This window comes from Neophocaena asiaeorientalis, unplaced genomic scaffold, assembly GCF_003031525.2.
Source record: "Neophocaena asiaeorientalis asiaeorientalis breed wild unplaced genomic scaffold, Neophocaena_asiaeorientalis_V1.1 scaffold134, whole genome shotgun sequence".
Taxonomy (NCBI): domain Eukaryota; kingdom Metazoa; phylum Chordata; class Mammalia; order Artiodactyla; family Phocoenidae; genus Neophocaena; species Neophocaena asiaeorientalis.
The window spans coordinates 23,634,590-23,767,445 of record NW_020185339.1 but is presented as its reverse complement, the minus strand read 5'-3'; the positions used below and the strand labels follow the sequence as shown (position 1 = coordinate 23,767,445).

General features: G+C 41.4%; 4 protein-coding genes, 1 non-coding gene and 1 pseudogene across 10 annotated transcripts; 2 read left to right on the top strand and 4 right to left on the bottom strand.

Annotated features, from left to right (window-relative positions):
- Positions 1–2,821: 2,821 nt before the first annotated feature.
- Positions 2,822–27,322, bottom strand: PTGES3 (prostaglandin E synthase 3). Of its 2 annotated transcripts, XM_024736592.1 has the most exons (8): positions 26,977–27,287; positions 10,293–10,406; positions 10,071–10,140; positions 9,430–9,528; positions 7,181–7,270; positions 5,206–5,268; positions 4,289–4,313; positions 2,829–3,987 (listed from the first exon to the last, which is right to left on the bottom strand). In XM_024736592.1, coding segments are annotated over exons 1-8 (483 nt in total). In that variant the 5' UTR covers positions 26,979–27,287; the 3' UTR covers positions 2,829–3,967. The 2 variants fall into 2 exon arrangements, with proteins under 2 accessions (XP_024592361.1, XP_024592360.1); XM_024736593.1 differs by lacking the exon at positions 5,206–5,268 and having other exon boundaries at positions 2,822–3,987; positions 26,977–27,322.
- LOC112394074 (heterogeneous nuclear ribonucleoprotein A1-like) lies at positions 14,702–16,776 on the top strand (annotated as a pseudogene).
- A 25,280-nt stretch (positions 27,323–52,602) lies between the features above and the next one.
- On the bottom strand, positions 52,603–64,288 carry NACA (nascent polypeptide associated complex subunit alpha). Of its 2 annotated transcripts, XM_024736581.1 has the most exons (8): positions 64,201–64,288; positions 63,264–63,335; positions 54,802–54,887; positions 54,178–54,255; positions 53,744–53,890; positions 53,255–53,383; positions 52,920–53,042; positions 52,603–52,729 (listed from the first exon to the last, which is right to left on the bottom strand). In XM_024736581.1, exons 2-8 carry the CDS (start codon positions 63,331–63,333, stop codon positions 52,715–52,717), a joined length of 648 nt encoding a protein of 215 aa, XP_024592349.1. In that variant the 5' UTR covers positions 63,334–63,335; positions 64,201–64,288; the 3' UTR covers positions 52,603–52,714. The 2 variants fall into 2 exon arrangements, with proteins under 2 accessions (XP_024592349.1, XP_024592348.1); XM_024736580.1 differs by lacking the exon at positions 52,603–52,729 and having other exon boundaries at positions 52,878–53,042.
- Positions 64,289–67,164: 2,876 nt separating this feature from the next.
- PRIM1 (DNA primase subunit 1) lies at positions 67,165–90,419 on the bottom strand. Its single transcript, XM_024736578.1, has 13 exons — positions 90,225–90,419; positions 88,580–88,737; positions 80,123–80,229; positions 79,979–80,052; positions 78,724–78,860; positions 78,251–78,309; positions 77,143–77,252; positions 76,531–76,622; positions 76,220–76,361; positions 74,860–74,929; positions 74,335–74,423; positions 68,849–68,947; positions 67,165–67,289 (listed from the first exon to the last, which is right to left on the bottom strand). Exons 1-13 carry the CDS (start codon positions 90,325–90,327, stop codon positions 67,270–67,272), a joined length of 1,260 nt encoding a protein of 419 aa, XP_024592346.1. The 5' UTR covers positions 90,328–90,419; the 3' UTR covers positions 67,165–67,269.
- On the bottom strand, positions 89,495–89,624 carry LOC112394452 (small nucleolar RNA SNORA11). The gene has a single exon (XR_003002143.1). It is a non-coding gene; the product is annotated as a small nucleolar RNA SNORA11 (small nucleolar RNA).
- Positions 90,420–90,490: 71 nt separating the features above from the next.
- Positions 90,491–122,382, top strand: HSD17B6 (hydroxysteroid 17-beta dehydrogenase 6). 4 transcript variants are annotated; one of them, XM_024736382.1, is made up of 5 exons: positions 90,491–90,581; positions 112,303–112,629; positions 114,935–115,193; positions 119,086–119,249; positions 121,714–122,382. In XM_024736382.1, the coding sequence occupies exons 2-5, from the start codon at positions 112,317–112,319 to the stop codon at positions 121,929–121,931; spliced, it is 954 nt and encodes a 317-aa protein (XP_024592150.1). In that variant the 5' UTR covers positions 90,491–90,581; positions 112,303–112,316; the 3' UTR covers positions 121,932–122,382. The 4 variants fall into 4 exon arrangements, with proteins under 4 accessions (XP_024592150.1, XP_024592148.1, XP_024592151.1 ...); XM_024736380.1 differs by lacking the exon at positions 90,491–90,581 and adding an exon at positions 99,263–99,291; XM_024736383.1 differs by lacking the exons at positions 90,491–90,581; positions 121,714–122,382 and adding exons at positions 99,263–99,291; positions 120,130–120,557.
- Positions 122,383–132,856: the final 10,474 nt, after the last annotated feature.

Here is a 132,856-nt window from a genome sequence, read left to right as displayed (position 1 = left end):
GAACTCCTGACCCATGTTACTTTTAATATTAGATTTTCTTTTTAAACTTTCCTTTGTAGCTTTTACATTCTGTATCATTCTTGGAGGATTTCCCCCTATCATTAATAAGAATTTGAATTTTTTTTTCAGTGAGTGGGCCAGGAACCACCAGCATCAGAATCACCTAGCTCTGCTTTATCTATGGTAATCACTAGCTATACGGGATTAAATTTAGTATAAAATTAAATATTCAGTTTTCAGTCACACTAGCCACATTCCAGATCCCTAACAGCTCTATGCGGCTGGCAGCTACTTTATCAGACAATGGAGAGATACAGAACATTGCATCACAGAAAGTCACATTGGATGGAGCTGATACCTCAGCAGGACTAATTCAGAATCTGCCTTTTAGATCTAAAAGAGTTGTCAAACTTCAGCACACATCAGAATCACCTAGAGGGCTTAAGGCAGATCACTGGACTCTACTGTCTCATTTCTCATTTAGTAGGTCTGTGTGGGTGCCCGAAATTTATGTATCTAACAAGTTCCTAGGGGAGACTCATGCTGGTAGCCGGGATCACACTTCAATCGTTGTCAAGTATCAGTTAAATTGCAAATTCCTGGGCCCCACATCACCTACCATACGAAAGCCTATCTGAGGGCTGGGACTGATGAATCCACACAGTCCCATGATTTTGATTGTCCGAGAATCACCAAGGTCTAGTTCTATGGAAAAAACTAGAGCTATGAGGCTAATTAGTTGTGAGAACAAAAAAAAAACCAATGGTTGAGGGAGGGAGGTATACTCCTCATGGAGGGTGTTAACTGTATTGGAAGCAGCTTTACAGCTGTCACCCCTAAACTTGTGATGAGATACAGCCACAGGAATGTGGTGCTAAGGAGAGTATGGAAGTCAAGGTCACTTGGATTTGAGGCTAAGAAATTTAAGATAGAGTTCTGGATAGGTTCTTCACGTAAACAATGAAGTTATCCAGGCTGACACTATAACTTGTAAGCAAATGTTTGGTTTCCAGTTTAGAAAACATTTAAGTGTTCAGAGCAAAGCATGACAGGCAGTATATATACAAGTTATCACCAAATCCCATTTGACATATCTCTGGAATCTCTCTCCAGTTCTCAATGCCAGAGCCTAAATTTACCCTTTTTTTTTCACCGTTTTTACATTTCTCCGTTTCAATTACTGCACTAACTTGTTTCCTTACGTCCAGGCCCACCTGCAATACATTACCCATGCAAAATGTAGTAATAAGTATGTACTGAGTGTTCAACATACCAGGTGCTGTCATCAGGCTGGAGATTTAGTTATACATCTTTCACTCTCCTAGTAGAGGAAACTACCAACTAATAATCAAGTGTGGTTAATGTTTCAGTTAAGTCCACAGGCCTTACAAGCCTACCAGGATAAAATAATTTAGGAGTTAAGAGTAGGCCTTAGACAAGGTACCTGCCTCCCCCCTCCTTCCAAGCCTTTATGTTCTCAAGGTTGGTATAATGCTGGGTGAGCCATGCAGAACAGCATTTGATGTTAGAATACGAGTGAAGTTCATTATCACTCATTTCTTGTCAAAAGAATTCTTGCTAAATAGAAAAAACGAAAACTTGCACAAAACTGAATGGGTAAATAAAACCTTCATGCTACTTGTAACAACTAATCACCTTGCCTTCTTCCTTGGAGGTAATTTAACAGTTCAGGAAGTTGAATATAGCATCTTTATCACATGTCAAAATAGACAAACTCTAAGAATAGATGCTGTCTCTCACTCAAACTTAAAAACTCACCAAATGATCCTCTCCCCAGTGACTCTCTTTAAAGCAAAAGTAATTACAGTTTAGATTTTCGATAACAAGGCCAAATAAATAGTTCTCCTTCAGTTTTGGCCTGTCAATTCACCTTTTGGCATGAAGTACTTTAACTTAGAGGGATCAGACACCATTCACAAGACTTTGTACCTGACAGCAATAAGGGTTAGTGAAATCCCATTCAAGTGTCTGAGCACAAAATAGGTTTTAAAAATTGTAAGAATCTTAAGAAATAGGATGAAATCAGAAACCCATCATGCTATACTTTCTTAATGCTATAGCCTAATGGCTGGCATTAAGCCAATCCTTAATGAATCTTTTAACTTCCAGAACTGACATACAAAAATAGTTCGAGAGAATAAAACTAAAAATAGAAGGGTTTTTTAAATTTTGAAGTTTTTCCCTGAAGCTAAGCAGTACACTATCAGGCATACTGATACCTTTGGTATGCTCCAGAGAAAGGAGACCAAGCTTAAAGTAATTTTTGAGAAGTACGTAAGTCCAAACATACCTCCGAATGTGGAAAAACCTAAGGCTCTGAGGAAACTGCATTTCCTTAACAGGACCAGAACCCAAGTTATACTTCTGTAACATAACAAAACAGAGTTGACTGCCAAGTGTTGTTATGCCCACAGTCCCCAAAAAGTTAAGATTTTCTAGTTGTGGCATTTCAAGAAAATGGTCTTGAATATTATTTGGAACACTCATATACTTGACAAGGGAAGAAAAAAGGTTGTGTTTTCCCTTCTAAATCTAAATACTCTATCCATATCTATTACTATACTTCCCATCTCCCAAGTTTTTGTTCACTATTTGTCCTGAGGCCTAGCCTATGATGTGAGCTCCCTGAGTTCACAATTACCTGAAGGGTTAATCTTTGTATCCCCCCCAGCACTTTAACACTGCCTGTAACACAGGTCCAGAATGACTGACATAAGGAAGTACTGAAATATGAAGCAGTTCTATGCTATGACAAATACGCAGTAGTTGGAAGGAATAAAAAGTGCCAAAATGCGGAAGCTCAAAGATTTAGAGGAGGACAACACATTTAGTTTTATTTCAATCAAATCACAACACTTTCTTTTCCAACTGTTGCAAAGTGCATCTACAATTTTCTGTTACAGATCCACTTTTAAAAGGTTTTCTGTGACATTACAGCAAGCCTCTTTTTTTTCCCCCAAACAGAGGAATATTCCCAAATTCTTCCTCAAGCAAAAATAAAAACTCCATTCCAGTAAATGGCAATACATGAAATTACAGTAAACCAGACACTTGAAAGGATAGCCAAGAAGTCTTCCAACAGTTTATTAGAAAGAATGTAGACATTAAAAAAACTCCCCACTGTCATGAACATAAATTGAGGTTTTCAGCCCAGGTACAAGCTGAATCAAAAAAAATAATAAAATAAAAAATCCAATAGTGTATTAACATTTTTTTCACTCATTTGCCATACTGACAGTGCAAATACAAATTTGGTCTAAATGTACAGACTCAAGCAACAATGTACAGCCTTTCTTCGTCCTCCATGCTAAGAGATGTAAAAGTTTAAGGGTCAAACAATACCAAATGTACAGGCTTCAATACCATCTAAGTTAGGGCATTCACTAGTTTTAGCTAAGATACATCTGGAACACTGACAAGTGATCACTTACGAACAATAATGTGAAGTAAATTTTTTGAAAAATAAAACTTTAGTGGCACAATCCTGAAGGATATACCAGAGGAACAACATGTTACCAGTTTAACGTATCAACCAATTTGTTTCAGCCACTTTGAGTCCATGTTCTAAAATCTAAAATTTACTTTCCCTAAGCCGAAAGCTTCCGATCGTGTCAGTATCTATGTTATGAAGTAAAGGAGACTTAGGTGAAATGTTTTTTTATTTATCACAACTGCTTTATCAATTGCCTAGGACCTCAACAGCATCATGGGAATCTGGGAAATGTTCATGCATAAGGTTATTGCCTTAGCTGACTTAAAATTGCCCCATACAATGGTACATATCAACCCTTAGTGAAGCCTTTAAAAAAACAAACAGGTTGAAAAATGGGTTAAAGGAGGCAAATACAGAATCTGCCTTTAGAGCTAACAACTTAGGAATTCTCTCAATTATGAAATCTTGCAGAAGTTATTTTTCTTTCTCAAAATCCAGCGATGACAACATTCCTTACTCCAGATCTGGCATTTCTGAAAGGATTTTTAAAAGATTAGTATAAATTACAAGGGAATAACCTAACAACTTCAAAGTTTTACAATAGGAAAAAGCAGCCACCAAGAGTTGTTTCCTAGAGAACTGTCTTTTTTAAAAAATTTGAATCTCAAATCATTCAAATTTCTGCTTTAGCTATTTTTTAGAGGCCATAAAGAAACAATCATGTATCTTCCAAGAATTTTAAACAGGTTAATTAACTTTACTTCTCTATTTTGAGAGTTTGGTCTCTGATGTGAAATATCACTGCGTAAACATACTTTTTACAAAGATACTTACTTTCATCATCACTGTCTTGTGAATCCTGCAGAAAGGAAAATTTAAAAAGTTACCAAGTTGATCAAACATTCCTCTGCTAACTGAACAGTTTGCACCTTAAAAAGCTGAAGCACTGCACTTTTGCCTAAGGTAGCAGATATATCAATCTTTGGTTAGATACAATCTTTGGTTTGGTGGTTATATCCATCTTTGAACTTAGCAATGGACTTAAGAACAGGTTTACTTAAGACAAACAGACATACAGCTGAGGATCTATCTTCCTATAAGATATGTGCCTTTTCGTGGGAATTGAGCCCACCCTTTAAATCCCTTCCTATCAACCAGACTGAATCCTGGTATAAAATAGTTTCTCTTCTCTCTTGGCATTCAATGGAAGAGGAGAATGGCTCAATATGAAGGCCCCTGGAATGACAGAAGACAATGAACTCTAATCCTAGCTGGTGAATTGTCTAAGTATCTTCCAAACTACACTGAACAACTTTCTTAAAGATGTTAACAGAATGCCAGGTGGGGAAATGTTGAGAAGAGTGGTCTAGTATATCCTTATAGATTCACAACATCCATCTGTTTACTATACGTCTCTCTGACCAATCCTGATGTTAAAACCTGTTCAACTTTCTTTGTCAAAATAATCCCTAAACTAACTGTTAACTGAGTAAGGCATATGTCTCTATAAAATAGTAATTTTGAATTATAAATCTAGTGCCTTGAAGAATGATTCAGGGGACACCTGTTTCCTAGTAGGCATCCATCCCTCAAAAATGGGCACATTTAAAAAACTGGTTTTCCCTGTAATATTTTTTAAGACCATTAAGTGGCAAAAAGAAAAGGAGCAATTTTGAATCTACATAAAACAACCTGAAAATACATTGTTTCTTAGTATTTAAGTAAACATAGAAAAGAACTTATAGACTTACATCATCTGCTCCATCTACTTCTGGTAAATCTACATCCTCATCACCACCCATGTTGTTCATCATCTATTTGAAGTGTAAAAATTAGTTTTTAAAATGATGTTAAATTAAGCCCTAATTATTAGGTTGCACGCTCCAGAATAAACCTTAAGTCTGTCATAGGTTTCCACCAATTTAAAAAAAGAAAAAGAAAAAATAAATCAAACTATATATTAGGTACCCTCCTTTCTGGAAAAGGTAGATTATAGGTAATTACATAAAATCCTGAAACCTTGTAGGAAGTTAAGAGTAAGTTCTCATTGAAGAAAAATTATTAAAATTCATCCAACAAGATATATATGTATAATGTAGAAATTAACCACCACAATCCTGAATAGCAGTCACCTCTGGTGGCTAAGAAGGAGATTATTTGTCCTGAATAGTTGTAAAGTTTTGTATCTTCAACTAAGTGGCATGTGTATTATGGTATTCTCATTGTAGTTTTAAAATATTGTGAAGAACCAATAAATAATTTAAAATAAAGTCCTCTCGGCTGATTAGCTTGCATAAAAGGCCTCAATACTGAATCAAAGGTTAAACACCAGTAACTAAGTTACAAACAGAAAATAAACATAAACCTTGAAAGAAAAGATACACACTGTGAAAAACACCCTTGTATACTTACAATAAACTGGGACCAAAAGAGCATACTTATAAAGTACTAATTTCCCAAATTTAGTTCTTTCTGATCATAAAGCAAGCAGTATATTATTTAAAGAGGAACAAATAAGCAGACTAAATAATTAATATGAGATGGGGACTTCAAAAATACATGCTTACCTGGACTTCAGAGTTAGAAGGGGCCTTAAAATGATACCTACTCAAATCTCTCAGTATAAAAATTCTGGGCATCAACTCTCGAATAACATGAGCAAGTAGTAAAGAGTTTTCCTACATCTGAAAGCACTAAATACTGGTTAAGTTTCTTTGAGCAGGAAAAATGCTCAAAAGGTGCCAAGCTCAATGCTAGGTACTGAGATGCAATGGCAATAGACACAGAACTGAATACATTTGAGAGCTACTTAGGAAATATAAACAAAATACAGACAGCAAAGACAGCAGTTAATGTTATACTGGATAGAGAGAATCAGTGAAAGAGAACATTGTTAAGAAGTTATGACTTGCACAGCTGGGTAAATGGTGGCATCAATTACTACAGTAAGGAGTAGCATGGTTTAGGAGAATCACATGAATACCATTATCTCCCTTCTCTGTTTTGAAATCAAGGTGCCAGAGCCATATGAGGAGAGATGTTAAATAAGCAGTTGCATACATGAAGCTGGGCACTTACTCCTTTTAATTCTTTGTTGTCAAAGAAGAAACACAAAAGCATAGTCAAGATTTCAAATCACAATGAGAGTATCTTCAACTTACAATCTAACGTTTTCTTTTCTGATCAGCTTTACTGCAACACATTTAATAAGGTCTAGTCTACCTAAGAGAATCTCAATGATTTTTTCCCTTTGGCCACGGCAATATGTATTTCAGTGACGTCCTGGAAAAATAGGCTTACTTAAAATCCTTTCCCTGATTTTGCAACTAAAATATCCCCACACACCACTCACTGTACATATCTCATCGTGATTCTTGTGTTTAAAGGTTTATATTCATATTACATGGCTCCAGAATGCAAGCCAATTACTACATTCATGCTCCTTAAAAAAAAAATCTGTTCCAATGCTGGAATAAAAACTAACTGTGCTGCACTGATTGTATGGTTTATTTTTTTGTCATTATACATCAACTTTAGAACACTAATTTTTAAAAATTCATAAAAGAAGGTTAAATGACCATTGTTAAAATCTTATTTGGTTTTCTGCAGAACAGTCTTGAAAGTAAAATAATGCATGTCCTAAATATCACTATGTCTTTAAAACCAAATTGATTACACAGAAATACACTGGGAGGGAGGTGGAAGAATGCATTTAAAAGAACTTACCTCAGAGAAACGATCAAAATTAGACATGTCTTCATCTGAATCATCTTCCCAGTCTTTCCAATTATTGAAGTCCACACTAAGCCAATTAAGCTACAGATCAATACAAATATCACCCTATGATTAGGTTACCTTGTACTCTTTTAGTGTGTACCTAAAGACTATATTTTTTGAGCTGTGGGTTCATACTAGTGAGGCATGGCATCAGCACACAAACACAAAAAAAAAAACTAGAAAAATGTAATAATGGTAAGTATAGTTTCATGAAGCTGCTTTCACAGTTGTCAGAAACAAACCTACTTTTGGCACTTCCCTGGTGGTGCAGTGGTTAAGATTAAGAATCCGCCTGCCATTGCAGGGGACACAGGTTCGAGCCCTGGCCCGGGAAGATCCCACATGCCACAGAGCAACTAAGCCCATGCACCACAACTACTGAAGCCCGCAAGCTCCAGGGCCCGTAAGCCACAACTACTGAGCCCACGTGCCACAACTACTGAAGCTGGCGGGCCTAGAGCCCATGCTCCCCAACAAGAGAAGCCACCGGAACGAGATGCCCGCACACTGCAATGAAGACCCAACGCAGCCAAAAAAACAAAAAGAACAGAAGAACCTACACTTTAAAACAAAACTTCACTGGTAGGAACTATTCAAATTCAGATACTTGATTAATTTATTATTTTTTAAATGTCACCATGATATGCTCCAATGCAGCATCTGAGTAATTTATACTTCTAAGCAAAGTCTGCCTCTTGAATGCAGAAGAGTCTGCATCTGTTAGTGACTATCTTATTCTGACCACACTTGGTATTAAGTTAAAGCTAATAAACCTCAAAGTAGAGGAAAATATATAGAACACAAGGCCTTAATATTAATAGTACCTAGCTATGAAACAAAAACACTATATTCCTTGTACCAATTTTTTTTTAAAATGTAAGTTTCAGGTGTATAACGCTGTAACTCAACATCTGTATACAACTACAGAGTGATCACCCTCCAAGTCCACTTATCGTCTATCACTACACAATTGACTCCTTGTACCCCTTTCACCCACCCCTCCAACCCTTTCCCTACTGGTAACCATCAATCTGTTCTCTGTATCTGTGAGTTTTCATTTCCTTATGCTTTTTAAAATTAGGTTTGTCTTTTTCCTTCTGACTCATTTCACTTAGCTTATTACCCTCAAGGTCCAACCATGTTGCTGCAAATGGCAAGATTTCATTCTTTTTTAATGGCTGAGTAGTAATCCACTGAATACACACACACCACAGTTTATCCAATCATCCATCAATGGATACTTTGGTTGCTTCCATGTTTTGGTTACTGTAAATAATGCTGCAACACAGGGGTGGCATACATCCTTTCCAATTAGTGTTTTCATATTCTTCAAATAAATACCCAGAAGTGAAATAGCTGGATCATATGGTAGTTATACCCTTAATTTTTTGAGAAATCTCCATACTGATTCCATAGTGGCTACACCAATTTGTAATCCCAACAAGTGTACAAGAGCTCCCTTTTCTCTGTATCTTCTTCAGCATTTGTTATTTCTATTTTTCATATTAGCCATTCTAACAGTTAGGACATGATTATCTCACTGTGTGTTTTTTTTTTTTTTTAATAAATTTATTTATTTTTGGCTGCGTGGGTCTTCATTGCTGCGTGCGGGCTTTCTCTAGTTGCAGCGAGCGGGGGCTATTCTTTGTTGTGGTGCACAGGCTTCTCATTGCAGTGGCTTCTCTTGTTGCGGAGTACAGGCTCTAGGCGTGTGGGCTTCAGTAGCTGTGGCATGTGGGCTCAGTAGTTGTGGTGCATGGGCTTAGTTGCTCCAAGGCATGTGGGATATTCCTGGACCAGGGCTCGAACCCATGTCTCCTGAATTGGCAGGCAGATTCTTAACCTCTGTGCCACTACGGAAGTCTCTCACTGTGGTTTTGATTGGCATTTCTCTGATAATCAGTGATGAACTTGGGCCGTGGCAGTGAAAGCTTAGAATCCTAACCACTAGGCCACCAAGCAACTGCTCTGCCCTTTTTTAAATCAGGTTTTTGTTGTTGAGTTGTGTGAGTTCTTCATGTATTTTGCATATTAACCTATCAGTTACGTGACTTACAAATATACTTTCCCATTAAGTAGGCTGTCTTTTCATTTTGTTGATGGTTTCCTTTGCTGGACAGATACTTTTCAGTCTGATGTCAATGTATCTTTAATTACTTAAAAATACCAAACTTTCAAAAAAAGAAAAAGGAACCTACCTTTGCCCTTTCTTTTGTTAACCTTGGCCATGACTGGCCAGATTCTCCTTTTCGTAAACAACATAAAATAGATCTGTCCGTTCTTTTATGCTTCGAATCCTAAAAACAAAAATAAGCGCTATCACACCGTTTATCTCTCTGGTATTACTACAGGACACAAAGTAGCTGGTTATTTGTCATTTCTCCTAATTTCTTTCCCTACACTTTCTCTAAACCCTGAAACAATCCCTAGACTACTGAAGATTTCATAAGCTATCCAATTGCAGAAAACATTTTTCCTCCCCTGAACAAGGTGAATAAAATAAAACCTTAAAAAAATTAACTAAATATGGTACAATCATAGAACATACCTAGATGTATCTATGCTTAAATAAGACGAGCCTTAAGAGTACAGCCCTTATATCAACTACACAATTTAATTTTTAAAAGATAAAAAAAATTTAAAAAGTATTGCCCTCAGTCCAAACAATAACAAGAACAAAAAGAGTATCCAGGAAAGTAGTTACAAGAGGGAAAATAATGCAAAATATATACTTATTAACCTCTAAACTGTTAAGAATTAGTGCCTATCTCTATGAGTACTTAAAGTATGTCCATTTCCTTACAATTTAAATTGGGATTAAAGCATCAAGACTACTTACATTTGGATCAATACAGTGAAAAAGATCAATTTCATTTAAATGTTTAAAATTATCACTTCCTCCAAGACAACTGTACCAAAAAAGAAAAAGGGAAAAAAATGAGCCTCTTCAAAGAGGTAAAGATTAGTAGTATCTTCAATGAAAACACAAAACAATCAAGCCAAAGTTATTCAAGCTGCCTGAAACAAGTCTTTTACCCAATGATGTAAAATGGTAATTTACCTGAATGTAAGTTTGGATTTTTCAAAATTTACATTAACATCTTTACTGTCTTCAACACAAAATTCAATGAAGACATAGTCCCTTCGATCGTACCACTTTGCAGAAGCAGGCTGCCTACAAAAAGATAAAATTAGACAAAGTTAAGCTGAAATTCACTAACTATTTACATAACCTCCAAAGCTTAGCATGTAAGTAACATACTTCTGTTCTCCATCAGAGCATTGATTATTTTGAGGCAGTTTACTGCAATTTCAAACGTAAACTACATCTTTTTCCCTAACAGCTGCAGTACAAGTTAAAACGCAATCATACGGACTCCTCCTGCCAATGCAGGGGACACCAGTTCGATCCCTAGTCCGGGAAGATCCCACATGCCGTGGAGCAACTAAGCCCGTTTGCCACAACTACTGAGCCTGCGCTCTAGATCCCGCGAGCCACAGCTACTGAAGCCCGCGCACCTAGAGCTCATGCTCTGCAACAAGAGAAGGTACTGCAATGAGGAGCCTGCGCACCGACAAAGACCCAGCACAGCCAAAAATAAACTAAACAAACAAACAAAATGCAATGATACAAATTTCATCATAGAAAGGATTTAAAAAATGAAACAAAATGCTCACTGGAGTTAAGCATTTAGGTAGCCCTGTCAAAATTTGTGCTACTCCTTTATAGCCCTGCTCTTAAGAATTCAACTTCACAGAATTTTAAAAACCAGAACTAGGGGACTTCCCTGGTGGCGCAGTAGTTAAGACTCTGTGCTCCCAGTGCAGGGGCCCCGGGTTCCATCCCTGGTCAGGGAACTAGATCCCACATGCATGCCACAACCAAGGAGCCCGCTTGCCGCAACTAAGACTCAGTGCAACTAAAATAAATAAACACATACATATTTTTAAAAAATAAAAATAAAAATCTGAACTAATCAATTGTCAAATCAAATACAGTATTCAACATTTCTACTTACCATGTTAGGAACTGTGGGGGGAATTTTTTTTAAGTATGAGAAATGACAGTTATTTGTCCTCAAAAAAGTTCTCATTTGGACTGTTCTGGCAGTCCAGTGGTTAAGACTCCAAGCTTCCACTGCAAGGGGCAGGGGTTCAATCCCTAACTGGGGAACTAAGATCCCACATGCTGTGCAGCACAGCCAAAAAAAAAAAAAAAAAGTTCTCATTTGCAGCTGACTATATAAAACAAAGCAACCATTTTTTTTTTCCTGGGCAAAAATATCTTCCTTATGATTCTAAATGACGACACTAGATAAAAAATTAAACTTTATAGTCCCAACTGTTAATCTGTATCTGTATCCAATATATACTTATACTAGAAACAACTTGGAATATTTGCTTTTTCCTTATTATTCACCAACTCCTATCCCTTGCAATAGACTCCTGTCTTCTTCAATGTTAGCTGCCTAAAGCTCTCTTCATCCATTAAAATTGTTTTAGAATATAGCTAAAAATCTAGTAGAAGCAAATACAGTCAAATGTGGTTAATTAACAGGCAATAAAGATTATACGTGGTAAATACTTTGAAAAATTTCCTTTGTCATCTTTAAAACAAGTTACTTAGATAAGTATTTACATATGCATAAAAATTCCAAGAAGAATTCACACGCACACAAATGAACAGCATTTGCCTCTAAAGAATGAACCAGAAAGATGAGACAAAGTAGAGCCACCTCATTCTCAACTATTTCAATTATTTTTTTTAAAAATAAATGTGAGGGGCTTCCGTGGTGGCACAGTGGTTGAGAGTCTGCCTGCCGATGCAGGGGACACGGGTTTGTGCCCCAGTCCGGGAGGATCCCACATGCCGCGGAGCGGCTGGGCCCGTGAGTCATGGCTGCTGGCCTGGGCCCCGCCGGGGGGGGGGGCCCTTTTTCCCAAAAAAAAAAAAAAAAAAAAACAGGAGGAAACAATTAGAGTCTCTCCTTGGCCAACGACAATTTGAAAGGATGACTGCAAACTGATCCAAATACACAAAATATAAATACTCCAGTTTATATTGATTAAAGAAATATAAAACAAACTACCCACAATTCTAGATCACCAGAAGATGCTACAGCTCCAATTCTTTACAAAAAGAAAATTAAAGAGAAAGAATAGGCATTTATCCTTCTTTCCCTTTATGAATCTTTATTCATGATACCTGAATAGGGCCAGTTCATGAAGATCAGCTTTGTGTGGAATAAAACGTGAGGAGGAAAAAAAAAAAAATCACCATTTTGCAACCTTTAAGCTGATTTGGCAGTGTTCATCAATGAATGGGACCATTAACAATGATTACATGAACAGCAGATAAAGAACTTATGATCTTAGCATCACTAAAAGTGGGACGAGACATTCACTTCCTGATTTGATCAACATGATATATTCCACAGTAAACGTAATTCCAGTCTATAGGAAATATGAGGAAAAGAAACAAGTTAAATCATATCACAAGAAGTGAAAAATTCAGAATACTGTTTCTTAAATCAATGGCAGAAAAGAGAGGGGTACTACTCTAGATTAAAAGAAACCTAAGAGTTATCAAAGAAGCGCAATTTGTAAATCTGGTATGCATCTTGATTCAAACAAACTAAACATAAAAAAGATTACTGAAACGGTGGAGACCTAGATATGGACAGAGTATTAGATAATGTGAAAACCGTTAGTTTTGTTAGGTGTGAAAGGCACTGTTTTATGGAAAACAAATGTCCATTCAAGATTAAAAGGGAAGTACATGGAGTCTGCTTTAAAATAACTAAGGAAAAAGGGCGAGATAAAGCAGTGTGGCAAAGGCCTGTTGAATCTGGTAGATGGGTAGATGGGGATTTATTACATTCATAATACTTTTCAAAAAATGATATTAAATGGTTTCGGCATAGAATGCTTTCTTTAGAGCAACCCAGTCTAACTGTGAAATTGTGTTATTTAAAAATTTAAAAAGAGGGACTTCCCCTGGTGGTCCAGGGGTTAAGACTCCGTGCTCCCAATGCAGGGAGACTGGGTCCAATCCCTGGTCAGGGAACTAGATCCCACATGCCGCAACTAAAGATCTGGTGCAGCCAAATAAATAAATATATATTTTTAAAATCCATTGGGCAGAAGAGGAGGGGAGTAGATAAAATAAGAATGACCCTGTACTGATAATGGTTGTGACTGAATAATGGGTACATGAGGAATTCATTGTAGTATTCTACCTTTCCTGTTTGAACAAAAAAGGTAATAAAGCTGAGAACAATTACCCTGATTTTTTTCAAATTAATTTTTATTGGAGTACAGTTGACTTACAATGTTGAATTAACCTGATTATAGTGAGCAGATTCTTCTCTCAATATGTTTACAAATGGCTATTTCAATAAACTCTGGTAAAAATGCTTTTCTAGCCGAATTTAACAACGTAATCTGAAAATACTTGATAGTACTGTTTACCTTGTTAAAATCAAGTTACACATTAAGAACCTATAGTAGGCCTTCCCTGGTGGTGCAGTGGTTAAGAATCCACCTGCCAATGCAGCGGACAAGGTTCGAGCCCTGGTCCGGGAGGATCCCACACACTGCGGAGCAACTAAACCCGTGCGCCACAACTACTGAGCCTGCGCTCTAGAGCCCGCAAGCCACAACTACTGAGCCCACATGCCACAACTACTGAAGCCCATGTGCCTAGAGTCCACACTCCGCAACCAGAGAAGCCACCGCGATGAGAAGCCCACGCACCACAACAAAGAGTAGCCTCTGCTCACCGCAACCAGAGAAAAGCTCGCACGCAGCAACGAAGACCCAATGCAGCCAAAAGTAAAATAAATAAACTAAAAAAAAAAAAAAAACCTATAGTAATGGAGAAGGAGCACATTAATGGCGATCTGGTATGTAAGCTCTTTAGTTTCTGTTCGTATCAAGGACATTGGAACCAGGGAAGAATCTTTCCTTTCCTTGAATTCACATTAAGTAATCTAGATTTATACCACTGTCATGGCCTGAAATCACATCATAAATTCATATATTGAAATCCTAAACCGCCAGTACCTTAGGGTGTGACTGTATTTGTAGAGAGGATCTTTAAAAAAGTAAGGTAGGGCTTCCCTGGTGGCGCAGTGGTTGAGAGTCCGCCTGCCGATGCAGGGGACACGGGTTTGTGCCCCGGTCTGGGAAGATCCCACATGCCGCGGAGCGGCTGCGCCCGTGAGCCATGGCCGCTGAGCCTGCGCGTCCAGAGCCTGTGCTCCACAACGGGAGAGGCCACAACACTGAGAGGCCCGCGTACAGCAAAAATAAAAATAAAAAAGTAAGGTAAACTTAGATCTTAGGGTGGGCTATAATCCAATATGACTGGTGTCCTCATAAGAGATTAGGACAGTTACACGGACCCGGAAGCAACCTAAATGTCCACTGACTTTCTGCCCGTGGACGCCGCCAAGTAAGCACCATTGACATCTCCTCCCTCCACTGCAGTCAAGTCTAAGTCAGTTACCCAAAGAGCCTCAACATCTGCGGAAGCTCTTCACTGGAGGTTTGAGCTTTGAAACAACCAATGAGAGTCTAAGGAGCCATTTTGAGCAGTGGGGAACGCTCACAGATTGTGTGGTAATGAGGGATCCAAACACCAAGCGCTCCAGAGGCTTCAGGTTTGTCACATATGCCACTGTGGAGGAGGTCGATGCAGCCATGAATGCAAGGCCACACAAGGTGGATGGAAGAATGGTGGAACCAAAGAGGGCCGTCTCAAGAGAAGATTCTCAAAGACCTGGTGCCCACTTAACTGTGAAAAAGATTTTTGTTGCTGGCATTAAAGAAGACACTGAAGAACATCACCTAAGAGATTATTTTGAACAGTATGGGAAAATTGAAGTGACTTAAATCATGACTGACCGAGGCAGTGGTAAAAAGAGAGGCTTTGCTTTCGTAACCTTTGATGACCATGACTCCGTTGACAAGACTGTCATTCAGAAATACCATACTGTGAATGGCCACAACCATGAAGTAAGAAAAGCCCCACCTAAGCAAGAGATGGCTGGTGCTTCATCCAGCCAAAGAGGTTGAAGTCGTTCTAGAAACTTTGGCGGTGGTCGTGGAGGTGGTTTTGATGGGAATGACAACTTTGGTCGTGGAGGAAACTTCAGTGGTCAAGGTGGCTTTGGTGGCAGCCATGGTAGTAGTGGATATGGTGGCAGTGGGGATGGCTGCAATGGATTTGGTAATGATGGAAGCAATTTTGGAGGTGGTGGAAGCTACAATGATTTTGGAAATTACAACAATCTTCAGATTTTGGGCCCATGAAAGGAGGAAACTTTGGACGCAGAAGTTCTGGCCCCTATGGTGGTGGAGGCTAATACTTTGCCAAACCACGAAAGCAAGGTGGATATGGTGGTTCCAGCAGCAGCAGTAGCTATGGCAGTGGCAGAAGGTTTTAATTACTGCCAGGAAACAAAGCTCAGGAGAGGAGAGCCAGAGAAGTGACAGGGAAGCTACAGGTTACAACAGACCTGTGAACTCAGACAAGCACAGTGGTGGCAGGGCCTAGCTGCTACAAAGAAGACATGTTTTAGACAATACTCATGTGTATGGGCAAAAAAACTCGAGGACTGTATTTGTGACGACCTGTATAACAAGTTATTTCAGTTTCTGTTCTGTGGAAAGTGTAAAGCATTCCAACAAAGGGTTTTAATGTAGATTTCTTTTTTTTTTTGGCACCCATGCTGTTGATTGCTAAATTTAATAGTCTGATCACGATGCTGAATAAATGTGTCTTTTTAAAAAATGAGCTGTGTAAAGTTAGTCTACTCTGAAACCACTTTGGTAAACCACCCCAACAGTGTGAAGTTAGAGCTCCTTCAGGGTGACGCCACGTTCCATTCAAAATTTATTTACAACCTGCTTTGGTGGAAACGCTATTGCCTTCAGAAACCCTGGTGTAGTTGAACTGACAGTTACTGCCTTGTGACCTGGAGTTCACCGTGAAGAGGGTCACCCAAGCCAAGTCATGGAGTTATTTGGTTATTAATATGATTGTTGGCACATCCTATGCAATATATCTAAATTGAATTACAGCACCAGATAAAGTTATAGATGGGAATGAAGCTTGTGTATCATCCATTATCATGTGTATTCAATAAACGATTTAATACCCTCTTGGGGGAAAAAAAAAGGTCCATCGACAGGAATGGATAAAGATATGGTACATATATACAATGAAATATTACTCAGCCATAAAAAGGAACGAAATGCTATTTGCAGAGATGTGGATGGGCCTACAGACTGTCATGCAAAGTGAAATCAGAATAAAATCATACAGTATCACTTATATGTGGAATCTCGAAAAACGGTACAGATGAACTTACATGCAAAGCAGAAACAGACTCACAGATGTAGTGAACAAACTTATGGTTACCAAGAGGGGAAGAGGAGATGGGACGAACTGGGAAACTAGGATCGACATATATACACTACTATGTATAAAATAGATAACAAATGAAAACCTACTGTACAGCACATAGAACTCTACTCAATGTTCTGTGGTGACCTAAATAAGAAATCTAAAAGAGTGGATATACCGTATACGTATAACTGATTCAATCTGCTGTAGAGCAGAAACTAACGCGTTGTACAGCAACTATAATCCAATAAAAATTAATTTAAAAATAAATTAATTAAAAAGAGAGAGAGGGCTTCCCTGGTGGCGCAGTGGGAGTCCGCCTCCCAAAAAAAAAAAAAAAAAAGAGAGAGAGATTAGTACAGTTGCAGAGGGAAGACCCTGTGAAGAAGACAGAAGCCGGCCATCTGCAAGCCAAGCAGAGAGGCCTCAGGAGAAACCAACCCTTCTGACACCTCGATCTTGGACTAACACCCTCCAGAATTGTGAGGAAATAAATTTCTACTGTTTAAATCACCCAGTCTCTGGTACTTTGCTATGGTAGCCCTAGCCAACTAATAAAATCATTTACCAGACAATAAAAACAAAATTAAATGATCCTAACCTGGAGCCAAAAATGGTTTTTATATTTTTAAAGTTGTGAAAACAAAAATGTGAGACAGGTATTTGTGGCCTGTAAAGCCTAATATTTACCAAGTGCCCCTGATCTAAACCGTCTGAAAATACAAGGGGGGGGGAAATCCTACACTTAACCTAAACAGTAATAAACACATATATTCACTCATTTGAAAGGAAAACCAAGTGTTTATGAAATCACAACTCTTTTCTCCTATTAACCCAGAGAAAGGGTGATTTTAAACTCTAGCTCCTAAACTATGTTGGATTCGCGTCTATAGTCTTATACAAACACTGGCAAAATCCCAAACTACTGTTCAAGTCTGTTAATTCATTTTAATAGTAACATACCTATAAACGCAAAAACTTTTTCACCTCTGCATACATTATGTGAATAAGCCACTACCTATAACAAAATAATACCCAAAATCTCTGAAGTGGGACATTCCAACTTCTTCTGACAAGTTCTTCCAAGCTCAATGTTAGGGCTATGTCAATTCGAGCAACTAAACTTTGCATAACCTAAAATTCTCCTCTCTAGTTTTGACTAAAATTTCTTAGTTTGTCTTAAAATGACAGAGTGGAAACTACATTTGTTCCCAAATACCATTTTTAATATACTAGAATCTCGTGCATTTTAATTCTAATTTGTAGAAAATTACAAGCACCTCTCCCTTAAAAAAAATGAATGCACCATGGACTTCCCTGTTGGTCCAGCAGTTAAGACTCCGTACTTCCACTGCAGGTGGCATAGGTTTGATCCCTGGTCGAGGGAAGTTCCACATGCTGTGAGGTGTGCACCGCCCCCCAGAAAGGATGCACCAGTGCCATGACCTTAATGCATGCCCTCCAAATTCATATATTGAAATCCTAATGCTCTACGGGATGATATTCGAAGGTGGGACCTGAGAGGTGTTTACTACTAGATCATGAGGGTAGAACTCTCATAAATTAAAGTCATGCCTTAGGGGCTTCCGTGGTGGTGCAATGGTTAAGAATCCGCCTGCCAATGCAGGAGACACGGGCTCGAGCCCTGGTCCAGAAAGATCCCATATGCCGTGGAACAACTAAGCCCGTGCGCCACAACTACTGAGCCCACGTGCCACAACTACTAAAGCCCGCGTGCCTAGAGCCCGTGCTCTGCAAAAAGAGAAGCCACCACACCGCAACAAAGAGTAGCCCCCGCTCGCTGCAACTAGAAAAAGCCCGCGCGCAGCAACGAAGACCCAACGCAGCCAAAATAAATAAATAAATTTATTTAAAAAATAAATAAAGTCATGCCTTATATATAAAGAGGCTCCAGAGAGGCCCCTAGCCCTCTCATTGCTCCAGAGGGGCCCCTCGCCCCTTCCACTACTATGAGGACACAGCAAGAAGCTATGAACCAGAAAGTGGGCCCCTTCACCAGAAGGTGACCATATTGGTGCCTAAATCTTGAACTTCCAGACTGCAGAATAGTAGACAATAAGTTTCTACTGTTGGTGAACTACCCAGTCTGTGGTATTCTGTTACAGCAGCCCAGACTAAACCAACCAGCAAAGCTACATGGAAAAAATTTGCTAAAGAACATTTCCAGGTTATTGCAGTTCTTCTGATAGTTTACTATGTGCAGGACAGATTAAATTATTAAAAGACAATTAGGACACATCAAGTCTTTTATGAACTGGTAGGACAAACATATCATACATAATTCCAGGTAAGTTCATAAAGCTTAAGGTTAAAAACCAAGGTCACAGACGTCCCTGGAAAAGAGTTTATTCTGTATCTGGGCAGTTTAAAAAAAAAATTAATTATAGCTATCATCGCTTTAGAAGTTTGAATATCTTGAGAGAGAAAAATTCTGTATCTAATAGAATTCTACAGCATATGTCTTGTCTCTATAACGAACACTACCGCCAAAGCTCCAACATCTTTATTTTCTTTGTCTCTCAGAATTTCCAATGTTCAGAAGTTTTTGTAAGGGGAATTCCCCTGGTGGTCCAGTGGTTAAGACTCTGCACTTCCACTGCAAGGGGGCGAGAGTTGGATCCCTGGTCAGGGAACTAAGATCCCCACATGCTGCAGAGCGCAGCCAATCAATCAATCAATCAATAGAAGTTTTTGTAAGCAGGTACTCTGGACCATTATACAGCAAACATGGAAAATTATGAGGTCTGCGTGCCACAACTACTGAAGCCTGCATGCCACAACTACTGAAGGCCGCGCGCCTAGAGCCCGTGCTCTGCAACAAGAGAAGCCACCGCAATGAGAAGCCCCCTCACTGCAGTGAAGAGTAGCCCCTGCTCGCAGCAACTAGAGAAAGCCCATGGGCAGCAACAAAGACCCAATGCAGCCAAAAATGAATTAATTTATATTAAAAGTTAAAAAAATTTTGTGAGCTCTGTATGTGAGAATTTAGTGAAAGAAAAAACTTTTACTATTCAAGTGAGAGGCCTACAAATCTTAGTTACTACCATAATAATTCAAATTTGGCTTCCTGAAATGCACAGTTTAGCTCAACCTCATGGGATACGTATATATTACATGGTCGTCCCATAGAATCACACAGGATTCCACATCATTTTGGTGTTTTCCCCCCAGAAATCATTAAGAACTGTCATGGGACTGTTCGATCAAATTAATTTTTTTATGAAAAAGTTTTAACATACACAAATGAGACATATGATCAATATCTCAATTCTTACTCTTAATCATTGAGAAAAAATTAGAATACTATTATTTGGTCACTAAACATTAGGCTCTTCAACATATACAGACAGGGAATTCCCTGGTGGCTCAGTGGTTAATAATCTGCCTGCCAATGTAGCGGACGGGTTCGATCCCTGGTCCTGGAAGATCCCACATGCCGTGGAGAAACTAAGCCCATGTGCCGCAACTACTGAGCCTGCGAGCCACAACTACTGAAGCCCGCATGCCTAGAGCCCGTGCTCCGCAACAAGAGAAGCCACTGCAATGAGAAGCCCGCACACTGCAACGAAGAGTAACCCCCACTTGCCGCAATTAGAGAAAGCCCGCGCACAGCACCGAAGACCCAACGCAGCCAAAAATAAATAAATTTTTTTTAAAAAAACCCTAAAACAGACAAATATACTGGGGAAAACAGCAATAACGACCTTTTAATAAAAATGCTCTACTTTTGGGACTTCCCTGGTGGTCCAGTGGTTAAGACTCCACACTCCCAATGCAGGGGACACGGGTTCGATCCCTGGTCAGGGAACTAAGGTCCTGCATGCCGCACAGCGCAGCCAAAAACCAAACACAAAAAATGCTCTACTTTTGTAAAAATATCTAAGACTGCAAAATGTGATACAAGGATGCACTAAATGACAATCTTTATGATAAAGCAAATATTCTTAAATCTATTAGGTTTTATCTTCAACTAATGGCCTCATACAGAAATTAATCAAGCAGAAAAAGTGTAAGTATTAGTTTTTGATTGGAAGGCCAATTTCTTTAGATTTTAAAAAAATGGAGGGGGAAGAGAAAGAAGGGTAGAATCTCTTAAAGGAGAATTTATGGTAATCATCCAGTTAATTAAGAGAAAAAATCAGTCTGACCAAATCGTAACTAATAAGCTAAATATTCCCAAAATAAACATTCTCAAAATAAAGGGCTCACAAGCAAGTCAAATGTATTTTGAGGGTATTTACTGATTTGGTGGTCCTTCTTTTCCAGATTTCCCAAAATATAGCACAGCCTCAATTAATAGAATCTAAAGTTATAAACGACTCTCACCAACTTTACCTTTCACCTACTGACCACCAAACTACTCGTCCAATTTGCATGATAGGGACTTCCCTTGTGGCCCAGTGGTTAAGACTCCGCACTTCCAATGCAGGGGACATGGGTTCGATTGGTGGTTGGGGAACTAAGATCCCACATGGTGTGGAGTGAAGCCAATCTATATTGAGATATAGCTGAATTTGACTGAAGATGAGATACAGCAAAATAAAGGACGAACTGTAAAAGATCCCAGTTAGTTCCAAACATCACTGTCAAGCACCTCATATAGCCAAGTCTTATAGCTGAAAGAGATTTAGAGTCTAAATATTATTCAATAAACAAATTATTTATTAAACATGATACCAGGAATTGTTCCGGAGATACAGCTGTCAGCAAAGCAGATAAAAATCTCTGCCCTTAAGAAGCTCACATTCAAGCTGGATGAAATTTAGCCTAAAATTCTTCTTCTAAGAAACATGGGGGTAGAGGGATCCATTACTAGCTATGGTTTACCTTTCTTAAAGTAAGTGATACACTATAAGACAATGTTTTTTGTTTGTACTCTGAAAAGTAACTCATCTGTATATTTAATTGTATTTGTAAGATACATTACATCACAATCTATAACCTCACATACTTTATTCAGAAGTGATGATAATCCCCATATAAATTTATTTTTAATGGAACATGATGTTTGTCTGAATTAAAACTCTTCTTGGACCGGGGCCCGAACCCGTGTCCCCTGCATCGGCAGGCGGACTCGCAACCACTGCGCCACCAGGGAAGCCCCCCCTTTGAATTCTAAAATAAAACAATAATAATCAGAAGACTAGCTTTTTACTAGAACTTGATAATGGAGAAAGTATCCTCTATGTTTATCCTCTATAAACTAAACATCTCCAGTAAATGAAGAGCTTCTTAAAAACTAGAGTCACTCCCCTTCTATGTATCCCAGAGTATTTTTAAACATCAAGAAGGGTTACAGGGACTTCCCTGGTGGCACAGTGGTTGGGAGTCCACCTGCCAGGGCAGGGGACAGGGGTTCGATCCCCAGTCCAGGAGGATCCCACATGCCGCGGAGCAGATGGGCCCAGGCACCACAACTACTGAGCCTGTGCACTGCAACTACTGAAGCCCAAGCATTCCAGGGCCCACGTGCCACAACTAGTGAGCCCACGTGCTGTAACTACTGAAGCCCGCGTGCCTAGAGCCCGTACTCCATGAGAAACCCACACACTGCAACGAAGAGTAGCCCCTGCTCACTGCAACTAGAGAAAGCCTGCGCACAGCGATGAAGACCCAATGCAGCAAAGGGAAAAAAAAGGGGGTTACGGAAGAAAACAAACTCATTATAACCAAGGGAGAAAAAAAAAAGTTTAAAAGATGCTACAAAGTTCAGAATAACTGATATTTTAAAACCAAGTCTATCAACTGGTCTATTATTTGCAAAAGAGAATCGAGAAACTGGTAAATCTATTTCAGTTTGTACTAAGAGAGGAATGATATGGAAACATGAAAATTCTGCTAAAAAAAAAAGGCAGTTCCAGTTTCAGACTGAGCAGTTTTTCCTTGTTAAGTATTATCAAAAGCCCTGCCTGTAAACATCTAAAACCAAACTCTCTCACACATATTCTTTGCTCAGAGAAACCCCGATACACTTCTCATATTTTCAGATCTTCTGTATGCCAGTTGTACTACTATGTAAAACTTCCTGGAAAGTTAATCTGAATATACATGCAAGTCCAATGATCCCCAAATTACATGCCAAGGTGCATCAAGGCACTACGGAAGAATTTACAGGGCTGCCACTGGATATTTCAAATTTAAGAGAAATTCAGTGATACTCAACTTCAGTCAAGACACTAAGTGGTTCAGTTTCAACAGCAGACTGCACTGTAACCCTCTCCACTAAGTTCCATCTTTGCAAAGCTGGATTTTTGGCGGTTACGATTAAAAAAAAAAAAAAAGACCTACAAAAAAATCAACAGGCAACAGGAATTGAGATGGAAGTATCCAATCCAATTTCAAGGTATAACAAGTTATACGGTTCCCAAAAGGCATACACTTTTCATCAGTAACTGTGGTTCTACAAGAAACTACGTTTTTCTTTCAATTTATGTGTGTTAGCTTTCTGAAAAGCTAACAGGCTATAAGGACGAAATACTTAAGCTCTTTGGACCCAACTATATAATAAACAGAACTTCTAGGTTACTCCTCTTGGCCTAGCAGCACCATTAAAAAACCAACAAATAAAAAAAATACAAAATAGTAACAACAAAAATACTACTAAGACACCAAGGGGTGAACCAAGAAAGTTTGTGAACCTTTTTGCTACTTCCTTTCTTTGGTAATTCCCACTCTAAAATATAAATGTGTGGGACTTCCCTGGTGGTCCAGTAAAGACTCCACACTCCCAATGCACGGGGCCTGGGTTCCATTCCTGGTCCAAGAACTAGATCCCACGTGGATGCCGCAACTAAGTTTGCATGCCACAACTAAGGAGCCCGCCTGCCACAACTAAGACCGAACACAACCAATTAAATAAATATTTCAGGGGAAAAAAGAAAAACTGAACTACAGGCAATTTTTTTTGTGTGTGTGGTACGCGGGCCTCTCACTGTTGTGGCCTCTCCCGTTGCGGAGCACAGGCTCCGGACGCGCAGGCTCAGCGGCCATGATCTTCCCGGACCGTGGCACGAACCCGTGTCCCCTGCATCGGCAGGCGGACTCTCAACCACTGTGCCACCAGGGAAGCCCCAGGCATGGTTATGTACTGGAAATAAAAGGACAACCTGGAAAATTATTCTCCCTTTTTTTAAAGTGAAAATAATGTCTTTGTGAGAAATTCTGGGTTCCAAGCCTATTTGGGACAGTTGTTTATACTAATCAGCAGTGCTGTGAATTGATATTTGAAGAACTAAATCCTGTAATGTAATAAAATTAAAAGTTAAAAAAAAACACCTCTGTGGCTTAGATCCTTTCAGTACACAAAGATAATTAAGCATGCTGAGTTGGAAAGAGCCCTGATAAAAACACTCTTCAGCAATGAAGTACGGCTACATGAGAAGATCAACTACGGCATAGAAAATCCACAACAGCACATTTTATTTGGTTTTGGAGTACAACACGGGTGAGGGCATATTACTCAAGGTAAGATTTAAAGTAATTGGCATCTTCCTGGAAAACCAGAAGTTCTAAGGTGTTCTGTGGAAGTCATCAGCCTCAATTTAAAATCTATCCCTAACCTATACAGTAAATAATAAAGTTTACTAAAACACACTTTGTATTTCTGTAGTAAAATACACTAGATGCAGCAATTCTTAATAACTCAAATAAAATATGATTATTAATGTTTCAGAGCTAGATTGATTCTAAACAGTTTATTACGAAGGTGTTTTTTCCTGAAAAGCAATCATCACTAACCACCTATGACTCTAAAATGATAAAGCTTCTAGAAGATCTTAAAACTGAGAAAACACAATTAAACAGGAGAATCTTAACAATACATACTGGTCTGCCTCAAGTGATTTGTCACTTCGTTTCTACTGCCTTCCAGTTAAAGTCTAACTAAGCACAGAAAAAAAGAAAATCCAGTTGCTAGGTTACAGTGGTTAGGAAATCAACACTGAACAAAAGCCATCATCAGTTACTCTTCCTTAACTTACAGAAATTAACCATATGCTGTATGGTCACTATTACCATTTGTTTTGGAGGTTAAAGACTGATGACTTTATTTTGGGGACTCAATCGTACAAAGCTGAACAATGGCAAAGTTAAGACTTTAACCAACGCTAGCAATGGTCACAGTATGTTTCTGGACAATTTACTAATTTAACTACAAGACACTGGAAAGAATGATTTCAAACTGCTCAAAACTCAATAAAATGTTTTACTTCATACCTATTGTTAATACGTCCAACTTAAAACCTAGAACCAACTACAACAGCTTAAAAAAAAAAAAAGTAAAGTAGCACCCCCTGCAGGGGATTTGTGCAGGTCTTAAATGGAGAAGAGAGAGGTCCTAAAACTCCCAGCCTCCCCCAAGGTAGGTGAGAGATTGAGAGCTTTTATGCAAACTACTAGACAAAACTTGATTAGAAAAAATTTATCTAGGAAATGACGACTGAAGAGCAATCAAATGATAAAAAAACAGACCTTAAAACCCTTGAGATGTCCAGCGTAAATGTCTCTCTCTACAGCTAAAAAAAAAGTCCACAGCACACATCAACAAAATGAACGCTCATCAGCCAGATTCTTCCTAGGACTCATTAAAAGTCTTTTCCAACTTAAATAACTGACTCATAATATTCATCTTACAAATTCAGTCATTAATAAGATCCCCTAAAGAATTTGCAAGATGGCATATACTGAATACCTTAAACACAATGAAATTTACCTGGTCCCTTCAAAACACTCATTTTGAAAACAGCATTCTTCTGACAGACTGCTTTTTGGAATACTGCTACACTTTTCATCCAAGTTTTTAACCTATTTATGTAACTTAATATTTCTTACCTATTTAACTATTTCATGTGACCTCTGAAAGTGTTTCTATCTCAAACATACTATTTCTTCATGAAAAAATTTGCTTGGCTACATTAATCTATTAAAAGTTGGTAATGCCTTATCTGAGGATTAATTTTCTCCTCACATTTAAGACTGACAATCCTGCTACATTATTTGGAATAAATGTCAAAGAGAAAAAGCCCAAGCTATTTTTCACAGATTAAAATCTTCTATTACATACCACTTTTGGGGGTGGGAGAATCCTTCCAAAATTCTAATATGTCACTTTACAATAATACATGCATTCTTCTCAAGGCTTCTTTTCCATCAAGTGACTGTAGTGTTTTCTTTACTTATCTAAATAAAACGTCTAGACGTTTTATTAAGTAAACCCTTGCAAGTGCATTACTTTTTACAGGAATAAAAATTGTTCCCCTCAATTGCTCTCCATACATAACTTTTAGGGAGCGATTAGAACCAAAAAACTACTAAATCGGCAGTTCTCGTATCTGAAAAGGTAAAGCTTTCCCTGAGAAAAATTTAAAGGCTGAAAGTGGCGATGCCAAGAATTCTCATTCGGTTAAAATCACCAAGGTTTTCCTGTATCATAAAGCTTCTAAACAATCTGTAGTCACTTCAGTAAAGAAAATTAAACTAAGGCAACAAAAAGGTGACGACATACCTGTTTCATCCTTAAACTAAGATAGGATGATGAAATCTCGCCTAAAGTTTAATATGAACACTGAAAATGTCCACAAATATCTTTCGACTCCAACACGTGCAGAACGCCCTGCTCAATGGTAATTCCTCGCTGCCAGGGACACAGCTGAGTTTTGGCAACTTTCACTCCGTCAGCGAGACTGGAGTTAGGAGGAAGCCTGGAAAGACCATACTCAAGCAATCACGACAACCGAGAGCGAAGTTAAGTTGCGGCGACGGTACGGCCTCCCTCCAGTCGCCTAGCAGTACCTGTCGCTCGCGGCGCACGGCCGCGTGGTGCTCTACGAGCACCAGCAGCCTTGTGGTAGCACCCACCGCAGGTGCACTTGGCCCCGGGCCTGGTCACAGCATCACAGAGCGACAGGAGCAGACCACCCCAGGAGCGGAGCGGTAGCCCATGAGGATCCACGCCTCCAGGGCGCCCGGACGGCGAAAAGCTCACGGGAGACTAAGGCCTACGGCTAAGTTACGGAGAGTTAGGAGCAGCCGGCACTGCCTAAGGGGGAAGGTGGGATTTCCGGCACGGGGAAGTCGAGGGCCGGTTTAGAGGTGGGGGAAGCGGACATCGGAGAAAATATGTCCTCCACCCGCCAATGGTAATCATAACATGGATACTGAACCTCCCACCCCCAGGCAAGAACGATTTCCACCGAGGGGGAAAAGCCGAGGGGGCCTAAAGCGGGGGAGGGGAAAGGACGGCTTCCCGGCAGCCCCCCGCGCGGCCTCGGCCTCCCTCACGGGCGACCTTCCCTCGGCGGGGTGTCGCACTCACATCGTGAACGGGGCAGGGGGACGGGTGGACGGGTGGCGGGCGTCTCCGGCGGCAGCTCCTGGGCAGGTGACTCCTCTCCGGTGGCGACTCCGGCGTCTTCTCCCCGGTAGCGGCCTCTTTTCGTTTCCCTCAAGCGACGGCGGCGGCGGGCTCGACCTGGGTCCCCAGAATGCACCGCGCGGGGAGAGCGACTCCTCCGGTCGGAGAGAAGAGGAAAGTGTAGGAAAAGGGGCGCGAGGACGGAGAACGAACGTGCGTGCGTGCGAGCGAGGGGTGGTGAGGCCGGGCGGCGGCTGGTGACGCAGCAAAATGCCCGGGCCTAGCCGCCGCGCGTGCGCACTCTTTGTTTTCGGGCTCCTGCGCGGCTTTCTAGAGATATCTACGGAAAGGGCGGGGCCTCACAGCTCCTTCGCGATCCTTCCTAGCGCTGGCCCCGCCCTACGTCCGCTTCCTCTGGCCCGTCTGGTTCCCGCCGGTCCTCCCGCGCTCTCCCCTTGTGGTGGAAAACCGTTGGCCGCCTAACCTCCCGGCCACCCGACTCGGGCGATCTCCCCGAGAAACGGCCGCGTTGATCCCGGGAGGAAGGCCGAGGCGGAGGGACGCAGAGTCCTGAGGCTTGAAAAGTGAAATGAGGGTTTAGTTACTTTTAAGAGCGTAAAGCGGCCCACTGAGGAAACATTCCACCGCAGAAGGAGGGGAAAAGCCTCTGCTGGTGATATAATATTTGCGGAGAAGGGCTGACTTCCGAATGCAGGGCCTTGGTCCACCTCGCCATTTTTTATGAGAATTGGAGACCCTGTACAGGGGCAGCGGAAATTTGAGGTCTTTGGCTGAGGAGGAACGTTTACCCTTGGGGGCCGGCGTTTGCACCTGCTTTGAGATATTAATGCTGTAGGTGAAACAGGAATGCTGTTAGGGTCTAAGTTTGTGGGAAGGAGAGACTAGGACTTTCATGTCTCCAGGTACATCAATTGGTGGAGGTACCCCATCTTTTTTCTGCGGTCGAACTGCCGCTTTGTGCAAGGCACTGGGTTAGGTTCTTGGGGGATGGTAACCAAGAGAGTCAAAACAGTACCTGTCTACTGTAGAAGGTCACTTAACGGTGCAGTAAGGGAGAAATACAATGCGCCGCTCGTTAGAAGACAAGGTTTAAGGAAGTGCGGTAAGACATTTTGGGAAGTGTTTGAGGGCTTCATATTAAGCATTGAGGACTTGGTAGCTATACTGTGCAAGGCAAATGTTGGGAACTACGGACATTGGACCCAATGCTCAAATCCCTTTGAAAGGGGAGATTAAACCCCAGCTCTCAATACCGTGATTCTAAGGAGCTTAGTGCTTGTTGGGGGAAAACAAAATAAAGCACACAAATCCAGATATTTGAGTCCTATAATGGAAGTACAAAAAATAACGGGAGCATAAAAGGAGAGGTCGATATTGACTGGAAGGATTAAGAGAGGCCTTGTTAAGAAAAACTACCCAAAACATGGAAATAAGGCAAGGAGTGGAGGGATGACCTTTCAGTTCACGCTGAGACATGGTTTAACTTGTCTGCCCAAAGATGATTCTCTAGGAGAAGGTACCTGTGTTTGACTTGCTATTTGTTATATGATTAGAGCTCAGACATTGTGAAGTTACTTGAGTTGCAGATTGCTGTCTGATAGAAAAGCTAACTCGAAAGTTTATGGTTTTATTGCTCTGTAGGAGCTAACCAGTTTTGTTTAACCTGCAACCTTATTCTAATTCTTATTTTTATGCCTGTAAATATCTAGTTCCTTAAATACTCCTGGAACCAGCTTTACCGTCTTACTGGTTCCCTCGGTGAGTTAAATAAATGAATGCTTGGCTCACGTTAATTTTATATTGGCGGGAGAATCATGTTTTGAAATTTTTTGAAAATTTTACTTTGATAGCCTCAGAGGTGACAGCAGGAATGAGTGGGAACAGTACATTCCAGGCAAGGATCTTGATAGGTGAAGAGATAGGAACAAGTATATCTAGGTGGAGTTGGCAAACTTTCTGTAAAGGGTCAGATAAGGCCACAAGGTCTCTACTGCAGCTTTTGAACTCTGCTATTGTAGCATGAAATCAACCATAGATAATGTGTAAGCAAATGAGAGTATGTTGGAAAAAAAAACTAAGAATGCTGAAATTGGAATTTTTTAATGTCCGCATGTCATATGATTTTCTTTTCCAACCTTTAAAAATGTAAAAATCATTCTTACCTTGAAGGCCATACAAAAAATTAGCAGCCTGCAGGCTGTAGTTTGCCAATCCCCGGCCTAGGAAGTCCAGAGTGTAGGGAGAAGGTAGGTCACACTGAGTATCAGGCTAATTGTTTTCAACTTATTTCTCTGACAGTGGGAAGCTATTGAAGTTTTTTTGAAGGAGAGTAACACTCTTATGTTCTAGAAAGATTAATTTGGCAACAACATATAAGATGAACTGAAAATGGAGGAACTGAATTGAAGATAGCATTTAGAAGTCTGCAACCCGAAATAACTGGCATTTTCCCTTATCAAAAGAAGTGCTGTGGGAAAAACCATCACACAAGAAATTTTTGAAAATTCAAATCCATTGCATTGTAATTTATAGTTTATTTACTACCCCCATTGGGCATATTTCAAGGGATTTCATGTTAGTGTAGCTCTGGAAATGGCGTCTCACCCAGATGTTTCACAAATAGCTTATAATCAGGTTTATCCATGTCTTTACGTTTTATCTCATCCATTAGCTGATGGGGACCCAAGTTGTACCAGATCTCTTTTTCAAATTCACTGAAAAGTTCTGTATCTAGTAGGGGGCAAAATCTAGATTCAAAGATGTATAGTTAGTAGTGTCAGGGCTTTGGGGAGAGAAATATGCAACCCGAATTGGCAAAAACTAGAAAATACTTGGTATTAGATGCCATTTCACAAGTTTGATCCTAACAGTCTCCTAAGAGAAAAGAAGTACCCAGGCCAATTTAAAACACTAGTAAAAAGGAACACAGAATTTGTCAGTTTTAATTGCAGCATCCACCTTCTCCCTGATATTTTACTGAGGACTGAATTTCAATGTGTCCACAGTCACTAATAGCAAAAGAGAACTTTATAGGCTGATATGAGAAATTTTTTAAATTAAAAAAAAATTATAACAGGTGAGAAAAGTCCAGTTTTATGAGGGGGTTTTCTAAAACGATAAGAACTTAGAGGTTGTTACTTTTGTATTTGTAAGGTAAATAAAAGGAAAGGGGGCAAAGTAGTAACCTGTTCTAGGTATAGGAAATAAGAAATTGGTCATAAAGTTTAAAGGAGACATCATGACCTAGCTAAATGTAAACATCACATATACCAACTTAAATTACTTTATGTTCTCTGATATCATTATCTTCCTACAATTTAGAAGCATACCTTACCAGTCTGGTTTGGCAGTAATAGAAGGTTAAGAAATGACTGTGTCTTGTGTTGAGCTTTTTCATATTTTGAGTTTTGCTGCTAGTCTCTCACTGTAGGATGACAAAAGCATGAACAGCTCTCAGTGTAGGAAGCAGCTTTAAAAAGCTAATTCATTTTTAAATAAAATACATTGAAATGTTCTAAAAATGGTCTTCTACCCCAAACATCACCTTACAGCAGTTCATGTTGTAGAAAATAAGACAATAAATAGAGTGATATATGCTTATTTCTATGTAAATTAGCAGTACTCTCTGGGATCAGAAAAAATCAAATAGTTTTTAATTTCATGGTTTTCATGAGAGAGAATGTATTACAGTTCTCGGGTAACTCTGTTTGCCATAAGCAAATACTTCATTGTGCTCTTTCCATTGTGTAAGGTAGGAAGTGACCAGAAAAAGGTTATATATACATTCAGACATTAGATTTTGGTGGAATATTAACATCATTTTGTTCAGCACCTTGCAGGATAACTGAGTATATAATGGGATGATGGAGAAATAGGATTACTTTCAAAGTTAAGGGAGGCTTCTTTTTTTCTGATTTTTTAGTTGTTCACCTGAAATTTTTTTAATGCTCCCTTTTCTAGGAAATAAGGGCTAGGTAATTCCATTTGGAGGAAAATGAGAGAAGACCAAGTGCTAAGAGATTTCATTTAAAAAATATTTGGAGGGAATTCCCTGGGAGTCCAGTGGTTAGGACTCCATGCTTTCACTGCTGTGGGCCAGGGTTCAATCCCTGGTTGGGGAACTAAGATCCCACAAGCCACCCAGTGTGGCAAAAAAAATTTTTTTTTAATTTTTTAAAAATTTGGAATTTAGGGCTTCCCTGGTGGCGCAGTGGTTGAGAGTCCGCCTGCCGATGCAGGGGATGCGGGTTCGTGCCCCGGTCCGGGAAGATCCCACATGCCGCAGAGCGGCTGGGCCCGTGAGCCATGGCTGCTGAGCCTGCGCTCTGCAGTGGGAAAGGCCACAACAGTGAGAGGCCCGCGTACCTCAAAAAAAAAAAATAATAATTGGAATTTAGAGCCTACCATATGCCTGATACAGCAAAGCAATATTGTTCCTGACCTCCAGGAATTCTAGAAAAGGTAAATAAGTAAATAGATAAATTATAATGCATGTGACAAGTACTATACTAGAGCTGTAAACAGAGTACTGTGGGAACAGCAACCCAAAGAACTAAGTAGGGGCATCTGGGAAAGCATCAAAGAGGGGTAATGATCAAAGCTGAGTTTCAAAGGCTGAATGAATTTCTCCCAGGCCAATGGTGAGAGGCAGAAGAGGGTATTCCAGGCGGAGAATATGGAGAATATAGCATATGTAAAGCAGAGGCAATGGAATTTTCAGGGGTCTGTGCAAGGTTCAGTGTGGCCAGAGCCTAAGAGAGACTATAGGTAAAGGAGAGTGATGAGAGATAATGCAGGAAGTTCAGTGGGTTCAGGCCAGATGGTAAAGGGCCCTATATGTCTGCTTAAAAGTTTGTACTTAATTCTATCGGCAACAGGTTTTTAATAGGAATGATGCTATAGCGTGAGTGGACAAGCTTCTTGCGTATAGGTACTGGTGTCATATTTGTTTGTTTCCAGTGCCAGACACATAATAGATGCTCAAAAGTTTGTGGAATATAATTTGCTGTAAAAAGACTGCAGACAGGCCAGCTATGGTAGTTTAGGCAAGAGAGTAGAGCCAGAACTAAAGCAGTTGCTGAAGGGCTGAAGAGAAATGCTCACCCAGAATTTTGATAAATTTCTGCCCTTGAAGACCAGTTAGAGAAGCGGGGAAGAGATAAAGAGGCTTCTAGTTTGGGAGAGGGGGTGAAATGTGACACCATTAGCTGAGACTGAAAGGGACAGATGGAGGAGTAAAAAGAGATAGTTTAATATTGTATATATTTAGTACTTGAGGTAAGGATTTTTATTTTTGTGGCTTGTTTAGAAATGAGGAGTAGTTTTTGTTTGTTTTTATCATGTTTGAAGAGTAAGAGAAGCAGCTAGTAGAAAGGGAGGGGTTGAAGACAGGATAACTGAGAGAACAAGGTCTGGTATGAGGCAGGAGAGGATAAAACACAGAGGAAAGAGGGAAGGAGATGAAAGTCTAAGGGCTTTTAAACTAGTATGTAAACAGGTTCTAAACTCCTTCACATACAAAAACTCAAGGCTTGGCTTGTAAGGAGGATCTCTTATGTAGTGTATATAGATAGAACTATTTTGGTACTCTAATCCTGGAATGTTAAAGTTTTGGCTTTGTGTGATAGACTGTATGCTTGTGTCCCCTGCAAAATTCATTGGTTGAAATCCTAACCTCCAGTGTGATGGTATTAGGAGGTGGGGACTTTGAGAGGTAATTAGGTCATGAGGGTGAACCATCATAAATGGGATTAGTGCCCTTTTAGAAGGGACCCCAGAGACCTCTCTCTTCCCATCATTCCACCATGTGAGGATACAATGAAAAGTCACAGTCTGCAACTGGGAAGAGAGCTTCCAGCAGAACCCAACCATGCTAGTACCCTGATCTCAAACTTCTAGCCTCCAAAACTGTGAGAAATAAAGTTCAATTGTTTATAAGCTACCTAGTATATGGTACTTTGTTAGAGCAGCTTAACCTAAGACAATTTGCCAAAGACGATCAAGCATATATCAAAGTGATGATTTCATACAGATCTGATCACCTCTGTATAAACATTAATGATAACCAATAAGAGGAATGGGGTATTATTGATAGAGTCCAGACACAGACACAAGAATATTTTGTACTGGACTTCCCTGGTGGTCCAGTGGTTGAGAATCTGCCTTCCAATGCAGGGGACGTAGGTTCGATTCCTGGTCGGGGAACTAAGATCCCACATGCCACCGAGCAACTAAGCCTACATGCTGCAGCTACTGAGCACACATGCTCTGGAGCCCACACGCCACCACTAGAGAGCCCACTTGCCACAACTAAGACCCGACACAGCTGAATAAATATTAAAAAAAAAAAAATAGTGTGGTACTGGCTTAAAGGCAGACATGTAGACCAATGGAACAGAACAGAGAGCCCAGAAACAAACCTTTGCATAATGGCCGAATAATTTTTAAAAAAGATTTTGTACTGAAACTAATATAATGTTATGTGTCAATTATATCTCAATAAAAAATAATTTTAAAAGGTACTTTGTTATCTAAATAGTGAAGTTTTACCACTTTAATATTTTTATTTTCACTATAAAATTGTAGTTTTCTTGGGACTTCCCTGGTGGTGCAGTGGATAAGACTCCATACTCCCAATGGAGGGGGCCCGGGTTTGATCCCTGGTCAGGGAGCTAGATCCCACATGCATGCCGCAACTAAGAGTTCACATGCCACAACTAAGGAGCTTGTGAGCCGCAACTAAGACCCAGCGCAACCAAATAAATATTTTTAAAAATTGTAGTTTCCATAAAGTCAGAGATTTTGTTTTGTTTGTTGTACTCCTAGGGCCTGATATGTAATAGGCATTTCCTCCATTTATTCAACACATTTATTGAGCACCTGCTATGGCCCAGGTGTTGTTGTAGATGCTGAAGACAGTGAACAAAACAAAAGTCCTTACCCTCATACATCTTACATTTTAATGAGGGAGACAATAAAGAAGCAAGAAATATGCTGAGATGCATTATTCAATGTCTTTACAAAAAGATTTAAGAAATTACAATCACCTCCAAATTATCTAATATATATTAAAATTACACATTCTCAAGTATGTGGCCAAAGAAGGTTGCAAGGAAATGAATTGGTGATGAGAAGGTTGCAGTTATTGGTGATGCAGTTATTTGGTGATGACAAGGTCATATGATCATTGAAATGGTGGCTCAGGTATGGTGAAGGAGAATATCATTGGAGGAGAAGAGGTCAAGGAACTTGAAACGCCAAAGTATTGAAGGGTTATTGATATCACCAAGAATTCTGATGGCTGTCCCTGGAGAGGGTGATAGAGAGCCAGGATCTAAAGGCTTAAAGGAATGAGTAGAAGTAACCTAGGGAAAGAGGCAATAAATTACAAGAAGAGCTAGTGTGTAGTATACAGATCTTCCTCAATTTACGATGGGGTTATGTCAAACCCATGGTAAGTTGAAAATACTGTAAGTCAGGACTTCCCTGATGGCACAGTGGTTGAGAAGCCATCTGCCAATGCAGGGGACACATGGTTTTGAGCCCTCGTCCGGGAAGATCCCATATGCCGCAGAGCAACTAAGCCCGTGCACCACAACTGCTGAGCCTGCGCTCTGGAGCCCGCAAGCCACAACTACTGCAGCCCGCAGGCCTAGAGCCTGTGCTCCGCAACAAGAGAAGCCACCGCAATGAAAGGCCAGCACACCGCAACGAAGAGTAGCCACCACTTGCCACAACTAGAGGAAGCCTGCATGCAGCAACAAAGACCCAATGCAGCCAAAAATACAAAACAAACAAACAAAAAAAACAGTATGGAGATTCCTCAGAAAACTAAAAATAGAACTACCATATGATCTAGCAATCCCACTCCTGGGCATATACCCAGACAAAACTATAATTCAAAAAGTTACATGCACCCCTATGTTCATAGCAGTACTATATTCATAGCAGTACTATTCACAATAGCCAAGTCATGGAAACAACCTAAATGTCCATCGACAGATAAATGGATAAAGAAGATGTGGGACATAATATACAATGGAATACTACTCAGCCATAAAAAAAGAACACAATAATGCCATTTGCAGCAACATGGATGTAACTAGAGATTATCATACTAAGTGAAATCAGAAAAAAAGGCAAAATACCATATGATATCATTTATATGTGGAATCTAAAATATGGCACAAATGAACCTATCCACAAAACAGAAACAGACTCACAGATGTAGAGAACAGACTTGTGGTTGCCAAGGGGGAGGGAGGAGGGAGAGGGATGGACTGTGAGTTTAGGATTAGTAGATGTAAACTATTACATTTAGAATGGATAAATAACAAGGTCTTACTGTATAGCACAGGGAACTATATCCAATCTCCTGGGATAAACCATAATGGAAAAAATATTTTTAAAAGAATGTAAAAATAAACGAATAAATAAGGGAGTTCCCTGGCAGTCCAGTGATTAGGACTCAGTGCTTTCACTGCCATAGCCCCGGGTTCAATCTCTGGATCTCTGGTCGGGGAATTAAGATCCCAGAAGCCACATGGCATGGCCAAAAAACAAACAAAGCAAAACTTTAAATAAATAAATATAGTAAAGTGTTGAACATCTCATGTAACTTACTGAATACAGGCATGCCTTGGAGATATTACAGGTTTGGTTCCAGACAACCACAATAAAGCAAATGTCAAAATGAGTCAGGCTTCCCTGGTGGTGCAGTGATTGAGAGTCCGCCTGCCGATGCAGGGGACATGGGTTCGTGCCCCGGTCCGGGAGGATCCCACGTGCCACGGAGCGGCTGGGCCCGTGAGCCATGGCCGCTGAGCCTGCGCCTCCGGAGCCTGTGCTCCGCAGCGGGAGAGGCCACAGCGGTGAGGCCCACGTACCGCAAAAAAAAATAAATAAATAAAGTGAGTCACACAAAATGTTTGGTTTCCCAGTGCATATAAAAGTTATGGTTACACTATACTATAGCCTAAGTGTGCAACAGCATTATGTCTAAAAAAACAATGTACATACCTTAATTAAAAAATACTTTATTGGTAATTCCCTGGCGGTCCAGTGGTTAGGACTCTGTGTTTCCACTGCAGGGGGTACAGGTTCGATCCCTGGTTGGGGATCTAAGATCCTGCATGCTGCGTGGCATGGCCAAAAAAACCCAAACCAAACCAAAACAACAACAAAACTTTATTGCTAAAAAATGCTAACCATTATCTGAGCCTTCAGTGAATCATAATCTTTTTGCAGTAGTAGCATTAAAAATCAGTGATCACAGATCACTATAACAAATATGATAATAATGCAAAAGTTTGGAATATTGCAAGAATTACCAATATGTGACATGGAAACAAAGTGCTGTTGGAAATAATAGCACCAATAGATATGCTAGATGCAGGGTTGCTACAAACCTTTAATTTGTAAAAAATGTAAAGTGAAGCACGATAACACAAGGTATGCCTGTACTGTACTAAAAGCGAAAAACAGAATGGTTGTATGGGTACAGAATTGTTGTCAGTGTATGGCTTGTTTACCCTTGTGATCGAGTGGCTGACTGGGAGCTGTGGGTCACTGCACTGCCTCGCAACACAAGAGAGTACTGTACCACATATTGCTAGCCCAGGAAAAGATCAAAATTCAAAATTTGATAGTATGGTTTCTTCTATATGCATATCACTTTTGCACCATTGTAAAGTTGAAAAATCACCACGTCAAACAGTTCTAAGTTGGGGGCTGTCTGTAGTCTGATAACTTATGATTTAAAGAGGACACTTACCCCACTTCTAGGCCCAATAGTAACAGTGTAGGAGAATAGCTACATTCAAGAGGGCTGCAGGGGAAACATTGCCATCAAAGGAGAGCCAGGTTACACTTAGAGCAAGAAGGTGAAGAAGGGCTTCCCTGGTGGCGCAGTGGTTGAGAGTCTGCCTTAAGGGGGGGGGCCCCGAACCCAAAAAAAAAAAAAAAAAAAAAAAAAAAAAGAAGGTGAAGAAAATGTTCAGAGAAGAGATTGAGGATATAAGGGATTTTGCAGATATTTGATCTTGAGTTCAGTTGTGAAAGGATTTCAAAATGTGGGAAGGCATGTAAAATGGAGTTAGAAGCAATGATATACAGAATGTAGGAATTTTAGAGTCCAGGGCATAAGGCATGGCTGGGGACTCCTGGATTCTAATGATAACTGACTACACAGGGATAAAGGGCATAATGATCTCAAGGGAGATGGTGGTAGAGAGGCTGTGAATATTGAGTACAGTGGGGAATCTTTTTTAAAAAATTAATTAAGGCCGTGCCGGGTCTTAGTTGCAGCATGCAGGATCTTTTAGTTGCAGCATGCAGGATCTTTTATTTGCAGCATGCAGGATCTTTGATTTGTGGCATGCAGGGTCTTTTAGTTGTGGCATTTGGGCTCATAGTTGTGGCATGAATGCAGGATCTAGTTCCCCGACCAGGGATAGAACCCAGGCTCCCTCCATTGAGAGCATGGAGTCTTACCCACTGGACCACCAGGGAAGTCCCACAGTGGGGAATCTTGCCAGGACATGAAGAGTTCTGGGGTACCCACTTGACCTCTGCTGATAGAGGTCAGTAGGGAGACATGCAGAAGGGCTGTTCTCACCCTGAGGATACTGACTCCCTCACTTTTTTAAAAATAAGAATTTGGGAATTCCCTGGTGACCTAGTGGTTAGGCTTCCGGGCTTTCACTGCTGTGGCCCTGGTTCAGTCCCTGGTCGGGGAACTGACATCCTGCAAGCCACACCGCACGGCAAAGAAAAAAAAAAATTGTATTAAAGTGTACAAATCTGAGTCCCCCTTGACTTCTCAGGAACCTCCACTCCAGGCTTATAGAGGGACATTCTTAATTCCTAGCCCATGGGTCACTCTCTTTTATTTTATTTTTAATTTTTAAGAATTTATTTAAAATTTTAAGATCCTGGCATGAGCTATCTTAGATCCCTGACGAGGGATCGAACCCGTGCCCCCTGCATGGAAGCAGGGAGTCTTAACCACTGCACCGCCAGGGAAGTCCCCATGGGTTACTCTCTTGGCCCCTGCAGATGCCAACAGCAGTCTTTACAGGGCTGGTTTCATTTCTAGTAGCTTTTTTTTTTCTTCTTTTTTTTTTTAACCACACCGAGCAGCAAGCGGGATCTTAGTTCCCCAATCAGGGATCGAATCCACGCTGCCTGCAGTGGAAGCGCAGAGTCCTAACCACTGGACCACCAGGGAAGTCTCTATTTCTAGCAGCTTTCTCTTGATTCCTGCTCAATAAATAATTTGTTGAAGGAGTGCATCAGGTGCCAGATCTGTGATAGAAATCACTTTTTACCTCAGAGGACCTCAGATCACTTGAGTTCTGTGTTTCCAGATTTGCAACATGGAAATAAAACTAATATCTAACTCCCACACAATATCTAAGATATATTTCTAGATGGGTAACTTTAAGGGCTTTGAAATCCTCAGGAAAATGCCAAAGAAGCCCTTATGTTTTTTGATCCTCTGTTCAGCATGTATGGCTTATTGCCTGATGCTCATGAATAGAACACTGATTAAGTACTAACAGATATTTATAGCATTCATCAATATGAGTAAAGGGATAGATATGATAATTGCTAAATTATTTCTATATCTAGATTGATTTTCTATCATAACTTCTTATCAGCTATATTCCCATCCAAGCTTCATATGTTTAATTCCCCACATTAGAGAAATGATCCTGAAGTGATATTTAATTTCAACCATTTCAGTTTTTAAACACCATATCTTAAGAAGAGCATACTAATATTGTGCCAATCTTTACTTTTCTAGGGCAACCCAAGGTTTATGAAATGTGAGGGTGAAGAAAGAAATATTTGAATGCAAGAATAGTGCAGGGCTATCTTCATCTTCACTGAAACTGAGAACAACCCTAAGTGCCATTTAAAAATTGTGAAGTACACACACACAGGATTCTGGAAATGGTATGGAGGGTCTGAGATATCATCAGGGATCCAGATTCTTTAAGTTTTCCACTCCTTGATCCCTAGGGCCCTTGTCCTTATGGTCTAAGATATCTGTTGGATTTCCAGCCATCACATTCATGTTCCAGGCAGTAGGATGGAGGATTGGAGAAAAAGAGAGAGAAAGAAGACATCCCAGCAGTCTTTTATTTTTATTTATTTTTTTATTGGCTGCGTTGGGTCTTCATTGCTGCGTAGTTGCGGCAAGCGGGGGCTGCTCTTTGTTGAAGTGCTCGGGCGTCTTATCGCGGTGGCTTCTTTTGTTGCGAAGCACGGCTTCTAGGCATGCGGGCTTCAGTAGTTGCAGCACATGGGCTCAGTAATTGTGGCACAGGGGCTTAGATGCTCCGTGGCGTGTGGGATCTTCTCTGACCAGGGATCGAGCCCGTTCTTCGTTGCTGTGTGCAGGCTTTCTCTAGTTGCGGCGAGCAGGGGCTACTCTTCGTTGCGGTGTTCGGGCTTCTCATTGCCCAGCAATCTTTTAAATCAATCTGCCAATAGCTGGCACAGAACCTTTCTATTTGCAAGTCACTGGCAAGAACTTACGTGGCTACATCTAGTTGCAAGGGAGACTGGGATTGTTTACCCAGGTGATTATGTGCCAAGCTAATATCAGAGATTGTATGATTTAGGAAGATAAAGAGATGTTGGAATAGGTGTTTAACAGTTTCTGTTTCAGATATTTCACATATTATATTCTTATTTATTTATTTTTATTATTTAAAAAAAATTTTTTTTTTGGCCACGCCGCTCAGCTGGTGGTTTCTTAGTTCCCCGACCAGGGATTGAACCCGGGCCCTCAGCAGTGAGAGCACAGAGTCCTAACCACTGGACCGCCAGGGAAGTCCCTAAATGCACAATATTCTTGAAAGAATGAATCTTGATTTCCTTTCTTACCCTAATGATCTGGGTTGACTATATAGAAAACTTCATCTACCCTTACCTCAGCTTCTTAAATCCTAGACATAGTCCTAAGTAGTCAGGTCCCTATTCCTCTTCTCTGGGCCCCACCCAGAGTTCTCCATTGAGCACAGAAGCTTCCAAGAAACTTGGAGATCAAAAGCTTCAATGTTCCCTCCTATTCTAGCAGCGTTTCCCTTCTGAGTTTCTTAAAGGTGAAATTATTCTCCCCTGCTTGCCTAAGCAAGAGAATATTGGAGGGGCAGGGCACAGGAGGATGGGCAGTATTGTTTTACTTTCCATTGTAAGTTACCTCCTAGCAATAATTTCCTGCATTTCTGTGGTAGCTTTAATACAGACTATACTGTAATTCCTGGGTGGTTCCCATGGCCCTTCCCTAAGGTGGAGGCTGAGAGAACTACTTTACAACTTCAACATTTGATTATATATATATTTTTTTTCTTAAATTAATTAATTAATTTTTGGCTGCGTTGGGTTTTCATGGCTGTGCGCGGGCTTTCCCTAGTTGCGGCAAGCGGGGGCTACTCGTCATTGTGGTGAATGGGCTTCTCATTGCGGTGGCTTCTCTTGTTACGGAGCACGGGCTCTAGGCGTGCAGGCTTCAGTAGTTGTGGCCCACAGGCTTAGTTGCTCTGCGGCATGTGAGATCTTCCCGGACTAGGGCTCGAACCCATGTCCTCTACATTGGTAGGCAGATTCTAAACCACTGTGCTACCAAGGAAGTCCTTGATTATATTTTTTTGCAGGGATTTCCAGGAATTGGGTCACCACCCACTTTTTGGGCTTTTTTGGTCATCCTCAGAACTGTCATGGCACCTGGTGGGTGTGTCATGTAGCATATGCTAAAGTATTACAATGAGCATATAATGAGGCTCAAGGTCCACTGCAAGTTGAATCTTCCGCCATCTTGGGCCTGTTACGTTCTAACCAGTTTTTGTCATGTCCTCTGGCTATGTCATTCTTTTAAAGGTTGTGCCCTGCTCTCTTCCCTCCTGTTTCATAATTTTCTTTAAAATTGCTCAGCAAATAAATAAATATGGCAAAATATTAATTGTTAAAAAACAAAACAAAACAAATATTAATTGTTGAATTTGGAAGGGAATATAGCTATTCACTATACTAATCTTTTTACTTTTCTCTATGTGTGAAAGTTTTCATATTAAGAACCCCCACCTTGGACTTCCCTGGTGGCACAGTGGTTAAGAATCTGCCTGCCAACGCAGGGGACATGGGTTCGATCCCTGGTCCGGGAAGATCCCACATACTGCAGAGCAACTAAGCCCGTGTGCCACAACTACTGAGCCTGCACTCTAGAGCCTGTGAGCCACAACTACTGAGCCTGTGCGCCACAACTACTGAAGCCCACGTGCCTAGAACCTGTGCTCTGCAGCAAGAGTAGCCACCACAATGAGAAGCTGGCGCACCACAACAAAGAGTAGCCCCAGCTCACCACAACTAGAGAAAGCCCACATGCAGCAATGAAGACCCAACGCAGCCAAATAAATAAATAATATACACAACATAAAAATTTTTTTTAAAAAAAGCACTGAAAAATAAAAAGAACCTCCACCAAAATAATATATATATATGGAAAAATGCTTATACATAAAGAAATCAAGAAAGTAATCTCATCTATTTTCCTATGCTTACTTTAACTCCCTCAGAGAATTGATAATCCATTCCTCAAAAAGAACCCTACCTAATTCAATTGCCATTTCTCCCCTTCACATTCTGTATTTGGAAGCAAAACTGATGACTCTCCTTTGTATTTGAAGATCACCTTTAGGTTTTTCCTTCAGCCTCCTGTCCTCTACTTCATGAGAAACAACTCTCAATTCCTTACATCCCTTCTCTCTGCATAATTGGAGGCAGGGAAGAGGAAGAGAGATATTTTGTGCCTTGATTTTGCCACATTCCAAATTATGAGATAACTGGTAATGTTGGAGCTGTCTACTAAATGCTTAAAATTTATTGTTGAAACAAAGTTTAACTTTAAAATGGTTTCTTCTAGGGAACTCCCTGGTGGTCCTGTGGTTAGGACTCAGCGCTTTCACTATGCAGTGCGGCCAAAAATAAATAAAATAAAATAAAATAAAATGCTTTCTTCTGATACTTTAGGGCTTCCTTTCCCTGTTGGGCTTGGGGGTGGAATGAGATGTCATATATTTTTTGGCTGCTCCTCTCAGATTGTGGGATTTTAGTTCCCTCACCAAGGATTGAACCTGGGCCCTCGGCAGTGGGAGTGCAGGGTCCTAACCACCGGACTGCCAGGAAATTCCTGAGATGTCATTTTAATAACATGTCATGGGTAAAATATAATGAGAAAAGTGAAACTCAGTATATTCCAAAAAAGAAAAACAAAACAAAAATAAAAATATTTTTCCTCAGGTAAGTTTTAAATTATATTTTACTGGCTTTAACTTCCATTACATGGACAATTGGAAATTGACTTCAATTTCAAGTGCAACTCCTAAGAAGCTTGATATTTTGATATATTCTCCATCCAGTAAGTGTAGGTTTCTTACTCTAGGAGAGGGAAGAAGCCTCCTTGCACCTTAAAGCCAAATTCAAGGAGTAAGATGTTTAAGTCTGAGAACCTGTTCTCTTGTTTGGCTCAGGTCCAACAGATGGAGTATTGGACAAAATGAGATACATTCATGTTTTCTTATATGTGGTCAGAAAAAAAGATCTTTGTATCTGGTTTTCTTTATGCTAGTTTTTGGTGGAAAATCTATAATTGGATCAGCCACATATTTTACTTTATTGCCTCAAGCTTTTTTTTTTTTTTTTCCCCGTGCTGCGCAACTTGTGGGATCTTAGTTCCCCAACCAGGGATTGAACCTGGGCAGTGAAAGCACAGAGTCCTAACCACTGGACCGCCAGGGAATTCCCTCAAGCTCTTTTGTAGACATCTCAAGAATAGTCATCTCTTTATCTGAGGACAACTCCCAAGGATGTGCCCATTCTATCTAAATGTATCTGGCCCATCACAATTCAGTCAGCCATTTCTGCATAACAACCACCACAAAATCTAGTAGCTTAAAGCAAAAACTTATTTCTTACTATTTTGTGGGTTGGATGGGCACAGCTGGTTTTTCTGCTCCATGTCATATCAGCTGGGGTCAGTCATGTGACAGTCTTCTGGAGGCTTGGCTGAGTCTGGGTGATCCAAGATGGCCTAATACATCGGTTAGTTGGTGCCTGCTGTTGGCCAGAGCTTTTCTCTTCACATAAACTCTCAAGCAGGATAGCTAGACTCCAAGGCTCCAAGAGTGAAAAGTGGAAGTTGCCAAGTCTCTTGCATCCTAAGCCTCCAATTGTCACAGCTTTATTTCCAACACATTCTTATGGTTAAAGCAAGTAGCAAGGCCAGTCCAGATTCAAGGTGTGGGGAAATAGATGCCACCTCTTGAAGAGAAGAGCAGAATGTATATATAGAAATGAGAGGAACTATTGGTAGCCATCTTTGCAGACGGTCTACCACACATGGGGAAGGAGAAAACTAAAAAGAGGGAAAAAGCTTTTAGTTCAGCAAAGAGGAGAAACATGAGACGAGACAGGGAGTAAAACAATAGAGGTACACTTCTACAATGCTTTTGTGAGTTACTATTCTAGAACTCCCCCAGGAAAACTAGCTGAAGGTTTATGTATGTTTTTGTTTTTGTTTTTTTTTTTTTTTTTTTTTTGCGGTAGGCGGGCCTCTCACTGTTGTGGCCTCTCCCGTTGCGGAGCACAGGCTCTGGACGCGCAGGCTCAGCGGCCATGGCTCACGGGCCCAGCCGCTCCGCGGCATGTGGGATCTTCCCGGGCCGGGGCACGAACCCGTGTCCTCCGCATTGGCAGGCGGGCTCTCAACCACTGCGCCACCAGGGAAGCCCTGTATGTTTGTTTTAATAAGGGAAGGCAACGTCATTCGTTTCATCTGCCCTCTCATTATTATTATTATTTTTTTGCGGTATGCGGGCCTCTCACTGTTGTGGCCTCTCCCGTTGTGGAGCACAGGCTCTGGACGCGCAGGCTCAGCGGCCATGGCTCACGGGCCCAGCCGCTCTGCGGCATGTGGGATCTTCCCGGACCGGGGCACGAACCTGTGTCCCCTACATCGGCAGGCGGACTCTCAACCACTGCGCCACCAGGGGAGCCCACCCCTATGTTTTCTTATGAGAGTTTTATGATTTTAGGTCTTACATTTAGGTCTTTGATCCATTTGTAGTTTTTTATTTATTTATTTTTTGGCTGCACTGCGAGGCTTGTGGGAACTTAATTCCCCAACCAGGGATCGAACCTAGGCCCACAGCAGTGAAAGCACCGAGTCTTAACCACTGGACTGCCAGGGAATTCCCTGTAGTTAATTTTTGTACAGTAAGTCCCCTACATATGAATTAGTTCTGTTCTGAAAGTGCGTTCATAAGTCCAACAAAGTTAGTCTAGGTACCCAACTAACACAGTCTGCTATATAGTACTATACTGTAATAGATTTATAATACTTTTCACACACATAATACATAAAAAACAAACAAACACAAAAACTAAAGAAAACATTTTTAATCTTACAGTACATTACCTTGGACAACAGCTGGCATACAGGGGCTGGCATCAAGTGAACAGGAAAGAAGGGTTACTGACTGGAGGAGGGAGAGGAGGTGGGAAATGGTAGAGCTGAAGGATTGTCAGCAATAGGAGACGGAGGGCAAGCTACAATTTCACTCACGCCTGACGCTGATGGAACGCACGTTTGCCTCTTTGAAAGTTTGTACGTAGGGGACTTACTGTATATGGTGTAAGATAAGGGTCTAACTTCATTCTTTTGCATGTGGATATTTAGTTTTCCCAACACAATTTGTTGCAAAGACCAAGTTCCTTTTTTAAAAAAAAAAGTAAAAAAATTTATTTATATTTATTTATAATTTTAAAAAATATTTATTTATTTGGCTGTGCTGGGTCTTAGTTGCGGCCTTAGTTCGATCCTGACCAGGGATCGAACCCGGGGCCCCAGCATTGGGAGTGTGGACTCTTAACCACTGGACCACCAGGGATATCCCTATTTATTTATTTTTGGCTGTACCACATGGCTTGCAGGATGTTAGTTCCCCAGCCAGGGATTGAACCCGGGCTCTCGGCAGTGAGGGTGCAGAGTCCTAAGCACTGGACCCAGGGAATTCCCTTTTTTTTTTTTTTTAATGTGACTGAATGGATAGCTGTGTCGTTCATTAGCTGTGTTAGCAGGAAATACATATGGGAAAATTTTGACAGGATAGATAATAGAACTAATTTTGGGTATCTTGAAACAGAAGATGAACTTGCTAAGTCAGAAAACTAATTTGAAGAAAGACAAATGCGGCCATGCATGAAGAGTATCCACGGGAATTAGCAACTAGGTGAACTGGACAAGAAACATTTGCTGGAGAGGTAGAGTTAAACAGCAGACTACAGGGACTTCTCGGGTGGCACAGTGGTTAAAAATCCACCTGCCAATGCAGGGGAAATGGGTTCGAGCCCTGGTTGGGGAAGATCCCACATGCTGCGGAGCAACTAAGCCCATGCGCCACAACTACTGAGCCTGTGATCTAGAGCCTGCGAGCCACAACAACTGAGACCATATGCCACAACTATTGAAGCCCGTGTGCCTAGAGCCTGTGCTCCACAGCAACAGAAGCCACTGCAATGAGAAGCCTGCACACCGCAAAGAAGAGTAGCCCCTGCTCACTGCAACTAAAAAAAGCCCATGTGCAGCAACGAAGACCCAACGCGGCCAAATAAATAAATAAATAAAATCCTTTTTAAAAAAAAAGAAAAATAGGGAATATTTAAAAAAATTAAAAAAAGCCCATGTGCAGCAACGAAGACCCAACGCAGCCAAATAAATAAATAAATAAAATCCTTTTTAAAAAAAAGAAAAATAGGGAATATTTAAAAAAAAAAGGCAGACTACAATGGAACAGGAAGAGCATGAATAGAACTACATCTATCATCATAGATAAATCTTGGAAAGTAAGTTGAAATGAAAGGCAATTTGCATGAAGATATGTAATGCACAATATAATTTTATTTAAAGTTTTAAAACTTGCAGAACACGAACTTTTTTGGGTATATTATAAATATGTATTAAGAGTAGGAACTCATGTACAGGAATTATAAAACATCAGTTTTTAAAAAATTAATTTATTTATTGGCTGTGTTGGGTGATCGTTGCTGCGCGCGGGCTTTTCTCTAGTTGTGGCGAGTGGGGGCTTCTCTTCATTGTGGTGCGTGGGCTTCTCATTGTGGTGGCTTCTCTTGTTGTGGAGCACGGGCTCTAGGCGCGTGGGCTTCAGTAGTTGTGGCATTGAGGCTCAGTAGTTGTGGTGCACGGGCTTAGTTGCTCCATAGCATGTGAGATCTTCCTGGACCAGGAGCTCAAACCCGTGTCCCCTGCATTGGCAGGCGGATTCCCAACCACTGCACCACCAGGGAAGCCCAAAACATCAGTTCTTGATAGTGTTTACCTTTAAGGGAGGGAAATAGGACTGAGGAAGAATATACAGGGTTCCCCAACTGTATCTGTAATGTTTCTTAAAAAGGAAACAGCTGTGTAGTAGGTACACATAACCTTTCATCTACATGTTTTAAGTATTTCTCAATTTAAAAAAATCAATTTTGGGGACTTCCCTGGCAGTCCAGTGGTTAAGACTCTGAGCTCCCAATGCAGGGGGCATGGGTTCGGTCCTTGTTTGGGGAACTAAGATCCCACGTGCCTAAAAAAATCCAAACCAAAAAACCCCAAAAACCAAAACCAAAACAAACCAAGAAAACTCCCAATAATCAATAATCACTTTTTAAGCGAATGGTACAAACATGTGAAAGTTTAGCTAAGTAACTAAACTGGCCCATTAGGAGGCTTATTTTTTTTTTTTTAAATCAGAAGGGTCATTTAGCAAATAACCTATGCCCATTTCAAATTCTTATCAAATGCTTCTAACCATCCTATATGTGTTTGGGGAGTATTAGGTCTATTGTTACAGATGGAGACAGAGATTACTTGAGATATTTTTACGTGGCCTATTGAGTATTTGAACACATATTTAATCAGTTTGAGAACTAGGAAGGAGTAATTCCTCTTTAAAAGGTTTATTCAAACTATACATTCCCTAATTTGAGAACTAAAAATTTAATCTTTCTGTGGCAGAGGAAGTTAGTTGTACATTTTAAGTATGGTGGATAAAAAATGGTTGAAAGAAAGGAATTATAGGCATACTTCGTTTTATTGCTCTTTGCAGACACTGTTTTTTTTTACAAATTGAAGGTTTGTGGCAACCCTGTGTCGAGTAAGTCTATTGGTGCCATTTTTTCCAACAGCATTTGCTCCCTTCATGTCTGTGTCACATTTTGGTAATTCTCACAGTATTTCAAACTTTTAAATTATTATTGTTATCTGTTATGATGGTCTGTGATCTCTGATGTTACTATTGTAGTTGTTTCGGGGCACCATGAACCATGGCCATATAAGACGGTGAACTTAATTGATATATGTGTGTTGACTGCTTTACCAACCAGCCATCTCTCTTTTTCTTTCTCTCTCTCCCCTCAGGGCTCCCTATTTCCTGAGGCACAACAATACTGAAATTAGGGTTAATAAATAACCAAACAATGGCCTCTAAATGTTCAAGTGAAAGGAAGAGTCCCACATCTCTCATTTTATTTATTTTTTAAAATTTAATTTTTGGCTGCGTTGGGTTTTGGTTGCTGTGTGCGGGCTTTCTTTAGTTGCAGTAAGCAGGGGCTACTTTCGTTGTGGTGTGCGGGCTTCTTATTGCGGTGGCTTCTCTTGTTGTGGAGAATGGGCTCCAGGCACGTGGGCTTCAGTAGTTGTGGCTCACGGACTCTAGAGCACAGGCTCAGTAGTTGTGGCGCACGGGCTTAGTTGCTCCGCGGCATGTGGGATCTTCCCGGACCAGGGCTCGAACCCGTGTCCCCTGCACTGGCAGGCGGATTCTTAACCACTGCGCCACCAGGGAAGCCCACATCTCTCTTTTTAAATCAAGAGCTAGAAATGATTAAACTTAGTGAGGAAGCCATGTCAAAAGCAGAGATAGGTCAAAAGCTAGGCCTAAATTACACCAAACAGTTGGCCAAGTTGTGAATGCAATGAAAAAGTTCTTAAAGTAAATTAGTGCTGCTCCAGTAACACACAAAAGAAAGCAAAACTGTCTTATTGCTGATATGGAGAATTTTTAGTGGTTTGGACAGAAGATCAAACCAGCCACAACAGTCCGTTAAACCAAAGACTAATCCAGAGCAAGGCCCCAACTCTCTTAGATTTGATGAAGGTGCAGAGGTGAGGAAGCTGCAGAAGAAAAATGTGACGTTGGTGGAGGTTGGTTCATGAGGTTTAAGGAAGTAAGCCATCTCCATGACATAAAAGGGCAAGGTGAAGAAGCATGTGCTGATGTAGAAGCTGCAGAAAGTTATCCAGAAGCTCTAGCTCAGGAAAAAAAAAAAAGATCTAGCTCAGGTAATTAATGAAGGTGGCTACACTAAACAGATTTTCAGTGAAGACAAAACAGCTTTATATTGGAAGAAGATACCATGCAGGACTTTCATAGGTAGAGAGAAGTCAATGCCCGGCTTCAAAGTTTCAAAGGACAGGCTGACTCTCTTGTTAGGGGATAATGCAGCTGGTGACTTTTTATTTTTTTATTTTTTATTTTTTTTTTTTGCTGGTGACTTTTAAGTTGAAGCCAATGCTCATTTATCATCCATTCCAGAAATCCTAGGGCTCTTAAAAATTATGCTGAGTCTCCTCTGCCTGTGCTCTGTAACTGGGACAACAGAGCCTGGATGACAGCACATCTGTTTACAACATGGTTTACTGAATATTTTAAACCCACTGTTGACTTACTGCCAGAAAAAAGATTCCTTTCAAAATACTACTGCTCATTGACAATGCACCTGGTCACCCAAGAGCTCTGACAGATGTAGTGAAGTTAATGTTGTTTTCACACCTAACACATCCATTCTGCAGTTCAGGAATCAAGGGGTAATTTCAAGTCTTATGACTTAAGAAATACATTTTGTAAGGCTTATAGCTGCCATAGTGATTCCTCTGGTGGATCTGGGCAAAGTAAATTGAAAACCTTCTGGAAAAGATTCACCATTCCAGATGCCATGAAGAACATTAGTGATTCATGAGAAGAGGTCAAAACATCAATATTAAACAAGAGTTTGGAAGTTCATTCCAACACTCATGAATGACTTTAAGGGGTTCAAGATTTCAGTGGAGGAAGTAACTGCCGATGTGGAAACAGCAAGAGAACTAGAATAAGAAGTGGAGCTTGAAGATGTACCTGAATTGCTGCAATCTCATGATAGAACGTGAATGGATGAGTTGCTTCTTATGGATGAGCAAAGTAGTTTCTTCAGATGAAATCTACTCTTGCTGAAGACACTGTGAAGATTTTGAAATGACAACAAAGAATTTAGAATACTACATAAACTTAGTTGATATAGCAGCAGCAGGGTTTGAGAAGATTGACTCCAATTTTGACATAAGTGCTGTGGGTGAAAATGCTATCAAAACAGCATTGCAGAGAAATCGTACGTGAAGGGAAAAGTCAATCGATGTGGCAAACTTCATTGTTGTCTTGTTTAAGAAAGTTATCCCTGGGAGTTCCCTGGTGGCCCAGTGGTTAGGACTCCACACTCTCACTGCTGAGGACCTGGGTTCTATCCCTGGTCAGGGAACTAAGATCCTGCAAGTCATGTGGTATGGCCAAAAAAATAGTTACCCCAACCTTCAGAAATCCCCACCTGATCAGTCAGTAGCCTTCAAGACCCTCCACCAGTAAAATGAAAAATTATGACTCGAAGGCTCAGATGATAGAATTTTTTAGCAATAAAGTATTCTTTAAGTAAGGTATGTACACTATTTTAATTATTTTTTTGTCCATGCTGCACAGCATGTGGGATCTTAGTTCCCTGACCAGAGATCGAACATGCACCCCCTGCAGTGGAAGCGTGGAGTCTTAACCACTGGCCTGTACAGTAAGTCCCCTACATACGAACCTTCAAGTTGAGAACTTTCAAAGATGCAAACATGCGTTCGTTTGTCCAGTCATGTAAGTTAGTTCCTGTGTCTGGTATACGTTGTCATGTGCGTTCATCCAAAAGTGGTTGTGCTTCTGTGTACTTTACTGTACAGTACGATATACAGTACAGTAGTACAGTATCTTTACCAAGCCCAGGATGTCCAGAAGCAAGGTTAAAGCAGTGGTGACGTAGCTGGTACTGCTAACAAGCACCAAGTGTTAACAATGGAATTGGAGGCCCAGAGAAAGGACGAAGAGACAAGAGGAAGTAACTGAAGAACCGAAGAGATTCACAGCACAGGAAATGGTAAGGGGATTTTCTTTACTTGAGGCAGCACTGTTAGTTTTTGAGGCACAGGACCTGAACGTAGAACGGTACATTAAGGCTGCAGCAGCCGTTCAGAAAGTGATCCAGTGCTACCGTGTCATCTATGACTAGAAAAAAAGAGCTATTACCCAGACATCACTGGATTGTTTTTTCAAGGGGATAGATGGAATTGAAACCAGCAAGGAACCAGAACCTGTGCCATCAATGTCAGGCGAGTGAAATTGCAGCTTGCCCTCTGTCTCCTACTGCTGACGGTCCTTCAGCTCTACCATCTCCCACCTCCTCTCCGTCCTCCAATAACTCTTCTTGCCTGTTCACTCGATGCCAGCCCCTGTATGCCAGCTATTGTACTGTACTACTGTACTTTTCAAGGTACTGTGCTGTAAGATTAAAAATGTTTGCTTTTTATGTATTGTGTGAAAAATATTATAAACCTGTTACAGTACAGTACTATACTACACAGCTGATTGTTAGTTGGGTACCTAGGCTAATTACTGGACTTACGAACAAACTGGACTTACGAATGTGCTCTCAGAACTCATTCATATGTAGGGGACTTGCTGTACACTGTTTTTTAGACATAATGGTATCACACACTAATAGACTACAATGTAGCGTATACATAACTTCTATATGCACTGGAAAACCAAAGAAAATTCACGACTCACTGTATTGTGATATTTGTTTATTGTGGTGGTCTACAACTGAACCCACATCTCTGAGGTTTGCCAGTAATACATGGTAGAAGGGGTAGCAATAGCAAGGTCTTTGAGGTGGGAATAAAGAGCATTAGTTACCAGTGGCAGTAATAGCCTTCAACAAGATACTTCTCTAAAAATGTAACCAACAATTGGCAGTTTGTTAACTCTGTAGAGGGAAGGGTGAGGAAATGAGTTAATATCCCTAATTTCTTCCTGAAATGAGAATTACTAGGCTGACTCAGACTTGGCAGACTTTAGCCTCATGAGACTTTGTTCATTTAATGATCTAATTTGTTCTACTCCAGTGAAATGGAAGCAGATCATCGTCCTCCCCCAGACACCCATCTGTGCTTCTCCAGAGTAGCCTGCCACAGCAAAAGGGCTCTGGTCTTTGTGGAAGTCATTTAACCTCTTTGGTCCTCAGCTTTTAATCACAACTGCTAAAATAATGCCTACTTTCTCAGAGATTGAGAAAATAATAAAAAAAGATCTAAACTTTAGTTCCAAAAGCCTTCAGCAATGTTAGTCTAATTTATTCTTATCCTAATATGCGTTCTAAGTGTCTTACCACTTATTCATTTTAGGATTCTTGACTCTACATTTACTCGTAGTCTTCCTATTTCCAAATTTTAAGCCCTCCACTTTCCCTCAAACCATTTCCTAACAACCTGAACGCAGAAATTTTATTCTTCTTAGGACTTCTATAGAGCTATCTATATTTATCACAAACTGGCTAATTGTATGAACCAGTTTGCCTGGTACAGTTCTGGTTTTCATTTATTATCCTAGCATAACTATGGCTACCCTAATCATAATTTACTTTGTAGATTAATATATACCTGTACAGTGTATGTCTAAGAGCAGAGTGCTTGTACTGTATATCAATAGTCAAAATCTCTCCTTCGTGAGGTACCTTTTCATTTGCTACAAAGTACTGTCATTTCACCCCCACCCACTATGCATTCTCTCCAACTCTGTCCCAAGCTCTTACATGACAAGATGTAACCAACATGAAATGCTTGCCACAGAAGCCAGACGGGGCCCAATATGTATTCAGAAAGATCGCAGGTCAGAGAAGGGGATAATTATTAAATAAAGAATAATCAGGGACTTCCCTGGTGGCGCAGTGGTTAAGAATCCGCCTGCCAACGCAGGGGACACAGGTTTGAGACCTGGTCTGGGAAGATCCCACATGCTGCGGAGCAACTAAGCCCGCGTGCCTCCACGCTCTGCAACGAGAAGCCACTGCAATGAGAAGCCTGCGCACTGCAACGAAGACCCAACGCAGCCAAAAATAAATAATAAAAAGTAAATAAATTTATTTTAAAAAATGAATAAGAATAATCAGGATTTGCTACTAGTTAACATCTGGGAAAGAAATGAGAAACTTTCAGTTGTCTCTGAGAACAAGAAGTTCCTAATAGATAGCCTGAACAGTTATCTTCTCACAAGAGGTGAAAAGGCTGAGGTTTTAAGAGGGGAACCTGAAGTACTAAACCTTTTCATTTCTAGAGCTTTCATGTTTTTTGGGGGGAAGAGATCAAGCACCAACTGAGTTCATCCAACAAGAAGCCATAACTTTATTAATGATAGAAACAGTACAAATTTCAAACCCAGCTGCAGTTACTCTTTTGAAACACCAAAAAAAGGTCCTCTTTTCAAGATGGTTACATTGTTAATTCCTGTAAGAGAAAAGAGATCATCAGAGGTGGTTACAGGCAAATTGAGAGAATTCAGGTCACTACAACCTGAGGCAAGTCAGAAAGGCTTTGGAAAGAGGCTTCCTAATTGGCTGATATTAAACACAGAAAATAAAGTCACCCACGATTGGTTGGGCAGAGGGAGTCAAGGAATAAAGGCTTGGACACTTACCATAATAGCATTTACAATATCATTACTGTTGTTCTTCAGGGCTCGGACTGCCTTTGCTCTCGACACATTTGCTTGTGACATGACCAATTCTATGTCCTTAACTTCCACACCTGTTTCATCAACCTAAAAGAGAGAGAAAAAACACTTAATAAACTAAAGGCAAGAACAACTTCAGTAGTTCTGTCAGGCATCTCCTGAATCTAGCTCTTAATATAACTCAAAAGCAACTTAACTCAATGGAGTTCAAGAGCCTAAAATAATATAGAATCCACCCATCAATACAAACATAATATTATCTTGTGAGGATTAAAAGCACAAAAGATTTCCTTATATACCTCTTCCTCTTCACTCTCCTCTTGTACAGTTGGAGTCTGTGTGTTTTCTTGAATGTTTGAGACAGCTTCACCTTGAACTTTGAATTTCTCAGCAGCTGCTAACTGTGCTTGCTGAGATAAGTCCTCGATCTATAAGGCAGAAAATAGAGAGATTCATGTGAGTAGATTGATCAGCAGCAAATCAAAGAAATCACTTGTATCTTTTCCAAACTCCCGCTCTTAAACCCACTTCACATTAACTTACTACGTATCTTTAAATCACGTGGCCTCACTTGGATTATATATTACTGCAGACAAAGAAATAACTTAGGTCTAAAGCAGTGGTTCTCCACTGGGGGGTGGGGTGGGTGATTTTGTTCCCCATCACACTGCAAGTGATGTTGCTAAACAGACAGCCCTTCCACAACAAAGAATTATTTGACCCAAAATGTCAATAGCGCTGAGGTTGAGAAACCCTGGTCTAGAGCAACTCCCAAGAACTTTCCTTACCTTGGCTTCTCCAAAAACTATGTAGGTATCTGAAGCTGGGCTCTTGTATACATCTGGTTTTGTGATGACAAAAAGGATATTCTTAGATTTCCGGATAGTGACTCTAGTAACCCCTGTAACCTGTCGAAGACCCAGTTTGGACATAGCCTAAAGAATAAAAAAGAACATCAGGTTTTCAACTTCTTTAGAAGCAGCTTCAGGAAGTAAGGAACATAATAAAACTACATTCTAAGCAAAGACTTTCTGTGGGCTAAGAAAAGTTTATATAGCAACACAGAATTGATTTCCAGGCCTCCTGGGCTTTCTGCCATAGTTAACTTCTGTTAGTTTAACTAAACGTGTTTATACCACTACCAAGAGTTCCACCACAGTTTCCCCTCTCAAAAGGTGCTTCATCAGCACCTTTAATCCTTCTTTATAACTTAAACTCTTACCTTCCGTGCCTTCTTTTCACTCCGGCTCTGTTTTGCTTTACTGACTGGTTCTTCATCGATTTCAGCTGCCGCTGCCAGCTAAGAAGATCAAACAGCTATGAGTAAACTGGAATGTAAGACCTGGATACCACAATCCCTATGTAGTTTTCCCTTCATGAAGGTTCACAGCTCCAAATACATAAGTCAGCTTCTCTGATCAACACTGGTCCTCCAATGCTTCCTTGACTTCCTTAACTTACTAGTACTTACACTAGTAAGTTAAGAGAATACCCACCTGGTGCAGTGGTTAAGAATCCGCCTGCCAATGCAGGGGACACAGGTTTGAGCCCTGGTCCGGCAAAATCCCACATGCCGCGGAGCAACTAAGCCCGTGCGCCACAACTACTGAGCCTGTGAGCCACAACTACTGAGCCCATGTGCCACAACTACTGAAGCCCGTGTGCCTAGAGCCCGCGGCTCCATAACAGAAGCCACCGCAATGAGGAGCCCACGCACCGCAACAAAGAGTAAACCTCACTCGCCGCAACTAGAGAAAGCCCACGTGCAACAATGAAGACCCAATTCAGCCAAAAATAAATAAGTAAATTTATTAAAAAAAAAAAAAAAAAAAAAGAGAATACCTACCTGGGCTTGTTGTGTGGTTGCCTGTGTAGAATCCTGTTCCTCAAGCTCTGGTACTGATTCATCACTATCAGATTCTGTTCCAGACCCTAAGAAGATAAGTAACTTTTACTATTTTATAGTAAAGATTACAAGGAAGAGGCACCTCACCATGGCCTCCCCAGACTAGAGGTCACTGGCTTATGCTAGACCTCGCAAAATTAAGTGTAAACCAACTGACTTGTACGAAGCCAGCTCGTACTGATACGATAGCTCCCAACTCAGTCACAAACTAGTGTGTACACATCTATTAAAGACCCAGCCCCAGAAATGAGAGAAAATTACTAGATACAGCCGAGCAGTTTATGTAACTGCTTCCTTTCCCTCAAGGTCTTCACTTCTTGGCACAGGTAAACACCAATGACTTATGTAACGCCAAATTCTACCCAAGAGCCCAACCGTCTTAGAAAGATTCTGGTAAACAAGGTGCCTCCACATATACTTAAGTGAAAAAAAAGTAAGATCACATTGTGGAGGCAGACTGGGGGTGGGGTGGGGGACGATTTCCCCTCATCCTTTAAACTGGGTTGGGGGAGGCCAAAAGCAGTTGTGTACACACATTTAGCCTTATTTTCAAACCACTCACCCTAGCAGTTTGATCTAATCAACACAGCTTGAAGATTCTCAAAAATGCTGATCTACAGTTCTTTAGCCACCTCTACTAGATACTCTCTTGTGACCTCTTCCATTTCTTCCAAAAATAATTCACATATTTAAGTTTCCCTCAATTCAAAGGCCAAGCATCGATAGACTACTAAGGGAAAAAGCATACACCTGCACCATTCCCAGGCTAGGAAAAATAGGTCTTTTAAGAAAAGGGAGTCCCTGGGCACTGGTTATTACTAAGTCTAAGATGTGAAAAGAAATTCAAGTAGTTCTAGATTTCCCAAAATTTTAGCAAATCCCAGGCCCAGGGACAAAGTTAGTGACATAGTAGAGTTTAGAGCAAATTAAAGGTCTAGAAGGTCTTGGTTTTCAATGTCAGATCAGTTAGGTAAAAAAGATGACAGATCCAGAGTTAGTCTGAACCACATTACACAGGATGGTACACAACAGACCATCTGAGATGAAAACCAAGATTCTGTTTCATATTCCTAGAGCTTTTGCATTTAAACTTATCGTTCTACATCCAAACACAAGCAGATATACTGGAGAAAGCGGCGCATCCTACGGTTAGTATTGGTGGGTAGCCCCCAGAGGGTTGTGGGCAACACACCATGCACACGGCAAACCAAGGCAAATACCCTTATTATTCTTCTGAACAGGCTGCTTGGCAGAGGGGGTTGGGGCAGGGATCCCAGCAGGTTTGGGGGTGGGCATGTTGACGAGGACCGGCTGGAAAGGCACTCCCCCCGAGATTGGCTCCGGGGGAATCAGAGGCGGCAGCTCATCCTCATCAGCAGGGGCTGAGGGCTTATGGGGTGATTCCAGCACCAGCCCAGGTGAGGACGGCAGAGATTGCTGTTTAGGGAGCAGAGGGGGAACTGGGGAGGGAGCAAGAGGCAGAGAGACTGATGGGGTAGGTGCTGGAGAGACAGATGCAGATCCAGCTTTAGGAAGGACCTTCTCTGGGGCAGCTGCTGCTGAAGGGGTAGACGTCTCAGACTCAGGAGGAGCCAAGGGGCCCTTTGGGGAATGGAAAGAGTCTTTGCCCTTTAAGAGAGAAGTAGGGAGGGCTTTTGGAGCCTTTGGAGAAGAACCTTTCTGAGTGCAGACTGTCAGTAGAGGAGCTGCAGCCACTGCAGGAAGGGATCCTTTAGTACCATTCTGAGCTGAGGGATCTGGGCACACAGGAGGTGAAACAGAACTCTTCTTCTGAGTGGGAGCTGTGACGACTGGTGCACTTTCTAGAGCTGGAGCATCAAGCACTGCTTTGAGAGCTGTGGGGCCTTTCTTTATTGGGGGCCCTTTAGATGCCTGAGGTGCAGTGGACCCCAAGGGACATGTGACTGAAACTGGGGAAGTACAGGGCTCTTTGGGGGAGGGAGGAATCACAGCTGGGGGAGTGGGAGCCCCTTTGGAGGATGAGGTTGCTGGCCCCCCTTTCGGGGCCAGAGACTTTTGGGGGGAGGAAGGAGTTACAGCTGAGGCAGTAGGGACCTCTTTGAGAGCTGGAGTTGCTGAGGCTCTTTTTGGGGACGGAGGAGTCACAGATGGCGGAGTAGGGTCTCCTCTGAGAGGTGGGGCAGCTGGGGCTCTTCTGGGAGATGGAGTTGCTGGGCCCCCTTTGGGGGAGGGAGGAGCCATGGCTGGGGAAGTGGGGACTTCTTTGGGGTCTGGGGTTGCTGGAGACTCTTTGGGGACCAGAGTTGCTGAGGCTTTTTTGGGGGAGGGAAGAGCCACAGATGGGGGAGTAGGGTCTCCTTTGAGAGGTGAAGTAGCTGGGGCTCTTTTGGGAGATGGAGTTGCTGGGCCCCCTTTGGGGGAGGGAGGAGCCACAGCTGAGGGAGTGGGGATTCCTTTGAGTGATGGAGTTGCTGGGGCCTTTTTTGGAGAGGGAGGAGACGCAGCTGAGGGAGTGGAAGCTCCTTTGAGTGGAGTTGCTGGGGCCTCTTTGGGCGTGTGAGGAACCATAACCGGGGGAGTAGAATCTCTTTTGGGAGGTGGGGTAGCTGAGGCTCTTTTGGGAGACGGAGTTGCTGGGCCTCCTTTGGGGGAGGGAGGAGCCACAGCTGGGGGAGTGGAATCCTCTCTGGGAGGTGGGATAGCTGGAGCTCTTATGGGGGCTGGAGTCCCTTTGAGGGAGGAAGGAGTCAGAGATGAGGGAACAGGAGCCTCTTTGGGAGATGGAGTTGCTGGGCCTCCTTTGGGGGACGGAGGAGCCACAGCTGGGGGAGTGGAGCCCCCTTTTGGAGGTGGGGTAGCTGGGGCTCTTTTGGGAGATGTGGTTGCTGGGCCCCCTTTGGGAGAGGGAGGAGCCGCAGCTGACGGAGTGAGGGGCTCTCTGGGAGATGGGGTTGCTGGGCCCCCTTTGGGGGAAGTAAGGGCTCCTTTGGGAGGTGGGGTAGTTGGGGCTCCTTTGGGGGAGGAAGGAGTCACAGCTGGAGGAGTGGGGGTCTCTTTAGGTAATGAGGTTGCTGGTCCCCCTTTGGGGGAAGGAGGAGTCACAACTGAGGGACTGGGGGCCTCTTTGGGAGATGGGGTAGCTGGGAACTCTCTGGGAGACGGAGCTGCTGGGGCTCCTTTGGGGGAGGAAGGAGTCACAGCTGGAGGAGTTAGGGTTTCTTTAGGGGATGGGGTTGCTGGCCCCGCTTTGGGGGAAGGAGAAGACATAGGTAGGGGAATGGGAGCCTCTTTGGGGGATGGGGGAGTAGGGGAATGCTTCTTGGCTAGTGATCCTTTACGGACATGAAAAGAAAGATTGGGCTCTGGAAGAGAGGAAGGTTCAACTGGAGAAATAGTGAACGACAGATTTCCAGCAGGAGTATCAGGGATAGCAGGTACACTTTTAGAAACAGAAGGAGCAAGACTTAAGGTAGTAGTAGCTGAACCCTTCTTGGTTGGAGTTCTTTTGGTTTGAGGAGACACACTAGTCCCTAGAGGAGATGGGGAGTCAGTTAGGTAAGTTCCTTTGGAAGATGCAGTAACAGAAGCACCAGAATCCTCAGTTGGGTACCCTTCAGGAGAGGAAGCCACAGGTGCCAATGCTGAAGTTTGAGAAATACCATGAACTTTCTTTGCACCTTGAGGAGTACCAGCTGGAGGAAGAGGGGGAAAAGACTCAGACTTGGGAATTTCAGGGACCTGTGCCACAGTAGCTGGAGAAGCAGAAACATTCTGGGGAGATAAAGTCACAGCTGGAGCCAGAGGGCAACTTTCAGAGGTTGGAGGGACCAAAGGTAAAGTAGTAAGAGTGGAAGTACTCTTCTTGGCAGGGTGGCTTTTAGAATCTAAAGAGACAGCTCCTTCTAGAAAAGGACTGGCTACAGGTATAGGAGTGGAGGTACCTTTGGCAGTTGTAGGAGCCATCCCATCAATGGCAGTGCTTTCCAAAGGAAATGTAGTTACAATTGGGGTAGTGAGAGAACTTTTGAGAAGCAGACTAGTTGGATCTGGGCTTGCATAAGAATCTGTCTTGATTATAGAGGTTGGGGAGTTGACCCCCAGAGAAGAGGTAGTAGTACTGGCTGGCTTAACTAGAGGGAGAGGCTCTAGGAAGCTCTTCTTTGCAAAGGTGGCTTCAGGAGAAAGAGCTATCTCCAGAGAAGATGATGTACTTTGGAGAGAAGGGAGATTTTTAGGGGCTACCAGGGCTGGTGAAACAGGGAGACTTTTGGGGTTCTCGGGGGCTGGCAGAGGTTGAGAGACAGGTATCCCCAGAGTGGTGGTTACTTGAGGAGTAGGAAGCTCTTTGGGAGCCACAGGCGCCATAACCAAGGCAGTTTGGGAAACTGAGCCCTTACTGCTCATGGGACCTGATGAAACTGGAAGAGAGACACAAGTAGCTACCTCAAAGGTAATAGATGCTGCAGAAACTGTAGAGGAGTTAGCCATCCCAAGTGGGGTGGTTCCAACAGAAGAAACAGGAGCTTCTTTCAAGCCTGGCCTCCCTGGAGAAGAACCAAGAATCTGGGCCACCAAAGGTTGATGAGCAGCACTAGGAGAGTCTTTGAGAATCAGAGAGGCTGTAGGAGATAACAGAGAAGAGGTAGCTACATTGGAAGAGGCTATGTCAGTGATAGTAGAGAGGCCTTTGTCAGCAGACAGAGCCAGAGGGGAAGTTGGAACTCCCACTGGAAAAGCAGCCTCAGCAGTAGGAACCACCTCATTTTTGGAAAGAAGGGGAGGAATTACAGATCTCTGAGAAGGGTAAGAGGTACCCGTGGAAGAATGATCTACAGAAACAGTATCCTCTGTGGGATCTGACAGAATATTAGAACCTGAAGGTTGAACAGGAGAACCAAGAGAAGTGAGGAATACTGGGGGGGCATGAGGAGCCACAGAAATAGACTGAGTTGAAAGAGATAAAGCAGCAGGTGGACTAAGGGATCCCTTTAGGCTGAGGCTTGCAGGGTTTTGTGGAGAAGTCAGAGCTGAGGAAATAGGGATGCCTTTGACCTGAGGGGAAGGAATGGCTAAGGGAGTGGCAGGTGGTGTCTGAGGACATGAGGCTAGTCCAGACTGAAGAGAGACCAAAGGAGTTACAAGATGGGAAGAAACAGCACTGACTATACCTGGAGGACTGGGGGTACCTTTTGGATTAGGGACTACTTGAGAGGGAGCTTGAAGAGGAGAGGGCTTTGGTTCTGAGGAAGCAACTGGAGCTGATAGAGACGTCACTGACCCTGACTCAATCACAGCAACTGAAGGAGGTGAACTAGGAGGGTTAGGTGGATAGCCAGAGCTCTCCTGAACTGAGTGGGGAGCCAAGGCCACCAGAGCCAAGGGAGCTGAAGAGGAATGAACACCTTTCAGAGTTGGAGTTATTATGGGAGAGGCCAGAGCTAAGGCAGCTGGGGAGATGGGAGGCCCTATTAGGTTTGGTAGGAAAGCTGGGGTGCCAGCGGGGGGAGGGGCAGCTCCCAAAGGCAGGGCTGTCCCAGTGGATGACTCAGGAAAAGGAGCTTCAAAAGGGGTTGAGGCAATAGTAGAGGGAGAAAGGAAAGAGGAAGGCTGGTTAGGGGTTGCCAGAGGGCATTGCTGGGAGGCCAGGGAACAAGGAGGGGTAGGCGTAGGGGTAGGTTTAGGCTGCCCTAAAGCAGCAGTGACACTCAAGGCTGAAGACACAGGAAGCAAAGCTGGAGGAGAAAAGCAAAAAAAAAAAAAAAAAAAAAAAAAAAGGATAAAGGAGGAAAGGGAAGGAAAAAAACAAAGGTGAGTTATACAGCCCAACTTGGTACAACATGCCTCACAGAAAACATTGGAATTTTAAATCTGAGAATGAAAGTCACCATACAGGATTAGACAAAGGTGACAAGCAACAGCAATCTTCCCCAAACATACTTCAGTGGTCAAGTAAGAATACATCCCTCTCCTCATCTTCCACATTTCCCAAGTTCTACTAAAGTAAGTGAAATATTTTAGGGTGAAAAACAGTCTAAGAGCAGCCTATTAGTCTCTAAATGGGGAGCACAGGCCCAGGAGTAAGTTGGGAACAGCATGCTTTCTACCCTTTCCCAGTTGTGCTCTTCCCTTCCCCCCTCAAACAAACCCTAAGTCTTTCTCACAGGCCATTGAATCACCACTAGAACAGTTCTACCCTGTCTACCCAAGGAGCATGGACTGAAACAAATACCGAAAACTGGAACAAGGAAGATAGTCAGTGGCAATAATGATGGGGAATCAGAGCTGAATGATAAAAAACAGGCCTTTTAATGCTCAGGCTTCCACTAAGTCAGGAAAAATCTGACCCTTAATACTGTGTATTAAATACTACTTCACTTAGCCTCCCTATACCTCATTTTACTTACCCAAGTCAAACAAAAAACCAACCACAAATGGGTGGACTCTACAGTCTCTAAGTAATGTTAAGTCTCCAAACATCAATCTAAGATGAATTAGACCACGAGAGACAGCTTAGTCACAAGGGTAGGAACTGTATTATGAAACTGTAACTCAACTTGATAAACCAGACTGTGGTTCTATTTTGAAAGTAGGGAACTGGAGTGGAGAAAATACATTGGATCCCCACCCCTTAATCCGGATGAGTATGCCATTCTGCCAAAATAGGCACTATCTGCACTGAGTAAACCTAAGCAAAAGGTTTTCGAAATGATGAAAAAATACCATGCTTACTAATCAGGAGGTAACACAGGATTAGACCAACAAATGCTCAACACCTAGAAGGGAGTATTATTTAAAAAAAAAAAAAGCTTATAGCATCCAAATTCACTCAACCAAAAGTATCCCAACTACAGAAAAGACAGGTGGCTCACGCAGTTTTTCCTCAAGAGCTGGTAGGTGAAAATCTTATGATTACAGCGCAAATGTTCTCAAACACATTAATCAGAATTTGAAACTTAGAATGTTTTCATCTCACTGGACCTCAAGATGGGATTAAGGCCCAAATTACTCGCTTTAGACACCATAAGGAATCCCGAGTCAGTTTCCTCATTCATTCTCATAATTATTTAATTATAGTTATGTATTAAAAAAACTCCGAGTGTTCATCACGGGCGCTTACTTAATATTATCATCTAACCTACTGTGCAATCTCAAAATATTCAGGAGTACGTTTAACAGCACTAAGGATTGCTTCAGAAGCAAATAGCATTAATTTTGAAGCTTGATCCAGATTATTCTAAATTCATCTGAATTTCAGTCTCCACATTTGTAAAATCAAGTTGAGATTCTCTAAAGTTTTGTTAGCACTGAAACTACAGAATCTTTTAGAGACCAGTCCTTTATTTTTACCTTCCTTAAGTCCCTTGCAGTTCAAGGATTTCATATAGTTTACTTCCCAGCTCAGAGGCCCCCTCCTTTTTCTTTGCTAGCAGCTGTATTAATCCCTTCAGCTGCTAAAATCAGACAGGTGGGGAGGGAGAACCTTAATGCTTTCAACTATAAACAACTCTATTTTAATTCCAGAAGGAGACAAAAATTGCCGTTAAGTCACAGGTGGAGTTTAAAAAGAAATAATGAATTTACCATGAAGGGGGAATAAAAAAGATGAGGATGGAGGTCACAGCCTGAAAATTCCCTTCATTTAGCTCTGCACAACTAATCAGCAAGAAGACTACCATAAAAAATTTTTTTCCCTACCCCTTCTCAAGTTTTATAGAAATGTATTTTAATCAGAATTCAAAACCTGCCTTACACTATGTTCTACATTCATTAATTCCAAAGCCGAAGAGCAGTCAAAGGAAGGCTCTATTTCAATTCTGGGTTCCAGATAAGCTGTTGATGCAGGCACTGTTCCAGCACGCTAGAAACATCTCAGCACCAATCCATAAAACAAGTTAACCAATCTAGGAGGGCCCTGGGGCCCAGTAGGACACATTTACCATCAGCAAACATCTTATCCAGGCATGTGATGACGGCACAATGCCAAGCACTGCCATCTAAAACCTTGCAACCTGCTGGCTGGAACTTCACAAAAGCTCAGGTCTCCTGGACCTGCCAGTGTGTCACCTAGTTCCAACAGGTAAGAATCAGAGTCCCTTTCCTGCTCAGTTTTCCTATGTGAGGGGAGGCTTCCACAACAGAGCTCCCTTTGAGGCAGCTCTCATAACCTACAAAGCAAGCCATGGAGCTTTTAACGTTCCCGAATCTTAAATATACGGTTTTTATTCCACTCTCTAAGCAAGTCCTTTCAGGAAAGCTACTATTATGGACTCTACTCCCTGGTAAAGCTACAGCCCCATCTTCTTTAATGAGAGTCAACACTGAAATACACAAGTATATTCTATTTGTCACTTAACCCACCAAATAGTTTTAGGGTCGATCTTACAATCTTAATCAAGGGCAAGGGGTCTAGGGGAACCTACCTGTCTCAGCCTGGGGCTGTGGCAACTCCTGCTCTGTAGCAGGGACGGTTTCTGTGGCTTCACCGGGCATTTCTGAAGGGAATAAAAAGGAGGCCTGAAATGACTCGGATCCATTCTGCTGCCCAACCCAGAGTGAAGCTTCAAACTGCGGAGGGCTGTTAGAAAACCATAAGCGTGGGACAACCCTCCCCAAAGCAGCTGGAATAGGTGAAAACCACGACGTAACCCTCCCATTTTTGATCAGCAGAACCACCACCTTTTACCGCTCCTCTACACTCTGCAGAGAGCGGATTTCCCAGTGCCCAGGGATTCCTTTTATTCCACACTCCAAATCCCACACAGAAGCAATTACCACTGCGTTCTCCACCCGAGGGAGAGGTCGCGGTCTGGCTCCCGAGCACGGGATGGGAGACTTCAGACGCTACCCTGAACAGTCGTCTCTCCTCGCCGCCCCGCCCCCCGCCCCGCTTCCTGGGCTAGGACCTCAAGGACTGCCGTTTGCCGACTTTCGGGACCCAGAAGGAGAAACAGGGTGTCCTAGGTCCCAACACTCGCTTGTCACAATAAGAAGTGTGTTTGTGTGTGCGCGTGCGGAGGGGCTGTTCCAAGGCTGTGACCCCTTAACCTCCTCTAGGTTCTCGTGAAGCGGTTCCCAACACCAGACGCAACCCACTTCCATCCCCGACGCCGCAACGGCTCCCATCTCCCCAGCCCTGGACTCGCGGCCTACGGCCTTTCTGCCCTGCTTTTGCCAGGACACCAACAGCAGACCCCATTTTGTCCGGAGGCCCCAAGGCCATACTGCCCAGGGCTAAGCAGGAACCCGGTGGCCCCATAAAACCTCCAATTCTCCTTAGTTCCCAGTCCTCGGGGCGGCTCAGCCCGCAAGAAAGGCGGATGGCTACGGATAAAAAGTCGTGACGAAGACAGCACTTACTGTGCGGGGAACGCGGAACCAAGATGGCGGCAGAAAAAGAGCTAGCGAGAGCGTGACCCACGCCTGTTGCAGAACGAAGCCTGGGGAAGGGGGCGGGACCAGGATCCGATTCCGGGTCAGGAGCTGCCAGCAGTCACTTCCTTTAACCAGTGAGCCGTTCGGGTATTTCCAGTCTGGGGTGGTGACGAGGCTAAATAAGGGTATGAATTTAGAGCAGGACTCGCTGGTTTGGCAGGAACTCTGTTCTCTGAGCCATGCAGTCCTAAGATAGCCGACCCCTTCCCGTCCCCCAAGTCGAGGCATTTTTGATACGCGAAGGGCAATTGTAGGAGAAGCAAACTCTGCTCCCCCGTCGGTAAAGTAGCCACAGCAGTATTACTGCTACTTTCTGACTTCCTTTTCTCAAATAATTCAGGAAAATATGGTGTTAAGTAATGCTGAATGCCAGAGATTGTATTCACACCATTGGAAGATAGCTGTGACCTAGGTTAATCCTCAATTTTATTTTTGGAATACATAATTTAGACTGAGATTACTATAAAGGTGTAAATTCCCCTATTCAGAAAAAAAAAGCATAGGCACATATACAATTCTTTTTGCTTCTGTTTTGGACATTATACCCTGAAACTCATCCGTTCTAGAGGCCCAGGATCCCACGCTTTATACAGTAGGATTTTTGAAAAGTAGAATGTAACAGTGTTTTGTTAATGAAAAGGCTAGGGATCCTGACTCCCATATCCTCTCTCCAAAAGGACTCAACACATACATTACCTAAACCAGCTAACACTATTTGAGCTAGTGGCTTTAAGACAATGGTAGCTGCCTTTTAAGATAAGCGATGCCTTGAAAGCTACTTTAAACTTTATGATATTTTACCATAGTGAAGTGAGGGTTAGGATTAGTGAATTAGGATTAAATGAGTGGAGTTTACCAGGAATGAAAAATTCTGAAATTCTCTTTAGATAGGAGTGACAATATTATGGAGTGAATAAGAACATGGATTTTGAAGCCAGACTCCTTTGTTTGAATCTCAGCTAGGTTACCTAATGGTGGCCTTCGGCAATTTAATTAACACATATATGCCTCAGTTTCCTTATCTATGAAATGGGGATAACAGAAGCTGCTTCATAGGATTGTTAGGAAGATTAAATTATGTACATTACTTAAAAAGTGTTAAAATTGTTAATAGAATTTCTACCTAATAGTTATCTGGGAGACTTGTCAATGCAGTCCATTTACCTTCAGAAGGGCCAGCAATAGCCAACCATCTCCTTAGACAAACAAAACTACATTTTGACCATTCCCCTTTCTTTCCCAGCAAGCCCACTGACTTTTCTAACTCTGTTAATGATTAGCTAAGGAAGGACGTATTTTCTTTCTTTGGGTTTCTTTATAAACTGGGCAAGTTTGCAGACGGACACCAGTTCTGTGCCCTTTGTTTCTACAATTCTCATATATGGATGAGAAGGCAAATCAGCTAGGGAAGTCAAGTCTTTATGTTTCTGTTGTCTTCAAGAACCAAACACTCTTTTGCACAAGCACAATATATTCTGTAATTTATTTTATGGGCAATTATACCGGTTTTTATCAAGGGCTCTAATATTAAAGCATTAAAATGTTTTAATGCTAGACATATTGGAAGCCTAAAACATCTCTTGCTGAAAGCAAAATACCAGTCTTTCTACTCATTCTGAGTTAGGATGGACTAATGAATCTTTAGTAATTAAAAAAATTTTTTTATTTACTTGGCTGCGCTGGGTCTGTGAACTTGTAGCTGCAGTATGTGGCATCCTGTTCCCTGAACAGGGATGGAACTGGGGTCCCCTACATTGGGAGCACAGAGTCAGCTACTGGACCACAAGAGGAGTCCCAAGTCTTTAGGAATTTTGTATTCAGGAGTTTTAATTGACCAGTCACTGTTTTCCAAAAAGACTGAACAATACATAGTAAACAGAAGCTCAGATGAGGAATTTTACACAATAGTCTTTAATATTTTTTCTTAAAAAATTAGAAAAGAGAAAGAAATGAAAGGCATTTCAGTGTGTTGACTGTATTATAGAATCTGTTTTATATAAATCAAAAACAAAAAACGGACTGTGGCAATGGAGAATACAATGTTATAGATAGTGCAAAGGAAGGAAAATTTTCATAACTCACGGAAAGCACCAGCCTGATAGCTTGCTTCTCAGTGTTTCTCAAAAGACAGAATGTAAACCAGAATGACTGTTTTGTTAGGTTGGTTGTAAAACCAGGCAAAAGAAATCTGACACTTCAGAATCTATCACATGAAATCAAATACAGAAGAAATGAAACCTTTAAAATTAAATTTAAGTGTCTGGAGATATAGAGAGTCCAAGTGTTTTGACAAGTACAAAAGGTTTTATGCTGGTGAAGTTATTTTTTCTAAATTGCTTAGAAAATTGTTCTGAGGGAAGAAGTTAGGAGCTACAATTGCCAACAGTTGTAAAAAATACTCTACTAGGCCCTAATATTGAAACATAGTAACTCGTATTTTTTGAACTAAAGTTTTAGTAGGTGTAGATGCTCATTTTAAAATAATTTTTTAAAAGACAAGCAGCAGGGTGTGGCCTGACCAATAAAAATATCAGTAAGCAAAATTAGGGAGTGACTGAATACACACTCCAGGTATAATTGACTTAAGTGTCTAAGACTTAAGAACGAAATGCTCATTCACCTAGAAATATGGAGGCTGAATCTGGTGAACTGACATCAAAATCTTGGGCCTATTACTGCTCACTTACCTCCATATATGGCAACTGGTAGAAGTGAGTACCTATGTCAGAAATCTTAGAATTATAATATTAAATTTTACAAATTAATCTGCAATCCACTTATATCCTCCTATTATTGCTCCTTCCAGGAACCTGAATATTCTCCTTTGGTGGTCTCAGGAATCTTTTCAACATAATTATTTTTCAAGAAAAGAAAATTTTGCTTTGAGCATTAAGGCACATACACAGTTTTACTATATTTATTAAATGGCTCTTGAAGTAGTTGATTCTTGGTTGAAGGGAGAAGATATCCACATTGGTAAAAAGGGAGTTATCTTCAGAAGTCTTTTTGTAAATCTAAAATAGAACAGATTTTTATCAAGGATAGTAAAGGAAAACAAAACAAAGCCCATTTATTTCACATCCTGATTTGCTTAATGCTTCCATTAAATTCACATCATGCATAAAGATTTGCTTTCACATTTGCTGAAGCCAACATTATAGGCTGAGCTAGTACAGAACAAGAATACAAAGGACTTAATATGACCAGTTGGAATGGCAGCTTCAATGAGGCTTTCCAAGTTCAGAGTCATCACTGTTCATTCAACAAGCACATATTTGAGTGGCTACTATGAGTTAGAGCATTATCTTAGGCACTACTTTTTAACCACCACACATTTTGTTAAAAAATGAAGTGGAAAGGGAGTTTGTATTTTTATAACACTGCCAGTTTTCTATGGTATCGATCAATCTCTTGAATAATATTCACTGTTGATTTTTTTCCTTTTGGCTTACACATATGCTCAGACGTCTCCTATTCAAAGAACTCTTCCTTTGACACTGCTATCCTCCTAGCACCTCCTTCTCGCTCTTATATCCAACAGGATTTTATCAGTTCTCTACTGCATTTGACACTTGATAATCTTCTTGAAACTTTCCTTTCCCTTGGCTTCTGTGACACTTTTACTTAGATCTTTCAACTTCCAAAAAATCATTACCAAGTTTCAAGGATGGCTCCAGTATTTGCACTTTTTGGAGATCTCCAATTCTACTGTCCTAATACTAATAGCTCAATTGATCTCTTGGGCTCTAGTCTATCCCCTGCTTCTCCCCAGATATACTGTCGCTAGATTTATCTTTCTATTTTAGATAAAACTACAAATCATGGCATTCCCCTTCTCAAAAACCTTTAATAGCTTCCCTGTCCCATCTGAATTAAGCTCAAACTCCCAAGACTGGAATTCGAGGCCATCTATACTCTGGCTTCAGTCTGCTTCTTCGGATTTCTCTCCCATCACTTCCTGACGCATCTTTTACCAGATAAGCTGTACTACTTGATGGCCTCTAGAGTGACTTGATGCTTTCCTGCTTCTATGCCTTTGTTCCTGCAGTTCCTTCAAAAATGAACAACCTGTCTCCTTTTTCCACTCCTGTACCTTTACCTCATCAAATCTCTGCTTGCGGAAATCCTACTTATACCTCAAGGTATGATATATTAGCATTGGGGATTAGAATTCGTACAGCAGCTCACTAAAATAGAGTTCAAATACCACCCTTTTCATATAAAATCTTCTCAGGTTCTCTCAATCAGATGAGATCTCTTAGCATTTTGTACTTCTTTGTTTTGTACCAGTTAGTACTCCTTAAGGGCGGGGAGCCATCATGTGGAATTCATCTTTGTATAATTCATTTTTGTTTCCCTTATAGTACCTGACACATAGAAGGTGTTAAAATGAGTGTGTGCTGAATTGAATTAAGGGACCCCAGTTTTCAAAATACTAAGGATAGTGAGATAAACTAGTAACTTTTTTTGAGAGGAGAAAGATTACAGCTCTAAAAATTGTTCACTTGCTGGATGTTTTAAACTACCTGTACTAAGACCTAAATAGCTATAAGGGAAAGGTATAGAATCTTACCACTCTTCTTGAGAAGTTCTCCTTTTCGAGATTTATCCAGGTTTTCAAGAAACTGCTCAAAAACTTTTACAAAAGGACCTAGACTGGTCTTCTTGTAATCTAAATTATGAAGACCATGAATTATAATTAGCATTTTGGCAGCAAGAATAACATGAAAGTATAAGTTTCTTGTAAAAATTCTCTAGAATAGCGCTGTCCAATAGAAATATAATAAGAAATGTGTAATTTAAAACATTCTAGTAGCCATATTAAAAAGGTGAAATTAATTTTAATAATGTATTTTATTTAGCCCATTATATCTAAAATATCATTTCATCTAAAATATCATTTCAACATGTGATAAAGACTGAAATATTTTACATTCTTTCACACTTCTTTGAAATCTAGTATTTGGTACTTAAAGTACATCTCAATTTAGATACTATATTATCATTGGAAATACTTGATCTAGATTTAAATTATAAAATATATAGATAAAAAACCTCATATAACTAATTTTTCCAAACATACTTAAAAGTTCTCTAATAATTGAATCGATTATCAGTTTTTAAGTTTAAATTAATTAAAATAAAAAAAAATCTGTGGCTAATAGCCACATGTGGCTAATGTATTAGACAGTGCTGCTCTAAAACATCCAAACCACGTGTACACATCTACTCTAGCAGTCAGTCATAGCATCATCTACTGCTGTGTGTTAAGTCCCATCAAACATTCCTTCCTTTAGAAATTGTGGCTTTAATAATAAATAGTTTTACCAACAGAGCAAAACATTAAAAATGTGAAGTCAGGGCCATGCCTTCTGAAAACAATCAGAAGTTGATAGTCACATGCATTAAGTACAGGTATTCTTTGATGTATAAAACAGTCTTAAAAATGTACATAAAATTTTGAATACAGAATCTTAATCATCCATTTAATTAAACAATCTATAATTAATACCCAAAGGAGGCAAAAATCTAATTGAGATCAAAATGAGATTTGGATTTTGACTGCATGGAATTAAGAGTCCTCATAATAGTTTACCGGAAAGAGTAAAAAAAGAAACTAGGGACTTTGCCCTTGGTCCAGTGGTTAAGACTACACGCTTCCACTGCAGGGGGTGTAGGTTTGATCCCTGGTTGGGGAACTAAGATCCCGCATGCCACGTGGCCAAAAAATTAAACAAACAAACAAAAAATCTTAAAACAAAACATAAAAAAGAAACTATACTTAAAAATTTTTTTAGTAAATGTTATCTGACTTACTTGGGACTGGAAAAGGAATCTTGATGAGAGTATTAAGGATGAATATCTCAATTGTGGCAATTATGAAAGTAGATTATAATTTTGTTCTAAATTTTTAATATATAAATTTTCTTAAGATAAATAAACCTATACCAAAGAATCAATTTAGTTTGGGTTCAACCACATTGTACTTTGAACCTTTAATTCAAGATTGTAAGCTCCTTGGATAAAGGCCTCTATATTTGTTTCACCATTGCGGAATATATAATAAGCTCTTCATATAATTATTAAACAAATACTTACAAATTAAACAAATATTTACAACTGCCTATTATACAATATATTGAGTACTATGCTAAATTATAAAAATGTATAAGCCATACTACTTGGTCTCAAGAAGTTTTTATTTTTTATTATTATTATTTTTTCTTTGCGGTACGCGGGCCTCTCACTGTTGTGGCCTCTCCCATTGCGGAGCACAGGCTCCGGATGTGCAGGCTCAGCAACCATGGCTCACGGGCCCAGCCGCTCCGCGGCATGTGGGATCTTCCCAGACCGGGGCACGAACCCATATCCCCTGCATCAGCAGGCGGACTCTCAACCACTGTGCCACCAGGGAAGCCCAAGAAGTTTTTATTTTTAAAAATTTATTTATTTGGGCCATGCTGTGTGGCTTGCAGGATCTTAGTTCCCCGACCAGGGATGGAACCTGGGGCCCAGTGGAAGCTCGTAGTCTTAACCACTGCACTGCCAGGGAATTCCCTCAAGAAGTTTTGGAATGAACTAGAAAAACAACTCCTATATGTAGTGGTAGAAAACAATATATAATTAAAGGCCAAACAGGCATATGGATAAGTATGAGTCCAAAGAATTGACCAGAGCTTCCCTGGGGGTGCAGTGGTTGAGAATCCACCTGCCAACGCAGGGGACATGGGTTCAAGCCCCGGTCCAGGAACATCTCACACGTTGCGGAGCAACAAAGCCTGTGCGCCACAACTACTGAACCTGCGTGCCACAAATACTGAAGCCCACGCGCCTAGAGCCTGTGCACCGCAACGAGAAGCCACTACAATGAGAAGCCTGTGCACCTCTATGAAGAGTAGCCCCTGCTCGCCGCAGCTAGAGAAACACTGCACGCAGCAACGAAGGCCCAACAGAGCCAAAAATAAATAAATAAAATTAATTTAAAAAAAAAAAGAAAAAAGGAATTGACCAATCAAAGTTGACTGAGGTGGCTATGAACTAGGTCTTAGAAAAAAGATTTAATTAGATAGAAAGGAGAGTGGAGAACATTCCAGGATTTGAGAAGTAGAAGGGAAGGAGCAAATGGTACTAATCTGAAAGTGGACAAAAGCTTACAATCACAGAAACTAAAGAAATAATAAGGAACTTACATATCACCTATTCCAGCCTCCCACTACCTCTAGAGCATCCCTGATTTACTGATGGCTATTAGCCTTTATGAATACTTGAAATGATAGGCAGTGCAGTTTATGTTTGAACACTTGTATTTATTACAAAGCTTCTCCTTATAGGGAGCCAAAACTTGCTTGCTCAAAACCTCTGAACAAAGGAAAAAGATGTCCACAAAGAGATAATATTAATTTAAAAAGTTGTGTTACAGTAATATATGCACTTGGTTAAAAAAAGTAAAATAGTCCTAACAGGTTTATAGTGGAAAAAAATAGCAGCCTCCTGCCGTAATTCTGACCTTTCCATCTTCTTGAATGGCAACTACTTTTTTCTTTCCTAGCATTCACTTCTAAAAATGAATACTTCCATTGTTACTTAGAAATCTAAGGCCATTCTTCCTAGCTCTATGGCTTTTTTGTTGGGGAGGGATAGTAGGAAGGGGTCTGAAAGCTCTTAAGATCTTCTCTTAATTCTCAGTGTTAAATTTCAAAATGATGTGCCTTGGTGTAGGCACATCATTCTTACTATGCTGAGCCCTTTCAACAAAGGGCTCATTTCTGGGATGTTGTCCTACATAATTTTGACAATTTTTTCCTCCCTGTTTTATTTATTCTTTTTCTGTCAGATATTAGACCTCCTGAACCAGTCTTTAATTTTATCTTTCTTTTCCTTAAAAAAACAACTAACTTGTCTTTTTTGTATTACTTTCTGGGAAATCTCAACTTTTCTCTTCCAGCCCTTCCATTGAATTTTTTATTCAAATGGTGATTTTTTTGATTTTTAAGATCTCTTTCTTATTCTCTGAGTGTTTCTTTTTCATAGCGTTTTGGTCTTGTTTCATGGATACACTATCTTCTCTTATTCTCTGAGGATATCGTTTTTCTTTTTAATATAAATTTATTTATTATATTTATTTTTATTTTTGGCTGTGTTGGGTTTTCGTTGCTGTGCGTGGGCCCTAGTTGCACAGGGTCCTAGGTGCGCAGGCTTCAATAGATGTGGCACGCAGGCTCAGCAGCCGTGGCCCACAGGCTCTAGAGCACAGGCTCAGTAGTTGTGATGCATGGGCTTAGTTGCTCCGTGGCATGTGGGATCTTCCCGGACCAGGGCTTGAACCCACGTCCCCTGCACTGGCAGGCGGATTCTTAACCACCACACCACCAGGGAAGACCAGATATCGTTTTTTTTTAAAAAGGTTTCCTGGGCTTCCCTGGTGGCACAGTGGTTGAGAGTCCGCCTGCCGATGCAGGGGACATGGGTTCGTGCCCCAGTCCGGGAAGATCCCACATGCTGTGGAGCGGCTGGGCCCGTGAGCCATGGCCGCTGAGCCTGCGCGTCCAGGGCCTGTGCTTCACAACGGGAGAGGCCACAACAGTTAGAGGCCCACGTACCACAAAAAACAAAACAAAACAAACAAAAAAGGTTTCCTTTGTTCCTTGCATTGTCTGTTTTCCCTGAGTTCTTTTTTCCAGTTTATTTATGTTGGAGACTTTTTTCCAATATTTTAAACAGAATGCTTGTAATCATTCTACAAATAATGATGGTGGAATGTACTTGTTTACGTATTAAGTTAGAGCTAGAATATATGAAGTGATATTTGAACTTGGAATCTGAAAAAAGGGTAGCAACATTTGACTAAAAAGGTCAGAGATGATAAATCTGCACTGCCCATTACAGTAGTCACTAGCCACATGAGGCTATTTAAAGTTAAATGAAATTAAAAATCCAGTTTCTCACATTTCAAGTGCTCAAAAGCCACATATGGCTAGTGATTACCATTTGGGCCATGCATAACATTTCCATCATCACAGAAAGTGCTATTGGACTCTACTGCTGTAGTGTCTCTTGGGTATTGGTATAAGATGATTTGACTTTCACTAACAGGAAGTTTTATATTCCCAGCTCCTTCAAATTCTTGAATATACAATTCAATCACAGTTTAGACATGTATTTAACAGAACACTCATCTAGATATAAAGACAAAGTAGAGAACAAAATATTGCATATATAGTAGTTGTTAAATAAATAGTTGTTGAATATAAGACTGTGAGATTCACTACTGGGCATATACCCAGAGAAAACCATAATTCAAAAAGACACATGCACCCCAATGTTCATTGCAACACTATTTACAATAGCCAGGTCATGGAAGCAACCTAAATGCCCATCGACAGATAAATAGATAAAGAAGACGTGGTACATATATACAATGGAATATTACTCAGCCATAAAAGAAATGGAATTGGGTCATTTGTAGAGACATGGATGGATCTAGAGACTGTCATACAGAGTGAAGTAAGTCAGGAAGAGAAAAACAAATATCGTATATTAATGCATATATGTGGAACCTAGAAAAATGGTACAGATGAACTGGTGTGCAGGGCAGAAATAGAGACACAGATGTAGAGAACAAACGTATGGACACCAAGGGGGGAAAGTGGCGGGGGGGGGTGGTGGTTGTGGGATGAATTGGGAGATTGGGATTGACATATATACACTAATATGTATAAAATGGATAACTAATAAGAACCTGCTGTATATAAAAAAAAAAAAGACTGTGAGATTCAAACAACTATCAAAACCAACTGACAATTTAAACTTACAATATAGATCCTGGCATTCAGATGTTACTTGTGAATATTTGTTGACTCAAATTGGATTCAACAGCACCATCTGGGCAATTAATGAAGGACAGAAACATTGCTATAATATTGTTTGTTACTGAGCTGGTTTCAGGATAAACATTGATCTATTCTGGTCTGAATCCAAGGCGAGTTAATTACTGGAGTCACAGAAAGATGTCTATATAGAAAGATTATGTTAAAGTGAGACTTCAATATATTAACCTACCTCTGGTTCTATGTTTGATATCAGATTCAGCTCCATTCTCTTTTTCTTCTTCTTTAGTGGAAATAACATCCAATTCATGGCAAATGGAACTACAGATAGTAGAATAAGATAATTTTAAAGTTGGTTCTTGGTCAACATTACCCAGTGTATGAAAGCACATGAATCTCACAAGATTTTCTGTGAAAAAATTGTGTGGCCAACTAAATTTGGGATATTCTAAAAACGATAATCTCTTCTTGGAGTTTTCCATGCACATTAGCATATTAAAGACCAGGAAATTTTGCAGTAAATAACTTTTAATCTGCTTAAGTCAGCATTTCCCAAACTTATTTGAACTCTTTTTTTGCATAATAGCAGCTGAAAAACTTGTGTTCTATGGAACTCACTAGGAAATGTTGCTCTGCTAGGGCATCATCATACAGCCTCAGAGAAGCTGCCTCTCTTGAAGGGATCTAATCCAACATACGTCACATTTAGAACAACAATCACAAACAAAAAATGAGTGATCAGTAATCTGGAACATACCTTATGGTTGGAACAGTAAATGGATCAAACTGATCCACTTTCTGTAAATCAATAGGCACAGAAATGCGACCTGTGAGAATCAGAAGTTATAAACTGAAGACTGGAATACAGATCATTATAAGCTGTCTCCTATGAGTTATTTTTGGCTAAAATTTTAATCTAAGGCTTAGAAAGAGGGTTAGACTCATCTGTTAAGAACAGTATTTAGGCACATTAGGTGTGTCCTTTTTTTTTTTTTCGGTACTCGGGGCTCTCCCGTTGCGGAGCACAGGCTCTGGACGCGCAGGCTCAGCGGCCATGGCTCACGGGCTCAGAAACTCTGCGGCATGTGGGATCTTCCCGGACCGGGGTACGAACCTGTGTCCCCTGCATCGGCAGGCGGACTCTCAACCACTGTGCCACCAGGAAAGCCCTAGGTGTGTCTTTTATTTCTCTTAACAAAACACCAAAAAATAGATGTGAAAGACTGTTAAGCTATTACCTAGTTGCTGTTATTTCTACTTTTATTTCTATCTTCCTCTTCCCTATATCCTCCTATATTTAAGTACAACAGTCTCAAATTTAGAGTCCTCAAAATGGAACAGAATAGATGGAAATAGTTCATTTCATTACCTTGAGTTATTTGCTGAAATTGAAAAGACACCTATGTGTTGGCAGGTCTGAAAAGGGGCTGTATAAATGTATACACTACAGAGTCACTGTAGATTATTAAAGGAAACAAGGCAATTCGGGGCACGAACCCGTGTCCCCTGCATCGGCAGCGGGACTCTCAACCACTGCGCCACCAGGGAAGCCCTGGGAGTATTTTTAAAAAAAAATTATTTATGGGACTTCCCTGGTGGCGCAGTGGTGTGTTAGTTTCTGTGCAATGGTGTGTTAGTTTCTGCTTTATAACAAAGTGAACAAAGTTGCTGGCTGCACTGCGAGGCTTGCAGGATCTTAGTTCCCTGACCAGGGATCAAACCTGGGCCCCATGAGTGAAAGCGCCAAGTCCTCACCACTGGACCACCAGGGTATTCCCCACAATTTGTTTTAAGACTGTGGACAAGTCACTTTAACCTCCTGGGCCACTGTTTTCTCATCTGTACAATGAGAGCTATTGTTCTGTGATTTCTAAGTTCCTCTCCAACTCTACTTCTAACAATGAACCTCAGAAACCCAACTAAAAATTATTTACATAGTGGAAACTCATCAGGCAGCTACTAATCAACAGTTGAAAAGTCAGTGAATGTGGGCATTAGCTGACAGAACAAGTCTTCAACCTTTACTATTTCAGACATTCACACCCAGTGATATGCTTTCTAAAACAAAAAATAACTTTGATTTTTCTTTTATTTTCCTTACTTTCTTTACATAGTACCTGTTTTAGGATGAACACTAAAAGGGCTCTTCAGTAAATGATTGATTCCTTTGCTAACATTGATATCCAGTCGTGGAAAACAGTACTGGAGCATGATCTCCCACTCAAGCCAGGGTCCACATTTGTCATTTTTGCTGTTATTCTAAAAGTAGATGCAAATCCAGCATGAGGATCAGTAGGAATTTTTGAGGATTTCTTTGAAGTGGTTAAAAAGTGATCTTCAACCATCTTTAACTTAGTAAGCAAAACAATCAGAATTTAATTAAAAATTGCATTATTGTATTTGTAATACAGATTTCAATGGAATATACCTGACATCTGCTGGCTGCTTTCTTCAAATGCTCCCAGCGCTGAAGTGAATTGTGATGCTTTTGGAAGCTTTGTTGAAGTTCATCATGCATTGGTGATGGGTCATTAAGGAACACACTCATTTAGGGCACATCAACGAAAAACTTATTTTCAGTATGTATTACCACAAGGATATCTAAAGTTCACATAGAAAGTAATTATTGTTTTCTAAAATGCAAATATTAAACACATATCCTTAGAGAAATTCCCTTGTTAAACTGTATTAGATATAACAAAGAATGCCAAAATAACTATAGTAAAACTGGTCCCTGGTCTGTACATATTTTGAGGATGATCCCACATCCTTTAAGTAGTCATTAATTTTAGGAGGATCAACTTTCAAAATGAGTAAATTTATTTACAAAACGGCCTCGCAAAAAAAAAAAACAAAAAAAAAAACGGCCTTGCTTCTTATTGTATTCCAGACGAGAGATTAAAAAACGCAGAAACACAGGAGATGTTTTGTGTAAAAACATTAGACTTACAAACATATGAGAATATGTAGGCAGAACACATTTATAATATCATAGATCAATACAAGTAGCTCACATAGAAATGGTCTTGGGAAAGGATATTTTCAGGAACAAGGGCTAAAATCTTATCCCAGCTTTCTTTATTCTCAAGAATATCTTGATCAACCAAGGCATAGTCTTCAAAGTATTTTTTTATTATGTTTATAGATTTTCTGTAGGAATAACAATAACAAAGTTATTAGCAACACATATGCCACATGGCTTTTGTCCACTTGGAAGGCTAGTACTTATTTTCACTGAATTTCTAAAACTTAACTAGATGAAACTGGAATTACATCTCTTCACAGGGTTATAAGAGTTAAATGAGACACTCTAAGGGGAAAGAACCTAGCATAATACTTGGTTTAGACTAGATATTCAAGAAATGTTTACTTTTTAAACTCCACGATTTAGAAGGTAATAGCATCATTAGTTTGTAACAAGGGTGGAAAGCAACCAAGTCAGGACAGCATAATAATACATCAGTAGTAGGATGTGGGATACAGTCTATAGTTTCTACTCTGAATTGCTTGCTTTAACATCTCAACACTTATATAGTGCTTAGCAGTTTGAAAATAGACTTCACATCTACTGTTTATTTATTTACCCGTGCCCCCTGCAGTGGAAGCACAGAGTCTTAACCACTGGACCGCCAGGGAAGTCCCTCTACTGTTTCATTTTATCTTTGCCACAACTCTGTGAGATAGATGGAGCAGACATTGTTCTCCCTATACTGATAAGAAACAGAGGCTCTAAAATTTATCAAGGTTGTATTAAACTGGCAGAATAGGGATTCCTACTCCTAATGCAAATCCTCTTTCCATTATCCTGGAGAAGTAGTGAATTCAGTGGAATCAAGCAGACCAGGACATGAATCCTGAATTTAATAATTACTTGTGTGAAGCCAAGCAAATTATACAATCTCTCCAAATCTCACTTCTCTCATCTGTAAATGGAGATACCATCATGTATCTAATGAGGTTGTTGTGAAGACCAATGAGAATATTTGTGAAGCACCTATCATGAATACTGGAGCGTATAAAATAGACACTCAATTAACTTTATTATTGTAAAATGCTACCCCAGCAGAGAAAATTAATCAGGTAATTCTAAAAGCACATGCAGGTAAATCAGACACAACTTAAACTTCATGGAGCCTTTTCCAACAGACCTGACAAAAGGATGAATTTTTTCACTTAGGTGAACTTTCTTTTTAACATCTTGACCACCCTGAAAAACAAACCATCACAAAAACACTTCGTGTATATTATGTAACATAAATGAAATAATTAAAACTTTCTTTAACGTGTTCTAAAGATATTGATTAAATTCTGTCAAAGTATAGAACCTTGGATGACATTTTATATAGTCTCAATACATGTAACTTTCTGGGTTAACTTTACTTGACATACTTGAACCAGAAAAGTCAACTAATCTTCCTTATGCCACAAAGGAGGATGCTTAACAGCAAAATATGAAGCATCTTAAAAAATGTAGCTACTATGATTTTAATTGATCTACTGGTAAAATCATCTCCTCTGAAATACAAATTCTTAAAAGATAGTTTAATTTTCTTACAGAACATACCAGGCTTGGTCATATCTAGCAAACAAAGAAATGTAAATATCATTAAGAAGACCTTACCTTTACAACACTCAAATATTCAACTATCCCAGAACGTACTGCAGAGGACAGTTTTCTAACTGATTCATCACAGACCCAGCAATGAACACCTCTCCTTCCAGAATATACCCAGAGACGATGTTTAAATCCAAAGTCCTCTGACGAGGGGGGAAAAAATAGGTTTTAAAACAAATCTATGAATTCCTGGTTCTTGCTTACTTCTTTAGCTTCATTTTTTTAACCTCTTATCCACATGTACTCATCTTAACTATATTAGTTGACCCTTGAACAAAGTGGGGATTGGCGTGCCAACGCTCCCCAGTCGAAAATCCATGTACAACTTATAGTAGGCCCTCCGTAGAAACAGTTCCTCTGCATCAGTTCCTCTGTGTTTGCGGTTCCACATCTGCAGATTTAACCAACTACAGATCATAGAGTACTGTAGAATTTACTATTGAAAAAAAATCTGTATAGGACATGCGCTGTTCAAACCCTTGTTGTTCAAGGGTCAACTGTACATTATTTGTATTGGGTTGGCCAAAAAGTTCGTTCGGGTCTTTTGTAACCTCTTACAGAAAACCCCGAATGAACTTTTTGGCCAACCCAATAGTTTCCCATGCCCCCATGCTCTTGCCTTCAGTTCTTTACCTATCCTGGTCTCTCTGCTAAGAATGTCTTCATGCCCCAGTACTTCCATTTCTCTCCCTGACCAACTGCCATTTATTTCTAAAGACCCAGTCTAGGGATATTAAGAGTTAATAAATTTAGAATGTTTGGAACAGTGCCTGGTACCATAAGCCCCCTATATAAGAGTTAGCTATTATTATTATCATCCTCATCATCACCTCTTCTAGGAAGCCTTTTCTCATCTAATCTCTTCCCATTCCTGTATGCACTCCTGCTGTTCTATACCCCCACAGCATCCCGTGCATATTAATGCATATGTAATCCTGAATTTTCTTGTTTCCTCCTTAGACTGCATAACCTACCTGAAGTAAGAATTGTTATCTTTCATAGTTCCCTCATCTAGCACAGTACCTAGCTTGCAAAAGTTGCTCAATAGATTGAACTGGGAAAAAATTAAATGATTTGATCAATAGCTTTATCAAAGTTTTAACTACAACTTTATTCTAATCTTTTATTTTCCCTACCATATGTTTCAAAGAAACATGTTAGGAATTTATGAGACTTGACTATAAAATGGTATAGACAGGTTAATATTCAGAGGAAAACAGATTCTCGCATTTGACCCCACTCAGATACTGTTAATACTTGCCCTTCAATGCTCGGTCAATGATGTGTATGGCCATTGTCATGAGGGTCCAGCACTTAGAACATATGTCTGCAGAACTGGAGCAGAATCATCATTACTCATTGTCAGTGATACCACCCACCTACCATCAAAACACGTGGAACTCACCTACAACATCTCCTCACATCATCGTAGTCTGTCATGTCAATGTCAAACACCAGTTCTTTTTCCTGAGCCTGGAAAGCTCCCAGCTTCACTGTATTGTGTTGATTGGGCTACAAGTACAAAATAACAATCAGTTTCTGTAACAGCTGCCATGCTGCCAGATATGCTTATTTTCTACCTACACAGAAAAAGTGGCCAAAGAGAAGTGAAGAAACCATATAATGCCAAGTCTATGTCAGTTGAAGCTCACTGACTCGATCCTATACATCCAGAATTGATGACAGTGTAACTTTCATCTACTTAAAACAAGATGTGATAAATACATATTACCATATTTTTTTTCTAGTTCCATTGAGATATAATTGATATATATGACATTGTATAATAAACATTTGTTGATCAATAGAAATCGTAACAATGAGTTTTTAGGTTTCTGATAAGGAAAAGTACATACAAATAATTAATGCCCTATTGCAAGGTATTTTAAGGACCTTTAATTGTTACTGGACATATAAGTAACAGAAATGTATTTAAAATTTTCAAAAAGATCTCTCAATTAGTCTGGTTTAAGCTGTAAGTAATCTCCTTTGAGGCGATGGACTACCTGGTAAAGAAGGTGGACTGAATACAAATACTTATTTGGCTTCCTCTAAACCTGTGCAAAAATAAATTTTTTTTGTTTTGTTTTGTTTTTTGCGATATGCGGGCCTCTCACTGTTGTGGCCTCTCCTGTTGCGGAGCACAGGCTCCGGACGCGCAGGCTCAGCGGCTATGGCTCACGGGCCCAGCCGCTCCGCGGCATGTGGGATCTTCCCAAACCGGGGCACGAACCCGTATCCCCTGCATTGGCAGGTGGACTCTCAACCACTGTGCCACCAGGGAAGCCCTTTTTTTTTTTTAAAGAAAGGCACAAGTCTTTTATTCATTCACTTACTTTTTAATTCTTATTGAAGTATAGTTGATTTAAAATGTTGTGTTAGTTTCTGCTGTACAGCAAAGTGAATCAGTTTTAAATATACATATATCCATTTTTTTAAAAAAAATTATTTATTTATTTTTGGCTGTGTTGGGTCTTCGTTGCTGTGTGAGGGCTTTCTCTAGCTGTGGCGAGTGGGGGCTACTCCTTTTTTCTTTTGTTTTGGCGGTACGCTGGCCCCTCACTGTTGTGGTCTCTCCCATTGTGGAGCACAGGCTCCGGACGCGCAGGCTCAGCGGCCATGGCTCACGGGCCCAGCTGCTCTGCGGCATGTGGGATCTTCCCGGACCGGGGCATGAACCCGTGTCCCCTGCATCGGCAGGCGGACTCTCAACCACTGCGTCACCAGGGCTACTCTTCGTTGCAGTGCACAGGTTTCTTATAGTGGTGGCTTCTCTCATTGTGGAGCATGGGCTCTAGGCGCGTGGGCTTCAGTAGTTGCAGCTCGCAGGCTCAGTAGTTGCGACTCAAGGGCTCTAGAGCACAGGTTCAGTAGTTGTGGCGCACAGGCTTAGTTGCTCCACAGCATGTGGGATCTTCCTGGACCAGGGATTGAAACCGTGTCCCCTGCATTGTCAGGCGGATTTTCAACGACTGCGCACCATGGAAGCCCCTATTCACTCTTTTTTTTCTATTTATTTATTTATTTTTTGGCATGCAGGATCTTAGTTCCCTGACCAGGGATGGAACTCGAACCCCCTGCAGTGGAAGTGCAGAGTCTTAACCACTGGGCCACCAGGGAAGTCCCTATCCACTCTTTAGATTCTTTTCCTATATAGGTCATTACAGAGTATTGAGTAGAGAGTTCCCTGTGCTATACAGTAGGTCCTTATTAGTTATCTTTTATATGTAGTAGTGTGTATATGTCAATTCCGACCTCCCAATTTATCCCTCTCCCCTCCTTTCCCCCCTGGTATCCATAAGTTTGTTTTCTACATCTATGACTCTATTTCCTTTTTTTTTTTTTGGCTGCGCCCCACGGCATATGGAATCTTAGCTCCCCGACCAGGGATCAAATCCGCATCCCCTGCGTTGGAAGCGTGCAGTCTTAACCACTGGACCGCCAGTGAAGTCCCTGTGATTGTATATCTGTTTTGTAAGTAAGTTCATTGGCGTAAGTCTTTTAAAAAAGAACCAGAGAGGGGCCTGGTGCTGACCTGAGCAGCCCCTTTCCCTGCCTGACCTGCATGACCAGGCCCCTCCCCAGGAGGCACAGCTGGCTGAGGGACGGGCACTGGGTACCTCAGGGTGAGCAAAGGCCACGGGGCTAGGGGCACAGCCTGTACTCCTACCCTGAAGTTCCCCAACTGCATCTTTGTTGAATTGTGGTAGCTAGGAGGATCTTGGGGTGAAGGATGATGTCTTGACAGCTGAAGCTGGGGCAAGAACCCTGGGCTCGGGTAAGGAGCAGGGGGAAGAAAGTATTCTGGTCTTAAGTCCAGCTCTGTCCTCAGTAGGCTCTGGCTTCCTGCCCTGGCTTTCATCTGATGCTATAAATTTTCTGGTCCCCCTGGGTCTGGGGACAGTGTTGCCTTCCATGTCTAGAGAAACTATTGTAACTAACATTTTCTAACACAATAAAGAGGTGTCCTGGAAAAAAAAAAAAAAAGAACCAGAGAGGAGACAATACCACCACAATTTTTATAAGGAGAACCAAAAAACTGAATCTTCAGCTCTCACTGAAGGATAAGAAGGAACCCAATTTACACCTCAGAATCCCCAAAAGTCTCAGGAATAGGTGACAACAGGCATCTCTGGAGGTGAGATTAAAAACAAGAGGATTGATTTAAAATCTACTTATGAAGCAGTTAGTTCCCCATAGTGCTAAACTTACTCCGTGGAGCTAGGTGACTGTGCTTCCATTTCCCTGGCAAAGACACCTGAATTGTTATCTGCAGAGTGTAAAACAGAGGGTCTCTGGGCTGGGGAGGGGACAACAGGCACAGTTGAAGAAGGATGTGTTGTACAGATATTCAGAGGATTAATTAGACCTTTACATGGGGAATGCTGAAACCCAGCCCTCTCCTCTGTACCCTTCCACTAACACCCCAGGCAGGAGATGGGAAGATTCCTTTCTGAAGACTCTGTCCAAGTGTGCCAGGCACTGTTATTAGGCTCTAGGAATAGATCAGTCATCAACTGGAGTTTTCATTCTAGTAAAGATCTAGAGAAATTGACATCAGAGATTCGCCCCAATAAAACAGCCCTGCCAGATCACTCTGTAGTAAAGAAATCTCAGCCATGTATACAGAGTCTCCAATCAGCTTTTTAGTACTCTATTCTTAAATATAAGCAACAAGCAAGAAACTACCAGACATATGAGGAAAACCTCTGATATGAAAGAGTGAAAAAAAACAGAAAAAAATGCACCTTTAGAGAAAAGAGCCTGTGGAACAGAAAAAAATTTTAAAAACTATCATTGATATCCTCAGTGAGAGAAGATGTATCAATGAAAAAAGTACAGGATGTCCTAAAAAAAAGTTCTTGGAAATGAAAATATAATAGCAGAAATGAAAAACTTTTAAGGAAATTGCCCAGAAAGTAGAGAAAAAGGAGACTAAAAAATAGGAAGAAAGGGCTTCCCTGGTGGCGCAGTGGTTGAGAGTCTGCCTGCTGATGCAGGGGACACGGGTTCGTGCCCCGGTCCAGGAAGATCCCACATGCCACAGAGTGGCTGGGCCCATGAGCCATGGCCGCTGAGCCTGCGTGTCCGGAGGCTGTGCTCCACAATGGGAGAGGCCACAACAGTGAGAGGCCTGCGTACTGCAAAAAAAAAAAAAAAAAGGAAGAAAAAAAGAATTAGAAGACCAGTCTAAGACATAAAATCGCCTTTAGGAATTCTAGAGACCGGAGAAAATAGGTAGGAAAAATTATATTAAAAATAAAAAGGGTCAGACAAGAGGGCAGACCGAAGAAGCAATAAGAACTATAATCCTGCAGCCTGAGGAACAAAAACCACATTCACAGAAAAGATGAAAGGCAGAGGGCTATGTATCAGATGAAGGAACAACATAAAACCTCAGAAAAACAATTAAATGAAGTGGAGATAGGCAACCTTCCAGAAAAAGAATTCAGAATAATGATAGTGAAGATGATCCAGGACATCGGAAAAAGAATGGAGGCAAAGATCGAGAAGATGCAATAAATGTTTAACAAAGACCTAGAAGAATTAAAGAACAAACAAACAGAGATGAACAATACAATAACTGAAATGAAAAATACACTAGAAGGAATCAATAGCAGAATTACTGAGGCTGAAGAACAGATAAGTGACCTGGAAGACGGAATGGTGGAATTCACTGCTGCAGAACAGAATAAAGAGAAAAGAATGAAAAGAAATGAAGACAGCCTAAGGGACCTCTGGGACATTAAACGCAACAACATTCGCATTATAGGAGTCCCAGAAGGAGAGGAGAGAGAGAAAGGACCCAAGAAAATACCTGAAGAGATTATAGTCGAAAACTTCCCTAACATGGGAAAGGAAATAGCCACCCAAGTCCAGGAAGCACAGAGATAAACCCAAGGAGAAACACGCCGAGACACATAGTAATCAAATTGGCAGAAATTAAAGACAAAGAAAAATTATTGAAAGCAGCAAGGAAAAAATGACAAATAACATACAAGGGAACTCTCATAAGGTTAACAGCTGATTTCTCAGCAGAAACTCTCAGCCAGAAGGGTTGCACTGTTGGTGGGAACGTAAATTGATACAACCACTATGGAAAACAGTATGGAGGTTCCTTAAAAAACTAAAAATAGAACTACCATACAACCCAGCGATCCCACTACTGGGCATATACCCTGAGAAAACCATAATTCAAAAAGAGACATGTACCACAATGTTCACTGCAGCACTATTTACAATAGCCAGGACTTGGAACCAACCTAAATGTCCATCGACAGATGAATGGCTAAAGAAGATGTGGCACATATACAAAACGGAATATTACTCAGTCATAAAAAGAAATGAAATTGAGTTATTTGTAGTCAGGTGGATGGACCTAGAGTCTGTCATACAGAGTGAAGTAAGTCAGAAAGAGAAAAACAAATACCATATGCTAACACATATATATGGAATCTAAAAAAAAAAAAAATGGTACTGATGAACCTAGTTGCAGGGCAGGAATAAAGATGTAGACATAGAGAATGGACTTGAGGACACAGGGTAGGAGGGGGAAGCTGGGGCAAAGTGAGAGTAGCACTGACATATATACACTATCGAATGTAAAATAGTTAGTGGGAAGCAGTAGCATAGCACAGAGAGATCAGCTCGGTGCTTTGCGAAGACCTAGAGGGGTGGGAGAGGGAGGCTCAAGAGGGAGGGGATATGGGGACATATGTACGCATATGGCTGATTCACTTTTTTGTACAACAGAAACTAACACAATATTGTGAAGCAATTATACTCCAATAAAGATCTATTAAAGAAAAAAAAAAAGGAAAATTTCCCAGGATTGAAGGATACGAGCTCATGATCATATGTGTCCATCAGGTATCTAGCACAATAGATGAAAAAAGATGTACACCATTAGGGACAGAGGGGATAGGTAGAAAATCCTAAGAGCGGGGCTTCCCTGGTGGCACAGTGGTTAAGAATCCACCTGCCAATGCAGGGGACACGTATTCGAGCCCTAGTGAGGGAAGATCCCACAGCCTGTGCACCACAACTACTGAAGCCCACGTGCCTAGAGCCCGTGCTCCACAACAAGAGAAGCCACCTCAATGAGAAGCCCACGCACCGCAATGCAGAGTAGACCCCGCTTGCCGCAACTAGAGAAAGCCCGCACACAGCAACGAAGACTCAATGCAGCCAAAAATAAATAAAATAGGTACAACATTAAAGAAATAAATTTTTTTTTTAAAAAGAAAATCCTAAGAGTTTCCAGGTCCAACACAATGGAACAGGAATCAGAATGGCATTAGTCTTCTTAACAGCAACATTGGAAGCTCGAAGATAATGTAGCAATGTCTTCAAAATTCTGAGGGAAGATGATTTACAAACTCAATCATTAGTTAAGCATAAAGATAGAATGAAGACATTTTCCAGATACAGAAGGTATGAAATATTTTGTCTTCCATGCACCTTTTCTTAGGAAGCTCCTGGAGGATGTGCTCCACCAAAACAAGGGAGTAAACCAAAAAGAGAACATAGGATCTAGGCAACATGGATCACAGGAGAGAGGTGAAAGGAAACCAGGGTGATTACAAGTTCATATTTACCCATCAGGCTTAGAGAGGAGGAGTTAAGAAGGCTGCAGGAGAAATTTCTTCAGGATGAAACTGACAAAATACTTGATGGATCTGAATACATTGGGAGATTTATATAATTAGCAGTTTGGGGTTGAATTAGTGATCTAATCCTAATTTTTAACAAACATACTAAGAGCATGTGGTAATAGGAAGGTTCTCTGTGTGGTGAGGGTAGGGGGTGAGACTAAAAAAACCCTAAACTCTCATCTGCCAGAATGGAAGGTCAGTAGATAATGCTTAAAATGGAAAAACAGAAGAAATATAATCATGTTATTTAGAGACAAGGAGGCAAATACCTTAACAATCAGCAAAAAGAAAATGCTTGCCTCTGGGGAGCAAAAACTAGGGGGAAAAGTAGGAGACCTTAAAAAAAAAAAGCCTAATTAATAGTAGTTGATTCTGTAAACTACGCGCATATATAACTGATAAAAATCACAAACAAAACACACAAAAAAGGTGTACAGATGCCTCTGTCTTGGTCCAATTAAAAATAATGACACTATGCCCCCCCCCCTTCTGTGCTAGGGAGAAGGAGTAGAGTGACAACTTGACCCTTCTACAGAGACTTCAATTTTTTGTTTTTTTTTTTTGCGATACGCGGGCTTCTCACTGCTGTGGCCTCTCCCGCTGCGGAGCATAGGCTCTGGACGCGCAGGCTCAGCGGCCATGGCTCACGGGCCCAGCCGCTCCACAGCATGTGGGATCTTCCTGGACCAGGGCATGAACCCGTGTCCCCTGCATCCGCAGGTGGACTCTCAACCACTGCGCCACCAGGGAAGCACAAGACTTCAGTTTTAATCTCCACCTCTGAAGAGGAGTAAACTGTTCCAAAGCATTTTCCCTGCCTGCCTTATCTTACCTCTTCTTCTCCCCTTCCCCTGAGATTTAGAGTCAGAAAACCTGGATTCAGGTCCCATCTCCCTCATTTAGAAATTGTGTGACCTAGGGCAAATTATCGAAGTTCTCCTTTGTAAAAAGAATAATGAGGGCGCTTCCCTGGTGGCACAGTGGTTGGGAGTCTGCCTGCCGATGCAGGGGACGTGGGTTCGAGCCCTGGTCCGGGAAGATCCCACATGTTGCAGAGTGGCTGAGCCCGTGAGCCACAACTACTGAGCCCAAGGGCCACAACTACTGAAGCCTGCTCACCTAGAGCCCATGCTCCGCAATGAGAGGACACTGCAATGAGAAGCCCACGCACTGCAACGAAGAGTAACCCCCGCTCGCCGCAACTAGAGAAAGCCTGCACACAGCAACGAAGACCCAACGCAGCCAAAAATAAATATAAACAAAATAAATTTATATTAAAAAAAAAGAATAGTAAGGATTGATATGAAAAACAAGCTATACAACATATGAAAAAGCTCCATACAAAAGCTATTATTTCATGTGTATATTTTCCCCACCATGTGTGTATTTTTAAGGAGAGGAAGGAGGACAATTTTGGTATGTTTATTCATTCTGCAGATAATTACGGTGTACTCTCTGCCTAGCAGTATTCTAGGCACTTAGAATGTATCAGTGAGGTGAGCAGGTAGGAGGAATGGCAGGCTGCAGACGCCTCACTGAGTAAGGACTTGAAGGAGGTGAGGGAATGAACCAATAAGATATTTGGGGAAATGGGTTCTAGGCAGTGGAAACTGCTTGAGCACAGGCCAGTGTGGCAGGTGAGGAGTGACTGAGCAGGAGAGAGGGGCTCTTACTTGGAGTGAAATGGGGAGCCACTGGAGAATGGTTTTGAGCAGAGGAATCATAACAATCTTGTTTTAAAAGGATCCTTCTGGCTGCTGTGTTGAGAATCGAGTCTAGAGTCTACAGGAGCAAAGTGTTAGAAAGTTTTTACAGTAGTTATATTAGAGATGGAGATGATGATGGTAGCAGCACTAGTAGCAGTGGTTGGATTTTAGATATTATTATGGCAGAGCTAAAGAGATTTCCTAGTGAAACAGATACAGGTGTGAGAGAAATAGAGAAATCAAGCATGATTCTCTCCAATGCCCTCTGTGCTCAACCACGCTGACTTCCTAGTCTTTTAGCCAGATACTCTTTTTTTTGTTCTAGTGAGAATACAACCAATTCACTTCCAAACTATTATCAGTCAGTAATGTAAAGCATCAAAGGACAATTTGTGGCTCTTCAACTAAAATAAGCTCTAAAAATTTATCTCAAAATGCTAGGGGCACCAATCCATTCTTGATTTAAAAAACAACAAACTACATAAAAAACCCATTTCTTACTCTGTGGGAATATACCGCGCCTATATCAATCTTGTACGGATTCATTTTCTGCATCTCCTTTTCCAGATCACTCTGGTTGTTGAAGGATTGGTAACGAATGTAAATATCATCTTTCAATGTGAAGGAAAATTCACGGTGTTGAAAGTAATTCTTTACCACTGCAAAATAAATGTACACTTTAAAAGTTAATTTGGTACTTTACCCAGCTCAGAGCATTAAAACATTAACCAATGAGAAGATATATATTTTTTTCTTTTTAATTTGTGCTTTTATTTGCCAGTATAACTACAGTAACCTGCAAACTTTTTTATTCTAAAAAGCACATTTTACATTACAGTCCAACAGACACATATATAGTGTGTATACATATATAAAAGTGAAACAAAGGTTTTGCCAAAAACGTCTACCCTGAGTGTTAATTCTTTTTAAGACCTTTTTTAAAAAATTAAGGCTGAACTGCACTGACACATCATAATCACCGAAGTCCCTAGTTCATCTTAGGGTTTGCTTTATGAAGTGAATAGTGTTGCACATTCTACGGGTTTGGACAATAGTATGATGACATAAAATCATTATAATGTCATACAAAGTATTTTCACCGCTCATAAAAACTTCTGTATCCTATGTATTCATCTCCCCTCCCCCGCAAACTCCTGGCAACCACTGATCTTTTTATTGTCTCCATTGTTTTGCCTTTTCCAGAATGGCATATACACGGAATCTATTTTTCTTTTTTCCTTGAATAGAGGAGTTCAAAGCCTTTATGCCTATTAACACCACTCATGGCCCAGCCACAGGTGGACCGGGCAGGCTCCACGTGGCAAACTCCCCCAGTGAATACTGTAGCTTTCCTCCCAGTACTGAGCCCTGTCCCACTGGTCCTGCCCAGCAGCCACGTGCAGGTGAAGGGGGGATACGTGTTGGGTATCTGTTCATAGGAAGGCCACAAGTTTTGTGCTCCTTGTCACAATGAACCCTAATTCCTGTTGGGTGTGTCGTAAACACATGAGCCATTTCTTCAGACCCCCTGCTCTGAGCACACCCCAGAGAAAATATTTTTAATGAGTCCTCTGTGCTCAGCACTGTGTTACATGTTAAAAAAAAAAAAAAAGACAAGAACTAGTTCCTAATTTGAAGGGGTTTACCATCCCGCATCTAATAGGGAAAAGTAAAAATGAGGAAAAAGATGCAGAAATATTTTCAATATGTAATACCACCTCTTTTTCCTCGGTGGGCACTAGTAAATTCCTGGGAAGAGTTAAGTACCTCTCCTCTTTTAGGAGATGCCCCTCTGTCCCTGAGCTGATCACGCCTCTGCAGCTTCATGCTACGACCCGGTAACCCCCCCTTGGCTGCAGATAAACACCGAACCGAAAGTGAGTCCGACCACTTGAGTCTGACCAAGGAGTGATAGGCGCAGCGGCTCTGCCTTACAATGCGTAGCGGTAGGCTGGTCATTACAACCTCTCTCGGCCCATTTACACCTCAGAGGTGAGGGGGAGGGTTCAGGATAACGCAAGACGGTGCCCGGCACAACGCCTGGCGCACAGGAGGCGCTTCATATTGTCATTCCAAGGTACCCTCCTGAAACCTCCTCACGTTCCCCTCCCAACCCACTTCCCACCCCGCTCCCCGCCTCCATCACCTCCGCCATAGTTGAGCCAGCGATAGTACTGGGCGTAGGGAAAGAGCCTCCGGTAATAAAGTTTAAGCAGCTCGGGCAGCTCGGCGGGGTCAAACGCCTCCATGAAGCGCGGAACTCAACCCAGGGAGGCCTCCGCGAGAAAGGGCGGGAACCACACAGCCGGAGCCCCCGCCACTGCGCAGGCTCATCGTGGCCGCGGCCAGCGGTCTGCAGGGGCCACTGGGAATTGTAGTTCCCATTCGGAGGTCCGCCTGAGCGAGGGAGCCGCTCCCGCGGTCTCCACCCGCCCGCTTCGACACTCCACTGCTCAGGTGGGCAGGAGGCTGCGCCCATTCCAGGGATATCTTCTGCCTAAAGGTGAGCCTTGGAGCATATAGATTTAGGTTATTAAGATGAAGTAAAAGAGATGTTCTCTGCTAACTTTATGACTGTTTTAGAAACAATGTTAACCAATATCTCTTTTTTTTAAGATTAAAAATTTTTTTATTTATCTTTGGCTGAGTTGGGTCTTCGTTGCTGCGCATGGGCTTTCTCGTTGCGGTGCGCGGGCTTCTCATTGCAGTGGCTTCTCTTGTTGTAGAGCATGGGCTCTAGGCGTGCAGGCTTCAGTAGTTATGGTACATGGGCTCAGTAGTTGTGGCTCGCGGCCTGTAGAGCACAGGCTCAGTCGTTGTGGCACACGGGCTTAGTTGCTCCGCGGCACGTGGGATCTTCCCGGACCAGGGCTCGAACCTGTGACCGCTGCGTTGGCAGGCGTATTCTTAACCACTGTGCCACCAGGGAAACCCAACCAATATCTTTTAAAGAGGGTTTGGAAATTAGTTCTTTGTAGAATTACTAGGTCCAATATGTGGAAATAAATGATGACCAACCAAATGAGAAAAGCAAAAGCTATTTATTCAATAGCTTGCTATATTTAGAAAGGGAGTCAGCCACCGTCACTTGTATTTTGGCAGAGACTCATAGACAGGCAGAGGAGTGGAAAAGATTGATAGTGAAAAAAGGGAAGGTTTCAGGTATGTCCTGATTCAAGGCTGTCTTCATGGGTAAGTTGTAGGTGGTCTAACTCAAGAGAGGGGCATCCTATGTGATTGGTTAGGGGTGCATATGTGGCTTTCTCTGGTTGGTCCTAAGTTGGAAGTGGGGACAAAAATTAGGGAAGCTCTCAGTTGTTAATCAAGTCCTGGCTATTTTGAGCGGATTGTTGTATGGGTTATTTGGCTTCCTGGACTATCACTAGACACTGCAGTCTGACTTCCTACAAGTCTGACTTAAGCAGGCTGGCTTCCTGGGCTGTTTATTATAGATAAGGGGGTTGGTTTCCTGGGTAGGCTTCGGGCAGGTTGCGGGTCAGAGTTCTGTTTTTAAATATGGTCTGGTCATTGTTTGTTTGTATATTCAGTCTCTCAAATAGAACACCCAGGAATACTAAAATCTGAATCAGAGGAAGCTTGCAGAAGCATGGAGAGCTTTACTCTCCATGTAAAGGAGCCTGTTTGCTATCGATGTGCAGATCTGCCAATAAGTCTTACCAGGTAAAGATACATCTCATCTCAAAGGTGGACTGGGGTGGGCAGTCTGATAATCACATCAGTGTTGTGTCACATGAAAACTATCATTTTCATGAATTTTATTTTTACAATAATAGTAGGAAAGCAACGAGAGAATAGACTCTCTAGTAGGTTATTATTAGCCCAATCTTGAAAGTGATCATGGTCCCTTAGCTTCTGTGGGCAAAGTTGTGAAAAATGGGCTCTGGACAGATCATATTTATTTGAATATTTCTAGAAATGTGACATCCTGCACAAATCTTAGTTGATTTTCACAATCTCCGTGCATCCTGTTTTCAGTAGAGTGAATTTCATTGCTGGGAAGGTCTTCACTCTAATAACAGTAACAAGAGTGCCAGTAGAGTTCTCTTTTCCAGAACCACATGCCCTGGGCTTTTTAATGGAGGTTTCTCAGTTTCTTTACTGGAGATTCCTTATTGCTCCCTTTAGGAACTGACTTCTTTGAGCTATTTGGGAGTCCCCTATTTAAATTTCAGGACCATTAAAGAGGGCGCACTGTAAGGAGCTAAGACATAAGGGGGGAAAGCAAAGGAGGTTTATTTATTGAGTTCCTATTGTATGCTTCATTTATTTAACATAAGTTTTCCTCACCAGAAAAAAGGGCATAATAATAGCTAACGTTTATATAGCATTTGCTATGCTGTCAAGGATGTATGTGATAGGTACTAATATTATCCCTATTTTACAGTTGGGGACATATGCTGAGAATTAATTTGCCCCAGGTCACAAACCTAGTAAGTAGGAGAGCCAGACATCCTGACTCCAGAGTCTGTGTGATTCACTCCTAATCTACAAGCTATGTGTCTACAAGGGATCGTTGTAAGGGTTAAATGAGATAAAGTAAGAGGTGCCTGGCCCAGCTCATAGCCCAGAACCACTCAAAGTGAGAAAGCTATTTTGTGAAAGTGCTCTGGTATAGAGGCTTTTATCCCAAGGGCCACTGGGAGGCAGTATTGCCATTCAGTTGGTTTCCCCTTGTGCTTTCATCCTCATAGGTGCAAAACCCCTTTGTCCTTCAAGCCTTATGCTATCTACCATCCCCTTTACATTTACTATTTATGTCTGCTATCAACCTCTTTGGGTAATCTGTCAGCCCTAGTTCTCTCTCTTCAAGTTCTTTGCAGACGTAGAACCTACTTCATGGACTTGCAGTCCAGCTCCTGTTGTTATTCTGGATGTTTTTAGCATGTAAAAGGATGATCTGTTTGGGAAAGATATAGTTCATTCAGTCATTCTTTAACTTATTCATTTATTCCACAAAGAGTTATTGAAAATTTGTGTTGGACATTTAGCTAGGCTCTGTGGAGAAAAAGTGATATGGGTTCTACTTCCGAGAAAGTTATAGTCTAGCAGGGGCAATGGATCCAAATCAAGAAGTATAATGACATGTTATAGATGAATTTATAACCCAGCTGTCTATTGGCATCAGCATTTTTTTCCAACATCTTTATTGGAATATAATTACTTTACAATGTTGTGTTAGTTTCTGCTATATAACAAAGTGAATCAGCTATACGTATAAATATATCCCCATATCACCTCCCTCTTGAGCCTCCCTCCCACCCTCCCTATCCCACCCCTCTAGGTGGTCACAAAGCATGGAGATGATCTCCCTGTGCTATGCGGCTGCTTCGCACTAGCTATCTATTTTACATTTGGTAGTGTATATATGTCAATGCTACTCTCTCACTTTGTCCCAGCTTACCCTTCCCCCTCCCCGTGTCCTCAAGTCTACTTCTGCATCTTTATTCCTGTCCTGCCCTTAGGTTCTTCAGGACCATTTTTTAAAATTTTAGATTCCATATATATGTGTTAGCATATGGTATTTGTTTTTCTCTTTCTGACTTACTTGACTCTGTATGACAGACACTAGATCTATCCACCTCACTACAAATAACTCAATTTCGTTTCTTTTTATGGCTGAGTAATATTCCATTGTATATACGTGCCACATCTTCTTTATCCATTCATCTGTTGGTGGACGTTTAGGTTGGTTCCATGTCCTGGGCCTTGTAAACAGTGCTGCAATGAACATTGTGGTACATCTCTCTCTCTTTTTTTTTTAATTGTTGAATTTTATTTAATTTATTTTTTTATATAGTAGGCTCTTATTCGTTATCCATTTTATACATATTAGTGTATACATGTCAATCCCAATCTCCCAATTCATCACACCACCCCCCACCCTTACCACTTTCCCCCTTAGTGTCCATATGTTTGTTCTCTGCATCTGTGTCTCTATTTCTGCCCTGCAAACTGGTTCATCTGTACCATTTTTCTAGGTTCCACATATATGCATTAATATATGATATTTGTTTTTCTCTTTCTGACTTACTTCACTCTGTATGACAGTCTCTAGATCCATCCACGTCTCTACAAATGACCCAATTTCGTTCCCTTTTATGGCTGAGTAATATTCCATTGTATATATATACCACGTCTTCTTTTTCCATTCGTCTGTTAGTTTTCTGGTAGCATCTTTAGGATTCTCTATGTATAGTATCATGTCATCTACAAGCAGTGACAGTTTTACTTCTTCTTTTCTGATTTGGATTCCTTTTATTTCTTTTTCTTCTCTGATTGCTGTGGCTAAAACTTCCAAAACTATGTTGAATAATAATGATGAGAGTGGGCAGCCTTGTCTTGTTCCTGATCTTAGTGGAAATGGTTTCAGTTTTTCACCATGGAGAACGATGTTGGCTGTGGGTTTGTCATATATGGCCTTTATTATTTTAAGGTAAGTTCCCTCTATGCCTCCTTTCTGGAGTGTTTTTATCATAAATGGTGTTAAATTTTGTCAAAAGCTTTTTCTGCATCTATTGAGATTATCGTATGGTTTTTATCCTTCAGTTTGTTAGTATGGTGTATCACATTGATTGATTTGTGTATATTGAAGAATCCTTGCATTCCTGGGATAAACCCCACTTGATAATGGTGTATGATCCTTTTAATGTGGCATCAGCATTTTTTTAAAGACTTGGACAGTATTGGTACAGGGAGCAAAGGCATAAAAGCGGAAATGGCATGGTGCTTTCAGGAACCTGCCAGTATAGTTCCATATGGTCAGAACTCAGACTTCAAGGGAAGGCATAGTGAGAAATGGGACTAAGAGGCAAGCTATGGCCAGAGCATTGCATGCCAAGCTAAAGAGTGTGGAAATAAAAGTTATTCACCTTCCCCCTGGTCAGGGAAATTCTGCATGCCATGAGGTGTGGCCAAAAAAAAAAAAAAAAAGTTATTCATCTTCCATTTTAATTCAGTTTTGGTTAAAATTATAATAAAATATTGATCATATCTGTATTTGATGAGAAGCCTTGGGAGTGAATAATATTGTTGAAACAAATTGAAAATTTGAAGTACTCCTGTGCTAGTTATTTTCCTCCTCAATAAAATAAAAGAAGATTAATGTTCTGTTGACAGAAGAGCATCATAAACAAAGGGAGACTATCTAGGTGGAGCCAAGGTCATATTTCAGTTTATGATAGGTTTTATCACTTGCTATCATCAACTACTGAAAAGTAATAAAGAGTACCCTCATATTTATTTAAATGACAAAGTTTTAGTTTAATCTCACAGGAATGATTCTTTTAACCACAAAGCAAATGATGACTTCAAAGCTGATAAAACATGTTTTATAGGATATTGCAATTGTTTTTTAATCTATATGATGGATATAATATATGAAATTGAATTTCTCACCTAAGCTATAAATGAACCTAGCAGATTTTTTTTTTTGGTTTTTTTTTTTTTTTTTGGCAGTACGCGGGCCTCTCACTGTTGTGGCCTCTCCCGCTGCAGAGCACAGGCTCCAGACGCGCAGGCTCAGCAGCCATGGCTCACGGGCCCAGCCGCTCCGCGGCATGTGGGATCTTCCCGGACCGGGGCACAAACCCGTGTCCCCTGCATCGGCAGGCGGACTCTCAACCACTGCGCCACCAGGGAGGCCCCCTCTAGCAGATTTTTGATAAATAACCTGCCAAAATACATATTGTATAGGTTTTCTTGTTAATCATAAAGCTATATACTATTGGGATCTAGCTTCCTCCTTGCAGACTGCTTAAAATAAAGGATGGCAGATTCAGATCAAAACACAGTGTCAAACCTTGTTCCTCCACAGGAACTCGGATTTGTCTGAAGACAGTGGGGAGTCTTGGAAGGCTTTTAAGAAGGGGAGAAACATAATCAGAATTGTGTTTTAGAAATAAACTCTGGAGCCCTGTAAAGGGCAAACAGAAGGGGAAAGAGCAAACAGAGGCAGAGCAATCCCAAGAAACTGTTGCTGGAATCCAGGGCACAAGTACTTGTGGCCTGAAGTAAGGCAGTAAAGTAGAGATGGTTGTGATTGTGTGGACGTAAGTGACTTAAGAGATATTACTGAGAATTAATATTGATTGGATGTGGGGGATGAGGAAGTGGTCTAGGATGATTTCCCAGGTTTCAGAATTGGGCAACTGGTTGGAAGGGGTTGTTTGGCACCTAGTGGGCAATCATTAAATGTGTTGAGTATTTGTTGAATACATGTAGGGATAGGAAATAATGTGAAAATAAGGAGGAGGATCAGATTGTACTGAATCATCATTATTTCAGTTTTGAAAAGTTGAGTTTGAGTTGCTACTGTGATACTCCCTAAGCTCTCTATGCTTTTCTTTCATAGCCCTCATCACAGTGTGTAATAATATATTTATTTGTGGGAATATATATTTAATGTTTATTTTTCCTACTAAAATAATAAGTTCTAAGATTTCAAATATCATGTCTATTTTACGCACCTCTTTTAGCTCCAGTAACTAGCATTGGACCTAGCACATAGTAGGGACTCTATGTTTATGGAGTGAATGGATGAATTCAAGTGGAAGATGCCCAGCAGGTAGTTGGATATGAGGAGCTAGATGTCAGGAGACGTCTTGACTGAAGGCAGAGATTTGCAAGTCATTAGATCTCGGATCAGGGTTGAAGCTGATGATGACTGAGGTCCCCAAACAAGGAGGGTGTGTACAGTGAGAAGAGAGGAAGGGCCAGGATAGAACTCTTAAAGATATTGACTTTAAAAATTGGGTAGAGGAAGAGAAACCAGCAAAAGACAATGAGAACAAGTAGGAATAGAAGCAGGAGAACTAGGAGAGTGTGATTTCATAGGAGCCAAGAGAGCAGAGAGTTGTGAAAGGGTGCTGAAGGATTCTGATACCAGTTCCATTGTGGGGCATGGGTGTGTTTCCCCACACATCCAAACCGATTCTTTGGATTCCAGCCTAGGTTTCCTATAGTTCAACTCAATTCTGACACTATCTATCCAGAGATAGTGTCAGATTCCACAGGTTAAGGGTTCAGTTCCACAAGACTCCCCTGCCCTCTTCAGATGCCAATTGCAAGCCCAGGTTGTTACCTGTGCTTCTGACTGACTGGCTTTAAATCGAAGGTTCCCACAACTCCCTCCCTGGGTTTGATTAATTTGCTGGAGCGGATTAGGACACGAGGCAGATGCAGCTCTTTTTTTTTTTTTTTTTAAATGTATTTATTTATTTATGGCCGTGTTGGGTCTTCATTTCTGTGCAAGGGCTTTCTCTGGTTGTGGCAAGCGGGGGTCACTCTTCATCTTGGTGCGCAGGCCTCTCACTATCGCGGCCTCTGTTGTTGCGGAGCACAGGCTCCAGACGCGCAGGCTCAGTAATTGTGGCTCACGGGCCCAGTTGCTCCGCGGCATGTGGGATCTTCCCAGACCAGGGCTCAAACCCGTGTCCCCTGCATTGGCAGGCAGATTCTCAACCACTGCGCCACTAGGGAAGCCCAGCTCTTTTTTTTTTTTAAATTTTTTAACATCTTTATTGGAGTATAATTGCTTTACAATGCTGTGTTAGTTTCTGCTGTACAACAGAGTGAATCAGCTATACATATACATATATCCCCACATCTCCTCCCTCTTGCGTCTCCCTCCCACCCTCCCTATCCCACCCCTCTAGTTGGACACAAAGCACAGAGCTGATCTCCCTGCGCTATGCAGCTGCTTCCCACGAGCTATCTATTTTACATTTGGTAGTGTATATATGTCCATGCCACTCTCTCACTTCGTCCCAGCTTCCCCTTCCTCCTCCCCGTGTCCTCAAGTCCATTCTCTATGTCTGCGTCTTTATTCCTGTCCAGCTGCAGCTCTTTTGGAAAGGTGTCTGACAGCATTAAGGCTGAGAGCCCCAGTTTGCAGAAGCTGATCTCAGGTTGGCAATCTAAAAGGGGACTCTGCTTCCCCGCTCCCTGACTCCAGCAGAGGCTCCAACTTACTCAGAGGATGGGGGCTTTCTACTTTTAATTTTGGCTGTAACACATCTGATTCTCCAGTTGAGCAAGAATGACACTGGTGAGAACTGTGGGCTTGGCACAAAGGAGTGGAGCAGCCTGGACTCTGACCACAAGAGGGCGGTGTTGTGAAGGAGGTGAGGAAGCGGAGGGTGGGCAGCGTTGGGGAAAGGAAAGCAACCCTGCCCAGTGGGGATTCATGAAGTCCTCTGAAGTCTCCAGGACCGGACTCTTCCTGAGCAAATCGTGTGTGTGTGTGTGTGTGTGTGTGTGTGTGTGTGTGTGTGTGTGTATGTTGGCTTGGGGATAAGATCTGTTTGGAGAAAGGTTTTTTTTAAATAAATTTATTTATTTTTGGCTGTGTTGGGTCAGGTCTTCGTTGCTGCGTGGACTTTCTCTAGTTGCGGCGAGCGGTGGCTTCTCTTGTTGCAGAGCACGGGCTGTAGGTGTGCGGGCTTCAGTAGTTGTGGCACGCAGGCTCAGTAGTTGCGGCACACGGGCTTAGTTGCTCCGCAGCATGTGGGATCTTCCTGGACTGGGGCTTGAACCCATGTCCCCTGCATTGGCAGGCGGATTCTTTTTGTTTTTGGCAGGCGGATTCTTAACCACTGCGCCACGAGGGAAGTCCTGAGAAAGATGTTTTTAAAAAAATTTTTTTTAAGTTAAAAAAAATTTTTTTAAAAAGATCTTGATTATGGTTTTTAATTTTCTTAAAAGACCCTTCAACTTTGATTTCTGAAAGAAATTTCATTGCCATTGTGTTCTCTGCTTTTTTGATCTTTATTCTTTTGGAGTTTGAGAAAGTATTGTTTAGAAGTTGAGAATAATTTTATACTTATAAATAGGACCCCCTGGGTATACTCTGTAAATTGGAATTCTTGACAGTGTGGAAAACCAGCTCTTTTTTGATAATGCTGGGAGCTGTGGGGTAAGTTTGTGAACTTTTGGGTAAGCAAGAGCGACCTTATATAATTAAGTCCTGAGAACTGTGTTGCTGAAGCTCTGTGGCCTAGTTTGTGTCCTGCCTTAACCCTACCCCCATCTCCTACTGTGAGCAAGCTCTTTGCAGTGGGAGTGGCGAAACTGTTTTTTCTTTCTTTTTTTTAACCCACGTGACCAGTAAACAAGGGTTTAATAGTCCCATTATTCCTTCTCACTTGTTACATTTCTAATCCTGTGGAGAACAGAGAAGAAGTAAAATTCCAAAGGTAGGTGAAATCTGATGTACATTCCCAAACAAGAATTCCTCAGGTAACATTTTTCCTTTCTCTTTGTGGAATCTCATATACTGATATGAAATGGAGTATGATATATATATATATATATATATATATGTGTATATATACATTTACTATATTTCATATATATAATATTTCATATATGTATATATATATATTTATATTTATATTTATGCCAGTACAAGGCATCAGCTGCTGGAGTATTTGCTAATTTTTTCCCACTTGGCAGAGGGATTGAGTCAGCTTTTGGGATGAGACTGAGGTTGGAAAATCTGTTAAGTTTTATGCTTGGACAATGTAGCATCTTCAAAAAGAGTTTGAGGTAACTTATAGTAAAAGACATATATACAAAAAAGTTATTAAAATGCAGATGGAAACATAAAAAGAAATAGAAAATCAAAGTGATGAAAGAGAGGAGAGAAGAAAAAAATGCTGTCTACAAGGACTAATAGAATTACTATGATTGAATATTAAATTTGGCCTTAAACTTCTAAGATAATATGTTCTTTTTTTTGTTTGTTTGTTTTTGTTTTTTTTTGTTTTTTGTGGTACGTGGGCCTCTCACTGCTGTGGCCTCTCCCGTTGCGGAGCACAGGCTCTGGACGCACAGGCTCAGCGGCCATGGCTCACGGGCCCAGCTGCTCCGCAGCATGTGGGATCTTCCCGGACCGGGTCATGAACCCGTGTCCCCTGCATCGGCAGGCGGACTCTCAACCACTGCGCCACCAGGGAAGCCCGATAATATGTTCTTGATAAGAATTTTATAACAAACACAGAAGTGATTTTCTTCACACTGTTTGTTTTCTTCTTCTCTTTTTAATAAGAGCGGTATTTTTTTTTTCCTAATTTGAGTTGAGAACACACAGGTGGATGGTTCAATGAATTTTCACAAAATTAGTACTTCTGTTAACAGCCACACAGGTCAAGTAATAGAACATTATGAGCACTGTAAACAACTCACTAATACCTTTCTCAATCGTGGACCCCCTACCTCCTCCCCAAAGGTAACCAGTAATCTTTTGTAGCAACCTAAATTAGTTTTGTCTCTTTAAAACTTTGTGTAGATGGAATAATATAGTATGTGTTCTTTTGTGTCACAATATTATGTTTATGAGATTCATTCATGTAATTGTGTGTAGCTATAGTTTGTTTTTGTCACCGTATAGCATTCCATTACATGAGCATATCTCAACTTATTTATCCATTCTACTCTTTGTGCATGTTTGGGTTGTTTCCAGCTTTTGGCTATCACAGATAATGCTGCTGCAAACCCATCTTAGGGTGCACATATTGTGTTGTTGTTGTGAAATACCTAAAATGGAATCTATGGGTATAGGGAAGGTGGATCTTTAGCTTCAGTGGATAATGACAAACTGTTTTTTTCAGATTGATTGAATAAATTTACTCTTTCAATAGCAGTGCTTGATTGTTCTTGCCAACACTTGACATTGTCAGCCTTTTTCAGTTAAAACATTATGGTGGGTGCATAGTGGCATCTAACTGTGATAAACAGTTGTTGGCTTGAGTATGTCAACTGAAAGAAAAACACACAATGTAAGAGCTGTGAGTTGAATTTATTCAAGGTCTCACTGAGGACTACAGCCTGGGAGACAGCCTCTCAGATAGCTCTGAGGAACTGCTCCAAAGGGGTAGGGGGAGAAGCCAGTATATGTATGATTTTGGCTAGGGAATGTGTGCAGTCAAGCATACATCTTGGTAACAGGTTACTACTAATCATGAGGATCAGATATCTTAGTTAATGATTTTAGTGCTTTTCTCTGTAGGAGAAGATGCAAGAATCTGGGTTCATTAAAATTTTCCCCCCTGAGATATCTCTGTCTATCTAAGGCATCTGTTTTTCCAAACCATAGAGTGCCTTATCACATTTTTCATCCTGAATTCTTTTCAGGATGTACTGCCAGTCAGTGACTGCAGAGGTGGGCAACATTCTTTGTTTTAAAGTAACACCTAGTCTGTATGCCCAATGTGAGAACAAAGAATGTCACGATGGATCTATCGGTCCATGAATCCATGTGCTCTTAGGATCAGTGACTAGACTGTTTGGAGCTTATAGACAAGCCCAGGTCTGAAGATTTAAAAGAAGGGAGTAAAAGCTATTCTTTACTTTGCCATGTGCTACAGTGCAGAGAGAGAAGTCCTCTGCTTGAGACTGAAGAAAGTCAGGGTGAACCAGGATGGCCCAACGTCGTGATAAAAAGCAGATAGAAATGACTAAGGATGTTGCTATACCTGGAGTTGCACATATTGTGAAAAAGTGGAAGTGGTAGGGCTCAGGGAGAAAGGCCCAGAATGGCAATAATAAAACAACAACCAGGCCTTCCCTGGTGGCGCAGTGGTTGAGAGTCCGCCTGCCGATGCAGGGGGCGTGGGTTCGTGCCCCGGTCCAGGAGGATCCCACATGCCGTGGAGCGGCTGGGTCCATGAGCCATGGCCGCTGGGCTTGCGTGTTCGGAGCCTGTGCTCTGCAACAGGAGAGGCCACGACAGTGAGAGGCCTGTGTACCGCAAAAAAAAAAACAACAAAAAAACAAGAGCCACCAAAATAATGCTAATAATATCTAACAATTACATAGTGCTTTACACGCGTTAACTCATTTAACTCTCCCAACAAATCACTGAAGGGTTCTTTTCCCATTTTGAAGATGAGCACACAGGTAGAGAGGTTAATTCACTTGCCCAAGGCCACACAACAAGTAAATGGTAAAGCCTGATTTGAACCCAAGTAATCTGGCTTCAGAATCCATGCTCATATTTCTATGTTATCCACAAAGTCAGGGTTAGGGGCAGGGGAACTCATGCAGAGAGATTCTTGGAAAGGAATAAAAGGAAAAGTAGGCAGGGAATTAGCCAAGTAGTCTCATTGGTATTATAACAGACTCCAGAAAAAATGTTCGAGAAATGGAATATGTTCTGCACTGTTGCTGAAGAGGAAAGTCATGGAAGCCTGAAACACCTCCAGGTTTGCATATGAGAGTCTTCAGCACACCCCAAGCACAATGACTAGGTGGGGAAGCCCAGTTTAGCAGACAGCCTAAAGCACTGAGGATTGCCAATCTCCCTAGGACTTTCCCTTGGTTTTCCCTTTCATTTTCACACCCGTGTCAGGTCTTTTTGGTTGCTCTACTGAGAGTCAGATGACATAGTATCATGGCTAGTTGCTGTTGGGTTTCCAGGTTGTAGAGAAACCAATCAGGGGTAGTGGTCAATATTAACATTTCTAATATCCATACCAATGGCTTGTGACCCTATGTTCACTCCAGATTCCAAGGTAACCAGAGAGGTCAATTCATGGGGCCCCAAAGCTTCCTGCTTCCTCTCTAGGGCCCTGTCACTGACTAAGACCTGGGCTGGTGAGGATGGGATCTGGAGACTGATGATGGGGAGGGAGGAACAAAGAAGGGACACCCTGGTGGGTGCTTAGGCAGAGATTAAGCCATCTCTGCTTCCTCCTGGAGCCCCTGGACACTTCCTACTTCTCCACACCTTTTTATACCTTTCTTTCCTCTTCCCCTAGACTCTACTTTTTTCCCCATACTTACATTGCCCCATCCACAAAAATAAATACCCTTCCTTTGGAGAAGAGCTCACTCTGCTAAGTGGGGAGAGCAGAAAGGGAATCTCAGGCTGGGGGATGGCCAGATGACCTCTATAGTTCATTGTAGATAGTCCCAGGATGAAATCTCCAAGACAGAATGGGCCAATGACTTCACTGTTGGTAAAGAAAAGTCTCAGGGGAAACACCTACAGAGTCATGTTTGGATTTGAGCATCTTCATCCCAAGGAGGTGGCTCAGTGAAGACACCTGCTAAGCAGAGCTCAGCTCTCAGTATTGCCCATCTCTCTGAGGCTTCTCTCAGGCTTTCCCTTTCTTTCTCCCAACCTCCTTCAGGTGGTTCTAGTTGTTCAGCCTCAGGACTGATGACACAGGTGGATTTTTCCCCCCCATCTTTGCAAACACTTGTTATCTCTTGTCTTTTTGATAACAGCCATTCTAACATGAAGTGATAGGTTTGATTTGCATTTCCCTGATGATTAGTGATGTTGAGCATCTTTTCATGTACCTGTTGGTCATTTATATGACTTCTTTAGAAAAATGTCCATTCAGATCCTCTGCCCATTTTTTAATTGGATTATTTTTTTGCTATTGAGTTTTATGAGTTCCTTATATATTTTGCATATTAACTCCTTGACAGATATATGGTTTGCAGATATTTTCTCTCGTTCTATAGGTTGCCTTTTCATTTCACTGATTGTTTCTTTCATTGTGCAGAAACTTTCTAGTCTGATGTCCCACTTATTTTTGCCTTTATTGCTTTTGCTTTTGGTGTCATATCCAAAAACATTGTTGCCAAGACTGATGTCAGGGAATTTTCCCCTGTGTTTTCTTTTAGGAGTTTTATGGTTTCAGGTGTTACATTTAAGTCTTTAATCCATTTTGAATTAATTTCTGTGAGTGGTGAAAATAGGGTCCAATTTCTTTCTTTTATGTATGAATATTCCACCACCATTTATTGAGGAGATAATCCTTTCCCCACTGGCTTCTTTGTCAAATATTAGTTGACCATATATGTGTGGGTTTATTTCTGGGCTCTTGATTCTGTTCCATTGATCAATGTGTCTATTTTTATGCCAGTACTATATTGCTTTGATTACTGTAGCTTTGTAGTATAGTTTGAATTCAGGAATTGTGAAGTCTCCAGCTTTATTCTTCTTTCTCAGAATTGCATTAGTTGTTCAGGGTCTCTTGTGGTTCCATAAGAATTTTACGATTGTTTTTTCTATTTCTGTGAAAAATGCCATTGGAATTTTGATAGGGATCATATTGAATCTATAGATGGTTTGGGTAGTACGGACATTTAACAATATGAATTCTTGGGACTTCCCTGGTGACACAGTGGTTAATAATCCACCTGCCAATGCATGGGATATGGGTTCAAGCCCTGGTCTGGAAAGATCCCACATGCCACAGAGCAACTAAGCCCGTGTGCCACAACTACTGAGCCTGCGCTCTAGAGCCTGCGAACCACAACTACTGAAGCCTGCACTCCTAGAGCCCGTGCTCCGCAACAAGAGAAGCCACCGCAATGAGAAGCCCTCGCACCACAATGAAGAGTAGCCCCTGCTCACTGCAACTAGAGAAAGCCCACGTGCAGCAATGAAGATCCAACACAGCCATAAATAAATAAATAAATAAAATTAAAAAACCCCAAAAATAATATGAATTGTTCTGATTTATGAATATGGGATATCTTTCCATTTGTTTGTGTCTTCTACAGTTTCTTTAGTCAAGTCTTGTAGTTTTCAGTGTATAGTTCTTTCACCTCCTTGGTTAAATTATTCGTAAGTATTTTATTGTTTTTGATACTATGGTAAATAGAATTTTTCTTTTTCTTTTTCAGATAGTTCATTGTTAGTGTACAGAAATGCAACTGAATTTTTCTGTGTTTCTTTTTTTAAAACCTGAAACGTTACTGAATTATTTCATTAGTTCTAACAGATTTTTGTGGAGTGTTTAGCATTTTCTAGGTACAAGACCGTATTATCTGCAAATGGAGACAATTTTACTTCTTCCTTTCTGATTTGGATGCCTTTTATTCTGTCTCATTCCTGATTGCTCTAGCTAGGGCTTCTATTACTACATTGAATAGGAATGGTGAGAGTGGGCACCTTGTCTTTCTTGTTCCTGATCTTAGAGGAAAAAGCCTCCAGTCTTTAACCATTGAGTATGATATTAGCTGTGGGCTTGTCATATATGGCCTTTATTATGTTGAAGCATGTTCCTTCTATACCCAATTTGTTGAGAGTTTTCATCCTGAAAGGATGTTGAATTTTGTCAAATGCTTTTTCTGCATCTATTGAGATGATCATATGATTTTAATCTTTCATTCTGTTAATGTGCCATATCACATTTATTGATACATTCTTGTGTATATTCAACCATCCTTGCATCTCAGGGATTTTAAACTGGGAATTTTCCTAGGACTATCCCATCTAATTACTAGGTCCTAGGACATCTGCCTCTTGCATATTTCAAATTCTTCCCTTCCTGCTCATACCTGTTTCATGTTCAACTCTTCTGCCTCTTGTCTGTCTTTGCTCAGATGTTGCTTTCTCAGTGAGGCCTACTCTGATCACCATATTTAATGCTGCAAACTGCCCCCCCCTCAGCCCTCTTGATCCCCCTTACTCTGCTATTTTTCTTTTTTTTTGGTTGTGAGGTGTGGTATGTGGGATCTTAGTTCCCTGACCTGGGATCGAACCCATGCCCCCTGATTCCCAGACCGGGGCACGAACCCATGTCCCCTGCATCAGCAGGCGGACTCTCAACCACGGTGCCACCAGGGAAGCCCTGCATACCCTCTTATAACATATTTATTATGTCTATTTTATTTATTTAAAAACTTTATTGAGGTATAATTCACACATACAATTCACCCATTTAAAGTATACAATTCATTAGCTCTTAGTATATTCACAGAGTTGTGTGACCATCACTACAATCAATTTTAGAACATTTTCATTACTCCCAAAAGAATTCCCTTACACTTTAGCAGTCACCCTCCCTATTTTCCCCCAACTCCCTCAATCCAGTCCTAGGCAACCACTCACCTACTTTCTGTTTCTATAGGTTTGCCTATGCTGGAAATTTCATATAAACTGAATCATACAATATGTGATCTTTTTCAACTAAGCATAATGTTTTCAAGGTTCCAGTGCAGCTATATACCATTTTATGTTGCCATCAGCAGTATATGACTGGTCAGCACCTGACAGTGCCTGGCACATAGTGGGTGCTCAAAAAATGTTGATTGAATGCATAAATGACAAAATTGAGGACAAAATCTACATTCTTTTTTATTTTTGTCTGCGTTGGGTCTTCGTTGCTGCATGCAGGCTTTCTCTAGTTGTGGCGAGCGGGGGCTACTTTTCGTTACAGTGCATGGGCTCATTGCGGTGGCTTCTCTTGTTGCAGAGCACGGGCTCTAGGCATGTGAGCTTCACTAGTTGTGGCACATGGGCTCAGTAGTTGTGGCTCGTGGGCTCTAGAGCGCAGACTCAGTAGTTGTGGCACACGGGCTTAGTTGCTCCGTGGCATGTGGGATCTTCCCGGACCAGGGATGGAACCCGTGTCCCCTGCATTGGCAGGCGGACTCTCAACCACTGTGCCACCAGGGAAGTCCTACATTCTTTGGTATGCCAACCAAGGGCTTTCATGATCAGGCCCCTACCTGTCTTTCCAGCATCACCTTTTGCTACTCCATGGCATATAGCCTTATAAACCTCTGTGCCGTCTCCCATCCTGTTCCTGCTGCCTGAGGTATGCTTCTCTTCATTCTGCTTAGTGCGCTGAGCTTCTCTTCACCTCTAATGCTACCTCTTCCATGACACCTTAGGCAAAAATGAGCACTTTCTCTTGTCCTTTCCACATTTTCTTAATAATTTATTTCTGTTTTTATATCCCCCACTAGTTCTGTGAGCTCCTTAAGGGTAGGCACTAGGTTACACTCATCTCTGTATTCTCAGCACTTACCCAGAACTTGGTGCAGATTTGATGTTTAATAACTGCTTGTTTCAGTGAACGAGTAGAGGAAATAGCAAGAGCAAAGCCCTAGAGGCCAAAATACACTGGCAGGTTTGAGAAACAGTGAGTTTCCTAACTAGACTGCAAGCTGACATTTGTGAGATGGACTATAGTGGAGGGCCTAGAATCATCTGGTGAGGAGTTTATCCTGTATTTGGTGGACCACTGGGGACTGCTGAAAGGGAATGGCATGACAGGGCTTGAGAAAAATTCATCCGGCAGTGGTGTGTAGAATGAACTGGAAATGGGGAGATAATTTAGGAGGCTTTAGGCCAGGTAAGAAGAGTGAAGGTAAAAACCAAGGTAGAGTGTAAGGAAGGGCAGAGGTGTAAGAGATAATATTAAAGAATCTCTAGGGTTTGGAACGTGACTGAATATGATGAGTGAGGATGTACCAGGTTCCAGGCAGAACGGTCAGGGTGAGGAAGCACAGTCTTGGCTTACACTTGCTTCTCTGCGTCTTCGTGAAGTTAGACACTTTCTAAATATCTGTAGAGAAGGAAAAAGTGTGTAGAAACACTTACTATGTATTATATTATAGTTGCTACTTTCAAGAAAAAGAAAAATAATGCAGGAAATAAAATGGTGATGTACAACCATAGTTGATCAATTGGGTACAGTGGCACTGTTTTCTGAATATATGTTAAAAACAAACAGACTCTTCCAGAAGTGGTAACTGTTTATTCAGTTCAACTATATACTGGACCAAAGCCCTGAAGTAGGTGCTGTGTATAAAGATGAATCGGTCACAGAACTACCCCAGGAGTACCAGTCCAGTTGGAGAGATGAGCTACACAGGAGAGGTATGAATAGATTGTTATGGGAGAGCAGACCTACTGTTGATAATTCAGAGATGGCTTTATATGCAGGAAGTGTGATTTGCTGAGTCTTGCAGGACAGGTAGTCTACTGACATGCATAGATAAGCAAGAAGAGCATTTCGGGCAAAGGGAATGGTGAGACCACAGATCTGGAGCGTGGAAAGAGCAGGGCATGAATAAATGGAGAGCAGCAGACTGTTCGGTTTGGATGGAACATAGGCCATGTGAGTGGGAGGAGTGGGAGATAAGGTTGAGGCCCAATCATGGATTAAGATGATTTAGATTTTATTTAGTAGGTTGGATGCTTTTCAGGTAGTCACATCACCAGAGCTGTGCTTTAGGAAAATTAACCAGACAGCACCATGTGGAGGAGAGGGGAAGGGACTGACGCTGTGGGGATGGTGAGAAGGCTTCTATGATAGGCCAAGCAAGAGGTACTGAATGTTGAAGGCTTGAACAATGGATGTGGCCATAGGAATGAAGGGGAGGGGACAGGTGCTCCAGATACTAGAGAGCTAGACTCTACAGCCTCGTCTCCCGAGGGAATGCATGGGGCAATGAAGAGGAAGTGTCAGAGCCTTAAGACTAAAAAGTCATATAAATAGAAATTGGGAATACTGGAGGAGAAACAGTTTTAGGAGAAAATATGATGTGTTCTATCTTGGATATATTGAGTTTCTGGTTACACAGCTGGCTGGAGAGTACTTAAGGAAATTAGAAATACAGGACAGAACCTCAGAAAATGGTCAGGTCAAGGGATATAGATATTTGAAATAGTCAGGGCATCTGCAGGTATTTGATTAATGTTCACTTTGGGCTCACGTTTTGGGATTCTGCCTGAACTGGCATATTTCTTCTGCAGGTTTAGTCTTCTTGCTCTGTGATGGTTGAGTAGTAATACCTAGAGAGGCTGTGGGTTCCAAGCTTCTTCCTAATGGGGGAAATGGATTTTCATCTTTGACTGGCATCAGGAAATTACCCTTTTAGTCAGTAAACAAGCAGGATGAAGCTCTGTTACTGCAGTGCACCAGAGAATGACAGTTGGGCAGAACAGAGGCAGCTGGCTAGAGAACACAGAGCTCTCAGATTGGAGAGAGCAGAAAGCTTGGGGGATGGGAGAGAATAGGGAGGTGGAGGGAGGGGGAAAAGGAGAGAAAGAGAAGAGGAGGGAGGGAGTATTAAATGTCTCTATCCACTGTTTTCTCCCCTTCACTGCCTGCTCTAATTTTATTCCCCTATACCCTTAACAGTTCTGGACCCAATTACAACAAGCAATTCTCTGTAACACCAGCTAGATGTCCCACAATTCAACTCAGTTCTGACACTAACTACCAGGAGACAGCATCAGATTCCACAGGCCAAGGGTTCAGTCCTACAGGACTACCCTCTTCACCCCTCACTTCAGACACCAGTTGCAAGCCCAGATTATCATCTGTGCTTCTGACGGACTGGCTATAGATTGGAGGATCCAACAACGCCATCCTTGGGTTCGATTAATTTGCTAGAGTGGCTAACAGAACTCACAGAAACATTTTACTTATCTGATTACTAGTTTATTAAAAAAGCATACAACTCAGGAGCAGCCAGATGGAAGAGATGCTTAGGGTAAGTTATGGGGAAAGGGTGCAGAGCTTCCATGCCCTCTCCAAGTACACCACTTTCCCTGAATCTCCATATGTTCACCTGGAAGCTCTCTGAACCCTGTTCTTTTTGGTTTTGATGAGGCTTCATTACTTAGGCATAATTGATTTAAATCATTAGCCATTAGTGATTAAACTCAATCTCCAGCCCCTCTCCTCTCCCTGGAAGTGGGACTGAAAGTTCTAACCGGTTCGGCCCAATGTGGGACTCTACTGGCAATCTTTGCTCAAGGACCCTCATCAGCCTAGCTGAGACTTTCTCAGGGCTGAACTGTAGTTAAAGTTTCTTCCTTTTAATTCCTTCTTTCTTCTCTCTCTTCTTTCAGAGGTGTCAGACATGTATTGGCACCTATTCCTGCACTTTCCCCCTTTATTCTCTATAAGTTGTTTCCCTCAATGAGTCCCTTGCATGTCTAGTTCTGTCTTGGCATCTGAACCGACACACAGGGATATTGACAGGACCTGCCTTATGGGGCTGTTGTGAGAATTCAATAAGTTAATATATGTGAAATGCTTAGAACAGGGCCTGATACACAGCAAGTGCTATGCAAGCATTAGCTGCTTTTGTTTTTATTTTATTATGCTTTAGATCTCAAGTTGTATTTTACTCTCACTAGGAAACTTCTCAGATCTCCCTGGACTGGCTTGGAAGCCTCTCCTGTATGCTTCAACAGCATCCTGCCCTTACTTCTATTGTGGTTGGCCCTCCATATCTACGAGTTTTGCACCTGCAGATTCAACCATCCACAGATCAAAAATATTAGAAAAAAATTTTCCAGAAAGTTCTAAAAGGCAAAACTTGAATTTGCTGCATGCCAGCAACTATTTACATAGCATTTACATTGTTTTTATAACTAATTATCGATGCATAGCATTTACATTGTGTTTACAACTATTCCATAGCACTTAGATTGAATTAAGTATTATAAGTAATCTAGAGATGATTTAAAGTGTACGGCTAAAACACCATTGTAAAGCAATTATACCCCAATAAAGATGTTAAAAAAGAAAAAAAGTGTACGGGAGGATGTTCATAGGTTATATGCAAATACTGTGCCATTTTACATAAGGGATGTAAACATCTTCAGATTCTGGTATCTGTGAAGGGTCCTGTAACCAGTCCTCTGTGGCTACCAAGGGACGACTGTATATTGCATTGTTTTCTTGTCAGTCTTTACACTTAGACTGTGAATTCAATGAATAATGGAACCTTGTTTTGTTCACTTGTGTGTATCAGTGCCTAACATCATGTCTGACTCATAGTAGATGTTGAATTGATGTTTGTTGAATGAAAATGATGGTTCAGTGGAGGCTTAACAGATGAGTATTATTTGTCAAGTGGATGAGAGCTGGGAAAGAAGGAATTGTAGAGAGAGTTGTACATTGAGGCATGAAAAGCCTGTACTGTGTGGAGTACTGCAGGGTGCTTGTTATGACTAAAGAGTAGTGTGCAAAAGAGGTGTGGTAAAAGAGAAAGCTAAGAAGGAAATCAAGGGCCAGAGCACTGGGAGGACCTTAAAGCCAAGCTAAGGTAGGCATTGTGTAGGCCTTATGATGTCCTAGTGGGCCCACACCCATCTTTGACCTCTGCCTATGACTTTATGAGTCATATGTTAGTTCAGCCAACAACTATAGATTGCCCCAAGTGGTGGATGTTTCTCTAGAACTACGTATAGAAAGGTAGGCATCTCTGAACACTCATTTCAGTAATGCATCTGATTGGTCTATATTTACAAACTGCTTTGGCTGCAATGTCTCACCCAAACTGCTGGGTCTCTTAACTAATCTCTTTGCCTTCATCACACCCCTTCCTGTTTAATCCATCCTCCACTCCCACTGTGAGACAGATCTTGCTAAAGCTAAATCGGGACATTAGTCTTCAGTTTAATACCTTCTAATGGCACACCCTTGTTGCCTATAAGATAACCTCCAGATTCCTTAGTGTGACCCACAGGACCCTTCCTAGTCTGGCCTTTCACTACCTCGTCTTCCATTTCTTCCTCCGTGTGCTCTCTGCATCATCTGAACTTCTCACAGGTATCAGGAAGTTTTATGCTGCTCACCACTCCATTCATGTACACACTATTGCTGCCTGGAATGTCCTTTTATCCTTGTCCACTTTTTTTTTTTTTTAGAATTTTATTTATTTTTTTATACAGCAGGTTCTTATTAGTTATCCATTTCATACATATTAGTGTATATATGTCAGTCCCAATCCCCCAATTCATCACACACACCCCCACCCCTGCCACCCGCCTTGTCCACTTTTTGAACTCTTAACTATTTTGTTGGAAGTAGTTCCAAAATCACTGCCTCTGTGAATCCGTTTCTAACTTTGCGGGCAGTGGGTCACCCTCCTTTATAGTCTCATTAGACTGTATGTACTTCTGTTTGGCACCTACCACATTGCAGTGCATTTGTTTGGTTACTTCCCTGACTCCCCCCTCTAGACTGTGGCTAGAGGGTAGGACCAGGTATTAGTTAATACAGAGTCCCAGCACTTAGTGCAATGCCTGGCACATAGTCAATACTCAGTAAATACTAGTGAAAGAAAAAAGGAAGGAATAAAATGAAAGCTCTTTTTCTTTTCTTTTTTTAAAAAATTATTTATTTTTGGCTGCGTTGGGTCTTCGTTTCTGCGCGCGGACTTTCTCTAGTTGCGGCAAGAGAGGGCTACTCTTGATTGCCGTGCGCAGGCTTCTCACTGCAGCGACTTCTCTTGTTGCGGAGTACGGGCTCTAGGCGCACAGGCTTCAGTAGTTGTGGCACGCAAGCTCAGTAGTTGTGGCGCACGGGCTTAGTTGCTCTGCAGCATGTGGGATCTTCCTGGACCAGGGCTTGAACCCGTGTCCCTGCATTGGCAGGCGGATGCTTAGCCACTGCGCCACCAGGGAAGTCCCTCTTCTTTTTCTTTCGAAGGAGGTCCCCTCACCATGTGGCTGTACCTGGCGGTCCTTGTGGGCCTGTACTACCTCCTGCGCTGGTACCAGGAGAGGCAGGTGGTGAGCCACCTCCAGGACAAGTTCGTCTTCATCACGGGCTGTGACTCGGGCTTCGGGAACCTGCTGGCCAGGCAGCTGGACCTGCGAGGCTTGAGGGTTCTGGCTGCGTGTCTGACGGAGCAGGGGGCCGAGCAGCTGAGGAACCAGACATCAGACAGGTTGGAGACGGTGATCCTGGACGTCACCAAGACTGAGAGCATCACTGCGGCCACTGAGTGGGTGAAGGAGCGTGTGGGGAACAGAGGTATGGAGAAGTATTTTTTCTTTCATTTACTTAGGAATGAAGATGTTAAAGTTTTATGTGTATATATATATTATATATATATATAATCTCAAAAGCAGGGCTTGAAAAGCTGGCTTTGTCATTTGAAGGACAGTTGTGATCTTCTGCAGTGTTTCATTTCCTTAACAATGTAACATTGAAAAATGAACCCAGTAGATTTGAGGCTGTTATCTCACCTTGCAAGTGGAGTGTTTACAACCGCAATTCTTTATGTCTGAAGAATTTTCAAGGTGTTCTTAAGAATCTGATTCTTCTACTATCTAAAATATAGACATCTGATTCTTCTACTATCTAAAATATAGACATCCCTGGAAGTCAGCCTTTGGTCTTTTATTTTATTTTATTTTTGCGGTACGCGGGCCTCTCACTGCTGTGGCCTCTCCCGTTGCGGAGCACAGACTCCGGACGCGCAGGTTCAGCGGCCAGGGCTCACGGGCCCAGCCACTCCGCGGCACGTGGGATCCTCCCGGACCGGGGCACGAACCCGCGTCCCCTGCATTGGCAGGCGGACCCTCAACCACTCCGCCATGAGGGAAGCCCTATTTTACTTTTTGTAATTAATAGACTGTATTTCTTAGAGCAGTTATAGGTTTATAGAAAAGTTGAAAAGTACAGAGTTCCCATATACAACCCCCCTCTTACAGTTTCTCCTGTTATTAATATCTTGCATTGGTGTAGTACATTTATTATATTGATAAACCAATATTGATACATTATCATTAACTAGAGTCCATAGTTTACATTAGGATCCACTTTGTGTTGTACGGTTCTATGGGTTGTGCCAAGTGTAAAGTATCCTGTATCTACCGTTATAGTACAATATAATGTAGAATAATTTCAGTGCCCTAAAAATCCTCTGTGCTCCACCTATTCATCTCCTCTGCTCTCCCCACCTCCCCTCAAACCTTGGCAACTACACAGCTTTTTACTGTTTCCATAGTTTTGCCTTTTCCCAAATGTCATGTAGTTGGAATCATATTGTATGAAGTCTTTTAGACTGGCTTCTTCCATTTAACAATATGCATTTAATGTCCCTCCATGTTTTCCTGTGGCTTGATAGCTCATTTCATTTTATCACTGAATAATATTCCATTGTATGTACCACAGTTTGCTTATCCATTCACTTACTGAAGGACATCTTGGTTGGTTTTAATTTTTGGCAATTATGGATAAATCCTCTTTTCTAAGTTTCATTTTCTCTGGATATTATCCAAATCCTCTTTGATCCCCTTCTTTTTCCTCCACTTGTTTTATGATTCAATAGATCCTGATAATTGGACCCCCTAAATATATATTCATGCTAGGAGTTGCAAACTAGTAATAAAATTGTTTTGTTTGGATTGAGGAATTTTTTTTTAAATTTACTTTAAATTAGAAAATTGACTTTATGGGTAGTTATGGGTAGTTTATAGCCTCTGTGCTGTGCACAGTGGTTTATTTCTACTGTATTGTTATTATTATTTTTATTGTTTTCCCATCTGTTAGAGAGTGTGCTCCTTGAGGACATGGACCTCTCTTACCCATTATTGTATTTCCAGTTTCCGACATATTGTCTGGTACATGTTAAGGGCTCAACAAATGTTGAATGGACCCTAGTTACCCATAGTTTAACCTATTACCTTTTTGTCCTTGATTTCTAAATTATTTCTTCCCTGAATTCCCAACTACTTGCTGGCTTTCTCATCTGGAAATTCTGCTGGAACCTCAAACTCACCAAATCTAAAGGAGGAAGGACTCTTATTATCTCATCTCCACCAAATCTTCTTTTCTTTTGATCCTTGGGGCCGATTCTTCCCTCCTCCCCCCAACACCAGAGCTCAAGATAGGCAGTTTTACTTTCAGTCCTTTGCAAGTCCTTTCTATCTCTATCACTAAAGTGATAGCGTAGCCATTTAGGATTCCAGTTTAATGCAGAAAGTGTCTTTTATTAGACTCCCTACCTTAGGTGGGCCCTGGACTTCATGTCTTCTTATTGTATATGTTTTTTGATGCTATAAATACTAAAGTTCAAATTCACACTGGTTGGCAAATTCCCTCGAATCAAAAGCTAGCGTCAGGGTTCTGTTTATCCTCTCTGGATTTGTGCCTTCTCTTAGTTTTTGGCCTGAACTTCCTTTACCTTCTTAGTGATAGATGTGTTTAAGAAGATTGAAAAAATATGTTTTGTCTAGCATTTTTAGTTGTCTTCAGCAGGAAGATCAATCAAGGTAGAAGTCTGTCGTTTTTGTGTGAAACTGAACTCCTGCTTTGATTTTTATTGTTTCAGGGCTCTGGGGTCTGGTCAACAACGCAGGCGTTTTTCACCCACATGGCTACACTGAGTGGCTGAAGATTGAGGCCTATATGGATACCCTCAAAGTGAACCTCATTGGTTTGATAGAGGTGACCTTAAGCATGCTTCCCTTGGTAAGGAGAGCACAGGGGAGGATTGTCAATGTCTCCAGCATTCTTGGGAGAATTGCTTTCTTTGGAGGAGTCTACTCTTCCACCAAGTATGGAGTGGAAGCCTTTTCAGATATTCTGAGGTAACTCTCAAGTTAAAACAAAAGCAACTACTGAGCACTTAAATATGTCTTAGACACCATGCTAGTCACTTTCACCTACATTATCTTTTTCTTAATTTTTAAAATTAAAAACAATTTTATTTTTGGCTGTGTTGGGTCTTCGTTGCTGCGCGCAGGCTTTCTCTAGTTGCAGCGGGTGGGGGCTACTCTTCATTGTGGTGTGCGGGCTTCTCATTGCTAAGGCTTCTCTTGCTGCGGAGCACAGGCTCTAGGCACGCAGGCCTCAGTAGTTGTGGCACGTGGGCTCAGTAGTTGTGGCTTGCAGGCTCTAGAGCTCAGGCTCAATAGTTGTTGCGCACAGGCTTAGTTGCTCTGTGGCATGTGGTATTTTCCCGGACCAGGGCTCGAACCCGTGTCCCCTGCATTGGCAGGCAGATTCTTAACCACTGCGCCACCAGGGAAGTCCCAGCAGGTGGATTCTTAACCACTGCGCCACCAGGGAAGCCCTCATCTGCATTATCTTATTCCATCACTTCCAAAATCTGATGTGTAGGTATTATTACTAGTCTGTTTTATACAGGAAACTGAGGCTCAGATTTTGGTATCTTTCTCAAAGTTCAGCTGCAACGACCATGATTTGGCAGACCTGTGTTTTGACCCCAAGTCTCTGTCTACTGTCACCACATCACATTTTAACTCTCAAGGTTTATCCTTAAGAAAATTTCATTTCTGGAGAGAGGATGACTGTCCTCTTTCCTCCTTAAAGTAAACCTGTCCTCGTTTCTTCACAGTGACTCTTTCTGGTGCTCATCTGCTTCTAACTACCTTTTTCCATCCCTTTACTCTGTATATCTTTTCTTTATCTAATAGCTTCTTTTCTTTCTTATAGCTTCAGTTTGCCACAATCCCTAATTGCCCTGCCTCTACCTCCTGGTTTTTTAAAATACATCATTTCAGCTTCATGTCCCTCTATCAGCTGCTCCTTCTTATTATAGTCCCCCTTCTATTTTAATTTCTGAGACAGAGATTCCTACTGGCTGAGTTCATTTTTTGTGTGCTGGGTGACACCGCGTCATGTGATATTTTTTGCACTTATTATGTGTCAGGCACTGTTGTGAGTACTTTCCATCTAATAAATCATTTAATTTTCATGGCAACCCAATGAGGAAGGAATTATTTTATCTTTATTGTATTGACTATATCTAGGGAAACTGAGGCACGGAGGTTCAGTAATTTGCCAAGGCCATATAGGTAATAACAGGCAGAGTCACTGTCTAGTCCTGAGAGGGGCTCCCCTCCCATCAAGTACCATTCCTGGTCCAGTCAGCTATAGACATGAGGGTGCAGTCACATGGTACAAAATAGTGCTGCACAGACTCTCCCTTAGCAGGGGCTGACTCTAGGGCAGTTTCACTTGGAAATGAGCTATAAATATTATAGGCACCATGTATTAGCTTCCTATGGCTGCTGTAATAAATTACCACAAGTAGTTTATGGTATGTGGTGTCCTACAGCAACACATATTTATTCCCTCACAGTTCTGGAGTCTAGAAGTCTGAAATCAGTATCACTGGGCTAACTAAAATCAGTTGTTGACAGGGCCATGTTCCTTCCAGAGGCTCTAGGAGAGAATTCATTACTTGCCTCTTCCAGCTTCTGGTGGCTGCCAGCATTCCTTGGCTTGTGGCCACATCACTCCAATCTCTGCTTTCATGATCATGCTGCCTTCTCTTCCTCTGTTGGTCTTCAAATCTACCTCTGCCTCTTTTATAAGGATAGTTGTGATTGCATTCAGGATGCACCCAGATAATCTGGCACAGTTTTCTTAACTCAAGATCCTTAACTCAATCAAACTTGCAAAATCTTTGCCACATAAGGTAACATTTACAGGTTCCGGGGATTAGGACCTGATATCTTTGGGGGCCATTATTTAGCCTACCGTATGCCATGACTGGTATATATCTAATACATTGTGCATATATTATCTGCTCAGGAAGGGAATAGGGAAATAACCGTGGACACTACATGAGTTGTTACTATGCGGCAGGCACCTTGTCTGGCTTTCTGCCTACCCAACATCCTGTCTATTTCCACAGGGCTGCTGCCTTCTGATTTACTGCCACTCATGACTCTTGGATTCCTTGACTCATTCCCAGACCAAGAACGAAGATATGCCCTTCCAACCTTTAAATCACTAATTCCTTTAGAAAATTCCAGTTTGCCTTAATTGTGCTAAGGATTAAACAGGAAAAGGAAGTTTTGTCCCACATTTGAACTGGAGTTTTAGAGGGGCTGGAGATGTTGTGGCGTGTTGGGAATCTGTGAGAAAGCTGCAAGGGGAGGTGCAATGTAGAGGGCTGAAGCACCCCTGGCTTGCGTAGCCCCTCCTTCTTCCCCAGCACGCACAGGCACCTGGAGAATCATTTTCTGAAGCTCTGACTTGGAAAGTTTTAGGTTTTGGTTTGATAAGGGAGGCTTTTCCTTTAGAGCAGTGGTTCTTAACTTTTAGCATGCCTCAGAGCCACCTGAAGGGCTTGTTCAAACAGATTATTGGTTCTCACCCCCAGAGTTTCTGACTGTAAGTTTGGACTGGGGCTCAATAATCTGCATTTCCAACAAGCTCCCAGATGCTGATGCTGTTGATCTGGGGTCTACACTTTGAGAACCACTCATGGCTTTAGAGACTCATGATGCTTTATGTTTTACATTCTTATGGACCATGGTTCCAAACATTTCTCCTTGACATCAGCTTGGGCTTCATCTTCTCGAACAAGCCTGCTTGAACCTCTAGATCAGGGAGCACCTCTCATCACTGTCCCTGGAGTACTGAGAGAATACCTCTCACATGGTGCATCATGTCATCTTACTTCACTTGGTGAAGGCAGCACTTAGCACAGTGCCTGGTACATGCACAGCTCCTGATAAGTATTTTTGGAACTGTTTTTTGAACTAACCCGAATATTCTGGAATGACCAATGGCCTGTTATTTTAATGCCCACATCATATTCCACGAATGGTCGCTTGCTGTCTTTGAACACACTGTAATTTTGCACAGCCCCCTGCGCTCTGTGTGCAGTTTCTGCTGCCTGGTATTCCATTCCACCTCTTTCCTCACTGCGAAATTTCCTCTTTATCCTTCGAGGCTCAACTGAAACATTTTCTCCTCACTGAAGCCTTCTCTGACTCCCTCAGAAAAATCTATATCCTCCTCTCTACTTATGTACCCCCTTGAATACCTCTCCTTTAAATTCTTTTGAATTGTATTGCAATTATTTGCTTACTTGTCAGACTCACCCACTGTGAGCTTTTTGGGGTGGTGAACAGAGTCTTAATTTACTGAGGTTGTGCATGTAAAACACTTAGCACAGTAGGTGCCATAAAAATGCTAATTTTCTTTATTATTCTTTGTAGTTTTCATATTTCCAGTGTATAGCACGTGGTAGAAACTTAATGACCCTGTTAAATGAGTGGGTGTGGGATTGATTGGTTATGGTAGTTTGTATAATCATGTCCCAATTGTTGCATCTAGGGATGTTTAAATTTTTATTTTTTTCCTTTCCATTTGTTTATTCTTTTTTTTTTTTTTTTTTGCTGTACGCGGGCCTCACTATTGTGGCCTCTGCTGTTGCGGAGCACAGGCTCCAGACGCGCAGGCTCAGCGGCCATGGCTCACAGGCCCAGCTGCTCCACGGCACGCGGGATCCTCCCGGACCGAGGCACAAACCCGCGTCCCCTACATCGGCAGGCAAACACCCAACCACTGCGCCACCAGGGGAGCCCCATTTCTTTATTCTTTAAAATATTCAGTAAAGGTGTTTTTATAACTATTTTTTGTTTTGTTTTTTCCCTGAGAACGTTGAAATTGTGGTATCTTTCAATCAGAGGAGTTAACTTGAGGATTTCTTTTCCCTAGGCGTGAGCTTCAACATTTTGGGGTGAAAATCAGCATAATTGAACCTGGCTACTTCAGAACAGGAATGTCAGATTTGCAGAAGTCCTCAGAGGCAGCGAAACAAGTCTGGAAAGAAGTCCCTGTGCATATTAAGGAGTCCTATGGACAGAAGTTTTTTGATACCTGTGAGCTTTTCTTTTGACGGTATAATGGATAACCTTGCATGAGAAGGACAAAGAGGGTTGGTGGAGAATGATTGGTAGATCTTCTGAGAAAAAAGCTCCTTAAACAAAGCCTTCCCAGGACAAGAGGGGTTCAGGAAGGTCCCAGTGCCTTCATGGTTGGCTTGGTGATGGCTGTTGTGGCTGAGGAAGAGGCCATATAGGCAGCCTAGGGCCAGGGCCTGCCCTGCCTTGTCACCTGTGAGCCTGGCCACCTGCACACCAGGGAGGTATTACATGGTTAGAGGCATGGAGCCTCTGGGTCTTGGGAGGGGGTGCCCTCCACAGTTTGTCAGGACTGGTGTGGGGGCCTGCTTAACTAAAGTTCAGCCTTCAATATTATCTACCCTTTGGGTAACAGCCTAGCCACAAACTCCACGTTTTATTGTGAGGGGAGGGAGGGTATATATAGGTGGGGAGAGGTAAGTGAGTTAGGACCGGATTTGCAGGGCCCTATTGGCCATTCGCAGAGGCTAGACCTCATGTGTAGGCCCTGGGAGCCTGGTAGGAGTGAGATGGTTTAATTTCGTGTAAGAATGCCATTCTGATGATCTGGAGGAGGAGGCAGTTTTGGGGGAACAGGGAAGGCAGTCCTCTAAGTAGAATTAAGTCATGCACACTGTATGGGTCTGCACCTTCCTGGGGGGAAGGGATGCTTTTTCTTCACACAGAGAAGTCAGCAGCTTGCCAAGGGCAAAGGGAGCAGCTCTCTTTTCCCTTTCACAAAAAGTCCCCGTGGTGGGTAGCAGTAGCCCTGTCCCTGGCTTTGGGTGATATTGCGGTACAGAGAAAAGAAGGGGGATGTGCAGACAGAAGAGTCCCGACCTACAACCCTGTCTTCTAGGTGCACCTGGCATAAGAGGGTCACCATCAACAAACGGGAGAGAAATTGGAACAAGGAAAAGCTAGCTGACAGAAAACTTCCTCAGCCTCTCAGAACTCAAGCTAGAGAACTACAGTTCCTAACATGTCAGGGGCACAGCCATTGTTCTAAGCTCTTCTCCACCTAAAGTTTTAAACTATTAGGGAATTCGTTTCCCCTTGCGAGTACATGTAGTTTTGCAATAGAAATCAAAGGAAAATAGAATTTACTAAGAAGTGACAATATGTAAAAGGAGAGATATATGTATTTCATGATTTAAGGAGTTGAAATTGTTCATATACTTGTCCATGGATCAGAATAATCTAGATCAGTGCTGTCCAACAGATATATGAGACCCACATATGTAATCTTAAATTTTCTAGTAGCTACTTTCTAAAAGAGGAAAAGAAACAGGTTAAATAAATTTTAATAATACATTTTATTTAAGACCAATATATCCAAAATACTATCATTTCAACATTTATTATCAATATAAAAGCTATTAATAAGATATTTTATATTCTTTTTCCTATTAGTCTTTGAAAATTGGTGTGTATTTTACACTTATAGCACATCTCAACTTGCATGCTAAATTTTCCTAGGAGGTACTTCTTCTGTATTTGGATTAATACAATTTATGGTTACCAGCAGCATTATTCATAAGAGCCCCAGAGTGGAAACAGTTCAGATGTCCATCGACTGTTGAATGGGTAAACAAAATGTGGTATAGCCCTACAATGGAATATTACTTGGCAGTTAAAAGAAATGAAGTACTGCTCCATGCTATGACAGGATGAACCTTGAGAGCGTTTTGCCCCTGAAAGAAGCCAGTCACAAAAGACCACAGTGTATGATTCTATTTACATGAAGTGTCCAGAAAAGGCAAGCCGTAGAGACAGAAAGTAGATTGGTGGTTGCCTAGGGCTGGGTGGGTTGGCAGGAAATGGGAGTGATTGCTAATGGGTATGGGGTTTCTTTTGGGGATGATGAAAATGTCCTAAACTTAGATTGTGGTGATGGTTGCACAACTCTGGATATACTAAAAGTCATTGATTTGTATACTTTAAATGGATGGTTTTTATGAATGTGAATTATCTCAATAAAGATGTTAAAAAATTTCCAGTTGAAAAAGTAGATTCACATACCTATATAGTTCCAAACATACTTAAAAGTTTTCCAATAACACAATTGAGTTTAAAAATTAAAATTAATTAAATTAAAAAATTCAGTTTTCAGGGAATTCCCTGGCAGTCCAGTGGTTAGGACTTGGCGCTTTCACTGCTGGGGCCCGGCTTCAGTCGCTGGTCGAAGAACTAAGATACCGCAAGCTGTGCTGCACAGCAACACCTCCCACCCTCCCAAAATTCAGTTTTCAGTCATGCTAGCTGTATTTTAAGTGCTCATTAGCTGCATGTGGCTAGTGGCTGTTATATTGGGAAGCACAGGTCTGATTGGCCTAATCCTTGTGGCAATTAAATGTAATTAGAATTCTGTGACCGCATGCAACAGGATCTTAAAAATATAAGCAATAAGATTGCTGACCACCATTTTTCTTTTTGTATACAGATCACGATCTCCTGAAACAAGGGATGTTGAGTTGTAGCACAAACCTGAACCTGGTTACTGACTGTATGGAACATGCCCTGACATCTGTTCATCCCCGCACTCGATACTCAGCTGGCTGGGATGCTAAATTTTTCTTCATCCCTCTATCTTATTTACCTACATCAGTGGCAGACTACATATTGACTAGATCTTGGCCCAAACCAGCCCAGGCAGTCTAAAGAAAACTGGTTGGTGGCTCTTGAAATGAAGAAGATAAAAATCTGAAATTGATTGTTAGTGTCCCAACAATCTTTATGTATCATCTATACTTTTTGTAACAATAAACTTTCTTACCTAAACCCATTTATCTGGCACCATCAGAGAACCAATAGGTTTTTATTCCAGATATCCAAAGCTTACACCTTTAGGTGATGAATCTTTACCATTTTAACCATTTTTTGATGATAGTATTTCCAAAATGCATCAATCTTCCTTGCCCTATTAAACAGAGTAGACCAGAAACAATTTAGCTTGTTTTGATGTTATTTTTTAATGTAAATGAATAGCTGTTCTGTGCTGTGACAAACTATTGCTCAAGGACTATTGAGAAATGTGGGTCTGTTTATCCTTAACTTGAAATGGGTCTATACTTTGGTACTTTTAATAAATGTTTAATTTTGTTTTCTCCTCCCTATTTGCCAGCTGTTTTGGGATATATTTCTTCCTTATTTAAAAAGAAATGATTTTTATTTTATTTTATTTTTTTTTGCAGTACGCGGACCTCTCACTGTTGTGGCCTCTCCCGTTGCGGAGCACAGGCTCCGGACACGCAGGCCCAGCGGCCATGGCTCACGGGCCCAGCTGCTCCGCGGCATGCGGGATCCTCCTGGACCGGGGCGCAAACCCGCGTCCCCTGCATCGGCAGGCGGACTCTCAACCACTGCACCAGCAGGGAAGCCCATGATTTTTAATTTTTAAATCAAAATAATATACACATACATAGTTAAAAATTCAGTTAATACTTAAAAGCTTAAAAATGAAAACACAACAAACAGTTCACCACCTTCATTGCTGTTTCTCAGAGGTGAATGCTTTTGACTTTTAGCTATTTTTTCTGGTATTTACTGCTATATTTCTGAATAATATACTTCATACTGTTTTTCTTGATTTATTAATTTTAGATATTCTCAATTAACTTCCTGTTAGGGTAAATGAGAATTTAGCTTTTTATACCACTTTCCTGACCATTTCCTTTATCCCCATATTTCTAATATAATTTTTATCACATTTCCGTTAAATTAATAGTGTTTGCATTATTAGCATGTGATTTTTTTTGTTTTTCTTGGAGTTAATTATTACCTTGCTTTTTCTTTTTTTTTTGAGCCATGCTGAGGCTTGTGGGATCTCAGTTCCCCGACCAGGGATTGAACCCAGGCCATGGCAGTGAAAGCCTGGAATCCTAACCACCAGAGAACTCCCTACCTTGCTTTTTTATTTGCATAATTTTTAATTCACTTTAATTTTTTCACCTGTTTTCTCTGATTTCAGAATACTTTCAGTAGTATTCTTTAGATAGTTAAATGGATCATAGAATTATCCATTCCATTTCAACTGATCCAATACAGGATCACACTTTGATTTAATTTTCATGTCCCTGTACTCTAATTTATAATAGTTTCTTAATGTTTTTTAAAAACTTTTTATTTTATATTGGAGTAAAGCCAATTAACAATGTTATGATAAATGTTATGACAGCAAAGCGACTCAGCCATACTTATACATGTATCCATTCTCCCCCAAACTCCCTCCCATTCAGGCTGCCACATAATATTGAGCAGAGTTCCCTGTGCCGTACAGTAGGTCCTTGTTGGTTATCCATTTTAAATATAGCAGTGTTTACATATTGATCCCAAACTCCCTAACTATCCCTTCCCCCAACCCTTCCCCCCGGTTTCCTTTGCTGTGCAAAAGCTTGTAAATTTGATTAGGTCCCATTTATTTATTTCTGCTTTTATTTCTATCACCTGGGAGACTTACCTAAGAAAACGTTGCTATGATTTATGTCAGAGAATGTTTTGCCTATGTTCTCTTCTAGGAGTTTTATGGTGTCATTTATAGTCTTTTTTTTTAAATTAATTTAAAATTTATTTTTATTTTTGGCTGCATTGGGTCTTCTCTGTTGCACACAGGCTTTCTCTAGTTGCAGCGAATGGGGGCTACTCTTCGTTGCAGTGTGCAGTCTTGTCATTGCAGTGGCTCCTAGGTGCCATTGCAGAGCACGAGCTCTAGGCGTATGGGCTTCAGTAGTTGTAGTATGTGGGCTCAGTTGTTGTGGCTTGCGGGCTCTAGAGCGCAGGCTCAGTAGTTGTGGCTCATGGGCCTAGCTGCTCTGCAGCATGTGGGATCTTCCTGGACCAGGGCTCAAACCTGTCTCCCCTGCGTTGGTAAGCGGATTTTTAACCACTGCGCCACCAGGGAAGTCCCTATAGTCTTATATTTAAGTCTTGAAGCTATTTTGAGTTTGTTTTTGTGTATGGTGTGAGGGAGTGTTCTAACTTCATTGATTTACATGCAGCTGTCCAACTTTCCCATGACTACTTGCTGAAGAGACTGTCTTTTCTCCATTGTATATTCTTGCTGCCTTGTCGGAGATTAATTGACCATAGGTGTGTGGGTTTATTTCTGGGCTCTCTATTTTGTTCCATTGATCCATATGTCTGTTTTTGTGCCAATACCATGCTATTTTGATTACTGTAGCTTTGTAGTATTGTCTGAAGTCTGGGAGGGTTATGCCTCCAGCTTTGTTCTTTTTTTTTATACATAAATTTATTTATTTTATTTTTGGCTGCGTTGGGTCTTCATTGCTGCATGCGGGCTTTCTCTAGTTGTGGCGAGTGGGGGCTACTCTTTGTTGCAGTGCACGGGCTTTTCATAGCGGTGGCTTCTCTTGTTGCAGAGCACAGGCTCTAGGTGCGTGGGCTTCAGTAGTTGTGGCTCGCAGGCTCTAGAGTGCAGGCTCACTAGTTGTGGTGCACGGGATTAGTTGCTCCGTGGCATGTGGGAATCTTCCCGGACCAGGGCTTGAACCCATGTCCCCTGTGTTGGCACGTGGATTCTTAACTACTGCACCACCAGGGAAGCCCCACTCAGGCACTTCTTTTTATCTAAAGTCCATATGTTATCAAGAAAATAGACATTGGAGATCATCTGAAGCATAGTGTCACCATCAAAGTTTTGGTGACAAACTTCCAATAGGCCTGACCCAGATATCTTGGAAAAGCTGTCTCATCAGATGTCATCTGCTTCAATTCCAGGAAATCTTTACTTTTAGGTCACCAGATGATGTACAGGTCCAGTCAGTGTTTGGTGCTTTCTTTCTTTCTTTTTTTTAAATAAATTTTTATTGGAGTATAGTTGCTTTACAATGTTGTGTTAGTTTCTGCTATATAGCAAAGTGAATCAGCTGTACGTATACATACATCCCCTCTTTTTTGGATTTCCTTCCCATTTAGGTCACCACAGAGCACTGAGTAGAGTTCCTTGTGCTATACAGTAGGTTCTCATTAGTCGGTGCTTTCTTTAAGTGTGTCACATGAATCCAAGAGTCTTTTCCTTGGGGTTCAGTGGCACAAGGGTTGGTTAGCAGTAACTGATAGGGGCCTCTCCAACAAGGTTGAAGAGAGTTCTTCTTGGAGATGTCTTTTGCTATAGATGAAATCTCCATTTTGCAACTTGTGATGCTTAAGGTCTTCATCCTCCTGAGAGTCCACTGTGAAAAGACTCCTCTAACAAAACATGACTATTTTTAATAGAAAAAATTAGGCCTTTGTAATACTGGAGTTTCTCTCCTTTTATCAGTTGCGGGTCAAAAGAAGCAGGAGCCAAGTGTGTTGGGCATCCTGTACTATCTCAAAGGGTGAGACTTTATGAGTTCCAGAAGTGGTGGATCTGAAATAAGAAGGACCAGTGTCAATGCTTTTGGCTAAGGTATTTGGAGGGCCTCTACAAATTTTGCCAAATAAGTCTTAATAATGTTGGTGGTGCATTCAACTAAACCAGAGGATCAAGGGTGGTAAACACAGTAAAAGTGTTGTGAAACTGGCCAAAGAGTGCAAACTTGTCAAAGTACCTGGCCAGTAAAATAGGTTCCTCAATCACTATGAAGTTTGAGAAGAGTTCCCCAGGTAGGGGTAATCTTTTGCAAATGGAATTTAGCCACAGAAGCGGCAGTAGCCTGCTTGCAAGGGAAGGCTTCAGTGCAGTGTGAAAACATACAGATCATGACTAAAACATATTTATATCCATTAGACACAGGAAGTTGTAGGAAATCCATTTGCCTACAAATGTAGGAAAATCCATCAAAAGAAGTTGCAGTAGCACACCTAGCACAATATTTGCCATTGTCACCTTTTAAATAAGAACCAGCAGTGAACCACAAGAAGTCAGTGTTACCTAAAGGAACTTCCTTTAGATCATCACAAAGAGTGAGAAGATGATCTGTCAGCATTAAGAAATTGTGAGAGGGACTTCCCTGATGGCGCAGTGGTTAAGAATCCACCTACCAATGCAGGGGACAAGGGTTCAAGCCCTGGTCCGGGAAGATCCCACATGCCGCGGAGTAACTAAGCCCGTGCGCCACAACTACTGATCCTGCGCTCTACAGCCCACATGCCGCAACTGCTGAAGCCTGCGTGCCTAGAGCCCATGCTCTGCAACAAGAGAAGCCACTGCAATGAGAAGCCTGCACACTGTAACGAAGAGTAGCCCCCGCTCTCTGCAACGAGAGAACGCCCAGCAACGAAGACCCAAGGCAGCCAAAAATAAAATATAAATAAATAGATAAATTAAAAAAAAAAAAAGAAATTGTGAGGGACTTTGTTGGCAATGGAGGGGAGAAGAGTAGCAGGGTTAATTGGTGAAGGGGGATGAAAACATACAAACTTCCAATTCTAAAATACATAAGTCATGGGGATATAATACATAGCATGGCAACTATATTAATACTGTATTGCCTATTGAAAGTTGCTAAGAGTAAATCTTTAAAGTTCTCATAATGAGAGAAAAATTCTGTAACTGTGTGGTGATGGATGTTAACTAGACTTATTGTGGTGATCATTTCACAATATATACAAATATGGAATCATTATGTATGTTGTACAACTGAAACTATTATGATGTTGTATGTGAATTATACCTCAATTAAAAAAAAAAGAATAACAAGTATAAATTGAGTTCTGCTGATATGTGGGCATGGGGGTGTTTTTAATTCTTCCCTGAGAGTCATTAAATTTATATAATTTTTATTGAAACAACAACAACAAAATGAGTAGCAGGGTTAAGATTACTACAACATAAAAAGAGTAATGTGAGGGGCGGTTAACAAAAAGACTTCATAAGAGTTGTGGTGGCTGACTGAGAAGTGTTTTGTGTGGTGAGAATTCAGGAGAGTTTCTACTGTATTAGGTACAAAAATGGTTAAAGGGGATCCCATAATGATTTTTCTGATAGTCTTAACCAAAAGGGCAGTGACTGTAGTGGCTCTAGGGCAAGGGGGTAGGGGGGAATCTCTGTGCCACAGGGTTCAGTTTCTGGCTATAATACACTAATGGGTCAATGGTGGTCCAATGTTTTTGGGTGAGTACCCCAAGGGCATTTCCCTCCTTTTCAAATACAAAAAGAAAAAAAAAAATCTGATCATTGGTATGACTAAGGGCACTGGGTTCATCAAACTCCTTTAAGGACTTGAAAGCTATGTTGTCCGTAAAATTGGGTCAGAGTTGTTATTGTTTAGTAAAACATACAGAGGTTTGACCATAAAAGAGAAATTTGGAATCCAATTTTGGCAATAACCAACTAGCCAGAGAAAACCTCACTTAGTTTTGGGTTTGGGGAAATTTAGGACACCACAAAGTCTATCTGGATCTAGGTGTAGCCCTTGTTCTGATATCAGATGACCTCTTGCAGGGGTCCCCAAGCCCTGGGCCATGGACTGGTACCTGTCCGTGGCCTGTTAGGACCCGGGCTGCACAGCAGGAGGTGAGTGGTGGGCAAGCGAGCGAAGCTTCCTCTGCTGCTCCCCATCGCCTCCCGTCCCTCGTATCACTGCCTGAACCATCCCCTCCCCACCCCCACCCCCCCACTCCATCCGTGGAAAAATTGCCTTCCATGAAACCAGTCCCTGGTGCCCAAAATGTTGGGGACTGTTGCCCTATCAAACCAGGGTTTGGGCAAACAGAAAAATTTCTTTGATGACCTTATGGCTTTTTAAAGTTAAAAGCTTTAGCAAGTAGATACTTTCTTCCTGTGAGGGAGCTTGAGAAGGAGAGCAAAGAAATCAAATCCTCCACATATTGCAACAAAGTAGAACCTCCAGGGAGCTTTGTATCATCCAGATCAGCTTTCAGGATTTGGAGGAAATAAGGACTCGCAGTAAAACCCTAAGGCATTACCGTCCAAGTGAATTGTTTTTCTTCCCAAATGAAGGAAAAAAGGTATTGGCTAGCTTCATCAACTGGAATACTGAAGAATGCACTACATAAATCATTTACAGAAAAGAAATTACTTTCGGTGGGAATGGATGCTAGTAACATAAGAACGTTAGGAACAACAGGGTGTCAAGGGATAACAATGTTGTTTATTGCTCGGTGGTCCTGGACAAACGTCCACCCGCGGCCCTTAGATTTTCTTACTGGTAAAATGCGAGTGTTACAGGGGCCAGTACAAGGGATAATGAGGCCTTGAGCTGTGTAATCTTCTATTATGGGCTTTATGCCTTGAAGGGCTTTCTTTACTTACGGGGTATTGATTAATATTGGGAAGAGGTTTTGAGGGACCTATTTGAATTTTCATGGGAGATGCACCATAAATTTTGCCAGCATCATTTGGAGATTTTGTCCATAAGAAGGATGGTAGCAAATTCAATAGGGGCAAACAATCAGTTTTTCCAGAATCAGCTCTATTAACATCAGAGATGGAACAAATAAAAGATGTCAAAGAGTCATTTAATTCACCTGGTGGTTTACTTTGATGACTATTGTCAAATTCTAGAATTATTTCCTCCTTTTGGGGGAAAGAAATTCTGGCTTAATACTCCTAAGAAGTCTCAGATATGGAAAGAATATTAGAATGAATAGGGGCAGAGTTACTAAGGGAAAAAGTACGTATCTCTCTCAAAAGGCCTAAACAAAGGGAATAGGTTAAGAGGCAGGAACCTCTTAACCTATTCATTGGAGATCTTCACTATTTGAACTGTTTTAGCTCTCTGAGTCAGGGGCTGTTTTATAGTAGTGGGGCTGAGCACCAAGAGTGTGGCTCCAGTGTCAGTTAGAACTGGAAAAGATTCATCCCCAATCTGGAGAAATGTTTCTCAAAGTTGATTAGGAGGGAGGATTGGGAAGAGTCCCAACTAGAGTTCCTTGGAGCCCCATCATTAAGAATTGGGAGGAAGTTGGAAAGGCTGGTTAGATGGCTGAAGGCACCTAAAGTGCTTAAATTTGGAGCAATGTCTTTCCCAGTGTCCTGGATCTTTGCAATAATAGCAGAAACTAAGAGGGTGTTGGTTTCGTTTAGGAGCCTTCATTTTCCAGAATTGTAAATTAAGAATTTTGGTGGTCTTCCTCAGAGATGACTCATCTAGAGAGCGTAAGGGAGCTGGTTCACCAGATTAACTAAATCTGGAGTGGAGATAGTTTCTGATTCCATCCTGGTCCTTTTTACTAAAAGGGAAAGCTCCCGGTTCATCCCATTAATAAACAGAGTTAAAAGCTACCTGGGTATTATCAACATCTGAAGGAAGACCAGAATTTTCTTAAGAACAATCTGAAGTTGATTACAATAGTTATGAACAGGTTCATCAGATTTTTGTGTGAAAGTCTGAATTTGATTCCAATCAACAGGCTTTGGAAAATCCCTAGGAATTTCTTGATGAAGCCACCTTGTGATTGCCTGAGCCTGACCATATAAGAAACAGGCTGGTCTTCTAGTTGTAATTCTAGACAACTTACAGGACTTTCCCAGTTAGTGAGTTTCATCTAATGGTGGGCCTGGCCTTCACCGACAAGCATATGAACTAGTTGATGTAAGTCAGAGAAACCAAGCTGATATGGTTGAATGACTGTATTAAATGCCTCAACAAATCTGTGAGGATTTTCAGTTACTTTGGGAAAATCTTTGATTGTGGTTTACAGTTCAACTTTAGTTCAGGGAATATAAGAAATTAATGGTTTACCCTCTGGATCCTCAGAAGGCTTAATTTAATTAATTAATCATTTGGCTGCGTCAGGTCTTAGTTGTGGCATGTGGGATCTTCGTTGTGGTATGCGGGATCTTTCATTGCGGCTCGCAGGCTCTTCCTTGTGGCGCACGGGCTTCTCTCTAGCTGTTGTCGTGTGGGCTCCAGAGCGCGCGGGCTCCAGATCGCATGCGCTCAGTAGTCGCGGCATGCAGGCTCTCTAGTTGTGGCGCATGAGCTCTAGAGCACACGGGCTCAGTGGTCGAGGCACGCGGGCTTAGTTGCCCCGCAGCATGTGGGATCTTAGTTCCCCGACCAGGGATCGAACCCACATCCCCTGCATTGGAAGGTGGATTCTTAACCACTGGACCACCAGGGAAGTCCCAGAAGGCTTAATTTTAAAGGGACAGGTTCTGACAAATTCAGAGGAAAAGGGAGTGGGGAGAGTTTCAGAGAAAAGGGGAAGTTCGGCAAGAGAATTAGTATGGGAAATTTGAGGGTATAGAGGAGGCATAGGCAACATAGAAGGGAAGGAGGAAGATGGTGCCAGAGGCAGAGTCTGAGACAAAGAAGCCAAAGAAGAGCCTTAGCCTTCAGGAGTCATTTTATCTTTCTCTAATCATTTGTTTGCCTCCATAAATCTTAAAATCTTATTTTGCAGAGAGGTAGCTTTAGACACACACACACAAAAGGGAATACTACTCAGCTGTAAAAAGGAATGAAATGTTGCCATTTGCAACAACATGGATGGACTTGGAGGGTATTATGCTAAGTGAAATAAGACAGAGAAAGACAAATACTGTATGATATCACTTATATGTGGATCTAAAAAATAAAACAAACTAGTAAATATAACAGAAAGGAAACAGACTCACAGATATAGAGAACAAAGTAGTGGTTACCCGTGGGGAGGCGGGGAGGGGCAGAATAGGGGTAGTGATGAGGAGGTACAAACTACTCTGTATTGATATAAAATAAATAAACTACAAGAATATATTGTACAGGGACTTCCCTCGTGGTCCAGTGGTAAAGAATCTGCCTTCCAATGCAGGGGACGTGGGTTCGATCCTTGGTCGGGGAACTAAGATCTCACATGTCATGGGGCAACTAAGTCCGCGTGCCACAACTACTGAGCCCACGCACTCTGGAGCCCATGCGCCACAACTAGAGAGAGAAAACCCGCATGCAGCAACAAAAAGATCCCGCATTCCGTGACGAAGATCCCACATGCCGCAATGAAGACCTGATGTAGCCAAAATAAAAATTTAAAAATAAATAAAGAATATATTGTACAACACAGGGAATATAGCCAATATTTTATAATAACTATAAATGGAATATACCCTTTAAAAATTGTGAATCACTATGCTGTGCTTCTGCAACTTATATAATATTGTATATCAACTATATCTCAATAAAAAAAGAAATTAAAAAAAAACTGTCTGCATTGAAAGGGCCAAAGTAAGGTGATCGTCAGTCCTAGACTCAGACTGTGAGGTCACTAAGGTCCATGGAGCACACACACACACACACACACACACACACACACACACACACACACAGAAGGACACCCTTCCCCCTGTAATGTCTCTCCAACACCCTCTACTAGCTTCTATTGACAGTACTGAATTTAAGAAACTTCTTGAGGGACTTCTCTGGTGGTCCAGTGGTTAGGACTCCATGCTTCCACTGCAGGGGGCCCGGGTTTGATCCCTCGTCAGGGAACTAGATCCCGCATGCATGCTGCAACTAAGAGTCTGCATGCTGCAACTAAGAAGTCCACATGCCACAACTAAGAGTCCTCATGCTGTAATGAAGATCCCATGTGCCACAACTAAGACCCAGCACAATGCTGGAGAGGGTGTGGAGAAAAGGGAACCCTCTTGCACTGTTGTTGGGAATGTAAATTGATACAGCCACTATGGAGAACAGTATGGAGGTTCCTTAAAGAACTAAAAATAGAACTACCATATGACCCAGAAATCCCACTACTGGGCATATACCCGGAGAAAACCATAATTCAAAAAGAGACATGTACCACAATATTCATTGCAGCACTATTTACAATAGCCAGGAGATGGAACCAACCTAAATGTCCATCAACAGATGAATGGTTAAAGAAGATGTGGCACATATATACAATGGAATATTACTCAGCCATAAAAAGAAACGAAATTGAGTTATTTGTAGTGAGGTGGATGGACCTAGAGTCTGTCATACAGAGTGAAGTAGAAAAACAAATACCGTATGCTAACGCATATATATGAAATCTAGAAAACTGGTACTGATGAACCTAGTGGCATGACAGGAATAAAGATGCAGACATAGAGAATGGACTTGAGGACATGGTGGGTGAGGAAGGGTAAGCTGGGACAAAGTGAGAGAGTGGCATGGACATATATACACTACCAAATGTAAAATAGCTAGTGAGAAGCAGCCGCATAGCACAGGGAGATCAGCTCGGTGCTTTGTGACCACCTAGAGGGGTGGAATAGGGAGGGTGGGAGGGAGGCTCAAGAAGGAGGGGATATGGGGATATATGCATACATATAGCTGATTCACTTTGTTATACAGCAAAAACTAACAACATTATAAAGCAATTATACTCTAATAAAGATGTAAAAAAAAAAAAAGGACCTGGTGCAGCCTAAATAAATAAATATATAAACATTAAAAACAAAAAGGAACTGCTTGAACAGTCCAGTCCATTGTCACAGGGCAGGTTCTGAAGAATGAATTTGGAGCTAAGAGACAATAAATTGATAATTGGCACAGATGGTCAATTGTTCCAATACCAGTTAGTGAAAATCCATTCTTTTCTAAGTGATTTAAAACATCATCCCTTGTGGTACATATATACAATGGAATATTACTCAGCCATAAAAGGGAATGAAATTGGGTCATTTGTAGAGACATGGATGGACCTAGAGACTG

What these genes read in the sequence shown, in the direction of transcription:
- PTGES3 (XM_024736592.1), bottom strand. An exon ending in TAACAAAAGAAAGGGCAAAG is followed by an intron (nt 7,271 to 9,429) that starts GTAGGTTCCTTT and finishes ATTGATCTGTAG; the next exon opens with CTTAATTGGCTTAGTGTGGA. An exon ending in AAGTAGATGGAGCAGATGAT is followed by an intron (nt 4,314 to 5,205) that starts GTAAGTCTATAA and finishes TCCTTTCTGCAG; the next exon opens with GATTCACAAGACAGTGATGA.
- NACA (XM_024736580.1), bottom strand. Translation starts at nt 63,333, where the DNA reads ATGCCCGGTGAAGCCACAGAAACCGTCCCTGCTACAGAGCAGGAGTTG. An exon ending in ACAGCCCCAGGCTGAGACAG is followed by an intron (nt 54,888 to 63,263) that starts GTAGGTTCCCCT and finishes TTATCTTCTTAG; the next exon opens with GGTCTGGAACAGAATCTGAT. An exon ending in GTGAAAAGAAGGCACGGAAG is followed by an intron (nt 53,891 to 54,177) that starts GTAAGAGTTTAA and finishes TTTATTCTTTAG; the next exon opens with GCTATGTCCAAACTGGGTCT.
- PRIM1 (XM_024736578.1), bottom strand. Translation starts at nt 90,327, where the DNA reads ATGGAGGCGTTTGACCCCGCCGAGCTGCCCGAGCTGCTTAAACTTTAT. An exon ending in GCGCGGTATATTCCCACAGA is followed by an intron (nt 80,230 to 88,579) that starts GTAAGAAATGGG and finishes TTGTACTTGTAG; the next exon opens with CCCAATCAACACAATACAGT. An exon ending in AATATTTGAGTGTTGTAAAG is followed by an intron (nt 78,310 to 78,723) that starts GTAAGGTCTTCT and finishes TTTGTTTTTCAG; the next exon opens with GGTGGTCAAGATGTTAAAAA.
- HSD17B6 (XM_024736382.1), top strand. Translation starts at nt 112,317, where the DNA reads ATGTGGCTGTACCTGGCGGTCCTTGTGGGCCTGTACTACCTCCTGCGC. An exon ending in GGAGCGTGTGGGGAACAGAG is followed by an intron (nt 112,630 to 114,934) that starts GTATGGAGAAGT and finishes TTATTGTTTCAG; the next exon opens with GGCTCTGGGGTCTGGTCAAC. An exon ending in GCCTTTTCAGATATTCTGAG is followed by an intron (nt 115,194 to 119,085) that starts GTAACTCTCAAG and finishes TCTTTTCCCTAG; the next exon opens with GCGTGAGCTTCAACATTTTG.